Source organism: Notothenia rossii (assembly GCF_949606895.1).
Source record: "Notothenia rossii genome assembly, chromosome: 8".
Taxonomy (NCBI): Eukaryota; Metazoa; Chordata; class Actinopteri; order Perciformes; family Nototheniidae; genus Notothenia; species Notothenia rossii.
The window spans coordinates 39,701,520-39,845,698 of NC_136906.1; the positions used below are offsets into that span (position 1 = coordinate 39,701,520).

The following is a 144,179-nucleotide window of genomic DNA, read 5'->3' on the forward strand; positions in this document are numbered from 1 at the left end:
AAAGAATAGAATAAGCAAGAAGATTAAAGATGAATCTATAGTGGTTAAGAAACGTTTTTTGTTTTGCCTATTAACTGAGAACTGAAGTAATGAAGAATAGGAAGACTGTTACCATTAATGGGTTTAACATTCACATGTTTCAGCATTCCTGACCATATAGACACTCAGCTGTTTTATTTTGTAACCCGCTGGGGGAGAGATTTACATTGAATTTTTCTCAGTAGCTGATTTGCTGTGATTACAGCAGCATTGGATAGTTGTGCGCCACCTTTGGGTTGTACTCTGAATCAGTGTGTTGGTGAAAAGTTGCTCATTGCAAACAGAAGAACTGTGCAAAGAACACATCTCAAAGGAGGTTTTGACAGTTTGCTTGTGCCTCGTTGTCAAGGCAACCGTGGTGTGAAGAGGTACTGCAGTTTTTGGGGATTTCTGCGGTACAGAGGACAACGTGTGTCTGCTGATTGTATCACATTGATCCAGAGGTCCCTTCCCCCTCAGGACATCCCAATGCCAGAGAGAGTTTCCTTGGAGCCCACTGACCAGGGCCGGTTCTAGCTTTTTGGGGGCCCTGCCACTGACTACAGCTGTAGAGGACAATGAATCATTGACTGTTCTCAATATGACAAGATCAAGAGACAGGCTGGTCTCAGTCTGTTCAGACTCTGAAGAAATCATGCAATGATTTTACAGCATAACTGTGCAAGAGTTTATCAGAAGGTGGTGTAGAACGATATGCTTAGTGTTTAGGAAGGGAGGCTGATTGTTTAATGATGGTCTGGAATGCTGAAAGGGTTAAAGTTTAATATCCTTGTTTGGCAAACAAGACATCTGATTATTATGTCACACATGATAGATCTTGACATAGTTACTAGCTATGGGTAAACGTGTGGACGTTATACCATTATTATCATGAACTAAAAATAAATAGGGAAATAGTATCTGGTTAAAGATGAATGGATTTCATATCCTAGAAAGGATTAGTTATATTGTGAATACTTCACAAGGTATTTACTAATGTATTTTGAAGAACACATAAGAACACAAGTCCAGTTTTGTTTTGTTTCTAGATTAAATTGTCCATTACCAAAACTGTTCTGCTTAGGTCTAGCTTTAGACTTTGATAGTAAAAGAGTATTTAGGCTTATTTTTGTATATCTGACATTTTTTAAATATGTTGGCTATTCACTAGATAGAGAGATGGCATTACTCTCCATTTGTTGAGAACATTTCTGAAGATTAACTATTTGTTTCATTTCTAATATTCCTATTTAGGATGTAATTTTAACAAGGCTGATGCTGAAGTTGGAAAATATGTTAGTAGTTTACATGATGTAAACAAAAAAAGGTTTTGTTTGTTCAACCTCCAGTTAAATCTGAAATAGTAATAATGATTGATTTGGCCAAAGCTTAGTTTAACATCCTGATGTAACATTATGAGGTATGTTCACTTCTAAGGGTAAAAAAATTGATAACATTTATTATTATTATTATTGATTAATTTGGAATATTAATTCAAAAGGCCGTTTTCTGCAGGTTTACTTAAGAATGCCATGCATGAACATTTGTCAGGTATTGTGTTTCCTAGGGGCGGTATATTAATAAAGTGTATTGATAATTTGTTTGTTAAACATCTGAAGAAAATGGTGCTGCGAACACGAGAAAAACTTTGTTGCATTGGTTGACATCAACACAATGATGTCACTAGTACAACTCCAGCTAGTAGAATATTAAAGTCTCTGCAGAGCACGACACATGGCCAAAAGACTGAGACCAAATGACCTTTGACCCTGACTGACAGTGTGACTTGAGAAAAGCACTATCAATGACTGACTCTGGGGCTGACCAAACTTGACTTTAAAACCTGACAGTGTGAGTGTGAATGAATGTCTGCATGTGATCAGTGTAACTGCATGATTCTAAAAACAATAACTAACCAAGCATGTTTTTAGACTAACACATTATTCTGGAGCTCCAAGGGAAACAAGAGGTTTCCTAAAAAATGTTGACATGTTTCTAATATTGATTGAGTTATAACAGGTAACACAGATGCAGAATCAGTGGCCAAGGGGCTACTGAGAGAGGTAATTCCAGAATGAGAATACCAGAGAAGGTGACCTGTGATAATGAAACCATTTTGTAATATTTCAACAGGTATTAGGTAACTGATCTTTGAAATGTAGAAAGAACATATTACAGCTAAGTTAAAACATAGTAATGTATTGAGATATAATTTAATTTAGACAACATCTTGTAACTAGCCTGGTAAAGAAGTAAAAGCCATAGACTGTTTAGATCATTATTGGGATGTACATTTAATTTAAATTGATAATAGAAAGACATTTGATGACAGTATGTTGGATTTCTGTATTCATTTTTCAGCTTGATAATATCTAAGCACTGACGGGTAGAAGCAGTATCACCAGGAAATTATTCACTTTGTCAGTATCATGATTTTAGTTGTTTTTAATCCATAACATTAGTGTGTTCCATTACCAGAGACATTAGCAGTTCATATTATATTTAGATTTTAAATAGGATCTCAAGGATTTCATTTATAATAACACAGATGCTTGTCAGAAATTCAGAGCTATTGAGATATGTTATTTAGTTCACCTGAAGATGTTGGGGATTATTTTGTTGACACAGGCCAAGTATTAAAATTCTGAAGCGGCCTACCAGTGGTGGGTCAAACACCTGAGGGCCGCATAGCTCCTCCTGGGGTTTTGGATATAAGCCTATGTTTTCTTTAGACCAGCCTCTTCTTTTCTTCAAACTGACCAGATCCGTGAGATTGGAGGAAGAGCAGGAAGTACTTCCTTTGTGTTTGTATTTGTATTTGTATTTGCATTGTTACTTTTTATCATTAAAACAAGATTATTGTTTAACTTGCATTCTGGTGTTTCTTAATCCCTTCCTTTTTACGAATTTACCCAGCTTATCAAACGACACGCGGAGACGAGGTTGGTTTTAAACATCCACCAAATCTCCAACAAGTGGTGACCCGACGTGTCTGAGTGGGGTGTTTTCGGGGAAGAGACCACCAGCAGCAAGCGGACGGAATAGTCCAGGGCTAAACATCTCGGCCTCTTCTGACAACTAAAAACAGAGCTCTGACAATAACAGGTGAGCAGACACCAGCTTAATTCAAAATCTGTGATTTGACCATATTCCAAATTTTAGGGTTGTCAGACGAAGTTTACAGTGTTTTTTATAACTTGCATTCTGGTGTTTCTTAATCCCTTCCTTTTTACGAATTTACCCAGCTTATCAAACGACACGCGGAGACGAGGTTGGTTTTAAACATCCACCAAATCTCCAACAATATTAATAAATACGAGTGAACACATATCAACCTAGTCAGATAATAGACACAAAGTCATAATGGAAGGAGAATTTGTTAGACATGAAATAACGAACTCACTGTAAGAAATATATATATATTATAAATGTTATTTGGGAGTAGTATTTATCATACAATAGTGACTCTCATTTGATGGTTGTTTAACCTGTTAAGCCCAAAGCCCTGTTTTTTTTTTTCCAGGACACTGTGTCTCAGGGGATCTTAATATGTAAGAACCTATTAATGTGTTATACCAGATTAACGGAAATAATCTCAGCTAACTGACGATATAAACCATTTTTAACAAAACAAAACACAAGTCTCATAAGAAGCATCTAAATGACCCCTTAGCGAAAAATGCTAACGGACATTGGCATAGAACTCAAGATAAAAGTACCCTTATTACTTATCGTAGCTGCACATACAAGATCTCCGATTAAAGCTGAGGTTCCACAGATTATTTAGGTATATAGTATCATCACTGAGTGATCCGAACTTGCGACAGGGGAAGCAAAGACAGACATCACAACACGTACCTTTACGTAGCTTCTAGGGAGATCGTCTCACCATAGCTGTTAATCTGATCAAAAGACGTGTTCAATGGCATTAAAACGAGAAAAAACGCGGCTGAATCGGTTAATCCATAGGTTGATAAAGTTTCTGGGCAATAATTGGAATTATTTATTATCCATAATTTCATTTTTATGTAAAAATCGCAGAGCAAAAGTTAGCTGCTAATGGTAGCCACCAGAGTGGCTGCTGCTTCCGGTCTTGGCTATGCGGCGGACACTATAATTTACAGTTTTTTACCATGTTCAATCTGAATTTTCTTTAAAATAAAAAACATCTATATTGAATCTGACTTTTCTACATCCAACTGACAGGTTTGTCATTACTTTGAGAAAAAGATGATTAGTTTAACCCTTTTAGACGGGAAGATATGGTCATTTGTTCTGGGAATGTCATTTTCGAGCTTGAAACCTGAAAAACAGGCTCAGGGTTTAACAGGTTAAAGAGCAACTTGCAGGTTTTTTTTTTTACTACATTTATGCTTAACCTTGCCTGAAAATTACAATAAAAAATGTTAATGCAGGATTTGATATATTTTACAAGACATAAGGGCAGGAATTCAGAGGAAAAGGAGCCGTTTTGAGCTCTGCTACTAAAAACTGCTTTTTTTTAACGTCATACGTCAAACGCGTCATATTACGTCACATGGGGGAGTTAACTTTCTCGGACTCGTTCTCTGCCCAATCCGCGGTAGTAGTTTGTAGTTGGTTTGAGCAGTTGTGATTTAGTGAGCTGGTATTTTTTCGGTAATTTTACATTGCATTTCACCATTTGTAATCATGGTGAGCTTGTGTTTGTGCAGGTTGCACAAACTCAAGCCTGTCAGGGCATCGAGTCCACAGTTTCCCTCACGGGAAAAGGACCGGAGCTAGCGTTCGTTCCTGGGTGCGTTGTGCATCCACCTCCCTGCAGCACATACTCCGTCTCCACAGCTTTATCAAGAAACCGTATTACATCTCTCTCCCCCCTTCGCTGCTCTCTCTCCCCTCCGGTACACGGCACCGTAAGTCGGTAACGCTGTGGTGGCTGTACTGCTCCAGCCGTCTCCTTTGTGTTTGTTTGTTTCCCCCTGTCTGTGTTGTTTGTGATGGCCTGGTGGCTGTCACTCCTGGCTCCCGGCTCAACCTCCACTCACCTGCTGCAATCAGCTGTGCACCCTCCCCGGCTACACACCTACTTTCCATCAAGCCATTTACAACGGCATATCAACGGAGGCTCCACAACCTTTCTCCGCCAGATCGTCAAGTATCAGCCGTATCTCGCGTCTCCCCTCCAGTCAGCACCGTAGTGTGGAGTTGCATTTGGTAACGCGAGATACGGCTGATACTTGCGCATTAGTTTCTGTTATGGATCAGTATCAACAGTCCTGCCAGTAACGTTACTATATTATCAATACTACTTTAGTTATAGCCTGATATATGATTGCTAACTTTAAAATGTTGTGATGTGACTGACGTTAGCTAACATGCTAACGCCGGTCACTCACCAAGGCAGCTGCTTTGTTCTCCACATACCAAAGTTCCATTTCTCTCCGATAACCGTTATTTTTTCTAATCCTTGGCTGCTCCTGGTCTCTTGGACGCCTAGCAGGCTCATAATTATAATCATATGCATTCGAATATATATTTTCAACCTCTTCTGTGTCAAAACTAGCATTGTGATCCATGTTTATTCATACGTTATACCGGCCTCTCTCCCCCTTGTTTCCCCCATGTTACGTCACACGCGGGAGGTCACGTGCGGAGGCTTTTTTATGCGGAAGTGAAAATGTCTTACTAAAACGACGCCAGATGTCACTGTAGTGTATATTTCTGTATATTTTTGGGGAAATCTAGTGTATTCATCATTTTCCTACACATTTATTCACTGGTGTCTCTAACCTGCAAGTTGCTCTTTAAAGTAGGAAAACGCAAGCTATTCACCACAATTGTATTTTTAGGTTATGAATAAAACAAAAAGTAGTAAGTGATAAGCAGAAGGGTTTTTGAACGCTTGTCAGTCAGAAGGAATCTATTCATGTGTATGTATGACAGGGGTGCTTTAAGCCCGCTTCGGTTTTCAATGTCCGCCATCACGTTAAAACAGAGGATTGGTGGCATTTTCAGTTCATTGCTTACTTCCACACGCTTTTTCTCCTCCTTGTCTCTTTCATGACATTATTTAATGCATTAGAACGATTGTTATCGTAACTTTCCGTGTTTCTAGAGGTCAAACTCACTGTTCATATTACGGAGTATATTTCCGGAACGGCCTTTCAAAATAAAATCCACAGGCCGCTGTTCACCAGAGATGCCTTCACAATAAAATGATAGCAGAAGACAGAGTAGGAGCCGACGGGACATTCGGAAATCTGTTTGTTGATTGTTCTGTCTATTGGTTGTCATTGTTGATTAGTAAAGGTCATGTTTTATGTTGATAAATGTTTTGGTAATACCATAGTCGTCAATTGTTAAAAGAAGCCCCCCTTCTCCTGAAAAGGCTGAGAACGCAGCCGGTGTGTGTGCTTGTCTGTGAAAGTGCCCCCCCCCCTTCTCTCGAAGAGCAGCAGCCCGGAGTGTGTCTGCCTGTTCTTTCGTCTTTGCCTGAAAGAAGGCTGCGGAGTGAGTTTAAAATAAGGAGTGAAAGATCGAGTGATCTGAAGTCGGAGTGAATACATTGAAAATTAATAGATCAATGTGTGATTTGATGTAGTAGATATATTGAAATAAATAAGAAACTATTCTAGTTTTTGTAGGATACAGTTACGTCACAGTGTGATTTATGAGAAGCTTGTGGACAGGAGCAGCTGCAGGAAAAGAGGAAAGAGAGAGAGACAGGAAAAGTGTTGAGATGTTCTCAAGAGTGGGAGTTTTCACAATGCTTTTTAGTTTTTATTTAAACAATTAAGTGATAAGGACAGAAAGCTGTTCCGTGATGATTTATTTAGGTTTCAGCTTTAGTAATAATGAAAATTACATTTTTTAATAATTCCTTTAAGTGTTCCAAAAATATATTCATTAACTGTAATCAGATTACTTGTTTTTAAAAATATAGCGCTAAATACAGTTATTTGTGTGTTCTGTTACAACCTCACCATGCTTGTAACACAACTTGGGTGGACAATTTGAAAATGAATAGAATAACCAAGTAGATAAAAGATTAATCTATAGTGGTTAGGGAGAGTTTCCTTGTTTTGCTCGTCCGACTTAGTACTGGAGTAAAGAGAATAGTGTTTTATGAGAACTGTCATCCTTCATGTTTTTGAAATAAATCATCAGTTGTTATGGACTTTGATGTAGAAATGGATCACGGTGGAGAATTAATACCTTTTGGGTTTCAAATTTAAGAAGATTAGAGATGAATCTATAGTGGTTAAGGAGGGTGTCTTTGTTCTGCCTATTAACTTAGAACTGAAGTAATGAAGAATAGGTGGACTGCCACCGTTAGTTTTTGTTAACATTCACATGTTTCAGCATTCCTGACCATATACACTCAGCCGTTTTATTTTGTAACCCGTTGCGGGAGAGATATAAATTGAGTCTTTCTCTAGTAGCTGATTTGCTGTGATTACAGCAGCATTGGATAGTTGTGCGCCACCTTTGGGTTGTATTCTGAATCAGTGTGTTGGTGAAGAGTTGCTCACTATAGAAACAGAAGAACTGTGCAAAGAACGCATCTCTGAGGAGGAGGCAACAGTGGTGTGAAGAGGTACTGCACTGATAAAAACGATTTTTTTTTTTTTTTTTTTTGCTCTAGTAAATAATACTATGATTATGTGTTTAAATTATACAAGAAATTACTAATAATTTTCTTTTACTCAAAATCTCTCCTATTATTTAATGTGTTAATTGAATTTATGGAGTAATTTTGTATCTTAATTTTAATACGTAAATTTAAATCATAGGCATAGCACCAAGTAAATGTTAACTAAAATAATGTGTTGACCTACAACCTGTGAAAAGCTAGTAAAAAATGTACCTGGGCAATTTGAGTAAAATTGGGCGACGCCCCTGATGACGTCAGAGGAGTTTGCGCACGGTACAGATATTTGATATTTGGGGTTTTATTTTGTTGGCACAGGCCAAGTATTAAGATTCTGAAGCTGCACTGGCAGATAGGAGGTCTACAATTAATCTATAAAACCTGTTCACAGACGGCTGTTGTGTTAAGACACCCCACCAACAGGCTCCAAGCGGCCTACGCAGTAGTGGGTCAAACACCTGGGGGCCCAGGAGCCCTGAGCGTAGGCTTGAGGGGTGGGTATCAGATTTCTCCACACAGGTTGCTGACGCCAAAGGGGGATCCGAGGAGCACGAGGCCGACACAGCGGAGTTCGTCTGGCTGAAGGTCATCAGGCCTAAGTGGCTCAACCCCAGGTTCTCCGGCCCCTACAGAGTGACCCAGCGGACCTCTCATGCCGTCCGTCTAGGAGGAAAGGGGGACAGCTGGTACCACTGGAGCCCGTGTGCGGCGGGGAATCCTCCGGCTGGGACCTTGGACGACATCAGGACTGACCTGGCTATCGTCAAGGAGGTCGACTCGGAAGCGGCCATCAGCGGACTGGAGGAGAAGGACCTCGAGGACATCCCTACAGCAGACGACTAGGAAGCTGCCATCAGTGGGCCGGAGGAGGAGGATACAGAAGACATCTTTCTAGCAGGCAGCCCAGAAGCCGCCGTCAGCGGGCTGGGGGGACAAAGACACGGCAAGCCAAGACGGCACAGGGGACTCCACTTTCCGCTGAAACAGGTTGATATAGCGGTGTGGAACTTGGTTTTAAAAACCCATTTTTTGAGAGACTTTGTTTTAATAACCCATTTTTTGTGGAACTTTGTTTTAATAACCCATTTTTTGAGGGAAGAGCTGCCCCTTCCCCTTCGTACCAAATGTCCTTGTTGGCTTACGCGTTGGAGGAGGACGAGCACGATGACTCAGCCGACAAGGACGACATTTTACATATTTTGGTCTCCCTCCACTGTCCTAAGAAGTTGTTATGGTGGACTGTTCCTAAAGGTTTAAAGTGCTCTAAATCCCAGCTTCTGATGGATTTATATAAATGTTGGGGGACAGACACAGTAGAAAAGAATGACAGTGGTTATGTTTCAAATGCGGTGTGTATGTTGATCTCGTGAGGTGAGATCAAAAGAGGGATTAAAGATTAAAGTTAATTTGTTTGTTCTAAACTGTTTAAAGTAAACATGTATTATTTGGAACTGTTTTGAAGTAAACATGTATTATTGGGGACTGTTTTCAAGTAATCCTATATATATATAATCTTCTCACTCACACTCACTGACCTAGATACCAGCACACACACATATTCTTTTCAAGGTCCTTTCTGGGCACCAATATATCTCTGTACAATGTTTGATTGTCTGGGAAAGAATAGTTTGTGTGAAATATTCCTTGGGAAAGTAAAGGAGTAAATTCAGGTGCAAGATAAAAGAATGACTCTGCCCTTGGGTAGTTCCGAAGCTCTCACACTCTGTTCAGAAGTAAAATGCATTTTTCCCAGAACTCTGATTCGCTTAGGAGTGAAATCGACTGCCTCCAAATCTGTCTATGTATACTGATGTTTATTCATGCACGGGGTTTCCTGTTTCTGACTGGCTGGTCCCGATACCTGTATTGCACAGCAGTAGAACTGGAAGTCCAGAGTACTTTGTATTTCGTATTGTGTGTTTTTTTTACCATTAAAATCAGATTATTGTTATAACTTTTATGCCGGTGTTTTGAACTCCTTTTCTTATTAATGTGACTAGGCTCATCTAACGGACGGCGCGGAGCAGAGGTGGGCTTTAAGCAGGGGCGGACTGGCCATCGGGACGTTCGGGACGAATCCCGATTGGCCGGTACTGAAGTGGGCCGGTCGGACGATGTGGGCCGGATATTATAAATGGCCCGCTGGCCCGGAAGCACTAGACACCCCGGGCCAGCATAACATAGGCTACTTTCCACTTGCCCGCTCGGGCCACTAAAAATATTGCTTTAAAAAATGTTTCCTGTGGTATTGGTATTTTGACTAGCAATTTAGTTAAATTGTTTCGTTTATTAACGCTACAACATAGCGTTCCGTGAGTCGGTTGTCGTTGTTGGGTGAAAAGCAAACGGCTGTTTGCTGCGGAGCGCAGCGCGAGCAGGCTCCCGTGAGCGGGGGCGCGCTCCTTCAATACAGACTATCGGGCCACCTAACCATTCGCCAAAATGTTTTAAATAACAGTGGTAACCGGCCAAGCGCCGGGCAAAAAATTATCTTCAAATAAAAGAAAGTCACCGGAGGAGTTAAAGGAGATAGTTGGGTCTAGAACCTCAATTCCGTGACCATTCTTCTGCTAAGATGTTTTGACACTTGATTTGACATCATTGGACCTTTTATAAAAAATATAGACCCAAGGTCCCTCCCAAAAATCCCGGCAATTTTTGCTAGAGGGCCGAATCCAAGATGGCTGCTCGCGCCATCTTAAAAAATTGACTTTTGAACCAGAGCGCCTAGAGTCATGTGTAAATGCACTTTTTGGGGTAAGTCGGCCACAAGGATTCAATTTCTGACATCAGTTTGGTGCGATGACATCGTTCGGACCCACAAATCCAAGATGGCCACCATCCGGTCGAGAAAATATACACGTTTTGAACGGGAACATGCAGGATCACGAGGTACCGGTCACGGCAGTAGAACAAGCACTCACTGTTATAAACTGAAGTATATATATGTACTATATATGGGGGCGGAGCTTCCTACAGGCGATATAGGCGTTTGCCTAGAGCGCCACCCAGAGGGGGGCGCCACAAATAAAAAGAAATTTAAAAAAAAGTTTGCTTGGCGCAGTTTTGGCTCTATATCTGCAACCATTATTTTAAAAAAATAAATAATAATCTAACATAAGGGAAAATGAGCCAAAAATCTAAAATGGTCGGTCGGTCTAAGAGCCTCAGCTTTAAGTGTTCACAGTCAGAACATGCTAGAGCGCTGTGCATTGATGGGTATCTGTCAAGTGTTTTTAAAATTGAGCGTTGAGGAAAGAAAGACTAACGTTAGAGAACTGTGAAGAGGCAAAAGCCATCGGGGCGCAGTATAAAAACAGAAGAAAAGAAGAAGAAGAGAAACGTGCCAAGTTGAAAGGTAGGCTATGCCATCTAGTCTAGGGCTGATACACGATAAAAATAAATGTGTGTGGTGTTGTAAGACGGAGTCGGCAAAACATCCAGAATCAAAGTTGGTCCTGATTTCGTACGATCATGCATGGGCAGCGTTCAAGAGCCATACGGTGGCTCTGGAAGATGAACTAATGCGCGACAGAATCAACTGTCTGATCAATTATGCAGCTGATCAGCCGTATGCACTTGAGATCAGATATCATCACAAATGCTGGTTTAAATATGTTCGTAACTACCAGAGAATGAGTGAAGATGACAAACTTCCCCACATGCACAATGTCACTCTCCGTGAAGCTCAGACAATTTTCTTTGATAACATCAGAACAGTTATCTTTGATGAACATGAACTAAGGTCACTGCAGAGCCTCCTCAGAGATTACAGCTCTATCGTTTCTCGGTATGGATTCCCAACATCTGGAGTCAAGTCATCCTACATCAAAGATATCCTGACCCGGGAGTTTAAGGACAAGATCGGCTTCCACTCTCGCCCTCAGAGAAACCAGAGCGACCTAGTCTATGACACGTCTGGGAGCGGTTCATATGTCGAAGCAGCGATCTCCTCTATTGGTGTCAGCAGTGAGCAACTGGTGCAAAATGTGGCTGCGCGGCTCAGTGATGATGTCAAGTCCATCAAACTCGTCCCATGGCCTCCACGAGTCGAGGAGCTAGAGGAGGAGGAGGAACTCCCGCCTCTCGTTTTGCAGTTGCTATCGGCTTTGCAGGGGAAGCATGGGGTAGATCTGTCTCCAAGCACACTTTCTCTCACCTCTCTCATCACACAGTACATTATAAAGCGACCCACCACTACCGCCATCAATGCCACCGTCACCCTTCACGGATTGACTCGTAGCAAGGAGCTTGTTGATTCGTACTACAAGCTGGGCATGGGGATCAGTTACCCGAACGTGCTTCTGCTACGTGATGTTTGGACAATGCATGACCTTGAGCGGTGCTCGGTCTGTCCGGCAGAGATCGCTGAAGGGGAACCAAGCATCAGTATCATCGACAATGACGATTTTCGGAACGATACATTGACAGGAGGAGGTACTTCACACCGCTGTAATTGGATGTTTCTGCAACGCGAAGAACGTCTTGTACATAAGCATGAGGCAAACACCCAGGATGAGCAACCGCAGATCAAACATGCCAAGACTGTCTCGGACGTGCTGACTGAGAAGGCCTCTGAGATGCAAACGGTTATGCCATATAGGACCGTCAAGCGTGGCGAGCCTCCGATCCGTCCTAAGCCTACTACTGTCTCATCGAGTACTGAGCCTCAGCGCCAGCGAAGCATTATTCATGCCCTTGCACGTGCTGATGTGAATGGTGACCGCCCTGTTGCAGCCGAACAGAATATCCCTTCGTACAACGGGTTTCACGCTGGATTGAATATGTGGCAGGACAAAAGCAAGGCTTATTTTCATACATCTTACAATCAACCGCCCGACAAGTCAGTTGTGAAGGACGTCATGGACAAGCTGGTTACCATCATCGCAACTAAGCACATGCCCTTTGCCTTCTTAGTTGGAGATCATCCCGTGTATGTCCTCATCACCCTGCTCAAGGCCGAAAACCCAAGCAAATTCAGTGCCATTGTACCTTTTCTTGGTCCCTTCCATACACAGTGTGTGATGATGAGTGCCATCTACAAGCGGTACAAAGGTAGTGAACTAGGTGAAGTACTTGTCGCGGCTGGAGTTATTGCCGATGGCTCCGTCGATCGTGCACTGAAAGGCAAACATTATAAGAGGGGGCTACACTGCTTGCGACTCATGTACGAGGCCCTTATGTGTCAGCTGATGAAGGAGAACCTCGGGCCCGACCTGGCTGATGAGACGAGGGAGAACCTTGACATTCTGAGAGATACGAGTCAATCCGAGGAATCCCGCGCTGATGCTCATGTGGCACTAGAGAATGATGCTGACCTCAAGAGCCTTGTCACCAACATGTTCACCCACGTTGAGGCCAGTGACATGGCAAACTACTGGAGGGATTTCCTGTCCATGACAGACGCGCTAATGCAGAATGTACATGCGGTCCATATATGCAACTGTGATGAGTATGTGAGCTCTCTGCGTGCGATGCTGCCATGGATGGTAGCTTACGACAACAATAGATATGGGAAGTGGCTGCCAGACTTTTGGGCGATGTTGACAGCTCTCCCTGCAGATCAGGTTGCGTTCCTTCGTACTGACTTCACCCAGTCCATCACAGGCAACCCCTATTCCAACATGGCCTGGGACATGTGGATCGAATGCACCATGAACAAGGGTAGCAAAATGAAGTCTGGTTGGCTCTCTATCCTACAGAATGAGAAGCAGCTGCTGGTGCACTCCAGAAATGTGAACAATGTGGCCCAGATCCGGGCAGCTCACAATGCCCTTGCAAACCGAAAAAAGACAAAGAGGAAGCACACGGAATGCGGCCCCAAACGGATGCGAGAAGATGAGCAGTGTGTGCAAGACCTGGTTGAATGCATGCATGAGTTTGACACCTTCCCGTTCGATACGGCCTCAACCACCCTCCGTACCTTGCAGTCGGCCATGCCCGCCTCTGATGAGCTCGTTGCAGACTTCAACTCAGCCCATGCCGCAGGGGAGAAGAAATTGACCCACTTTTTGGAAGAACGGGTATTCAATAAGAATACCTCTCTTCATGCACCCGTCCCTCTGTGCAAACGATTGACGTTTGCGAAGGCGTTAAGCAAGGAGAAGCCATCAGATGAACTCAAGGCGAAAGCTGCAGAAATGGAGCGAAGCGCCCTCAAGGCAATGATAAACCTGGTTGAGGGCAGTCAACTTGTGAACCTCCCCGAGTTGCTCGAACATCGTATTGTCGAGGAGTGTGTGCCATTATTTAACTCCAACGGCACCTTCAGAAAGACACAGAAGAGCATGCTCGTGCAGAAGCTCTCTCTGGAATCTGTAGATCTGCAGGAATCATACATCGCTCTTGTGGACATGGGCATGATCTGGAGGATGGCAACTCCATCAGCAGAGGATCGGCGGACGCAAGATGGCAACCCATACAAGTGGTCGGACTATGTCCACAAGCTATCATCTATTATCCTTGCACGCCATCATAATGCTCACCGTATCATATGTGTGAACGACCCGTACGACACAGCATACTCGACGAAGGATGACGAGCGAGACCTGAGGGTACAGGGAAACACACATGTGCCCAACACCTACATGAAATTGGGTGACGCATTCCCCACTGCCAGAATGTTCAAGACGCTGCTGTGTAGCTCCAGCAACAATGGGCGGCTGCAGAAAATGATATGCAGCTACCTGACCGATCTTGCACAGAGTGTTGATGTGGAGATTGTCTACTCTGTCGGCTCCCACTGTACCAACTTATCAACCCAACAACCGATGCAGAACTACAGCTTTGACCAGTCTGAGGCTGACACTGTCCTGTTCTCCACCTATGTAGTTTTGCGCGAGTCAGGCTACAGTGGTCCAGTTGTCATCGATGCCACTGATACTGATGTATATGTTGCGGCAGCACTTATCTCACAGCAGCTGCCAGGTATGCTCTGTATCAAGAGGAAGCAGGAAACGTTACGCTGCTGTGACATGACAACTGACATGATGGCCGACTGTATTGTGCAGCTGCATTGTATGACAGGCTGTGATGCAAACTCAGGCTTTTACGGCAAAGGTAAGAAGTCTGTGTATGACCAGGTGGCGAAGAGCCCTGTTGCCCGACAACAGCTCTCGCGATGTGGAGATAACCTTGCCCTGACAGAGGAGGTGCTGGAGCAGCTCTTTGCCTTCACACGTAGCATCATCTACGGTGACAACAAGAGCAAAACCATGGCTGAGGCCCGTGCTGCTAAATGGAGGACTATCAAAAAGAAATCCTTCATCCGTCTCCCTCCGGATGCCGACAGCTTGCGTCAACCTTGCCTCCATGCCAACTACCTGGCGTATCTGGTGCGCCATCCATCGCTAAAGCACCATCCCTCACCAATCGGACATGGTTGGGAGCTGGTTGGTGGTTGCTGTCGCCCTGTACGTCACACGCGACCCGCACTCCCGATGCATCTACCTGCACCAAGGCCAACTGAAGAGGGACAGGAAGATGAGGAAGATGAGAGCGATGATGATGACGAAAATCGAGTTGCTGCTGTCCAGAGAGGCGATTCATCGGAATCGGAGGATTCAGAATGTAGCGAGGCAGGGTGCTCTGATTCAGACTGATACGGACTCTCAGTGTCATATTGATAAATAAAAAAAAAAGCAGAATTGTGTTTCATTTGTGTTATTGTTCAAAACTTGCCATTTCTCGAGGCAGCATTTTTGCGTTATTACATGTTGTTTGAAGTGTTCTCATTTGCTAACTAGTCAAGTTACAGCTAATAAAAGTATTTTATTTGAAGGTTAAGTAGTTGTATATCTTGTCATACATTCTTATTTCATGGTAAAATATTAATATGCAGATTATTTGCTTATAAGTCGATCAGTACTCAAAACGTGTGTAATTTCTCGACCGGGTGGCGGCCATCTTGGATTTGTGGGTCCGAACGATGTCATAGCGCCAAACTGATGTCAGAAATGGAATCCTTGTGGTCGACTTACCCCAAAAAGTGCATTTACACATGACTCTAGGCGCTCTGGTTCAAAAGTTAATTTTTTAAGATGGCGCGAGCAGCCATCTTGGATTTGGCCCTCTAGCAAAAATTGCCGGGATTTTTGGGAGGGACCTTGGGTCTATATTTTTTATAAAAGGTCCAATGATGTCAAATCAAGTGTCAAAACATCTTAGCAGAAGAATGGTCCCGGAATTGAGGTTCTAGACCCAACTAAGAGTGACAGGGAGCATGAGAAGAAGAGGGAGAGAAAGTTTTAGGCAGCTTGATCGATGGAGTTGGCTTCTAGTGGTGCAGTGACGCGTCCTAAAACCCTTTTATAATCTATCGATTAGATTTATGATTCGAAAATTATAAAAGTAGAGTAGACATATGGAGATTATCCGGCTGAACAAAACGTGCATTTAACAAACAGGTTTGTTTTCCACAGACCTTATTTCCAGCTACGTATGTTCTAAAACCCTGTGGAGAAATCCCATTGCTTTTTGTCGAGGGAACCAGCGGCTTACTTCCTGGTTTTAGGACGCGTCACTGGCTGCACCTCTCAATATGATGGCAATATAAAGGTCTTCTGTCGGCTCTGTACATCAATGCCGACCTATGCTGACAAGTAAGTGAAGAGCAGACAATATAAAGGTATTGGCGAAATGTCCCAGCTGTTTAGAATAATGAAGGTTATAATCAAATCAATTACATAGCCATATGTCTAACTCCTAATGACAGGAAGGCAGAAAGTGCATTATACAAATAATACTCATAATAATAGCAGACATTTTTTAACAATGACCACAATATCATTATTTTAATAAACCAAATATGAACAATTGAGGAAAATGAGGAAGAACTGATGATTCAAATGTTGTAGTAGGCATAGCCGTGGGAACATGTTTCAAATGGGGGGTGCTGTGGGGATGACACCAGGGCCGGTTTTGACCAACTTGCTGCCCTAGGCAAGATTTTAGCTGGCAATGAAAAACTTCTACAAAAGACCACTACACTACAAACAGAGAAACGTATTGATATGGTGGACAGCTTATATAAAAAGGCTTCAAATGTATTCAGTATTGCATGAACATGTTTTAATTCGGGGGTGGGCTTCACATCCTCCAGGGGGGTCCGGGGGTCCCCCCCCGGGAAGATTTTTTTAACATTTTAAAATAAAATGCTTAAATCTGGTGCACTTTGAGCCCCCAAACTAGAGACTGATCTAGGGGATACAACTCTAAAACACCCATATGAAAAAGATCGGTTTGCATTTTAATAATCAAATAAGTATGTGAACATATCCAATAACCTACCATAGCAAATAACAAATAAATGTAGGCTAACTTGTTTTATTTTTGTGGTTAATTTATATCTTATTTTATCAGTTAACATTTACTTATTTATGCATATTTTTAAATATCTCCAGTTTTAAACAATATTTTTGGTTTACTGTCCTATATTATACATTGGAATGATTTCAAACCTGTTTTTATTTATCCTAATAATTATAAAGGAGTGCCTTGGAAATATTTGTTTACATAAATTGTGATCAAAACGTTTGAGACCCACTGAGATAACTTAGACTAAAGTGAACTATCTAAACACTCAGAGTCCTTTACCTCACTGAGCCTCTCAGTCTGACAGGAGATCTCTCCCTCCTACATTATTGTAGAAACAGCTTCTTATATCCGTTAGCGCAGCAGAAGCTAACAACATTCCCCGCCGGTACCTGTGCACCCCCTCTCTCTATCTATCTATCTATCTATCTATCTCTCTCTCTCTCACGCTGGCTGTGAGCTGCGGGCGCCTGATAAGCCAACATCCCCCACTTTCATCACTTACAGCACCCATCGTACGGGGCAAATGGAAAATGTAACCGGGGTGAAAAGGGTGTTACATTTACTTAATTATGAATGTTGTTACATCAAGGCTGAAAATTCATTTTTTTTGTATTATATTTGTATTTAATCTTGTGGAAGTGCAGATCCCCTGTCCTCCACCAGGGTGTGCTGCAGCACCCTCAGCACCCTTACTTCCCACGGCCCTGGTAGTAGGCTACAAGTAGTAATGTATTTAGTGCATAAATTACTATTGCAACAAATGTGTTAATTTTCTTCATTATTAGTCAACAATTTACTAGTGGTATTTACTTGCGGCACCGCGGTGGGCCGGCGGTACCGAAGTGAGCCGGTCGAGAGTCCCGGGCTGATTTGTAGTCCCAGTCCGCCGCTGGCTTTAAGCCACCACCACTGTGGTGTTTGCTCCTACAATTTCTATAAGCTTCTGCAGTGAGGTTCATGGCTGGCACTGGCACTGACTTTTCAGGTTTACAAATATTATATTTTGGTATTTGACCTAAATCAAATTATAATATTATTTTCAAAAGCTTTTTTTGTATCATGCTTCGATTAATTTAAACAGACAGTTCAACAAAAGGATATCCAAAAAGTGTAATTTTATCATTTAAATATTGAATTGTTCTCTATTAGTAAGATCCCATTTTCAATGAATAGTCTAAAATAGTCTTACCTTGACTTGAAGATGAAGTCCATTTGCCTATCCTTCTGGACAAAAATCTCTATTACTTTTTGTAAAAGTCCTCCTTATATTCTTCTAGTTTCAAAAGTTTATCATAAATCTAATCGATAGATTTATGATTAGAAAATTATAAAAGTAGGGTAGACATGTGGATATTATCCGGCTGAACAAAACGTGCATTTATCTAACAGGTATTTTCCCACAGATCTTATTTTGAGCTATTTTCTAAAATCCTATGGAGAAATCTCATTGCTTTTTTGTGGAGGGAACGAGGGAGCCCATGCGCAGCTTACTTCCTGGTTTTAGGACGCGTCTCTCGTCTGCTCTTCACACACCACGCTTTTCGCGGCACACGTACTTACAGCCAATCAGCTCTGAATTATGTGAGATGATGTATGGTAGGGATGGCAGCCCTACTGGTCATTATTTTTTTGCCACACACATTAAATAGGACAATACTCTGAGCATGCGCCGTGTAGTTTTTACAGTCACCGTTCACTTACAAAGTGAGAGGGAGGGGCATGATCGGGTTTTGTCCCACATTGCTCTAAACAGCTCAATAGGCACATACTGTAGACACTAATTAGAAGAACACAGACTAAAACAGCAATGTACAGACGAATCAGATGATTAAACATGATCTTAAAATATATTTTATATAAAGGCTATATTTATTTATTGATTGCATGTTTTTGTAATCTCTTTTCCTCCCCCCCTCTCCTGACAGCCCGTCAGTATCCGTGGTCTCATGCAGCTGGCTGATCCAGTAACTAATGAGTGACCCGACAGTAAAAATAAACATATGTATAACTAGTTTAGGTAGTTTGAGAGGTAATATAGCTAAAGGTGATGATCTAACTTGAAGTGTGTGTTTTGTTCCGCTCATCGCTCCATCACAGCGGGCGGAGCTGCATGTTATCATGCAGAGCTGCGTGTCTCCTCTCCTGTCCGATTAGACTTCACTCGCGTTTATGTCCATAATATTTAGTTAAAAAAAAATTATCCACCGATTTACAGACGTCTCTTTCATTGGAAAAAAGTTGTTTTGGGCCGGGTGACGTCATGGACTGATACGCAAGTTGCAGTACTGCCGTTTGGACACATGTTGGGCAGAGTCCGGCGCACTTCCTGGGGGCTCGGATGAGTGGGTGTGTGTGTGTGAGAGTGCTCTACCTCATTCAGTGCGACGTTTTATTAAAGCTGTAAGATGGCGACGGTGCATCTGAGGATCGGGGACCTAGTGTGGTAAATAACCTTTAAACATTTCAAACGACGCTGGCTCTACTAAATGACCTTGCTTTGCATAACGTAGTGTATTATGTAGTTGTTCATGTTTTTTTGTTGGTGTTAACCAGATGCAGGTAATGGACGTGTTTGCGTACTGGGCTAGTTGATGGTCAACCTAAACAAATTCCTAGCAAAGCTGACTCAGCCAGCAGCCGTCGTTAGCAGATAGCTAGCAGATAAGCTACAGAAAAGGTTAAGGCTTAAACGAAATGTAGTTATTTCAGATACTAACCAGTCGTTTAACATTTTAAAGAATTATACCGACACGTTGATATGTTCGGCTTCGCCAAACGCTCTTTAATGTACTAGTCTGTGTCGAGCTGAGCTAGCTCTGTAGCATAAGCGACGCCAGCTAGCTGTTACTGTATCAGTACTCTTCCTGTTAGCTGCTGCTACATGTTCTCCGCAGACAGCTGGCGTTTATCTATATTGATTTACAAGTTTTCAGTGGACTCTGAATTCGGATCAATTTAAATCCAGATAGATAACTTTCTCGTGTCAGTCTCATGTTGTACCAGTTTGTGTTCTTGTTGTGGTGTTATCAGCAGGATACAATACACACTCAAAGAAAATGGGGTGCGTTGCCTCGTACATTAGCAACACTGATTACCATGTATGCCACTGGTGTACTTAAGTACACTTACTCAAGTATTGTACTTAAGTACGATTTTGGGGTACTTTTTCTTCACTAGTGACTCCACAGAATCAGATTATAAACGTAAACGAAATATAAATGCACTTAGAAAACAAATATAAATAATCATAGGTAAAATATCCAGCAGCAGTATACAAAGTCATAAAAACTAGCTGCACCTTTACCAGCTTTGATAACACTTTAATTGCATCAATAATAATTATAATCCAATGATCTACTATATAAACTTCTAAAATGGATTACTTTATCTTTGGTACTTAAAGTATATTTTGACGCCAATACTGTTTACTTTACTTAAGATGTTAAATGCAGCAGGACTTTTACTTGAAACTGAGCATTTTTTACACTGTAGTATTATTACTTTTCTTAAGTAAAATATCTTGGTATTTGTAACTTTCAGTAATGTTCACAACAACAGCAAGTCAAGCAGGAGTGTTTGTTCCTCTTGTTACGTCTTGCTTAAAGACCGAAATCTTGCTTTTAAAGGAGCCGTCTTAATTGAATCACATCGCTACTGGTAAATAGCATCCACTTTAATATATGACTACTTTGTAAGTTTGAGGTACAGGAGTTACCTTACCCGAGTTGCTCACTGAAAAACTGAAAAAGCATGCAGTGTGTCAAGAGAAATATTTCTACAACTTATGAGGACAAACTTAAAGAGACCTGACAGCCTCAACTAAATAAAACATAATTCAGCTCACCAAATTAGATATCATTGCACTTCCATTATACTATTAAAGTTTTTCTAATTTGTCAATTCTCAATGTCCTTGTATCCTAATATAGTTGACCTGTTTTGCAGTGCTGCAGTTTTTATGCATTGTGGGAAGCAAAAAAAACAAACAATTAAAACACCACATCACATGTAAATTACAACACACATGCTGATAAATATATGTTTTTACACATGCATAGGCATAACATCTTGACCTTTTATGTTAAAATGTTTTTTTTAAAGTGAATACCCTGTCATCTTTAGTCACAAGGTTGGGCCTACGCCAGCGTCAGAACCACTGGTCATAGAGCATGTTGTACTGGGTCTGTATACTATAAAAGAAGGAGGACACAGGTCTAAATATTTAAGTCTTCTTTCAGGGGGAAGCTTGGTCGATACCCACCATGGCCAGGGAAGGTACGGACATGCCAATGGCTGCTTCAAGGAAGAATACATCTGTATATTTGTAAATCTAATGTTAAGCTAATGACTTTTATTTATTTTAGGTCGTAAGCCCTCCCAAGGACCTGAAGAAGCCCAGGGGCAAAAAATGTCATTTTGTGAAATTCTTTGGAACTGAGGACCAGTAAGTATGCTTTGTTGGGTGCCTCTTCAGACGGATTTGGCATTTCCTTCTCCATCGTATATTTGAGCTGATTTTCTGTGTGCCTGCCCAGTGCCTGGATCAAAGTAGAACAGCTGAAGCCCTACCACCCCCACAAAGAGGAGATGATCAAGATAAATAAAGGGAAGCGCTTCCAGCAGGCGGTTGATGCAGTGGAAGACTTCCTGAAGAAAACCAAGGGGAAGGAACAGGTGAGGGGGTGTCCTACCACGCAGCATTCAGTCATGGAGTTGTACTTAGCATGTTTAGATAGTTTGTGTTTTTCCATCTTCAGCCAAAAAAACAACACGTCCCCTGTAGAAAGCATTTTGGGCGAAGGGGGTGTGTAAAGATAAAAGACTTCTAGGAAATGATTAACAGAAGGTGAAGCTTGTCAAAGATATAACCCTTAGACCACAACATATTTGTTGGGAGACACTGAATATGAGACGCCATCAAATATGGCTTTTCATGAAATTCATGGATTTCTTTGCTCGACAATTGACTAAAACGTATTGGTTGAGGAGCTGATCGTTGGCTGTCAGTCGAATGTCAGATCTTAGATTATTATACTGTAAATTAGCCATACATGGTGTAGTGCTTGTCATATATTGTGAAGAAAATGCTTTAGCTAATATCTTTAGTTTTTTTATCTCACTGCTACTTGAACACACTTATTCGATCTATTGTGGCAAAGGTTCTTAACAATTACACATGTTACATCAATGTTGCTGATTTCATGGTAACTGGGTATAAAAGACAACAAATGCTTTACTCAGATTGTTGTACTCTGTTCTATTTAAAGGCAGATGCAAGCATTAGTTGTGATATTGCCCAGCCCTCAACCAACACCAACACAGATGTGGGACATGCTCCTTTCAAGCTTTGAAAGTCATGATGTTAAATGAAGGGAGAATTTCCTTCATGAAATACTCTGAAGTGTCACACTTAGCCTTGTGAAATGTTTAGTCAGTAGGACCCAAGGTCTCCCTTTAGGCTATCTGCCCACCCGAATAAGTGCAGTTAACTTATCAGTTATCCCTTTGCTCAGTGTACATGTAATCTGCTTCTTTTAGAACCGCCCTACATTCAAAAGGTTGTCGGACTACTGAGAAGTGTCCTGGCACGCCAAAATAGCAGCACAAAATTATTATCTGTGTTTTAACAGAACTCAGACAGCAAAGCAGAGACGAAAGGAAAGAAGACACACAACAAGCCCCTGAAAATACTTGAGGAGGATGATGAGGACCTCAGCGCCCTGAAGGACCCCTCTGAAAAGGTTGGTAAGACACAGACGAGTTGAGCGTCTGTCCTGTCAGGCCGCATCAACGTTTTGCATTGAAACTTGCTCCTTTGTTTATCTGTAGGAATTGTCAACTTGAGAATGAGATCTGTGGTTTGTGATTGTGTCCACCTTCAAAGCCAGCCATTCACTGACATAGCTATTGGATCATATTCACTCCAGTCACAAACGATAATGTAGCATGGCACCCCATGCTACCATGTACCCCCATGTACCATGGTACACCATGGTACCTTATTAGACATTCAATTCAGTGTATCTTCCTTAACTTCTGTCAGGTTTTATTACGTATTAGTTCTTCATTCATAATGTGTGGTATATACATGTTGTATAATCCAGTTGGTTTCTGAGTAATATCCTCAAAGTGAGGTGTATTCAGTGTCTCTGGTTCTAAACCACCCTAATTTTTAAGTTCCTTAAACATCTTCTCTTCATAAAGCTGGATTTTTCATATCCATGTTGGGACACTTTCAGAGGAAATGTCAAGAAGCAGAGGCCTTGGAGCTTATGTTGTCACAACATCTCATGTCTGATATCCATTCGCCTAAATTACACTGAACAAATGTTCTAACCTACCTCTAGCGGTATCTATCTATGCACATCACTTTGGTTTTGTCTATTCCGGTATTAAAATGCCTGCCTATTTCGGCGTCAATCCTAATAACAGTGGAGGTGAATGGAAATGTTTTATATTTGGACATCAACACTGTCTCCTTGTTTAAATGACAGAAAAAGCTCCCAAACTACGTCAGACATGAACCTCTAAAGATTCCCCCTCTGGTTTAGAAGGTGAAAATGTGTCTCTCTCCTCCTTAAGGACTTAACTGACTCTGACCCCGAGCCGTCCACTCATGAGAGGCTGGGGGCTGGACCCGGTTCAGGATACAAATGGGAAAGGAGTGTAGGTGAACCCTCCCCCTCCCAACAAGCCTGCCCTTGCTGTTCTTCCTCCTGACTTTAAGCTTTGGCTATTATCTCCTGCAGACCTTTTCTTCTGACCTTTGCGCTGCTCACTCTTGACTCCTGAACCTGTGCGTTGTTTGTTTGTTTGGCGTGTGCTGTTGAGATAGTCACCAACTCTGCATGAGGCGGCTCAAAAAGAAGGATGATGTTTGATTCAGTTCGACCAAAAATGTTTGACCTGCTCTGTGACAGTTTCTGGTAGTAATGAAACTGTAGATAACTGTCTATCATTTTCAGTGGAAACATTTTCACAAATATAAAAAAATGGCGACTTAGCGGCTGCAGGCATTAGTCCAAAATAGGCATGTAGTAAAATGTCCAAAAAGTTAACTGTATTTCTGTTAGTCGTCCCTGTTTTGTAATGTTTTGAAATGAAGTCAGTGTGGGTTAGTACTAGACACTCAACAGCCTTCTTTCTGCTCTGGTCATTTGTAAACACACTTTGCTCACTTCCTTATTACACTTTTCATTCTCTGCATTTTTCTCTGCAATACTGCAACATGTTTAATACAATCTAAGCCTGTTGGAAATCATATTTTATTGTTTTCAAACCCAAACAACAGCAAATATTTCTTAGTGCACACCAAACTGAAGCTGTGAGGGCTGACTCGACACTGTCTACACTTACATGGACAGATTGTGGCAGTGACTGGCTTTATGGGTGGAGCTTGGCTCACAGATATAATATAGTTTCAGAAGTCATACAGATGAACTGCAAAATAAATCTAAACGTTATGTTTTCATTACCTTTATAATTGATTTCTACTTCCTGGTTGGGGAATAGTAGTTGATGCTCAGTGTAGATCTGTAAAGTAATGACCTCCTGAGATCACTTACATTAAAAATAAAACCCATGCATTTTTGTGAGAACTATTTAATCGGCACATCTCTATTTCTCTTAAATGGCAAATTATGTTCTTGTAGTTTGGATTGGCTTGAATATATATATATATATATATATATATATATATATATATATATTCTAAAATGTACAGTTTTCTCATTATTTATGGAGTTTTTTGTTGTAAAATCTAAAAGGTGAATTTTTAAATGTTTCTGGGAATTTAGGAATATTCAGGAAATGTAGGTATCTCAGCATTAAAACTTAAGGGCAAAATGGTTAAAAAAGCTATTTGTTAATAGAAATAACCTTGGTAATTTTAGTCGGCATGGTGTGATGTAGACTAAAATCTTTCTATACTCATGCAAAGAGAACATTTTCACAGTGAAATCTTATTCTGTTGCAGCCTGTGAAAGATGATCCACATTTCCATCACTTCCTCCTCAGCCAGTCTGAGAAGGTAAGAGGAAGCATGCTAAATATTTTCACATCTACACCTCGTTTTTTCTTTTATCCAGGTCTGGTTATCGGTAGTAGTTTCATATAGCAGTTCGGTTATGAAGTGTGATCTTGTTAAAAAAAGGATCTGGGAATCTGTAGTATTGTGAATCTGATTTGGTCAATATAGATAAAGACCTTCACTTCTCTTTTGACACACCCAAGCTGAACAGTGTTCCTCGAACTTGACAAAGGCAGCATAACCAGATCTATTCCTTCTTTTACCTTTCACAAACAATACCACGGAAAAAACACTGAGCAAATGTTATCCACACAAATAAACTCGGCAATAGAGTGGTGCAGTGACAAGTCCTAAAACCCTGAAGTGAGTTAGCATTTGACCACTACCGGTTCCCTCGTCTCCGAGTCAATAGGCGCTTTCACACCGGAGTACTTTTCCTAGAAATAGTTCCTGGGATGTTTGCGCTCACACCAAACATTTATTTTTTTCTCCCCAGGAAAAGTCCCCGCTCTCTAGCAGGGACCTTCCTGGGGAGAAAAGGGTTCCAATTTCTGATTGGCTGGGCAAATTGCAAACCCCGCGCCGTAAAAAAAAAAAAAAAGAAAGTTTCTCTATCCGAAACGCCTTGTTCGGGTTCGGGTTCGTTTTCCACAGACCTTATTTCGAGCTATTTTCCTAAATCCTATGGAGAAATCCTATTGACTCTGAGACGAGGGATGTGGTAAAATGCTGACTCACTTCCGGGTTGTAGCAGAGATGGAGTACTCGAGTCCTGGACTCGGACTCGAGTGCCGATTTTCGTGACTCGACTCGGTCTCGCGCACTGATTGACGCGACTCGAACTTGGACTCGTGAATTCTCGCGCACGATGACTTGGACTCGTGAATTCTCGCGTACGCTGACTTGGACTCGTGAATTTTTCCCCCCACGATGACTCGGACTCGACTTGTACATTGACGCTCCGACTTGGACTCGGACTTGAGCAAGTTTTCTCTGGAGTCTGTTGTCCTCTATCCTGGCATGTGCACCTGTGAGGCGAGTTCACGGACTGGGCCCCGCTATTTCAGTCTAGAGACACACCCCGCATTGTGCTGTATGCTTTCACACATTCTGCTTCCACATTGGAAAAGAGCAGCGCAAAATGCTCGTTATGTGAAAACAATATTGAAGAGAAGGCTCCGTAACACATTACTCTAAGGATCGAGTTCAGACCATAGACTGTATATATAAATGGACGTAGTGTCCGTGACGTCACCCATAGGATTCTGCAGAGTTGCCGAGAAGCCCTTAGTAAGCGGAGTCGGCCACTAACGCTTGACAGCGACGTCAGAGTCTAATCCCGCCTGTTCCAAATAAGGGCAAAGAGGCGGAGCCGAGGCGGGACCTGCTGCCTCCGAACTGGAAGTAAACAGAGCTAGCTCAGGCTAAGAAGCTAAGCTAACATGAAATACATGCATTCCAAATTACTGCGAACAGTGTAGTTCCCCTATATAAACGTTACATTCATAGTCAAATGAGACAATCTGCAAGAGAATTAGCTATATTTCGTCCTTAGCTGGCTAATAAGTAACAAGCTAAGCTACCAAGCACAAAAACACCTGCGAACGGGATTAACATGTATAATATTATCATTTTAGACTTCTTGGAAGTTCCGTTAGTACATTCAAGCGCACAGCACAAGATTTTAATTGTCTGGTATTTGTAACAATATTCCCTAAAAGGCACAATCACCACAAACACGGCTAAAGCTAAAGGGTCAAGTACAGTACTATGACTAACTGACGTTGTAGCCTCTATGGTTGTAGCCTAGCAGAGTGGACAAGTTGCTGTTAGCTGACAGTGAGGCATCTACATGTCCATCAAAGTGACCACGCCCCAATTTATGCAAAAACTTTAAGACCTAATATAAATAAAAGGTTCGTGTTAGAAAACAATTCACTCACAGATTCATAATCATGAAGGTGGAATCTAACTATATCGATAATAATATTTATTGCATCCATGGGTAGAAACATGTTTTTTCTGCTGTAAAGTTGGGCATTTTAACATGGGGGTCTATGGAAATTGCTCCTTTCTGCAGTCAGTCCCTAGCGGCCCATGTATGAACTGCAGTGTGTTGCACTTCCGTATTGGCGTCCCGGTTGTTCCCCAGAGTTTGCCGCTTGGTTCAGACATATAGGCTGTCTTGAACACTATCATCAGAGTAACGTGATCTAATCAATAAATAAAGATTCAGCCGATAACACGAAAGCACATGGCTAGTTAACATGCCGAATGACTTCATGTTGCATGCTAAGTAGCCATGTGCTTTCTGGGGCTAAATCTTTGTCAGTAGATTTAACCGGTAAAAGTTCCTTCAAAATAAGAGTCCCGATCTTATTACTATCAAAATAAAAGTGGAAAACGAAAACTTTACCATAGGAAGATATTGGCATATAAATGTAATCACTTCTCTAAAAGGTAACTCATTTTAAATATAGTTAGACATATTAAAGGTCATTTACAATAATAATAATAATAATAATAATAATAATATTAATATTAGTAATAAGCTTTATATTTGTATAGCCCCTATTATAATAATTGTAGCCAAACTCGCTTCACAGCAGTTCAATAGACAGATTAGTATAACATGACAGGATAAAAGCAATGTAGAGGAGCAGCTACATTTCAACACATATCCACGAAGGTTAATACATGAAGACTTGTGACTCGGACTTGGACTCTTCTTGGGTGACTCGGACTTGGACTCGAACACAGGTAATGATGACTCGGACTCGACTCGGACACTCCTTGAGTGACTCAGACTTGGACTCCGACTCGAAGTGTGGTGACTCGAGAGTGAATTGGACTCGTGAATTGGTGACTTGACTACAACACTGGGTTGTAGGACTCGTCACTGCACCACTCTATTCGCGGAGAGGAAACTCACCAAAATGGAGAATGCTTTTGAATCCATCCTTTAGATGTGAAGAATGACCCGACACAAATCAAATCAACCCCTTTATTCTATTGTGGTGTAAACTGTCGCCAATTTGCATGGCTGCCAGTACGAGAAGTCGTAATTTTGCTTTTGCTTAATTCATCATGCCTACCCCACAGGGGTTGAGACTCTTCTGCATTAAATGCTGTTTGTTAGTATGTGTTATTTTGTAGTCTATATATATTCTGTATTTATATGAATACTTATTGGATCATTTTCTTATCGCATAGTTTGTTTGAATTAAGATACAGTAAAATTCATATTGGTAAGGCATGTGTACAGTTTGGATGATTGTTCTGACCTCCTCTGGTCCTCACTGCCCACAGCCAGCCTCGTCCATGGAGCCCATCAGCAAGCGCCTGAAGATCTTTGAAGAGGTGAAGTTACTACTAGGGATGCACCGGTGCTACATTTCTTGGCCGATGTTAAGAACAACAATTTGGCCGATGCCGATGTTTTAATGTAATTTTCTTCCACTGTTGTTATTCCACTTTCTGCCAGGAAAAACAAAAAAAATTCTTGCTAAATGGTTTCAGTTTCAAAGGCTGAGCAAGTTTGTTATTATAGTAACCTTCTTAGAAAGTACGCAGCGGATCACCTGCAGCTCCGCCCGCTGTGAGGGACCGGTGAGCGGAGCAAAACACACCTTTTAGAGTTAGACCTATCACACTTAGCTATTTTATATACCTCTGAATCTACCTACACTAGTTGTGAAAATATTTATTCTTTACTGTCGGATCACTCATTACTGGATCAGCCAGCTGCATGAGACGGATACTGACGGGGTGTCAGGAGAGGGAGAGAGGAAAAGAGAGCGCCCTGTTTATTATACCCGGGCCGTGTCAACGGAACACTTTTTGCAAACTGCAAATAGCCGATCTCTTGGTGAAACAGTGAAATAGTCCCACACTGCCGACATGTTGTTTTTTGGTTTTCTTTAGTTAATGTTTTTTTTATATAAACGAACTATGGGTGCTGCAGATGTTATGACGGAACGCAACAAAAAAGCATCGGTGACTACCATTGATGAATGTCACCTCATTTGCCCATGCCAGTAAGTAGGGCGAACATCGTCCAATGCCGATGGCTGTCCGATGTATCGGTGCATCCCTAGTAACTACCAGTGGAAAAGTTCCAACTTTTTAAGGATTGACGTTATTTTTCAATTGAACTTCTACCATTAGATGTTATACTATAGTATTTTCAGTATGAAGTTTCTTCAAGCGTGTCTTGTGATTGCAGGACACAGCGTCAACATCTATCCAAGCAGCAGACAGCACAGCGATCAACGGCAGCATCACACCTACAGATAAGAGGTACCTGCACATTAGGAACACTATTAACTAAATCACACAATTACTATTATATAACTAGATCCCTTAAGATAAAAATGTTTGATTTTCTTACTCATCTTACTTATAGCTAACCCACATGAGGAATGTTTCATGTCTGTTCCTTCTGGTCTGTCCTGCAGGATAGGGTTCCTGGGGCTGGGGCTGATGGGGAGCGGGATCGTTTCCAACCTGCTGAAAATGGGTCATGTTGTCACAGTGTGGAACCGCACAGCAGAAAAGGTACTAACAGAACAAACTACTGTCACCGATCAATCTCATTCATCTCATTAACTGATATTGCCATTGCAATATGAATGACGATATTGGAGGAATTTATATTTTTTGCATATTTTTTCTCATTGTTGAAGGAATAATGCTGTTTCAATTGTTGTATATTTTATTGTGAAGAAGCAGAGCCTGTGGATTTCACACTAAATGTAAAATAAATATATATTTAATATTTTATTCTGTGGAATACCATTTGTATACCGTACATCTATGGAACATCAACATTTAAGGGTGCATTCACACCTAATAGTCCGCTCTCTGGTGCGCACCAGACCACAGTTTGTTACATTGTTTCATTTTTCAGAAGGTTCTGTTTGCGTTCACACCAGGTTCACACAGGCAAAACTCAAACGAACTATAAACTTTAAACACAAGTCATGTGCTCGGAAATGCTCTTCAACTATTGGTCAGACATTAAGGGGGTAAAAACGCAAATCCCGGCAATTTCTAGCGGTAGCGGAGCCTCCGCCATGGAGCATCGGCACTTTCGGCAGGTTATTCTCATGCTGCTGTTAATCTGGAGATGAACAGACACTAGCGGCCCGCGCATATGATTATATAATCAGACAACGTCCGTTAAAAAACAACGGAGAAGTAACGGGCAGAAATCCTCCTTTTTACGCAGCGGTCCAGACATAGACATCAGACGGCGACACATATTCAGTTGCTAGTTACTTTGGCATTAGGGCAGGGATATCTAGATACTTTCCAAGGTTTGACATAATGAATTGTGCTACTTTTAAAGCAAGCAACGATGTTTTCAAATCTGTAATCAAAAAGCTCCTCAAAAACGCTATCGAAGCAGTTCCTGCCGTTGCTACGTTAGTTCAAACAGTAACAACGGAATATTTTTCTTAGCGGATGCATGCCAATTTAATCAATACATACAAACAACTATTTTTTCAATCAATAAAATCATTTTCTGAATCCACAAAAGCATTTCAATTAATATTGGGAGTCATGTTGTTACTTTGTTGAGAATGTGGCCATGTAATAAGCGGGATAATGTGCAGCGCCGCGGCCATTATGGGGAAAATAAAACCAACAGGCTGATCAGGAGCCCAACGCGAAGCAGAGGGATCTAGATCGGCATTTTCTTGTTCATGAGAGACGTTCTGTAGTAAGGAGGGGCGTTTCACCGACGACAGGTGTTCTTACTTTTATATAGCTGACGGAGAATTTTTACTTTACACGACACTGTTCAACACTTAATTCTGCCTTACTCTTTAACTAAACAACCGCGGATGTCTTGAAAGACTCTTTCGCTAAAGATTTTTGAAGATATCCGCGTTCTTGTGACACGTAAATACTACGCTTCCTATGTTTTGGTGCGGACTGCGTTCACACCAGCAATGAACCGCTCCAGAGTTCGCAAGCAAGCGCTCCGAGACCACCTATTTTAGCGGACCAGAGTCCGGTTTGTTTAGTTCACTTCAGAGGTCTCGGACTGTGTTTACACCGACCCAAATGAACCGCACCAAGTGGCTAAACGCACCAAGGTTCGATTCAACCGGACTATACAAGGCAGGTGTGAACGCACCCTAAAATGTGTAGTTAGACATCTTAAAAATAAGCATTTATTTCTTCTGAAAATTATTTTATATAGCACCTTTTAACACAAGGCAATTCAAAGTGCTTTACAAAAATGTAAAACATTAAGAGCATTAAGAAATAGTGCAACGGATCACATTATAAAATGGTATTTAAAAACAGTCATTACAAATCAAAGAGAATAAAATAAACAATATAGAATAACACAGGTATAACATATATGAATCAAAATAAGGTTACCAATCAGCATTACAATACTTGTACCAGAGGTTGGTACATGTGACTCATAATAAAAACTAACTATAGAAATGTCCTCTCCTGTGTTGCAGTGCGACCTGTTCACCCAGGAGGGGGCCCGGTTAGGCCGCACTCCTGCAGAGGTGGCCTCCACATGTGACATCACTTTCTCCTGTGTCTCTGACCCAAAGGCGGCCCGGGATGTGAGTACCATCTGAGCTCAGTAACACTTTCCTGTGGAGGTGTTATTGGCTGGCTCATGGGTAAAAGAGCTTGTGTGTTTGTTGCTCTGCAGCTGGTGATGGGCCCCAGTGGAGTGCTGCAGGGGATCAGGCCGGGCAAGTGCTACATAGAGATGTCCACCGTGGACCCAGAGACCATCACAGAAATCTCACAGGTACACACTGCTGCAACACACACTCCTACTCCTGTATGAACAATTCAAGTGTAGTCTTGACCCCACCCAAGTACACTGTGAAACTAATGATATGTATATAGACTCCTGCATTGACTTGGACGCTAACATCCTCTGCAACATTTAGTTTATTGTGTTTATGTTTTTTTCTGACATGGATATAGTGTACTTCATCTGCACTACTTAATAATAATAATAGATTTATTTTGTTAGCACTTTTACAGGTGCTCAAAGACGCTTTACAGATCAGTGATGCAAATTAGTCGCTTTTCGGCGCCTCCCGCTTTTTTTAACGCTGATTTGGGTGACTTGTGTAATTCGTGGAGAACCGAAGAGTTTTTGTTTTTGGGGGGGGGGTCCGTCAGTCCGTCCGTCCGACTGACGGACGGACAACTTCTCACTTTAAAAAAGATGAAGAAATCTAGACCGCAAAATAATTAAACAAGCGAGTGCCTGTTTTTCCTGGCCAAGGACAGGTTCCTTGAACACAACACGAGCGTAACGTGTCTTCACGTGGTTATGTCTCGTCTGAAAGGAGTAACGGAGAGCACCGGAACGCCGCTCCAGCTCTTCAAATATTGCAGTACCCATAAGGAGCCGTACACATGCTGCAGTGTTTGCGTGGCTGTGTCTTTAGTTGTAAGCACAGTGGCGATCTGTTGTTATTAGCATCTGGTTAGCTAGCTATGCTAACGAATTTAAAGAGCTTTTCTACAACCAGGTGGAAGAGAGCTCTCTCCTGAGAGGCTCAAATAACCTCAGCTGAGTGAGGTTAAGGCACACATTGATATTATCATTATAGTTATTAATGAGACATTAGAGACTAAATGAAAAACAGGTATAAAATACTATATGACAGTAACAAAAAAGTTGTTAGAAATAACAAGAATAGAGTTTAAAAGGGGTGTGATTTGTAAAATATCCAAAAAGAAGAATCTGCTTACAGTTCTGTTTCAAATGGGTGTTGAGAGATATGTCCATAGATCTCCTCATTTAGCTCTCAAAGTGCACCAGATTGATGCTTTTAACTTCAATATTTAAAAAAAAATCTTCACGGGGGAGCATGCCTCCGGACCCCCCTCGAGGAGGTTAAGTCCCCCCCCCCACTTAAATCATGTTCACATGGATAGGATACTAAATACATTTGCACACATCTTGTGTCCATATATTTCTGCCACAGCTGTGCACATGCATGCATGCGCGAGTCATGGTTAGATATCTGTATTAAGAGGTTGCTTTTTCTTTGCACAACATGAAAGAAAGGCCAAATGAATGGGCTGTGATTGTAGTTTTTTTTAAGCACAGGTTGAGTTCAATCATTTGTACGGCCCTCGGAGGATGTTTTACAAATTAAAAGGAAAAAGGTTCCCCACCCCTGCTGTAAATAATAATAAAAAATAGGGGTGCACCGAATGGGAAATTCTTGGCCGAAACCGATACCGAAAATAGGAAACAGTTGGCCGAAAATCGAATGCCGAAAGGCCGAAAATGATTAATAGAAATATATATATATATATATATATATTGTATACATTTTTTACCAATGTTGTTCAGCTACCTGATTATGGAAAAAGACATGATTATGGTAAAACTTAACTTAAATAATAATCACTATTATGGGTCCATAAAACATTTATTCAGCACTTTTGAATGCATACAGTACATTAATTCCAAGTCAAGTGCATTTTCTTTTCTCTGTTGGATAACTACAACAAATTGCATTCAGAACAAAGCCAAGGTACTTTAAAACTGCATAAACATCTAGGCCAGTAGGCCTACAACAAAATAGTGTAAATAAAGACTGTAACAGCCAGGCCTTCAACAACAACAAATGCACCTATACATTTGGTAACCTAACGTGTTGTTGTGATGACGTAATCAAAACGCGGCGACAAGCACTGCGCGCGGCTGGCTCACAGCCAACATGTCTGCCGCTTGGAGATATTTAAAAATATCAGAGAGAGAGGTGCGGATTGCGATTTGTAAAACGTGTTCAGCTGACATTTCTCGAGGGGGTGTAACTGCAAAGACTTTCACCACTTCCGGATTACTCCACCACTTGAAATCATAACACCCGGACAAATATGCGGAGTATGATCAACGTAACCCTGTTCTCTGACATTCGGTGATATTTTTTCGGTGCTAAAACCCTTTCGGCCGAAAGCCGAAATGGCCTTTTTAACCATTTTCGGCCGATAATTTTCGGTGGCCGAATATTCGGTGCATCCCTAATAAAAACCCTTGATTTATAACTTAACATCTCTGTCTCCTATTGATCTAGTATATTATAAAGAATAGCCAGTTAATGGAGGCATTATTATTATTATTATTATTATTATATCAAATGGTATATTGCGCTGTTTTTTTTCTGCTTCGAATAGTTCTCTCTTTTTTCACCATACGTGTGTTAGCATCACTGACAGATATAGTGAAAAGAAAAGAACAACAAATAAATATATAGTTAAAGCTAAAGTCAAATAATACAAAAACAATCACACATTAAAATCCAGATTGAAGAGGTGAGTTTTTGTGAGTTTTTTGAAGGTGGTGAGGTCAGGGCACATGATTTTACCGGCGTATTTTTCATTATGATTCTACTTGTGATAGTCGGACACGACAACCTGTGCAGCCCATGTATTGATTCCATCCGATAGCTGCTATAATACAAAACAACACGTCTGCCTGCTCTCCACAATGATCAATAACAGCAAACGGATGGTCAAAGTAAGGTGCAAATAAACAGAATCACACAAAGCCTGGTTAGTGTTGCCTGACTTTATAAAGTGTTGTTATAAGTGTGTGGTTGCCTTCTAGTCACTTTGCTCAGCACTACTGCTTGTAGGCAGGCATGACGAGACTCTTCAGTCGACCCATGTTCAGGGGAGGTGGGTTTAGTTTCCTGCACGCCTCGACGTAAGCGATGCCGCATCTTAGCTCCAAAGCTCTTGCCTCGAGACCGACCATTTTTTGGAGCTGGAAGTGAACCGGATTCCGGAGCTAAGAGGCGGCGCCGCTGCGGTGTGAGCAGGAAAAAACTGTACTTTTCAGGCTCCAGCTCCGAGCCGGAGCTGAAAACGCGTTGGTGTGAAAGGGGCATCTGTGAGTAAGTTCCAGAACTGCTGTCCATGAGCGCTGGCCTTCAGCTGAATGTCAGCTTGTTGTGTCAATATCTCATCCTCCACTCCAGACGAGTTCAGGTGAAACAGCGTTGCAATTTTTTGATGCGAGTGAATCAACATCAACATCTTCCCGAAATGGGTAGCACATAAATGTAGCGACTGGCTCGAGCAAAGCAAAGTCTTGAAAGCGCCTGTTGAACTCTGACACAATTGTTCCAATCTGCTCTATGTAACGCGCAATGTCCAGTTGCGCACAAGCCTTCCTTTGCGTCTCCAGCTCTGACGCGAGGTTTTGGAAGTTCCCCAAATCATGGCGCTGCAGCTTTGAGGACAAATGTTGCAATTTTCGTTTGAACGCATTAACTGAGCTTATCATATTGACCACAGTTTTGTCTTTTCCTTGCAGCTCTAAATTAAGGTCATTCAACATGTTGGTCAGATCGGTTAAAAATGTCAAGTCTAGCAGCCACTGATTTTCGTTTAGTTGGTTGTATTCTGCATGTTTAGAGACGAGGAGAAACTCTTTTATCTCCGGACAGAGCTCTCGAAATCTCTGCAGGAATTTCCCCCTATTAAGTCATCTCAAATCAGTGTGTAGCAACAACTCAGAATGGTCGCAGTCAGCCTTCTCCAGATGCGAACGGAACAGTCGTCTTTGAAGAGATCTGGCTCGAATAGAACAGGCGATCTTCATTGCCACATCCATTATCTCTTTCATATTAAGCATTTTTGCTCATAATGCTTGTTGGTGTATTATGCAGTGATAATTGAGGAAGTCGGGGAAAGCATCGTCCTCCCTGCACTTGGCAATAAATCCATTCGAGCGGCCAACCATTGCAGGCGCACCGTCCGTGGTGATTGACACCAATTTGCACAGAGGGAGCTGGGTCTTCTCGATGAAGTTTTTGAAAGACTGAAAAATGTCCTCTCCCCGCGTGTGTTCTTTCATGGGCAGTAATGTTAACATCTCCTCTTTTGCAGTAATATCTGTAAACACCATCCGAATAAAAATGCACAACTGAGCTGTATCACTTACGTCTGGAGACTCGTCAAATTGCAGTGAGAAACAATCACAGTCCGCGATGTCCTTCTGAAGCTGCTGTGTCAAATCCTCGGCCATGACTTCACAGCGCCGCGTAACTGTACTTCTTGATAGCTGGAGAACTTTGATTGAAGATAATATTTCCGGTTTGTTTTTAAAGTCCCGAAACAACGTGTCAGCTGCTTCAACGAATGCCTCTTTTATCATCTCTGCATCTTGGAAGGACTTCTTTTGCTTAATGATGGCGTGACTCACCCTGAACGACGCTTCGGTGGCTGCTTTTGATTTTGAAGTCTGTTGGCGCAGAATCTCTGCTCCGCGCCGTTCTTATATGAGCGGGTTCTCAAAAGAAGGAAAAATTCAAAGCAGCCAGGATAAGGGTTAAACAATAATCTGCTTTAATGGTAAAACATACAAATGCATCACCGAATCACGAAGCACTCTGCAGAGTAGTCCGGGCTCAGGTTCTACCACCGTGTGAGACACGTCTCAGGAACGGCAAGTCAAAAACAAGAGCGCCGATCTTCAAAATGATCACAACATTTATACACAGAGTTCACTTCTGAGCGAGCTAGACAGTGAGTTGGCAGTGTTCCATTGGTCGGTTTCCCTTCTGGGCGGGATCCCAGGTAGTAAGTCAGTTTGTTGATTCCATCGTTTGCTTCACAGTGTATGTGTGTGTGTGTGTGTGTGTGTGTGTGTTTCTGTCCCTCTGCCCTCAGGCAGATCCCCCAATCAATGATTTGGAGTCATGACAGAGGACTCTTTGACAGGACACATACTCATTCCCCCTAAACATCTTCAACACACACAAACATCCTATCATGTATCTTTAACAGAAGTTAATTGTTCTTATCGCTTAATGGCTTCCCTGAACTTCCCTTCACCCCAAAGTCAGCTTACTAGGAATGAATACATTTTATTGATAAGCTCAAAAGGACCTTTATCTCATTTACTGCTGAGTGACCCAAGTCTCAAGGCCTCTTTTGGGGTCTGTAGGAGATAAATCATTAATTCTACAAGGCTTCAACTGTCTTGTATCTGAGGCACATCTCCCTTTGGGCTAATCAATACGGGTTTTAGCAATTAGCAGAGGAAACTAGAGACTCAGGGCCCCTTCCTTGCTGGGAACTGCAAAGCAGATGTCAAAGGTCATAAAACCACCCTTTTGACTACACATGAAAAGTGGAAGAAAAGACTATTGCTTTAATTTATTATTACTAAGTAGTGGGACATTGTTTCAGGAATATATGAAAAGCCTCTCTATTATTTAAACAGTAAAAATGTACTTTCAAATTTAACACCCACGAATATATAAGGTGACATTAAAATGAATATACCAGATTGAACTTTCCTGCCATAACACGTTACTTTAATACTTTAAATAATTCAAATAATACTTCAAGTCACCTTTGTGAAAAATGCCTGCTGTCCGAACAACTGTGATTTCAGTTCCTTCACCTTTCTCTTTCTCAGCTCGCTTTTTGGAGGGAAGTCAGTGTCGTACGTTCTTTGAACTGTCCGAAAATGCCGCTCCAAATTTCCCTTCTTCGAAATAGCGATTGCAGATTTGCAGATCAAACAAACGCACTTCGAATATGACATCGTGAAAAAATAGTCCTCCTCCCATTCTGGATGGAAGTTGTACGTTTTTTGTTTCTTACTTGGTCCAGCTTCCCCACTAATTGTTATACACTTTCTTTAGTATAATTGTATTATTATAATACAATAATTGAGAATCACTGCCGTAGAGCATCACCAATGGGGGTACGTGGACCCCTAGGGGTACGTTGGGGTACTGCATGGGGTATGAGATCAAAAATAAATAAAGATTAATTAAAAAAATACCATGCATGATTACAAAAATAATCTTAGTACAATAAGTTAAATAGAAAACCGAATTTTATATAAAATATTCCTAGAAACACTAAGGGGGTCCTCATATAAACATGTTCAATTTGTGTATTGTATTTATAGTTTTTCATAATATATCATTTTGTTCATTGGTTTGTTAAATATATATTACTTCAATTGAAAAAGTCCTTAAAATCTGTTTTAATTTTTTTTCCGTTATATTCTTTTTTTTCATGCATAAAGATGTGAAAATATCCTTAGTTTGTTGTAATTCATGCATGAAGGAGTTAATAAATCACACACTGATGGAACATCACTATATTGTAATTATGTATAGGCTTTTTCTGTCAAAAAGGTCCGGGGATGGTCAGGGGGTACTTGGCTGAGAAAATGTTTCAAAGGGGGTACATTACTGAAAAAAGTTTGAGAAGCACTGCCGTAGAGGATGCTATTGCAGTAGTCGAGCCGTGAAGTGATGAATGCATGAATCAGGGTTTCAGCAGCAGAGGAGGAGAGTGATGGGTGGAGACGGGCAATGTTTTTGAGGTGGAAAAAGGCGGTCCTGGTGATGTGATTGATGTGGTGGTTGAATTTGAGCTGACTGTCGAAGATAACTCCGAGGTTGCGGATGTGAGGGGGGGGAGATAGTGTGCCTGTCAATGGTGAAGTTGAAATTCTGGATGGCTGGTACGCAGGGGTAGACATTAAGGGTAAAATGCCACTGGCCCTCTGGGCCGGTGGAATTGTATTATCACTGGCCCCACCATTGTAACCACTGGCCCGGAGCATTCGTCCCAAAAAATCGACTAATAATGAAGAAAATTAACACATTTGTTGCAATAGTAATTTATGCTAACTACATTACTACTTGTACTACAACATTTGAATCATCAGTTCTTCCTCACTTTCCTCAATTGATCATATTTGGTTTATTAAAATAATTATATTGTGGTCATTGTTAAAACATTTCGGCTATTATTATGAGTATTATTATTTATATAATGCGCTTTCTGCCGTCATTAGGAGTTAGAAATGTAATGGCTATGTAGTAGATTAGATTTGAATCTTCATTATCCTAAACTGCTGGGACATTTCCCTATAGCCAATACCTTTTATATTTTCTACTCTTCACTTACTTGTCAGCATAGGTCGGCCGACAGAAGACCTTGTTTATATTGGCATCATATTGAGAGGTGCAGTGATGCGTCATAAAACCAGGAAGTAAGCCGCTGGTTCCCTCGACAAAAAAGCAATGGGACTTCTCCACAGGGTTTTGGAAAATAGCTGGAAATAAAGTCTGTGGAAAACAAACCTGTTTGATAAATGCAGGTTTTGTTCAGCCGGATAATCTCCACATGTCTACCCTACTTTTCATAATTTTCGAATCATAAATCTAATCGATAGATTATAAAAGGGTTTTAGGACGCGTCACTGCACTAGAAGCCAACTCCATCGATCAAGCTGGCTGAAACGTTCTCTCCCTCTTCTTCTCATGCTCCCTGTCACTCTCCTTTAACTCCTCCGGTGACTTTCTTTTATTTGAAGATTGTTTTTTGCCCGGCGCTTGGCCGGTTACCGCTGGTATTAAAAACATTTTGGCGAATGGTTAGGTGGCGCGATAGTCTGTAGTGAAGGAGCGCGCTCCCGCTCACGGGAGCCTGCTCGCGCTGCGCTCCCGCTCACGGGAGCCTGCTCGCGCTGCGCTCCGCAGCAAACAGCTGCTTTTCACCCAACAATGACAAGCGACTCACGAAACGCTATGTTGTAGCGTTGATAAACGAAACAATTTAACTAAATTGATAGTCAAAATACCAATACCACAGGAAACATTTTTTTTAAAACAATATTTTTAGTGGCCCGAGCGGGCAAGTGGAAAGTACGTTATGCTGGCCCGGGGTGTCTAAATAGTGCTTCCGGGCCAGCGGGCCAATCATAATGTGAAGCCCTGCTGGTACGGAATGGGGGGCCAATGATGATGTCTGATTTGGCACTGTTCAGTTGGAGATAGTTTTTTTGCATCCATGATTTTATTTCTGAGAGACAGTTTGTGAGAGTGGAGTGTGTTGTGGGGGTGATGGTATTTGCTGAGATATAAAGTTGGATGTCATCGGCGTAGCAGTGAAATTGAAGGTTGTGGCGATGAATTATTTTGCCAAGGGGGAGCATGTAGAGGATGAAGAGGAGGGGGCCAAGCACCGAACCCTGGGGGACGCCTTGGGACAGAGGAGCAGTGGAGGAGGTGCAGTTGTTGATGTTGGTAAACTGATGTCTGTCGGTGAGGTAGGATTTTAGCCAGGAGAGTGCAGTGTCGGTGATGTTGAGGGATGATTCGAAGAGGGACAGCAGGATGGCGTGGTTGATGGTGTCGAATGCTGCGGTGTGGTCGATGAGGATGTTCAGGTTGCCGGAGTCAAGAGGAGAGGAGGAGGTTGTTTGTGATTTTCAGAAGAGCTGTTTCTGTGCTTTGTTTTGATCGGAAACCGGATTGAAATGGCTCAAAGTGGTCATTGGAGCTGAGGTGGGATTTAAGTTGTGAGGCAATGACACGTTCAAGTATTTTTGACAGAAAGGGGAGATTCGAGATGGACCGGAAGTTGGACATGATATCAGGTGTCCAGGTCTTTTGAGAATGGGTGTGACAGCAGCCAGTTTGAGAGAGGGGGGAACTGATCCAGATCTGAGGGAGGAGTTAATGATGGTGGCGATGAGTTGGGAGATGGCAGGGAGGCTCTCTTTAACAAATGTGGAGGGCATTGGGTCAAGTGTGCAGGTGGAATTAGTGGCTTATCTTCTCCATCTCATTTGTATAAAGTAGTATCAGTTATCTTCATTGGTGTAGTGTAAGTATTTGTGTATTAAAGAGTTCTCTGCTGTTTGACTGTAAGGTGATCACAACGCGGGGCGGCCGGTTCCTGGAGGCTCCGGTGGCAGGAAGCCAGCAGCTCTCCAACGATGGGATGCTGGTCATCCTGGCAGCGGGGGACAGGACGGTGTACGAGGACTGCAGCAGCTGCTTCCAAGCCATGGGCAAGACCTCCTTCTTCCTGGGTACGCACCAGAGAGACACAGGCTCTGGGTTTACCGTTAGAGACTCTCACAATAGTTTTAACATAGAACACAAACCACTTTTTGGAAATTTCTTGGCTCTGTGCAGTTGCCAAGCAACCAACAGAGACGTCAGTGAGTTATTGGTCATTAACAAGACAAGCCTGATACATTACATTCAATAAAACTGACTGGTTATTTTATACTAGCACTACATCTTGGTATGAATTGAAAAGTGTTATTATTTAGAATAGCTGGTAGGGGGATCCATGAACTGCAGACAGAGCCAGAAAAGCTTCCAGCCTCTGCACCAAGCTAAACCGCTGCTAGCTTCAGATACATATTGGTAACAATCTTTAAATCCAACTCTGCAAGATAAAATGAGTGATTCAAGTATGTCCATTATGAAAGTGTGGGTAGATTGACAACAGGTCAGGGAATGACCTTGGGTCTGACTGGTTTCTGTCACACAATGATTTACCCGATGCCGTCAGATTAACACATTTTGTGTGCATTAATTTGTAGGTTTTTAACTGCAGGTTCTCTTCCATGTGGCAACCCAACGTGATTGAAGAGCATCTTCCAGGCGTTGACGCTGAGGATGATTGTCACTTCAGTGTGGAGACACATCTTATGTGTTTCCAAATTCTTGTTTGTGTTTCCAGGGCAAGCCGGTAATGCAGCGAAGATGATGCTGATCCTCAACATGGTGCAGGGCAGCTTCATGGCCACCATTGCAGAAGGGCTGACCCTGGCCCATGCCACCGGCCAATCACAGCACACCTTCCTGGACATCCTGAGCCAGGGCCAGATGGCAAGCACCTTTGTGGACCAGAAATGCCAATGTATGTACTCACACAGGATATTTCTCTACTGAATCGCCTGAACACTGCTTACTGGTTGTGTTTTATTTCCTGTATGTCCCTCGTTAAAGGTATCGTACATTGTAAAAAGGCTGTGGCAATAAAAACAGGTTTCATATTCCCATATTTCATAAAGTTGATAAAGTTGAAAAATCAATTTAGCGAAAATTAAGGCTATTAAAAAGTATTAAACGGCATTTCCCAAGGTATTAACAAATAATAATAATAATAATAATAATAATAAATTATATTTCTATAGCGCTTTTCTTGAACCCAAATACCTCATTCACACCAACAGTGTTTCAGGGCCGGTTCTGAGCTGGAGCTTGAAAAGCACCGGGTTTTCCTCTTCACACCGCAGCGGAGCAGCCTCTTAGCTCCGGAATCCGGTTCATTTCGAGCACCAAAAAATTGTCCGGCCTGAACAAAAGCACCACATACGTCACGCTTACGTCGAGGCAGGGGCGGGATCAACTCCTGAACAACAACAAAAAGCCGGCGTTTTATCCAGTTTGTACACAACGATGGAGAAACTTAACAAGCAGCTGTGGTCCACTGAAGAGACCAGCTACCTACTGGGAATCTTGTCTTCCGAAGAGGTACAGAGGAAGCTGGAGCACAATTGGCCATTGCTGTGAGGGGTTTCCGCGCGGTTTGGCTTTATGAAGCAGGCACGCAAACGTTTACGTCATGACGCAAACGATGACGCAGCACCAGTCGGACTCTAGGCAGTGTGAAAAGAGCCGGAGCTAAACCGATAAATCTTGGTGGGTGACCGGCGTTAGTATCGGCCGTATCTCGCGTTACCTTATGAACTCCACACTACGGTGCTGTGTACCGGAGGAGAGACGTGAGATACGGCGGATACTTGACGATCTGGCGGAGAAAGGTTGTGGAGCCTCCGTTGATATGCCGTTGTAAATGGCTTGATGGAAAGCAGGTGTGTATTCGGGGAGGGTGCACAGCTGATTGCAGCAGGTGAGTGGAGGTTGAGCCGGGAGCCAGGAGTCACAGCCACCACGCACACACCATACATGCCAACCTTTCCAAATCAAAAAGAGGTAGGTTTGCTATGGTTTGCACGCGGAAAATGTGCACGCCCAAACTAGGTAATCAGAAGAAATGGAACCCCAGTAATTACATGTATAAACCATGTATTTAACATATATTGCATAATTTTATGCATTTTTCAGAAAAAGTGGTAGTTTGGTAAACAGTGACATCAACGACATGTCTGGTCTGTAAAATGCCCGAAAAGTAAAAGAATGGGAGATAAATATACCAAAGTCTCCACATTTTATTATATTTTTTATGTGTTTCTGGTCCTCTTTCAGTTGAGACAGTGTAGGATGTAGAACTCTTGTGTGAACATTGGATAAAGCCAGGTTCATATTCTTGTTTCATGTTGTTGACATATTAGAGTCAAAGGTTTGCACAGAGCGAAATATCTTTGTGTTGCGCGATATATCAGAAAATACTGCATTAAAAAAAGTCATTTTCTGCATTTTTTTTACTGATAAAGTGTGATATAAATAATGTACAGGCTTTCAGATTGCTGTAGTTCACTAAACAGATATTAACAACATGTTTGGTGTTGAAAATGTCAGAAAAAGTGAAAGAATGGGAGATAAATATCTCAAAATGGTATTATATTTTGTGTGTTTGTGGTCCTCTTTCAGTTGACACTGTAGGATGCTTCCGGAAAAGACCAAATACTGGATGTCTTTCAGTCGCCAACATGTGTTTTCCAGACACTGATATTAACGGGGAAATCCTGCAGGACTCAAATGCCTCGTCGGGGGTAACGCTGCCTCCAGTGTAGAGATGTTAAGATTCACCGATTCGCATCGGTGCACCGGCATAAACGTTGAAGATGCGAGTGCACCGGTTGAAAGAGTGCACATCGGCTACAGTTTGGGTTGAACCGGGTTGAACTCGCGATGCATCGATTGCGTAGCGTCTTTGCATCGGTAAAAAAACGATTCATTCATATAAAATCTTGTCAACGCTCAGCAGAGACGATCTTTGATATTTGCTTCGCCACTACGGAGGCCGAGAGTCTCAGTTATCAACACACACGGAAGTTGAGGAGAAAGAGAAACACAGCGCACCGAAAAATACCTACAAATCAAACGTTTGGCAACACTTCGGATTGTTTAAGAAAGACGGTGTAATAGTCTTTTATGCTATATAGTTGACCGCAGGTCATGGAGAGTAATAAGGTATCCGTAGACCTTTTGTATGAGGTATCTTTATTACTTAACAGGTCTACAGCCATGATACATAGATGCGGACTTGCATACACACAGTATCACTCTGCAGCCGCACCCCATCAGTAACGTCCTGATGGTATATGTGCGCGGCACTATATACTACAGACGGTCAACTTGAAAAATCACTCGCAAATAGTTAACGATGCCGAGCCGCTTTAAAGTACACAAGTAGTTCGAGGAACTTAGCGGCGCACATAAAGAGGCGACATGGGGTCTGCGGCTGAAAAGAGAAACCTGAAAGTTAGACATGAGTTAAATCACTCAGTGAGGTGTTCTGTCAGAGAGAGTGGTGTTTAGTTTACAGCAGCCTGTGACGGCCAATAATAATTTAAATGTCTTCCTTACTGTAAGCAGTTATGAAATACCTGTTTGTGAAAGGTTATTTGTATTCTTTATTGTTCAGATAGAAACCACTGCTTTCTGCTCACTGGTGAGTTAGCCTATGCATGAGTGTTAAGCACATCAGGCTGGCAGCTGTATGGGCATTGCACTATGGTAGCTGTTATTTGCACATTGTTAATCATGAGCAATGCATCCTTACATTGTTTAACTCTGAGGTGTTATACAATTGTACTGTAGTCTGGAGAGCTTTTAAAGGTACAAAAATAAACGGCATGATGGGATGTGCAGTACCAAATATGTAAAGCACTTTTTTGTTAATGTATGATTTGCTGCATATAAGGAATAAAACAAAAATCCTCTGTCGTACCATATTGTAGTATCATTATTTTTGCATCGTGTTGAATCGCATCGTATCGCCCCGAATCGCATAATGTTGAATCAAATCGTATCGAACTGTATCGCAACAGGGGTGAATCGTATCGTATCGCATCGCCTGGTGTTTCAAATGTATCGTTAATGTATCGTATCGTGGCAACGTATCGAGATGCGCATCGCATCGGCCTCAGTGATGGAGATGCACATCCCTACTCCAGTGCCTTTCCCGCAGCGTTACCCCCGGTCTGCACGTGGTTTCTCTTTCAGAAACACAGAGGACTGTTTGTATGATGCGATCACAGACACATGGTGTCCGCCAAAAGTCGAGTCCAGTGTCTATGGCAGGGGTCAACAACCTTTTTTATATGGAGTGCCATTTTAAAAAAAAAATGTGATCAGCGTGCCAACGATCGAGAATTATCAACGGGGGGGGGGGGGGGCGGTTGAGGAGGTTGACGCTCGTGAACTATCAGCAGGAGGGCGGGGGAGCCTCGCTGCGGGGAAGCAGTGTGTGGACCTGTCAGCGCAACTTACATGATGCCGAATTTAACACATTTAAATAATTGGTTTAAACGGCATAATAATAAGGACGATCGTCCGTTCTGTGATTTTCCAGAGCACACATGTTATGATATTAGGGTAATGCAGAGTGAGATGAGATCGCTGTCCCTTTAAGAGAGAGAGAGAGAGGGGTGTGGCTTGTGCATGTGTGTTTGTGGATGGTAGAGCGACAGTGAGGGAACGTGTGTATGTTTCTGGAAGTGAAACGAGGAAGCAGAAAAACAGAGGTCTGTGATGTATTTTGTGAAACGGAAGAACAGCTAAATAAATGCAACGGCCTCCCAAGAAGATCTCGCCTCTCTCCAGTCATTTAAAGTGGGTTATTGAACCTGAAGCTTGTTGCTTCTGCCCTCCTCGACTACGGTCTGGGAGCCGACAGGAAAGTGCAACACACAGATGGCCAGTCCGCCCCTTTGTAGCATATTATTTCGATGAGAGATGAGCAGATCGCCACTGGGCTTTCAACTAAATACACAGCCACGCAAAAACTGTGGCATTTGTACAGCTCCTTATGGGTACTGCAATTAGTGAAGTGCTTTCCTCCGTGGTGAAACGATCAGCACTGTACCACGGAGGAAAGCGGCAGAAAGTCACCTGGAGTTAAAGAGAGCGGGGCTGCGTTGCGTGCATGGCTTCCTTCTGCAGGTAACGGGGAGACGCGCTCTGGCGGCGGTCTCGTTCAGGATCCGTAAATACTATTTAAATATTTTGCACACTTATTCCACTTATTCCTAGTGTGCCACTGGTTACGGTGCCGCGTGCCAATGCTGGCACGCGTGCCAGGGGTTGCCGACCCCTGGTCTATGGAGTGTCATTTTTATTTGCTATAGTTTTGTAAGATTGAAAATCGGTAGGGAAAGCCAGCTAAGTCGGTAGGCGGTAGAAACATGTCAAAAGTGGTAGACTAACCGCCCAAATCGGGAAAAAAAACCCTGCAAGATGCTCTTTAAACCCCAAGGACCGCGCTGGCGGGTACTTTTTTTTTTTTTTTCACGACACTGTGTCTCAGGGGATCTTAATATTTAAGAACCTATTAATGTGTTATACCAGATTAACGGGAATATAATCTCAGCTAACTGACTATACAAACCATTTTTACCAAAACAAAACACAAGTCTCATAAGAAGCACCTAAATTACCCCTGAGCGAAAAATGCTAACCTATTACTGCACCGATAATCACTCCTAGCTCACTTATTACTAATCCTAGGTGCACATCCAACACATCGTTTATGATCGCAAGGAGACACAGAATCTAATGGTGCCCACCTCAAAACTGAAAGATACAAACTCGCGACGTTATCAACAAAAACGTACATCAAGATAAGTTGCGCTAGGTAGCCCACAACGCTAACATGGCTTACCTTCGTCTTTGTCTGGTCTAAACTGGTCTTCAATGGCATTAAAACGATGCTGTAGTTAATCCATAGGTTAATATCCAATGTGTCTGTGTCCCCTTTGAAATGTTCTGATAATCCATAAGCAATAAAACAGCTTTTCCGTTGCTTGATATTGCTTGCAGGATATTTCTCCCCTCTGCTGCAAGCTAGCATGCGCAGAGACGCCACTTTTTTTTTACATGAGTGTGTGCAGGACGATTTCCCTTGGATTCTATTGGCTCTAACGGTCAGAAAGAGATGTCACATGTCAAAATCGAAGAAGGGAGGCCAGAGATAAGGAAAATCCACCCATTTGGCCCCAGAAGAGGTTTTTTTTGCTAAATCTGTCTAAAAAGGTCAAATATCACTTGTTTTGCATCAATCTTGATACAGGGTACTTATTATATGTTGTACTTTGGATTAATAAAGCTTTTAGTCTACTAACCCATCATCCAAGGTTAGTTTTCACTATAAGTACAAAATATTTTTGGGACGGGCACTATAATTTAAAGTTTTTTACCATGTTCAATCTGAATTTTCTTTAAAATAAAAAAAAAATCTATATTGATTTTGACTTTTCTACATCCAACTCACAGGCTTATCATTACTTTGAGAAAAAAGATTATTAATTTAACCCTTTTTAAGAAGGGAAAATATGGTCATTTGTTCTGGGAATGTCATTTTCGAGCCTGAAACCTGAAAACCAGGCTTGGGGCCTAACAGGTTAAGAAGGTCCACAGCAACGACAACATGAAACACCCTTTAATTTACTGCAACGACATGTCAGGAAACCTCCTCAAGGCGGCCCCATGCATAGTACGCGTTAATGTACAAGTCGAGTCCGAGTCATCGTGGGGGGGGGAATTCACGAGTCCAAGTCAGCGTACGCGAGAATTCACGAGTCCGAGTCCAAGTCAGCGTACGCGATAATTCACGAGTCCAAGTCCGAGTCGCGTCAATCAGTACGCGAGGTCGAGTCACGAGTCCCGAAAATCGGCACTCGAGTACTCCATCTCTGGCACAGACTGGACCGCTGGTGAACAGCTGTTAGAACGGGCCGTTCAGGTGTTCAGAGCAGAGCTCCCTGTCGGAGCGGCAGAGCGTGATGTGCACTGAAACGTTTTTCTGTCGCAATATTATTTAATGAGTCGTTGAGCTAGCTAACTAGCATACATTGTCACTATCTGCTAACGTTAGCTTTAGCCTTCTATTTCTAATAGTTTTTTTTCATAGGCTATAAATGGAGGTGTTATAAGTATATATCTTGTACTTGAGTAAAAGTAGAAGTACTCAGATCTTGTACTAGAGTAAAAGTAGAAGTACTCAGATCTTGTACTTCAGTAAAAGTAGAAGTAATCAGATCTGGTACTAGAGTAAAAGTAGAAGTACTCAGATCTTGTACTTGAGTAAAAGTAGAAGTACTCAGATCTTGTACTTCAGTAAAAGTAGAAGTACTCAGATCTTGTACTCAGTGGCGTTTCTATGTGTACAAAACTGGGGGGGCAGAGAGAGGTGGGGGAGAGAGAGAGAGAGAGGGGAGAGAGAGAGAGAGAGGGGAGAGAGAGAGAGAGCCAGAGAGAAGGGGGGAGGAGAGAGAGAGGAGGGGAAAGAGAGAGAGGGGAAAGAGAGAGAGGGGGGGAGTGTCAAATTACATACTGAAGACCACACGGAGCAACACTGTGAGCGCATACATTTACGTACACAGCGTGGGGATGTCATATTGTAATGCACCTTAATACATGGAGTAAAGGGCACCATCACAAAGCAATTCTTAACAATAAAAACAACAACCATAATGCTTTAGCATTAAAACACCATAGACTGTAAATATAAGGGAAACACAGACACTCATCACCCAGGTCACAATATCAATCAATCCAGCAGAGGCAAAACACAGAAGATCAACAAAATATATGACATAAATGAACTTACCAAAGCTGAAGGCTCACTTGAAAAGAAAAGCGGCACGGTGGTCCTTCCTCTGACAGAATGTTTCTATCACTTTGGGGATGAAGTCCTGTAGTTGCTGGATCAACTGGCTTTCAATTGAAAGCATGGCCAATGCGTTAAGTCGTGGCTGTCCCATGGTGTTGCGAGTGAAAGTCTTTATCCTTTTGAGGGTGGAAAAGTTCCTCTCTGACTCGGATGTCGTCATCGGAGTTGTTACTATTATTTTGACCAAAATAACAGTCTCAGCAAACGTATCCTCCAAGTTGTTCTTGTGAATGGATTTCAACAGAGACAAGGCAGTGTTTCCAGTGTGAAGCTCACTGTGGCGGTAGAGCGTGGTCAGCTCAGACTTCAACTTCTCCTTGTTTCCCAAAAGCAGGCCACAATTTCACGGCGCAGTCAAGCTCAGGTGTAGGAAATGACAGGACATGCTGTGGGAAGAATGAGCTGTCAACGAGCTTTGCAGCGATCAAATGGTCACTCTGTGAGAACCTCTGTTCCACCTGTGAGATGACTGCGTCACAAGCCTCCTTCATCACCGGTGCTGTGCTGCTGACTCGTCGGCCTGCCTCGTCTGTTCCATCATGAGCGGTGGCGGCTGATGCATCAGTTTGCTGCCTCATTGCCCTAAATATCCCTGGATTCAGACAGTCCACCGACTCGTTGTGGCCCCGCAGTGCTGTCTCACATTTCCCACACAGTTTAATACAGGTAATGATCCGATGCAGCACGTACCTGTTTTCTTCCACCTTCCTATTATGATCATCAATGCCGCGTCTGTAGGCGCTGTCAATCTGAGCTGCAACATTCACCCTTCCCAGTAATCCAAATTTTACGGCATTTTCCAAGTGACTGTTGCTGCTCTCATGCTTCATTGTCCTCTCCGAAAGATGCTTTAAATCCTTGTAACCTGTCCTCGACCAAGTACCTTGATCTTCACCAAAAAGCAGGCAAGGAAAGCAAACGAGTGAATTCTTCTGGATGCTCCGCGTTAGCCATTTCTTTTTAGCAAACCACTCAGCGTTAAACCCGCGTTTAACTTTGCCCGCAGTCTGAACCATTTGGAAATCCGGTGGATGGTGGGCACCGAGGCGCTTTCCCTTCAGTTGATCTCCGAGACTAAGTTTCTAAAATGTGTGCTCCAGTAAATGGTCAACTTCATTCATTTTCTTTCAGTTTTTTACTTCTTTTAATCGCTGGTGATGTTAGCTATATGCTGCTCTCTCGTCTCCTCTTCAAACTACACGTGACGTTTCGCAGCACTGCACACGTGACGTACTTACAGCCAATCAATTCTGAATTATGTGAGATGACGTATGGTGGGGATGGCAGCTCAGTGCCCCTATGGTCATTATTTGTTTGCCACACACATTAAATAGGAAAATACTCTGAGCAGTGTAGTTTTTACAGTCACTGTTCACTTAGACCAGGGGTTGGCAACCCGCGTCCCACGGGCCGCATGCAGCCCTTTAAGCCCTCTGCTCTGGCTCCCTTGAGCTTAGACAAGAAGGATATCAAATAAAAGTATTTGTAGGACTATTTATATTTTGTTGCACGGTTGAAAATGTTTCGTATCTTGTATTTTGAGGTGATACTGTGACACATAAATAAAAAACAAAACGGTTTTAATTAGGTCAACTAAAATATGCGTCACATCCTGCTACGGTCCCGCGCGGGGACCCCCGGCTCGATGAGCGAACTATGGATAAATCAAAGAAAAGTACCGGAGGAACACAGGATTTAATTCTGTGTGGACAGAGTTATATGCTTTCACAGCAAACGATGCTGGTTTACCGGTATGTTTGATATGTAGAGAGAAGTTGTCAACGGTGCTGCAGCCTTTACGTATCGAGGAACAACACGGGAGCGGAAGACAGCTGACAATCTTCAGTCATAATTCAATGTGGTATGTAATTTATTTCAGAAAACACTTTTTGTTATATTCCATGGAATGCTCTTAACGTCCCGATAGCGATGAATATATTAAATGCTTTGACAATAAATACATACAAAAATTAATCTCTGGAAGCCGTAGCGCTGTAAAAATCACGACCAATCATTTTAGCCGACCCGGCTAAAATAACTGGATGGCCGACCTGCCTGTCAGCCTTCCATCCGTGCACAAACTTATCTCGTGGCCTCATTGATGATGCGCGTTCGTGTGTGTTGGAGGAGGGACTCTGTAAGAAAGTCCGAAGGAAGAGGCCTATTTTTTCCGGTTGTGTATTTTCAAATTCTAGCGCACTCGAGCTGGTTTCTCAATTCTTACCTACCCTACCTTTAACTCTTTTTAGGGTGCAGCTATATGTTTTATTTATTTCAAAGTGGGCTCATTTTAATAATATTTTTTTTTCCTTCAAATGTGCAGAGGACTCCCCAAGTGCTGTGTTTAATTTATTTTAAAGTAGGCCTGTGTATTATTTGTAATTCTCCTTATAGGAGTGCTTTGTTTCTTATTAGAGGTTAACAGTTGTATATAATGTAATAAATAGCCTAATAAATGCAAAAAAAACTGTAGTTTTTGTCTGATATAACAATAAATACAACTTTATTAGCTATCAAACTATGAAATATGTTTTGCGGCACCAGACAAAAGATTTTGGAGAAAAAGGAGCAAAATGGCTTTTTGGTCAAAAAGGTTGCAGACCCCTGACTTAGACAGTGAGAGAGAGGGGCATGATCGGGTTTTGTCCCACATGGCTCTAAACAGCTCAATAGGCACACACTGTAGACACTAATTAGAAGAACATAGACTAAAACAGCAATGTACAGACGAATCAGATGGTTAAACATGATCTTAAAATATATTTTATATTATTTATTTTTATTTTTTTGTAATCATTATTTGTAATACTTTCTGCTGACACTAGGTGGGGCTGTGCCCCTAATGACCTGTCGCCACTGCTTGTACTTGAGTAAAAGTAATAGTACCAGAGTGTAGGAATACTCTGTTACAGTAAAAGTCCTGCATTCAAAATGTTCCTCAAAATATAGTTAAAGTAGCGATAGTAAAAGTAGTGATTGTGCAGATTGGTCCATTTCAGAATAATATATGATATGTTTTATAATGATTGATCATTAAAGTGTTCTCAAAGCTGGTAAAGGTGCAGCTAGTTTGAATGACTTTGTATACTGCAGGGTAGCTTGTGAATTTACTCCAGGTGGAACTAAAGTCTGATTCAACACTTGGTTATCATCATTCATCCACATCTGTAAAGTAACTAAAGGTATTAAATACATGTAGTGGAGGAAAAGTACACCATGTACCCCTGAACTGTAGTGGAGAAGAAGAACAAAGTAGCAAAACATTTAAATACTTAAATAAAGTACAAGTATCTCAAAATTGTACCCAAGTATAGTACTTAAGTTTATGAACTTAGTTACTTAACACCACTGGCTATAAAGATAGAAAGACTAAGCCTTGCACAGAGGCATGAAAATACATTTTCAAAATGCTCAACAGTGCTGCTAAAATTATAAACTGACTGCTACACAATTTAAATAAATGCTTTTATATATTTCTATTAGATCTGACTCTTTGGCGTTTCTGTTATTAACTGCTTTAGTTGTTCTGACTGCTAAAATCCTCTGTTATTCCTCATTTTAAAGCCGATATTCCGTGGGGTCGGGGGGCTCGGATCCTTGTCACCTTTTTCATACCTGAGTTTGCATCCCTGCTTATTTTTAAGTTTTTTTGACTTCAGGATTCCTGCATATACCCTGCTATTAGACCATTTCTAACAAAAACAAATGTGTATATGTTTGAATTCGGGCCAATAAAACCTTTTCTTTCTATATCATCCAGATATTTTACAGGGCAACTTTAAGCCGGACTACTATTTGAAACACATTCAGAAGGACCTGAGGTTAGCCATCTCCATGGGTGACACGGCCAACCATCCGACCCCCATGGCCGCTGCAGCCAATGAGGTAACACTCCCCGCTCAAACATTTGCTCAATGTGAGGACTTCTGTCTTAAGATATTGGCCCAGTTGTTTTGACAAGATAAGACTTTGCTTGAATAACAAATGCAATGAGAGTGAGCCTGTGTTCCCTGCTGTTCCCCTGCAGGTCTACAAGAGGGCCAAGGCACTGGACCAGTCAGACAACGATATCTCTGCTGTGTACAGAGCCTACATCCACTGAGCCGGTTGGGATCCGGCCCAGCGTCTTCAATCCTTCTTCTTTCTCCCTTGTCGAGTAATGCATTTCTTATTTCATTTTAAATTCTAGTTATTTTACTTCATTTTGCCACAGCAGCCGCCATGTTAGCGCCCACAATTGAGGAGATTGTTATTCCTTAGTTGGGGGGCTTTAAGCATTGCACTGACTGTACTGGGGTATAATTGCTGTGAGAGCTTGTACTACTGCAGTTGCTTGGTCTAGTTTCTGACAGCTGAAATAGAAGTCATGCGGGGGGGGGGGGGGGGGGGGTTTCCTGGATGGATCGCCCTAAAGAAGATTCTTTTTTCGTTCATGTGAAAATGAGTATATTTAATTGAGTGTGATATTTGCTTTTTGCTTTAAAATGTCCTGAATTCCACGAGAGAAAACACCAAGAACATGCCACTGCGTTGCCTTAATATTGTGTAACCCCTCAAGTCTTTCAACATTAGTATTTATTTCTGTTTCTTTCTAGGTCTGCTTGGTGCAGATTGGCCATTGCTTATTTCTATATTTGAAGAGATGATTTATGCATTTATTTCTTACATTGCCCGCAACAGGATACAGGTTAATGAAGGGGAGGGGGGGGGGGCAGATGCTCACATGACAAGGATGGTCTTGACTGTGTAGTGGAGGTCTTCACAAGTTCACACTCAAAAACAGTGTGTCCTTTACATAGTTTTTTTTACACTGTAAATGTTCCTGCTCCATACATATATTAAATACTCCTTCAAAAATTCATTTTCTGATAACAAAAATTTCTTGTGGTTTTCTGCTTCCAACATTCTTTATCTAGGGATCTACTTGTGTCTAGTTTATGTTGAGTATAATTATGTTAGACGAGTCAAGTTTTGTTACTGTGGTTCTCAGTTATCTGCGTCAATATATAATACCCTTATCCATTTGGATTTATAATCATCTGTAACGTGTCCTGTCCAATGAAGTTCCATTTAGCATTTTATCAACAATATTCGACCTGTGAAGACCTACATCACACCCAAACTAATGCAGATGTTAATGACCTACATCACACCCAAACTAATGCAGATGTTAATGTCCTACATCACACCCAAACTAATGCAGATGTTAATGTCCTACATTAGAACCCAAACTAATGCAGATGTTAATGTCCTACATCACACCCAAACTAATGCAGATGTTAATGTCCTACATCACACCCAAACTAATGCAGATGTTAATGTCCTACATCACACCCAAACTAATGCAGATGTTAATGTCTTACATCACACCCAAACTAATGCAGATGTTAATGTCCTACATCACACCCAAACTAATGCAGATGTTAATGTCCTACATCACACCCAAACTAATGCAGATGTCAATGTCCAACATACTGTGGGGCAAAAAAGTATTTAGTCAGCCACCAATTGTGCAAGTTCTCCCACTTAAAAAGATGAGAGGCCTGTAATCTTCATCCTAGGTATACCTCAACTATGAGACAAAATGAGAAAAAAAAAAACAGAGAATCACATGTCTGATTTTTAAAGAATTTATTTGCAAATTATGGTGGAAAATAAGTATTTGGTCACCTACAAACAAACAAGATTTCTGGCTCTCACAGACCTGTAACTTCTTCTTTAAGAGCCTCCTCTGTCCTCCACTTGTTAACTCTATTAATGGCACCTGTTTGAACTCGTTATCAGTATAAAAGACAGCTGTCCACAACCTCAAACAGTCACACTCCAAACTCCACTATGGCCAAGACCAAAGAGCTGTCAAAGGACACCAGAAACAAAATTGTAGACCTGCACCAGGCTGGGAAGACTGAATCTGCCATAGGTAAGCAGCTTGGTGTGAAGAAATCAACTGTGGGAGCAATTATTAGAAAATGGAAGACATACGAGACCACTGATAAACTCCCTCGATCTGGGGCTCCACGCAAGATCTCACCCCGTGGCGTCAAAATGATCACAAGAACGGTGAGCAAAAATCCCAGAACCACACGGGGGGACCTAGTCAATGACCTGCAGAGAGCTGGGACCAAAGTAACAAAGGTTACCATCAGTAACACACTACGCTGCCAAGGACTCAAATCCTGCAGTGCCAGACGTGTCCCCCTGCTTAACCCAGTACATGTCCAGGCCCGTCTGAAGTTTGCTCGAGAGCATTTAGATGATCCAGAAGAGGATTGGGAGAATGTCATATGGTCAGATGAAACCAAAATAGAACTTTTTGAACTAGTGTTTGGAGGAGAAAGAATGCTGAGTTGCATCCAAAGAACACCATACCTACTGTGAAACATGGGGGTGGAAACATCATGCTTTGGGGCTGTTTTTCTGCAAAGGGACCAGGACGACTGATCCGTGTAAAGGAAAGAATGAATGGGGCCATGTATCGTGATATTTTGAGTGACAACCTCCTTCCATCAGCAAGGGCATTGAAGATGAAACGTGGCTGGGTCTTCAGCATGACAATGATCCCAAACACACCGCCCGGGCAACGAAGGAGTGGCTTCGTAAGAAGCATTTCAAGGTCCTGGAGTGGCCTAGCCAGTCTCCAGATCTCAACCCCATAGAAAATCTTTGGAGGGAGTTGAACGTCTGTGTTGCCCAGTGACAGCCCCAAAACATCACTGGTCTAGAGGAGATCTGCATGGAGGAATGGGCCAAAATACCAGCCTTACAGAAAACGTTTGACCTCTGTCATTGCCAACAAAGGGTATATAACAAAGTATTGAGATGAACTTTAGTTATTGACCAAATACTTATTTTTCCACCATAATTTACAAATAAAGTCATTAAAAATCAGACAATGTGATTTTCCGGATTTTTTTTTTTCTCATTTTGTCTCTCATAGTTGAGGTATACCTAGGATGAAAATTACAGGCCTCATTTTTTTAACTGGGAGAACTTGCACAATTGGTGGCTGACTAAATACTTTTTTGCCCCACTGTATGCAAAAGAAACATGGAATATATTTTCATAAGGAGCTCATCATAGTGAACCCCACTGTCTTGTCACCTTCTGGGATGTGAGTTAATCATTGCAGCAAGCCACTTTTACCCATGATGCAGTATGATATGAAGACACAGGAAAGTGTGCCCCATCAAAACCTGTAAGAGCTCATTGTGCCCACAGTTTTCATCAGTTAAATGGTACATACATGAGTTTTCCATGAAACAATGCATGTGTTCCAGTTTTATTTGTCAAAGAAATGCTAAAGCTTTTAGATTGAAATGCCCCTTCCACACTGGAGTGTAAAGATGAGTTTTTAGAAGACAGGTATAAATAGCACATTAGGTTGAGTAGGCTTTCTTTTGTATCTACAATAACCGGGAATACTACTTTTGCTTTTGACTACAGTCTAAAATATTTGTGTTAATACCGTAGATCGTTCAGTTCAAGTGTAAATTGGTTATTGGGTGGTTTATATAATCTGGTTTATGGCATTTAAATAATAATGACTTGGATCCCGTTAAAGGAATGAGGGTGTACCTTTGGTTTCGGGGGATATTTATGATTTTGTGTACATGTGGAAGTATCAAGACTTTTGTGCTGTTTAATAAATTCTCTCCTGATTACGGATATGTATTTGTGTTTAATGACTGACTCCTAGTTAAATTGTCACACAAATAGAATAGAAAATGCAATTGAAATACAGCTAGTTTCCCATCTTATTTAGTCTATTGATTTGATCTCTGATATTTGTCCCTCGTTGCATTCAAAACGTATTGAGAGTGCACTTGATCTTTGTGTAACTGCCCTATCTTATCTGTAGCTCTTAGACCCAAGCTCAATGTTTCCTGATAAAAGTCCAAATAACAAGTCAGACACAGCACACTTTTGGCATTGGGATATATTTTTTTAAATCCTCTGGAGCAGGAGAGAGAGGAGCTGGGGATTGTTGTCATTGATTAATGCATCAGTGTTTCTTAGTGTGAAAAACACTAAACTCACAACTTAAAATGAAAGTGTTTAGTTTATATAATAAAAGAGCACATGTTCAATGTGAAAATTGACAGTAGATATAGATTAGTTGCAATTTGGTGCTATATATATATATATTTATTAAAAAAAAGTACCCCTCCAAGACAATGGTAGGGGAAACACACTGATGATCTTAAAAATACTCCACTAACAGTACAAGTCGTGATTTCAAAACTACTCAAGTAAAGATACAAAAGTAGTATCATCAAAAAGTACTTAAAGTAAAAAAAATAAAAGTATTAATGGTCCATTTAAGAATAATATAAAGAACAGAAGTATTATCAGCTAAATGTTCTTCAAGTATCAACAGTGACAGTACTCCATATTTAATTATTATGGTTACTGTATTATCCTGTTTTTATACAGGTCAAAGCATTTAGTATTGTAGTTGGTCAATTTGGACCAATTTCACATACTGTGTATATTACTAGTACAGTACAGCCTTATACCATATCGGCATGTGTTATTATGTATAGTATCTAGTAACATGTGAGTGTTAGATAAATGTAGAGGAGTAAAAAAGTGTTTTACAGGTATGTGTTTGCCCTTGATTGCATACTGTGAAGGCTTCTCATTTCTCTTATTTCCCCTCCTCGACTCCTATCCTCGTGTCTTAGTCCCGCCCACAGGAGATGCGAGCGGAGGAGTCGAGGAGAGAGGAGGGGAAGCAGCAGGCGGTTAGAGAAATGAGAACTCCTCTCTGAGCGGTCATTTTAAAGAGACGTCCATTAATGAGGACAGGAGGCACCGCAGCACTCTGTCTGATGGACAGATCTGTTCATGACGATTTATATATTTACTTTTAATTCATTGACAGTGCGGTATAACGAGACAATAACAGGCTACAGATTCGGGAATATACACACATATATATTTATATAACATTTCAGAATCAGTAAGTATGAGAGCACTCTCATAATAACGTAACACAATCAGAGACTGGTTTTCAAAGCCTGACTGGTGGGCGGGGCCAGTCTAATGGTGAATGTGTGACCCTTTAATGCTGCATTCACTTGGTCCTCGTAAAGAGCATTACATTTTCTCCTCAGAACAAAAAAGGCATCAGTCAGGACAAATATCTGTGATTTTGGATGCCTCTCAAAATGACAAGTAGCATGTGACTGATTTTTGCACAGTGAAGTAATGAATAGGAGAACTATAACACACAAATAAACCAATGTTCAAATGTTCGGTTCTTTGTTTGAAATGTTTAAGAAAGAAAACACTATTTAACAGTGTGGTTTAACAGCTGTTAACAAATTAATACAATATTACCTGTAAAGAGTTAAACATGCATTGCAGAGGATTAATTTCCCATCAGGACCATTAAATTAGAGACAAAACTAAGCTCGAAAAGGTCATCTTTACAACTGTATTTGCCGCTGTTTTTGGTCACTTGTGTTAGCGCTCGCGTTATTTCCGACAGTACCCGAAGGCAACACATCTTCTGCTAATCTCGTAGGGAGTGAGAGACCTTCATCTCAGGGAGAGGACATTGTTTTGAAGGTGTAAAACGAGTGTTATCCTGGTTCTGTACAACATGCTGAACCCGCAGAGGTCTCTGTCTGAGCTGCCCAAGATGTCGGCCGCCAGCCAGGTGGAGAGAGCGGTGCTGGTGAGTGTTAGCTCCGCGGTCCGCGGGGACATACTGCTGCTTGTGTCTATGGCTGCTTTACTGACAACCCATCCGTAAATACCAAATGTGTTGGCATTTTGAAGTGATATTTTAAAGGTATGTAGATACTGTCTGGATGTGAGTAATGTAGCTGCTGCTAGCCGAGAGGGGGTGTAGCATCCTCCATACAGGTGCTGTCTTTAGTGATGCTGTGACAGTGGGCCTGTTTCTCTGTTGTCACCATCTCTGTACAGGTCTTCTACACTCTATACGATATAAACATTATTATCTTACTGATAACCAACGGAGCTCAGCTGCTCGGTAAGCTTTGAGCTGAGACTCAACCCTTCTGCAACTACAGGGTTGGCCTTAAAGACTTGACCTGTTTATCCCATTCACTGACAGCGTCATTCCAACAATACCAGAAGCATTTATTCAACAAGGACCATGCATACAAATCCATAAATCTCACAAAGAGAAGACATGCTATAGCCTATGCCAGATTATAGCTCAAAGCTGATTTCCATCTGCAATTCAAACATCAAAATACAGATGAATACTATATAAATACCAGCACATACAACTATAATGTTACAATTATAACTTCCTGTATAATGTCCAAAATCAATTAATCATCAAAAATTGGCATGAGATTTGTGAATGGGGCTGGTCCATTGGCTTGATGTTGTCAAAGAATGTTTCTCTTTTCAAAGGTTCCTAGTGTTAACCAATGGAGAGAGCTTTAACAAAGGAATCTTTAAAGCCTAATTCAATAAATAATGGATCAGTACAGATTACATACTTAACAATGGAATTGTAATATTCGCTTATACGTCTTAAAAACAAATGTTAAACCTCTCTTTACAATAAGGGTAATATCAGAAACCAGTCTTTCCAAAGTCTGCTTAAGCAACTGGATGTGTGTCTCCATTGACGGAATAAGACTATGAAAAAAGCAGCAATATGAACAACAAATATGTTTGGGAAAAAATCCCAGTTTACAATATAACACACAAAGTAAATGTCCCTGCTGTTTTCAGAGACCAGGACGGTCAATATGCAATGTTCAAATATCCTAGTTCCGTGGGTTCTTTGCATCTGATACAAATACAAAGTGTAATCATATTCATAATAATAAATGAGACACAACACTGCTGAATCCTAATTTAACACTTATCTTTTGTAATTGTCTCTTATTGGTTAAGTAGATATGCACTATGTCTGCAGTACAAACAATCATGTCCACATGTAATGCACAAACCAAACTGCAACAGAACAAATGAGCATAATGACACATTAATGGAATTGTTTTGCGCTCAACAACAGCATTTATCATCAGAAAGAAGCATCTCTTTATCTAAGAGACAATGACACATTTGTTATCTTTCATTCATTTAAAATAAATACACCGTTTTAGTGTACTTTTGTTAACTCAGGCGTAAATAGATATGAATGACTGTAATACAAAGGTATTTGTGAGCCCATCTATTGTTGAAGTGGTCCCTCTCCATATTCCTCCGTTTGTATGCATGAGTTCTTTTGACTTTTGAATAGGAGGAGGAGTTCAACTGGCTGCTGAAAGAAGAAGTGCATGCTGTCCTGAAGCAGCTCCAGGACGTCCTCAAGGTAAAAGGACAGCTTCATGTATATACTGTAGGTGTTTATACAACAACTTGGTGATGTGGTCCAATTATTACCATTCATTTAATGTGGGGGTCTGTCTATTTGTTAAGTTATTTAAAACAGCTCTTTGTGGTTCTGGGGGGGCTTTATCAGGTTTGAGCTTTACATTGATATCAGAAATCCTGCCTTACAGAGTGGTGTCAGTTTGAAACATGATGATCTAAACATTAACATCTGGTACCAGTGAAAGTCATTCACCCAGTCCTAGCTGTGAGCCCGTGATGGGTTTCCAGTGGTTGTCTAAGGCCCCAGCCACACGAGGACGCATACGGCTAAACGCATAGGATTAACGCAAACGCAATCGCAAAAAAGCTTCCGTCAACACGCAATGTTCACCGGATAGTGTCTGTCCACACGAGACACACTGAGCTGAATTCAGTGTGCAGTTTACTTTGACGCGGGGGTGAGCAGCAGAGGTGGGGAGAGGCGGGGCTATTGCGTCATCATTATCAGAAAATGATCGTATAGGGCGCACACATGGAGCCGTTGGACCCCCCAGAGCGTTGCGTATGCTGTTCTATCCACCTTGGGACCCGTTATCGTTTCCGCAGTTGTTTACTGTCATATTCGGTCGTCCTTGTGTGGCCGAACGGTCTATATGACACTAAACAGTAACGCAAACGACCGTTTTCATCCTCGTGTGGCCGGGGGCCTAACACTTGTGACACCAGAGGTTAAGATCAGAAACATCATGTCTGTCCAACTGCTCTTCCACACCTGAAAAGAAACATCTATCAACTCAAAGACCACCAATCCACAACTCAGTGATGTTTCTAACAGTGAGTCTGCTCTGCCAACAGGAGGCCTCCCGACGTTTCTCCATGCCCACCCCAGGCCTGGAGAGTCAGCTCAAACAGGAGAACTTCATCCTCGGCAGCTCAACGTAATACTCTGTGTACCTCTTTTTACTATGGACACGATGAATGAAATACAATAACTAGGTCCTGTCTTTAACATACAGAGCCGCACGACATCGAACTGCCGGATTATTACGCCATATTATTAGTTTTATGAAGAAGATGTGTGTGTGTGTGTGTGTGGACTAAACACTTCATCGAGATTAAGATTAAACAAACTTCTTTCCCTTGTGAGTACACACATATACCTATGGAGTTGGCCAGATGTGTGTAAATTACAGTTCATGGTAATTTGAAAACAAATGCCGGTGTCGGACACACAAACACACACACGCTGGGGTGTGTGTGTGTGTGTGTGTGTGTGTGTGTGTGTGTGTGTGTGTGTGTGTGTGTGTGTGTGTGTGTGTGTGTGTGTGTGTGTGTGTGTGTGTGTGTGTGTGTGTGTGTGTGTGTGTGTGTGTGTGTGTGTGTGTGTGTGTGTGTGTGTGTGTGTGTGTGTGTGTGTGTGTGTGTGTGTGTGTGTGTGTGTGTGTGTGTGTGGCTAAAACATAGCAGCCTCGATCTCTATTCAGCTGTTCTAATGAAGGTAAACACAGTGAAGGCGGTGCGTAAAAGACACAGCTCTCTGCGCGCAGATACAGTGAGAGTCAGGGACATGGATTCATAGATCAAGGCAGATGGGTTCACAGACTCTCCTGTTTTGCCGATTCGGTGCTTAAACAAATAGCTCTACACCTCTGGCCGAAATCGAAATGTCCCTAAAATGAAGTCAGAGTTTGAAATATATCTCAAATAATGTATGCACTGCCATTTCCCCACGTAAACATAACAGTCTGCAATGAAACGGTTGTCTCCTGTGCGCTCCACTTCCTACTTGGCGCACCGGTAACTTTAAAGTATCTCGTGTGCACGAGAGCGTACGATATACTTTTTTTTTCCATGAACCTTTAGGGGCTCCGTATTAACATAATAATGTATGCCTGTGGAGGAAATGACTGTCATATTCTCGGTAATAGATAGTCACAATAAAAATCACTGCCTTCATGTTGTGATCCCTCAGATCAGGTACCCTCCTCCACACACTGGGTGTTTCTCAATGTCGAGGACGCTTGCTTGGTAGGACATGTCTTCCGAGCCACTTCCTTCCGAAGCGAGGCAAGAATCCTTCCTAGCCTCGGAAAACGAAGAATTGTGGAACAGGCTAACAGGTGTGCAGGTGTGCGTCATATGCGAGGCCCCGCCTTAAATGGAGCGCGATTTCCACCAAAGATTTGGAAATTGGCTCCGTGCGCAAAGCATTGTGGGGATTTTAAGACCGCAGAGTCTACACATGTGCAGTCTATAAATGTCCCGCTACGAAGTACGCCGGCCTCGGTAGAATTCCAAGTATGCTGGACATTGGAACAGTCCTTCGGTGGCATTCGATGACGTAGTATGCTTGAAATAGTAGCATTGAGAAACACCCCGAGTAAAGCCTTCCCTTGACATCCTGTGTTTGACATCACGTGTCTTCCTGTAGTTCCTGGTGATGTTGAAACAGAGTGTGATGTTTTGCAGCATGGACCAGGTGAAGGGGGTGCTGACTCTGCAGGGAGAGGCTCTGACTCAGGCTGTGAGTGTGTCTGCTTCTCAGGCTTTACTCCTCTCATGTTACTCATTGACTGTTGTTAATGTTTTTCCTCTCTTCACAGGACATAAACCTGAAGGTTGCAAAGAGCAGCCAAGTGCTACACTTTCAGTTCAGAGAGGACAAAATGTGGAAGCTGCAGCAGGTACGGTGTGGAGTGTGTGATGCTAACACACACACACACAACACAACCCTGAAACACAGGGAATAGAGTGTGAGGATTTACTTTTCTCTCATAAGGAGTGTTTTTTTGTCAATGTGCAATTTGAAAAAGATAGTGTAAAACGAATTAGCATTCAAATGAATGTCTCCAACAGTGTTGGTATTAACTATACACATGGATTCCTTCAATTTGTTTTTGCTCAAGTTTGATGTTATTATGTTCTTCGATTCTTTATTCTTCCCCTTATTATTATTTCAGCCATTACTTTGGCTCTCCATAACTTCAGCTTACTTTCAGCTACAGAAACCATTCAAATATTAAACTATTCAGCCTTTTCAGGAATTGATGGGAAACCTTCAACTTATTAAAAATATGTTATACTTTTTGAAATATTCAGCTTTTTAAACTCTTTTTTTTAACATGGAAGTCAATGGGAGGAAGCTTCCTCTTTAACTACACCTTACACCAAATGCTACTCCTTCCATATACTTTTAGCTAGACACTTCATTCCAACTTTAAAATTATCACAATACCTTCAGCTATTCAGGAATGATTTTTCTTTTTGATATCTTTTACATTTTTTGAGGTATTGAACTTAGTTTGGAGCTTGGTAGAGAGGCCTTTTTCAGATTTTAACATTAGAGTGGATGGAGCAGCTCGTTAAGTCTAGAGTTCTTTGATCTCAAAACAGAGTGGAGCAGTGCTTGAAATTCTCCCCCAAAAATGTTTTAAACTTGCCATAATTCCCAAACCCTACACTCCTCAGACTTATTTGTTCATGAAAAACTTAGGAAAACCTCTCCTAGGTTGGAAAATGTAAAGAAATTAAGAAAAAAAATTAAACAAAATGCCTCTTGAGGCCATGAAGAGACAAAAAGTCCAGCTAGCTCCCAATTGATTCCCATGTTAAATTTTTCCGGAACTCTCTTCAGAACAGAGAGAATTACACTTTAGACCAGAGGTGCCCAGCAGGGTGGGATTTTCACGGCGGCCATGACGGCCATGGCCGTCGCAGCCCCACGGTCTGGCCGTTATGCCCCACAAATAATTGTACATCCTACGGCCAGCATGGCCTTTGGGCCCCTCACACTGTTAAAAGTTGCTTTAAAAGCATCAGAACAGTGGTTTCTGAACTGCATTATGCTGCGTTCACAACGGACGCCATGCGAATATTCGCATTGCTCTAACCGCTGGAGTTTCACCGCGGCTGTCAGCTGTGTTTACTCCTGTCATTCAAATAGGACGTGCTGGAGAGGGGGCGGGGCTTATATCCATGTAAATACTGTGGTGGAAAGCAACAATCAGAATCAGAATACCTTTATTTAGACCCTCCAGAAAAACGCGGGCCAAAATCCTTAATTATGCGGGCTAAAATCATTGATTATGCGGGCTAAAATCCTTGATTATGCGATAAAAATGCGGGGTTTTTATGTGATTTTATGCGGGGAAATTGCGGGAAGTTGCGTAATATGCGGAAAGTTGCGAAATAAGCGGAAAGTTGCAAAATATGCGAACAGTTGTGAAATATGCAGGAAGCGGAAAAAAGGTGATTATTCTCCCGCACCCTGTTACTAGGCTACTACTGAATGAAAGGGAGCACTTTTAAAGAGTTGCTATGATAAAAAAGCATACTAGAAGCAAGCTACATCACAGAAACACACACACACACACACACACACACACACACACACACACACACACACACACACACACACACACACACACACACACACACACACACACACACACACACACACACACACACCTCCTCCTCCTCATTCTGTTTTCATTTACTCGTTCGTTATCTGACCAGCTTCAATATTGTAGGCTACTCACCTCGTTTCTTGCAACCCTCGAAAGGGTTTTGGAGGTTGAAGCCTCTGTGAGCGTGAGTTGCTTGGCTTTCTTGTCCGCAGCAGAAACCATTTTTGAATGTTTGAGCGAATCGAAGTGGGTATTCACAGTCGATTTCCTTTTATGCTCCAACACACAGTTGCACGGGGTACAGAACAGTTTCCCCCCACTTTCGTGCAAGACATTGGGGTACTGCTTTGCCCGGTCTTTAGCTGAAATGTTCGTGGGTAAATGTGATGGATTCGATTTGTTCATCTTGGTGTGTGAATTCCACACCTTCACACGACGGTGTTTGCCTTCTGTGGACGTTGCGTCATAATCACTACTCGTCAAGACGAGTTAACTTTTTTATTTTTTTTCTCAACTTTGTGTGGAAAAATGCGGGGATTATGCGGCCTTTTGATAAATATGCGGACTTTTAAAAATCTGCGGCATTTTGCTGATTATGCGGGAAATTCTGCGATCGCAGATTCGCGTTTTTCTGGAGGGTCTATTTATTAGTCCCACAGAGGGGAAATTTGCAGCGTTACAGCAGGAAAGACCCACAGAAAGCTTAGTGTTGCATATCTGAAATGCGTTAAAAAAGTACTAAGTTATAATATAATAAACAAACAACACAATAATATGCTAAAAAAAAAAAAAAAAGTACTAAGTTATAATATAATAAACAATATGCTAAAAAAAGATAAAAAGTTACATAATTTTCAAAAATGCAGATCAAAAACAAATCAAATCTACAAATCAAATCCTGTAGCAGTTCTTAGGATTTAGCAGCCCGGTATACAGTATATTACAGTTATTAAGGATGCATATGTATATAAAGTATATATTGCACATAAAGCACATATTGCACATAGTTTGACGGTATTTAACAGCAGCAAGTTACAAAATCTACAAAATACAAGATAGATACCTTGTAACAGTAACAAGGGTTTAGCAGCCAGGTATAAATTACACAGTTATTAATGGCATATATATATTGCACATATAGCACATATTGCAGAAAGTTGGTTTGTATTTAGCAGCAAGGGGTGTTATAGTCTGTGTTGTGGTGTGTGTAGGAGGGTCTACTAGGGGCAGTGCTGGTTGTAAAGTCTGACCGCTGCAGGAAGGAAGGACCTGCTGTATCTCTCCATGTGACAGGTGGGGTGCAGCAGCCTGTTGCTGAAGGTGCTGCACAGTGAGGACAAGGTGTCCTGGAGGGGGTTGGACATATTGTCCAGCAGGGAGGACAGCTTGGCTACCATTCTCCTGTCTCCCACCACCTCCACAGTGTCCTATGACCAAATTAACCTATTTTACCGTGATTTCATTGTAATACACGTTTCAAAATGATGCCGAAGTAACTAAATACTGATAACGGTTAGTAAAAACTATGCTTTAATGCTTGGACAAGTGTGCAGACAAGACGGCATGCGAAAAACCTTTTTAAAATGCGCGTTTTGTGAGTGGAGATTGGATTGATCAGGCTAAACTAACGTTGTAGCTGCTCCGTCCAAACTCACAATAACGTCCTAAAGACAGAATTAAAGCAGCGACTGTATTCGTCATGACACAGACAGTCTGTGGTTCGTTCATCTTTAACTTTTGTCCAGTTTCTGAACAGATATGAGGAGCTGTGAGGAGTTGATTAAAGAGACACACGCACACACCCACGCACACACACTTTTGCATTTCAAAGTATTGCTTGTTCATACAGTTGGATGTTGGAGCTTCACTGTGCACTGCTGAATGATGTATGTGCAGAGTTTGACCCTTGAAGGCTGTTTCTTTTGCTCTGAAATTGAATATATTTGTTACATATTAATAGAATTTTTGATTTTTAGATTTCATTTCGGATTTGTGAATGAAAGAAGTAGTAGATGGAAAACACACCAAACACTAATTATTCAAAGTAAAGTATTTCATTTTATATACGGTAATACTAAGGAGGCATAGGCCTATATGATGATACGATTATTGATATTAAAAAAGTGATTTGTTGGCATCCAGACCCGGTGAGGACACTATCTATACTGACTCAGCAATCACTGTAAGTTATATTCTTGTTTAAATAGACTTCTCGGTTTCATTTATTCTACTCTGTATAATTGTTCTGTAGTTATTGTAGCTAAAACGGCGATTTCTGAGAGATTTTAAATCTCAGATCTGCTCAACTCAACCTGTAAGACAGGTCTCAGTGGGTCACGCGCCTCAACCCTGCATTACAATAGGCAGGAACACTCTGCTGATTGCGTGAAGTGCAAAACAGCGTGAGTTAGTAAACCCTCAGCTAAAAATCATTTAAATAGCGCATTTAAAATCAGAATAACTCAGTGTGCATCCAGACCCGGTGAGGACACTATCTATACTGACTCAGCAATCACTGTAAGTTATATTCTTGTTTAAATAGACTTCCCTGTTTCATTTATTCTACTCTGTATAATTGTTCTGTAGTTATTGTAGCTAAAACGCCGATTTCTGAGAGATTTTAAATCCCAGATCTGCACAACTCAACCTGTAAGACAGGTCTCAGTGGGTCACGCGCCTCAACCCTGCATTACAATAGGCAGGAACACTCTGCTGATTGCACGAAGTGCAAAACAGCGTGAGTTAGTAAACCCTCAGCTAAAAATCATTTAAATAGCACATTTAAAATCAGAATAACTCAGTGTGCATCCAGACCCGGTGAGGACACTATCTATACTGACTCAGCAATCACTGTGGCTCTTTCCTGGAGCGTCAGCTTCAGCGTCAGCCAGACGAAGACTGACAAAGACATTGGAGTCCTGTTGAAGTCACGAGGGAGGCAAAGAGGAGGCAAATCCTACTTTGATTGAGCTAAGTATCGCTGGTGTTTTCTTTTGTTTTATTCAATTCTCTTTGGTTCTCTAGCCCCTCATGCTATAATCATGTGCATTTTCTCCATTCCTGTTCATGTGTCCTCTCGCAATTATCACTGGCCCCGTGTATCTCCTAATCGATTTAACCGGCCTGCTCTTGTTTATCCCACATGCTCCACTGAGATCCAACATCTCGTTTCAGGGGGCCTGTGGAACTGCCAGTCAGCTGTTCCTAAGGCTGACTTCATCTCTGGCTACGCTTCCCTGCAGTCTCTGGATTTCCTTGCTCTCACGGAGACCTGGATTACTCCATCCAACACATCCACCCCAGCAGCTCTCTCCACAGCATATTCCTTCTCCCATACACCCAGACCCTCTGGCAGAGGAGGTGGCACTGGTCTCCTGCTCTCTCCCAACTGGAGCTTTTCCCTCTTCAAGCTACCTAACTTCACTCCTTCCACCTTTGAATTCCATGCCGTCACAGGAACCCATCCTATACAATTAACCATTGTTGTTCTCTACCGTCCACCAGGCGCCTTGGGGGACTTCTTGGAGGAGTTAGATAATCTCCTCTCACACATCCCTGAAACTGGGCCTCCGGCTGTACTTCTCGGAGACTTCAACCTCCAGACAGGGAAGATATCTGAACTAACATCTCTTTTAACCACCTTTGCTTTCTCACTGTCTCCATCCCCACCAACTCATAACGCTGGCAATGTCCTTGATCTCATATTCTCAAGGAACTGCACTACTTCTAACCTCTCTGTAAACCCGCTTCACACATCCGATCACTTCTTCATTTCATTCTCTTTACCCCTTTCCAAACATAACAACCTAATCTCTTCTAACTCTGCACCTGTCCGCCGCAACCTTTGTTCCCTCTCCCCCTCTACCTTTGCCTCATCGATGCTCTCAGCCCTCCCTTCCTCTGATTCGTTCCAACTCCTGCCTCCAAACTCCGCTGCAGAAACTCTCCTCTCTACTCTCTCATCCTCTCTGGACTCTCTCTGTCCTCTCACATCTCGGCAGGCTCGTCAGTCCCCTCCTGCTCCCTGGCTAAATGACGCACTGCGTGCTAATAGAACCATCCTTAGGGCAGTAGAGCGGAAACGGTGGAAATCCAAACACCATGACGACCTCCTAACCTATCAGGCTCTCCTCTCCTCTTTCTCTGCTTCCATCTCTCAGGCAAAAAGCACTTTCTTTCAAGATAAGATCCAATCTTCCTATTCCAATCCCCAAAAACTATTTTCTATCTTCTCCACCCTCTTGGACCCCCCCAAAGCCCCTCCCCCCTCCTCCCTGCTGTCAAGCGACTTTATTAACCACTTTGAAAAAAAGGTTGATGATATTCGCTCTTCTTTTTCTGACTCACCTTTACTCACCGCTGGGTCACCAGAACCACCTTTCACCCACACACTGACCTCCTTCTCCCCTCTCTCTCCAAGTGAGGTTCTTACCCTCATTACCTCTGCCCGTCCTACCACCTGTCCTCTGGACCCTATCCCCTCAAACCTCCTTCAGACTATCGCTCCTGATATTCTACCGTTTCTCACCCATTTCATCAACACTTCTCTAACTTCTGATCACTTTCCAAACAGTCTCAAGGAGGCAAGAGTAAACCCTCTCCTAAAGAAACCCACTCTCAACCCGTCTGATGTTATAAACTACAGGCCCGTCTCTCTCCTCCCGTTCCTGTCTAAAACACTTGAACGCGCTGTCTTTAAACAACTCTCCTGTTATCTCCATCAGAACAACCTTCTGGATCCGCACCAGTCTGGTTTCAAGGCAGGTCACTCAACAGAAACTGCTCTCCTTGCTGTCTCTGAGGAACTGCACACTGCTAAAGCAGCATCCCTCTCCTCTGTCATCATCCTTCTGGACCTGTCTGTTGCATTCGACACGGTGAACCATCAGATCCTCCTAAGCACTCTCCAAGAACTTGGAGTTTCAGGCACTGCACTTTCTCTCCTCACCTCATACCTCAAAGACCGCACCTACAGGGTTACTTGGAGAGGGTCCGAGTCCGACCCTTGTCAATTAACTACAGGGGTCCCTCAGGGCTCTGTTCTTGGTCCCCTCCTCTTCTCCTTGTACACAAACTCGCTCGGGTCTGTCATTAGCCCGCATGGTTTTTCATACCACTGCTACGCTGACGACACCCAACTAATTCTGTCCTTTCCCCGCTCAGAGACCCAGGCCATCGCACGCATCTCTGCTTGCCTAGCAGACATCTCTCAGTGGATGTCTGCTCATCACCTCAAGCTCAACCTTGACAAGACTGAACTGCTTTTCCTTCCGGGAAAAGATTGTCCCACTCTTGACCTAACAATCAACATTGGCACCTCTGTTGTTTCCCCGACTCAGACTGCAAGGAATCTGGGTGTGATCCTAGATAACAAACTGTCCTTCACTGCAAACATTTCTGCTACAACCCGCTGCTGCAGATACACGCTTTACAACATCAGGAGGATACGTCCCCAGCTGACCCAGAAATCAGCGCATGTTCTGGTCCAGGCTCTCGTCTTCTCACGCCAAGACTACTGCAACTCCCTCCTGGCTGGTCTACCTGCATGTGCCATCTGACCTCTGCAGCTCATCCAGAATGCAGCGGCTCGTCTGGTCTTCAACCTTCCAAAATTCTCCCACACCACGCCGCTCCTCCGCTCCCTTTACTGGCTTCCAGTAACTGCTAGAATCCACTTCAAGACACTGGTACTTGCGTACCATGCTGTGAATGGATCTGGCCCTTCCTACATCCAGGACATGGTTAAACCGTACACCCCAGCACGTGCACTCCGCTCTGCGTCAGCCAAACAGCTCGCTGCACCCACACTGCGAGGGCGACCCAAGTTCCCATCAGCAAAAACTCGTGGGTTTGCTATCCTGGCTCCAAAATGGTGGAATGAGCTCCCCATTGAAATCAGGACAGCAGAAAGCTTACACATCTTCTGGCGCAGACTGAAAACTCATCTCTTTAGACTCCACTTCGAGCGATTGAATTACTAACAAAGCACTTATATACTAATAAAGGGCTGGCTTATCTAAAGCCAGTTGAGTAGCACTTGAAATGTTTGGCTCTATGAAACCTGATGTACTTATATGATTCTGTTTTTCTTCAAGGTTGTATCTTCCTGGTCGAATGCACTTATTGTAAGTCACTTTGGATAAAAGCGTCAGCTAAATGCAATGTAATGTAATGTAATAATGTAATGTTTTTTTGTCACTAGAAAGTGAAGTTATTTATTTGTAAACTCCAACTCTAATTTTTTCGTCAATGGCCTTTGTGCCCTGGCATGTGGCCTTTCCGCCCTGAAAAAATGTGTGACACCAAAGGCCAAATGGCCTTGCCCCTAAAATGACGAAAATCCAAGCCTGGTGCCCAGTCGACCGCGGGGACAATGCTGGTAGATCGCGGGTCATTCATAAAAAATAAAAAATCCAGCTCCGTTAAAATAGACAAAACAGGTTTTAATCCCTCCTCCGTTGGCCTCCCTGCCACTTAATTCAGGAGTTTACTTGATTGACAGAAAAAGCGACCTATCGCTTTCCAGTCTGTTAACCCAGAATGCAAAGCGATACAAAATCAGTCAAGTGCTGGGAAAACTCAAATTAAGTTAAAGAGACAAACAACAAAATGAGTGTGGGACCGAGCCAAAAGCTAAAGACATACCACTTCCACACAGAATGGGAGGAAGAATATTTTTTTGTGATGTCACATTCAAAGGTTATTTGCCTTATTTGTAAAGCAAGCATCGCTCTGCTAAAGAAAGGTAACGTGGAGCGGCATTATCGGAGTGTTCGCAAGGCATATGACAACGACTTCCCTCCGAGTAGCGAGTTGTGAAAGAGAAAGGTCATGTATTATTGCTACAAAAACATTATCTCGCAGTCTTAGTGTCGCCAACTCGTTTCTAACATGCAAAAAGACAAACAAATTTGTCTGTGGTCGTGTATTTTCGACCTTTCCAATCCAGACGAGATCTCTCTCTTCCGTCTGTGTGCGAGGGGGGCGGGTCAGTTTACACACACGCGGCTGCTACATGCAGCAACACACGGAGGAGATGGTGGAGAGAAGCGCTCCAAGTTGTGGTTACATTTTACCCGTCTTGAGGTGGACAATGCTCCTTGCCAAGAGTGTTTAGCATGTAAGGGCGGTAACACGAGCAATTTGTCTAAACATTTAGCAAAAGTGCACCACATTCAGACGCAGAAATGCACCGGGTTCCACTGTCTTTCTAGTAGCTCTGTAGCCCCCCCCATCCACGAGTAACGTTTCCACGTCAGGTGTTATGTATGCTAGCAGCAACACACAGTTAACTCAATGATATAAACATGGGTTAATGATTAGAGGTAACTGAGTTATTTATTTTTGTTAAAGTTTCAGCTATTCTGTTTACAGTTCTGTCATCAGATTATTTAATACGATTTGTTAAAACTTTGTTGTTTCTTTTAATGTGAAATATTAATTTTATTTAAATAAAAAGCAATGTTAATTTTGTTCACAATTTGTTAAGTTAATTTAATAATATATGTATTTTTGAATGAAGTATTCATCTTTATTGTCTTCATTGTTAGTTTCATGCCTAAAACAACCTCAAGCTAAATATAAAAGTTGATGGCTAAATAAGAGCGTTTAAGAAATTGTGCAAGGCATACAGTAATAGTCCGAATAGTCGATTAATTGTTTAATTAATCGATTATCAAATTAGATGTTTGTTGCAGCCCTATTGTAGTTATCCCATGTATAAATAAAACGTGTTATTGAGCAACCCTTGCAATTTGGGATTTTATTTTTGGTTGGTGGACCTCGGTGAGCTGGTCATTTCAAAAGTAGCTCACCAGCCAAAAAAGTGTGGGCACCGCTGCTTTAGACAAACAGCTCCCATCTCCACATTTTACACACAAAACCCATTAAAAAAAACATATTTCAGTTCATTGGGCTTTTTGATATCTTTTACACTTTTTGAGGTATTGAACTTAGTTTGTAGCTTGGTAGAGAGGCCTTTTTGAGATTTTAACATTAGAGTGGATGGAGCAGCTCGTTAAGTCTAGAGTGATTGATCTCAAAACAGAGTGGAGCAGTGCTTGAAATTCTCCCCAAAAAATGTTTTAAACTTGCCATAATTCCCAAACCCTACACTCCTCAGACATATTTTTTCATGAAAACTGCTCCCATCTCCACATTTTACACACAAAACCCCCCAAAAAAACATATTTCAGTTCATTGGGGTTCACTGATGCTCACCGTCGGGTAATTCTTTTATAAGAGCCATAGTTTTTGAACAGGTGGCAAAATTGTCAGATATAATCCTCAATGCATTCTTATGGGACTCAGTGCTGCAGTTGGTTGTCATGGTGTTGCTGGGCAGATTGGAGCCACACACACGTGAGTGACATCATCCAATCAGAGCAGACACCATGGAAACCTTTGATCTCTGGGTTTACACACACAGGTGGTTGTAAACATTCAATCTCTCACTACTACTTACATTTCATATCTTTATTTAACTCCTTCAGCCTAATTTCAGCTGCAGGAACCATTCAAATATCAAACTATTCAGCCTTTTCAGCACATGATGGGAAACTTTCCACTTTTTCAAAATATGTTATACTTTTAAAAATATTCAGCTTTTTAAAGTCTTTGTTTAACATGGAAGTCATTGCAATGCATTTGAGCTGTAACAGTTTGATTCAAATCATTTCACTTTTTCTGCATTTCTCTGCTAAGTTCAGCAACACACTTACTTGTTTTTTGTAGCTAAAAGCAGCTACCATTCAGCTAATAACATATTCAGCTTTTTCTGCATTTTCAGCTCAATTCAGCCACAAATGTTCACAGTTTACAGCATTCGCACACATTTTCTGCAGGAAATGCATTTTCTAGTTGCAGCAGTTCAGCAATCTGCTGGTATTTCTGTGTGACTGGCGAAGCCATACACAGTATATTATTCAACATACTTATCTCGTCTTATTCTCCTTCTTCCACCACACATTGTGTCACGCTTCTTGTCCGGCAGCGTTGACACAAAATACACAAAAAAGACATCCAAACGTGCGGAATGACCGGGATCGGGTTGCTACGTCTTTTGTAAGAGATTCGCCAAGTCGTTTTCACGCAAATCGCAGAAAACTGCAATAATGTGCCCGATAGGAATGAATGGGAAATCCATTTAAACAAAGCTCAAAAACACCCCACTTTGACCCCATACAGATTCCACATTCTCTAACGTAGAATTACAAGTTTACACGGTTCTCGTAGTCGCAGCTTACGTTTTGTGAAAATGTCACACTGTTTCACATTTTATAATGGGTGTGTATTGGAGAGCTGGTTAAGACTTAGTATGGATCATGGCTAGAGGGGAGAGGAGCTTTGAGCTTTGAACACACCTGTCGGTCGTTAAATAAATCCAGTGGTAATCTAAACATTTTCAGAAACGAATGTGGTACAAGAATCCATCGGGATGCGCACCAAAGTTTCAGTCAAACAGTCAACATGTCTCTGAATGTTCTAGTTCATTTGACAGTTTAGAGGCTCCTAAGTGTTCTGACACCAATGCACAGGGTTGGCAGGGTTACTTTACAAATGAAATCCGTAATTTACAATTACCAACAACCTGTAGAAGAATGTAATCAGTAACCTAATCTGAGTATCAAAATATAATAGTAATTTAATCTGATTACTTTCCGTTACTTTTGGATTACCTCAATATCAAATGCAATGCAAATAAAGACCAGAGAAAATAAATATAAATACGATGAATTGACTTTGTATAATGTAAGAAGACAGAACAATGTGACCTTAGGAAAGAAGAAACCAAGATATTTAAAAATAATTGTATTTATAGGAAAAGCTGCCTGTCACTCAGCATATTCAGGCAGCAGCCTAAAACACCAACACTGAAACACATGAGCACATCCTACAGTATACAAAAGCAGGAATACAATCTGAGCTGACAGAAAATGCTCCGTTTTAGTTTAATACACACTATGTTATGGAAATATAGGTTCGCCTGCTGAATTAAAAACAGAACAAATGAAGCAAAAAAAGTGAAAACCATAAAGCAGGTTCAGGCAGTAGGCGTATAGATTCACACTTAACGTGTTACAGAACAGTACATCTCTAAGAGAAGAGAGAACATCTGATCAAAAAACTAACACTGTTATCATGCTAGTAATCCCCATTTTCTAGAAATGTATCAGAAATCTGATTAGCTCTTATTTTTATGTGACTGTAAGGGAATAGTTACCTCTTTTTTGTATCCTGATTACGTAATCCCTTTTACATTACATTACATTGCATTTAGCTGACGCTTTTATCCAAAGCGACTTAAATCCGTTACTCCCCCAGCCTGCCCATGCATTGAGTGTCATTCTCTGACTTTGAATATAGAATGTTTTCTGTATGCCTCACTGATCCCTCACATCTCTCCCTCTCCTCTCTGATCCTCAGATCCAGGATGCCAGGAACCACGTGAACCAGGCCATGGGGCTCCTGGGCAGCCGTGACGAGAGCTACCACTTCAAGACGGGGGCCGAGGTCAATAAGGTGTGTCCTCCGTCTCTCATGGCAACCCTGACCATGGCTAACTGTTTGCTGTGTCAGTGAGCTCACTTCCTGTTCCTGTGTCTGCCGCAGCTCATGGACGCAGTGATGCTGCAGCTGACCAGAGCCCGCAACCGCCTCACCACCCCCGCTTCCATGACGCTGCCCGAGCTGGCCACCAGCGGGCTGATGGTGCGCACGCACGCACGCACGCACGCACGCACGCACGCACACACACACACACACACACACACACACACACACACACATATATTAACCTATATGTGTTAGTTTTTACCAAACTTGTAGCTTTAGAAATCTTGTTTTAGTCTGAGTCACTTAGTTCCAATGAAGAGAACATCTTAATGCTCTAGCAGCATACAATGATATCTAAGATATGATATTTCCCTTCCTTTTTAAGTTAAGATTAATATATCAGGCTAACTCAAACAATTGATTAAATCAATGTAATTCCAGGGGCCTGGTATGGAAGCCAGAGATGTGCAAACCAAAGATACCTGGTTAAAGACTAAGTAGCTTTTGTCCTGTGTGCAAGGTGAGAGAAACGCTTGGCCAGGCAGATAAAACACATTTGCCAAGATAATCTGTCTGAAATAATTATCATCAAATAATAATGTTTGTTTGTGAATAAAGGACAAAAACAATGTTTTGGCAGGTGAATATGTTGTTGTTGTACTCATTTTGGCCACAAGAAGTTGACGTGCACCACTAGCCAGTGTTTTAACTGGGACTAAAACATTCATATTTCAATTCATTTTAGTGAAGATTTATTGCAAGTGATGTGACTATACTGTCATGTCTCTACCAAAGCCCTTAACACATGACTTTAGGGCTATTAGAGTATTTGTACTTGAGAAAACAGAAATATGTTTTTTTCTTTTGGTTGGAGCATTTTGCTTATCCTCTTAAAGCAGCTTAGATTCATATTATGAAGCTCAAATATGGGTTTTCATAGTTTGGTGTAGGAGAAGTTGAGTCCTGACTGAACCCACACCTTTCAGATGCCATGTTCCAAAATGTGGTGGAAGAACAGAAACCAGGAGAGTTAAAACAGCTCTAAAAACAACATGTGTTTACCCTCTGTGTGTTTCCTCCATCTCCAGAAAATGTTCACCCCTCCCATGCCTGGGGACGTGATGGTGAACTTTTACATCAACCTGAGCAAACTGTGCCTGACGGTGTACCAGCTGCATGTGCTGCCTCCAAACACCACGAAGGTAACAGCACCATGACAGTATCTCTGTACTGTGTGTTGTATGTGACCCTCTCACAGCTGGGGACTCATTGTTTCATCTCTATAGAACTACAGGCCAGCTGGAAGCTCCGTGCTGCACAACCCAGGAGCCATGTTGTGAGTTCTGTCTGTCTCTGTGTCTCTGTCTGTCTGTGTCTCTCTGTCTGTCTGTCTGTCTGTCTGTGTGTCTGTCTGTCTGTGTCTCTGTCTGTCTGTGTCTCTGTCTCTCTGTCTGTCTATGTCTCTCTGTGTCTCTGTCTCTCTGTCTGTGTCTCTCTATCTCTGTCTGTCTGTGTCTCTGTCTGTCTGTGTCTCTCTGTGTCTCTGTCTCTCTGTCTGTCTGTCTGTCTCTCTGTGTGTCTGTGTCTCTGTCTCTCTGTGTATCTCTGTGTCTCTGTCTGTCTGTCTGTCTGTCTGTCTGTGTCTCTGTCTCTCTGTGTCTGTGTTTCTCTGTCTGTCTGTGTCCGTCTCTCTGTATGTCTGTCTCTCTGTCTGTCTGTCTGTCTGTCTGTCTGTCTGTCTGTCTGTCTGTCTGTCTGTCTGTCTGTCTGTCTGTCTGTGTCTCTGTCTGTATGTCTGTGTCTCTGTCTCTCTGTGTCTGTGTTTCTCTGTCTGTCTGTGTCTGTCTCTCTGTATGTCTGTCTCTCTGTCTGTCTGTGTCTGTCTCTCTGTATGTCTGTCTCTCTGTGTCTGTCTCTCTCTCTGTCTGTGTCTCTCTATGTCTCTCTCTGTCTGTGTCTCTGTCTGTCTGTGTCTCTTTCTGTGTCTCTCTGTGTCTATGTGTCTATGTCTCTCTCTGTCTGTGTCTCTCTGTGTCTCTGTCTCTCTGTGTCTATGTGTCTCTGTGTCTCTCTGTGTATCTGTGTCTCTGTCTGTCTGTGTCTCTGTCTGTCTGTGTCTCTGTGTCTGTCTGTGTCTCTGTATGTCTGTGTCTCTGTCTCTCTGTGTCTGTGTCTCTGTGTGTCTCTGTCTGTCTCTCTGTCTGTATGTGTCTGTCTGTGTCTCTCTGTGTCTCTGTCTCTGTGTCTCTCTGTCTGTGTCTCTGTCTGTCTCTCTGTCTCTCTGTCTGTCTGTGTCTATGTCTGTCTGTGTCTCTGTATCTGTGTCTCTGTCTGTCTGTGTCTCTGTCTGTCTCTGTCTCTATGTGTCTCTGTCTCTCTGTGTCTCTGTCTGTCTGTGTCTCTCTCTGTCTGTGTCTCTGTCTGTCTGTGTCTCTCTGTCTGTGTCTCTGTCTGTGTCTCAGTCTGTCTGTCTGTGTCTCTCTGTGTTTCTGTCTGTCTGTGTCTCTGTGTCTCTGTCTGTGTCTCTGTCTGTCTGTGTCTCTCTGTGTTTCTGTCTGTCTGTGTCTCTGTCTCTCTGTGTCTCTCTGTGTCTCTGTCTGTCTGTGTCTCTGTCTGTCTGTGTTTCTGTCTGTCTGTTTCTGTCTGTCTGTGTCTCTGTCTGTCTGTGTCTCTGTCTCTGTGTATCTCTGTCTGTCTGTCTCTCTGTCTGTGTCTCTCTGTGTCTCTGTCTGTCTCTCTCTCTCTCTGTGTCTATGTGTCTCTGTCTCTCTGTCTGTGTCTCTGTGTCTATGTGTCTGTGTCTCTGTCTGTGTCTCTGTTTGTGTCTCTGTCTGTGTCTCTGTCTGTATGTGTCTCTGTGTCTGTCTGTATCTGTCTGTGTCTCTGTCTGTCTGTGTCTCTGTCTCTCTGTGTCTGTCTCTCTGTCTGTGTCTCTCTGTGTCTCTGTGTCTCTGTGTCTCTGTCTGTCTGTCTCTCTGTCTGTATGTGTCTGTCTGTGTCTCTGTCTGTCTGTGTCTCTGTCTCTGTGTCTCTCTGTGTCTGTCTCTCAGTCTGTGTCTCTGTGTCTATGTGTCTCTGTCTATGTCTCTGTCTGTCTGTGTCTCTGTCTGTCTGTGTCTCTGTGTCTGTCTCTCTGTCTGTCTCTGTCTGTCTGTGTCTGTCTGTGTCTCTGTCTGTGTCTTTGTCTGTCTGTGTCTCTGTCTCTCTGTGTCTGTCTCTCTGTCTCTCTGTGTCTCTGTCTGTCTGTGTCTCTGTGTGTCTCTGTCTGTGTCTCTCTGCCTGTCTGTGTCTCTCTGTCTCTCTGTCTGTGTGTCTCTGTCTGTCTGTGTCTCTGTCTGTCTCTGTCTGTTCTCTGTCTCTCTGTGTCTCTGTCTGTCTGTGTCTCTCTGTGTCTCTGTCTGTCTGCGTCTCTCTGTGTTTCTGTCTGTCTGTGTCTCTGGCTGTGTCTCTGTCTGTCTGTGTCTCTCTGTCTGTCTGTCTCTCTCTCTGTGTTTCTGTCTGTCTCTGTGTCTCTGTGTCTGTCTCTCTGTCTGTCTGTGTCTGTCTGTGTCTCTGTCTGTGTCTGTCTGTGTTTCTGTCTGTCTGTGTCTCTGGCTGTGTCTCTGTCTGTCTGTGTCTCTCTGTCTGTCTGTCTCTCTCTCTGTGTTTCTGTCTGTCTGTGTCTCTGTCTGTATGTGTCTCTGTGTCTGTCTCTCTGTCTGTCTGTGTCTGTCTGTGTCTCTGTCTGTGTCTCTGTCTCTCTGTGTCTGTCTCTCTGTGTTTCTGTCTGTCTGTGTCTCTGTGTCTCTGGCTATGTCTCTGTCTGTCTGTGTCTCTCTGTCTGTCTGTCTGTCTCTCTCTCTGTGTTTCTGTCTGTCTGTGTCTCTGTCTGTCTGTGTCTCTCTGTGTTTCTGTCTGTCTGTGTCTCTGTCTGTCTGTGTTTCTGTCTGTCTGTGTCTCTGTCTGTCTGTGTCTCTGTCTGTCTGTGTCTCTGTTTAAGGTTCCTCTGACGTCTCCTTGGTCCTCTCCCTCTCCTCCACAGTGAGCTCAACAACAACCGCTTTGAGGTGAGCCACGTCCACAAGGTGGAGTGTGTGGTACCGTGGCTGAACGACACGCTGGTGTTCTTCACCATCTCTCTGCAGCTCTGCCAGCAGCTAAAGGACAAGGTGAGTGTCCTGCACCACGAGCCAGTCAGGGTCACATGACTCACCTGTGTTACTCTATTACAAACAGAGTTGTGAAGGTAGAGGGAGGGTTCCCTCACTCTGAATCCCTTGTTAAAGTTCCTTTGTAGTTGCAGTTGAGAACAAAGACGACGACAGGGTGTGTCTGTCTGAAATTCAATGAACATCCTCATAGGTAACTTCTAGCCATCAGGTTTTGATGTTTACCAGCTTGTAGCTTTCTGATTAAAAAACACAGTGCTGATGTGTCCAGGAGAGGCCCTGGCTGTAGAGGTGCTCCACCTGTGACTACTCTGTGTAAGGGAGCCCTCCTCTGACTGAGCCGCTCTGTCTCTCCTCCTGCAGATCTCTGTCTTCTCCAGCTTCTGGAACTACAGGCCGTTCTGAGCCTCTTCGTGCCGACTTCTTTCTTTGTTATGCACAGTACATATACACATATATATATATATATATCATGCATTCATTCAGCTTCAAGTGTTGCATGTTCAGTGAAGGAGCCAATCAAACCCACAGATATCAATATTCACACGGTGTTAGCCAGGCTGACTGAAGTGTGTGTGTGTGTGTGTGTGTGTGTGTGTGTGTGTGTGTGTGTGTGTGTGTGTGTGTGTGTGTGTGTGTGTGTGTGTGTGTGTGTGTGTGTGTGTGTGTGTGTGTGTGTGTGTGTGTGTGTGTGTGTGTGTGTGTGTGTGTGTGTGTGTGTGTGTGTGTGTGTGTGTGTGTGTGTGTGTGTGTGTGTGTGTGTGTGTGTGTGTGTGTGTGTGTGTGTGTGTGTGTGTGTGTGTGTGTGTGTGTGCTCGTGCTCTCACAGCACTGACTGGAACATCTCAATGAATGAATGGATGGAAGCATGAATGAGATTATTGTTAGAATGAATTTATAATGATGTGTGAGTGAGTATTCCTCCTCCTAGCTCTGTCACTGTGTGCAGCACTCAGGGCGGGAACACAAAGCAGTTCTAGGAGGTCAATTTTTGTTTGATTTTATAATATAATGGTACTCTCTTGAAAAGGCCCTCCACCAATGTCACAACCCAAAACTATAGTCATGGCTATTAATACTAAGCCAGGTGTTATCATGAGTTATCTGTGGGTGAGCTCTCATGGTCCAGCTCTGGTCTAAGTCTATGGATGAGGCACTAAACTGTGTGTACATGCTTCACTAAACATCATGAGAACATTGTCACCTCTCAGCGATCACATATTATGAAGTGGGAGTTAGAAGAAGAAGAAGCTTCTGTCTGTCCAAATATCAAAAAGCCAAAGTGTTTTCATGCTGCTAACATCAGCTGTTGCTCACTCACATCAAGAACACAAGGCTCCCCATCTACAGAAGCCTTTCAGCTCACACTTGAAGAGCATGCTTGTATATGATCCGCTTGAGACTGGATCACCACCAACAAACGGCTGAGAAGGACTTTGTGACAGAGCCTAGATGATGCAGCTTTGTAAATGCCTTTAGTTTGTGTTTGTAGACCACTAACTCCTAATAAACAGTGTGTGTCAGGAACTCAAAGGGTCAAAGTGGGCATTCACTTGGAATGAGGGTTAATCAAAAGATCTTTTTGAGTTTTCTGTAACATAAATGACAGACTCAGTCAGGATGTTTCAGCCGCTACAGCACAGATGTGTTCTGTCTGCAAGTCCCCCGACTTTATGGATACAAACAATCAGTCATCTCCAGTACACCCAGCTGTGATGTTAGTCAATTGAGTCCATGATTAAAGCACTGGGTGTCTAACGTGAGGAATGCAGAGTGTTGCAATAGAAAGTGTTATCTGAGGGGATGGAGGGTCATAGTGTGTGTGAGTATTGATGGTGTTGAATATGTTGTAGACAGATGATAGAGTAGATCAGTCCTCAGAGGGGCAGCTCCAAAGCCCCCCTCAGACACTGATGTTAAACATCTCATGTCAGCATATCCTTAAGTTCTTTTATATTTGTTTTTCCAGCATGTCATTGTTGGATTTTTTGATGATTGATTATTGCCCCACTTGGTGGAACTGACACAACTCACATTCCTGTTTGTTTCAATGATAAGCTACCTGTGTGATGTCATCTTTGTTTCTGTTGATTTCACATGTTGTGCACTTGATGTTGTTGATTCCCTGTGAACACTGATCCAATCATGAACAAATGACTTCATTCCAGTAAGTGTTAAACTATCTTAAAAAGCTGCCTATCATAATATCAATAAAAAGATTCTAAAGGATAACCTGTCCAGTTTGAACACTTGATCCTTCCCGTGCGTGTCGTGTTCCTGATGGAGACGGGTGTGTTTATAACATAGAACATGCAGCAGTCAGCATGTGGCTATACAGTTATCATTAGGAGCACTACTGTCCCACTGCCTGACATGTTATTGAATTATTGATTTCATTGATGTTGATTAGTGATGCATGTGTCTGCATTCATTCTGATTAGCATGATTCCATATTGACCACCGAGGGCTTCCATAGACATGTTCCTCAGAAGTCAAGCATACTGTTTTAGTTTCAATTGGGATAATGCAGGTCATCTGACGGAAGCCCTGAGAGCCAAGGAAGAACAAGTGACATCCTTTTGATCTAAAGAAAACAACGATCTCTTGTGTGTATGACTTTAATGGAAAAAGCTATTGCCAAAAAAGACAAAAAAGGCTGAAATGGCTCCAAGTTGTAAACATTTACACCCAAAAGAAAGACATGCTTAATGTTACAGTACATGCTAACAAATCATATATGTACCTTTTGCAGGGGGAAATGATAAATGATTATTTATTTAGTAGAACACACCTCTTGTGGTCGTATTGAGAATAATAACAACAGACAAACAAAAGCCTGACCATTTCAAATGTGTCCTGTAAAAACTTTTTGTCATCTGTTCTTCAGTCATACATACAAGAGGAAAGCATCACAGCTAGCCATTGGATCACCAGAATCTGTGTCTCACTTTCACAGGGCTTCTGTAGTGAGGAGCAACACACACATTGGTCCAGTGTGAGGAGCTCAGTCCTATCACAGATTGCTGCGTGCACACAACCAATGTGAGGTCACATGATGGCTTAAAGGAGTGCATGAATGTTGTGCTGAAAACCTCTGAAACACCTCCATGGGTTAAAGGACACAGGGTGGGTCTGACCACAGAGAGGCAGCACTGGGATCAGTGTTCCATGGGGTTCTGTGCACTTTGGACTGGACACATGTCTGCTCCTGTTTGCTCCAACGAGTACTCATGAATGAACACAGCCTGATGAGACACACACCAACACAGAATAGAGCAAAGTTTATCCTTTTATTATTAGTTTTACAGATGTGTTACATTCCATTTCATTTAGCTGACGCTTTCATCCAAAGCGACTTCCGATAGGTGCAAAAACCATAAAGAATCAAACTCCGAACAACAAGGAAAGTGCAGATATATTCACTTCAAACTAAATCCTAGCATAGTGAGTGCTGGTGAATCAGTTACACGGCCTTCATGAACTCAACAAGTGCTTGGGTTTTTGGGCTCTGGGCTTTTGGGCTTTTGGCTTTTTGGGGTTTTCAGCAATAACTTCATTGCCATGATACAGTTGAAATAGATACGTTTTCCGTTTGTGACGGAAGATCTGCAGAGTGTTATTAATTCGAAAAAAAGTATTCATTTGGTGTGCACGTTGACAGAGGTCATGCTTCTGGTTCCACCCGTACTCATGTGGTGTGTGCCGGATGCAGCTGGGGGGCGGGGGGGGGTTCAAGGCTGCAGAGCCATGTTCTCGATGCCCACCTTGTGTCTGCGAGGCTGTGGACCAAGCACAGAAACATCTTTCTGTCAGCATCACGATACGATACGATATTACTTTATTTGTCAGATCAAGTCTGAAATTTGACTTGCGTCACAGCAGCTCCATGTCCAACATCAACAGACAAATATCCAGACACAAATACATGAAACACAAATAACAAACATTTAACATAACAGCACAATCAGTGAGAGAAAAGCTGCTCAAAGAGCCTTCAGCGTGCATCTGATCTGGGATCAGCTCTGTATTTACTTTGAGGATTGAGTGATGCACAAAGGAGTGCTTCAGTCTGACCTTATTGAATGGTGGGACCCTGTATCTCCGATTTAGATGGTAGCAGTTCATATTCACTGTTCAGAACATGGTTTGGGTCAGAGATGATGTTGTTGGACAGCCTCACTAGGTTGTTATGATAAGCTGAGTCATAGAGAATACAGAGTCCTCTCACTGAGTATGATGTGTCTGCATTAACCTGTTAAGCCCCAAGGTCCCCGCCGGCGGGTACTTTTTCTTTTCACGATACTGTGTCTCAGGGGATCTTAATATTTAAAAACCTATTAATGTGTTATACCAGATTAACGGGAATAATCTCAGCTAACTGATGATGCAAACCATTTTTACCAAAACAAAACAGAAGTCTCATAAGAAGCATCTAAATGACCCCTGAGCAAAAAATGCTAACGCAATTTAGCACAGAACTCAAGATAAAAGATACCCTTATTACTTATCGTAGCTGCACATACAAGATATCCGATTAAAGCTGAGGTTCCACAGATTATTTAGGTATATATATCGTCACTGAGTGATCCGAACTCGCGACAGGGGAAGCAAACTCAGACATCACAACACATACCTTTACGTAGCATTTAGAGGAGATCGTCTCACCGTAGCTATCAATCTGATCAAAAGACTTGTTCAATGGCATTAAAACGAAAAAGAACGCGGCTGAATCGGTTAATCCATAGGTTGATAATGTTTCTGGGTAATCTTTTTTTAAATTTATAATCCATAATTCAATTTTTATGTAAAAATCGGAGAGTAAAAGTTAGCTGCTAATGGTAGCCACCAGAGTTATCGCAGCTTCCGGTCTTGGCTATGTGGCATTCTCACACACACACACATTACGAAATAAGGAGTATGTGGGAGTTCCCCTCGATTCCATTGGCTCTGACGGTTAGAAAGAGATGTCAATCAGCAAAATCGAACAACAAGAGATAGGTCAGGACCCCAGAAGTGTTTTTTTTGTTGCTAAATCTCTCTAAAAAGGTCGTATTTCACTTGTTTTGCATCAATCTTGATACAGGGTACTTATTTTTTTTTTAGTCGTTTGGATTCCTAAAGCTTTTAGTCTACCATCCCATCATTCAAGGGTGGTTTTCACTAGAAGTAATTTTTCTTTTTGGACGGACACAATCTTTTTTTTTTTTTTACTGTGTTCAATCTGAATTTACTTTAAAATAAAAACATCTATATTGATTCTGACACTTCTACATCCAACTCACAGATGTAACCTTGCTTTGAGAAAAAAGATTATTAATTTAACCCTTTTAGAAGGGAAGATGTGGTCATTTGTTCTTGGAATGTCATTTTCGAGTCTGAGACCTGAAAAACAGGCTCGGGGCTTAACAGGTTAAATACATGAGGAGAGGTCCTGCCTTCCAGCATCAGGGGAGAGAAGGTCAGCCAGTGCCTGCTGAGGACTGTCTGCTGTCCGGAGGTTCAGTGAAGCAGCCACATGGAAGGCCTCTCTTTTCTGAGCTTATTCTTTATTATTTACCAATCATTATAGCCTGTGAGTGATAGTGTATGCTTACCGCACTTTACAGAACTTTATAATCAGGTGACCAATCACATTGTTTCCTGTTGTGAGCAGGAATAAACGTTAAAAGGGTTACAGGCAGTGTTTCTCCTGGACTGCCTGCAGCTGCTGCAACAACACTGTGGCTCCTCCATGTAGAATGGGACCATTTCTAAACATGTTTAGCTTCTCTGTACCGTTCTCTCTACTCCCTGTAGTAGAACGCCATATGAGACTACTACTGGGGGGGGGGGGGGTTGAATATGTTAGTCTAGGCTAGAATCTATGTTCCCCGCCGTGGCTCTGAAACACCTGAAAGCTAACTGAGTATTGATGAATCCTTGGTGCAGAACTTTTCAGTTTTCTTGGAGTGCTGTTCCAGTTTAATTCGGTATTTAGATTTAGAACTATTCACTGGAGGAGGGTCAACCAAATCCAGTAGTGAGCAGCTGTCATTTTCACATATGAAATGCATTGCAATTAAGGATTGTTGTGCAATCAAATGTGTTTGTTCCATCAGGTCATATTTGACGCACCATATGAATATGAACTCATCGCAGTAAATGAAATAACATTTATGGAGAGTAAATATAGCACACGTTATCATAACTAGGGAGTGATTTTGAACACATGCTTTAGCCATGGATGTCAAGCTGACAGCTCAGATTAGAAACTGTTAGTACAGTTGGTGTCAGCCAGCGTGCCTAAACACGTCTCCATGACTTTATTGTGAGATTTTACCGAAGTGCTTTCCCTTTCTGTTTTTGATTTCTGCCATCACCTCACCACAACACATGTGTGTTCCCTCAGTTCTCTGGTGTGTGTGTGTGTGTGTGTGTGTGTGTGTGTGTGTGTGTGTGTGTGTGTGTGTGTGTGTGTGTGTGTGTGTGTGTGTGTGTGTGTGTGTGTGTGTGTGTGTGTGTGTGTGTGTGTGTGTGTGTGTGTGTGTGTGTGTGTTAGTTACCTTCTCATCATCGCTGCAGCAGCAGTGGATAAGCACCAGGAGGACCAGCAGCAGAACCATGCCTGAAAACAGAACCACGATCAGACAGTGTTCAGCAGAAAGAAAGGAGCTTGTTTGTTCTAACTTCATTTACCCACGTTACCTTTTGGTTACACATGACATGAGGATTTTGCACAGGCTGACGTTTCTTTTCCTCTGTTGCTCAGGAGATAATCAACTTATTCATACAGATATATGCAGAGGGCACTGCAGTATTCAGTTTGAAGGTTCCTCTCATGTTCTGTTCAGTGGCCAGACAGGGCCATTACTGCAATACAATGATTTTACAATGAGACATTGTTGTTCCGTGTTCAGTTTAATACTTTATTAAGAGTAAACTAACTGTCTGATTGTATTTGCCTCATTGCTGTCCTGAAAAGTTCTGATCCTGAACTGGACCCATGTCTGTTTCTGTTTGCCCGACAAACACCTTAGTCACTTTGTGCAAACACGTTTATCTTTGTATCCAAGCGTCATTGTACAGAGCTTTACTGCAATGATGAGCATCAGACATAATGACGTTAGCTTCAGATCAAGTTTGCTTCTTAAATTGTGAACAAAAAATGTCTCCAGTGAAAATGTCAGACTGCAGTCATCAGGAGGGGAAGAGCTCAGATACACCACGGTGAGAGAATACACCTATTGTATTAGTAATAATACTACTTCACTTCTAAAGAGTACCCATGCAGAGATGCTCATTTCAGAATAATATATATCATATTTTTGGATACGAATCATTGACCGTTGCAGCTGGTGAAGGTGGAGCTCATTTTGAATATTTCTTCTTATATAAATGTATTTGATTAGTTTATATGTTGCATTCATAATCTTAATCTGTAAAGTAACTACATGTGTCAGATAAAGGCAGTGTAGATAAATGACACAAAATTGGGTAGGGGAAAAGTCCAAATGTATTTTGTATCAATCAAACATGCTCAAACCTCTTGTCTTCGCCACCACTCACCGATGAAGATGAAGAAGATTGTGAAGGAGGCGATGTCCCAGTCCGACTGGAAGACCTTCCCCTGCAGTCTGGAAACCACCCGACCCCACTGATCCTCCAGATCCTGATGCAGCTCTCTGTGCTCCATCTGCGCGCGCGCACACGCACACACACACACACACACACACCCAAACACACACTTTTGTACTTTAAAAAACTGTAACTTTGGGTGATACCAACTTTATTTGATTGACTGCTGAAACTCAGACACGTTTCATCATATGCTACTGTTACATAACTGAATTCAGGTTACTAATTGTACTTTATTAATGGTATAAGATAGTTTCTGTGAGGACAAGGTTTAAGATTGTACTTGTTTGTTCCAGCTTGTTGTGATAAACTTGAGCTAAATGTGTTTATTCTAAATTCATGTGATTTAGTTATTTTACAGATCTGGATGAATGATGTGAAATATAATCAAGTGTTGAATCAGACTTTAGTTCAACCTGGAGTAAATTCACAAGCTACCCTGCAGTATACAAAGTCATTGAAACTAGCTGCACCTTTACCAGCTTTGAGAACACTTTCATGATCAATCATTATAAAACATATGAAAGCAATTCTAGAACCCTGAAAGCAAGAGAGACTGAAAAGAGTCAAGGGAAGCTTATAAAAGTTAACAGCATTTAATTACACAAAATATGCGGTGGTGTACAAAATGAAATGTGCGAGTGGAGGCGCTCTCCACATCCGACCGGTCAGTTCAGGTCAGGGGGTCGAAGAGATCAATTCTTGGCTTGCTCTTCCTGTTGTCATCTGAGGTCTTCTCCTATTGGCCGGCGTTGTCGGGGGGCGGGTCCAATGCAATTCCTGCCTTTTTCTGTAGCTAAATTGCATCATTCTAGCGTCTGTGGTTATTTAAACATTCCCTGCTACACATTATTCAGCGTCAATAAATGAGTGCTAATCCCAGTGTGCTCAGTGTACAACATCACATGTCATTTCACCTTGGTTCAAGGTTTGAAATCGTATGATTCCGCCAGATGCTAAATGCTAACCGGAAGTGACGAATTTTCAGAATAAAAGTGTTAAGCTAATAGTGAGAACTTCCGGTTTTTCAGAATAAAACTGATTTAAATCAAATAGTGTATTTAATTCAAATTACGCCATATCAACATTGATTTTAATTTGTAACACATATCATATATATTATTCTGAAATGGACCAATCTGCACAATCACTGGGGGGCATTAGTTACCATGGCGACCCAGCCCGGAATGAACAGCACATCCTGCTCCGCACACACACATTACACATCATTAGGAGGCTACAATTCTCTGTCTACAGGTTAGAAGCCTACTCCATTCACTAAAAAGCTTTAAAAGATGACGTTTGATCAAACTGATAACATTTGATAAATAATAAATGAAGAAATCATCTTTTAATTCGGAGCACCAGGTGACTCACCTGTACTCGGAGTTGTGTGTTGTTCTGTCCTTCTTCCGGGTCCAAAGGTGTGTGTGGTCACCCGACACACGTTCACACCTACATCTCCAACACTCACATTCACACTAGGCTTGTTTGAGACGCGTTGCGGCTCGCCTCGAAAGTAGACGAGAATAGCCGAACGAGCACGTGACGGTCAACGCACGTTCACATGAATGAGCACGTGACGGAGAATTTAAAAAAGATAGTCTTTTATATGTATATTAAACAACACTGTTAATTTAGTTTTGGGTATGTTTTTGTTAAAAGAAAACAATGTTAAACAGTGTTCCTTCTACAGTATCACAATTCTCGTTTCATTTCATTATTAATAAATCAAAGGTGTCTTCGAAGAGGTGCTAGATTAATGAAAAACAACTTAGTGTGTTCATGCACCAGCCTGCAAAAGATAAACAAGCAGTTTGACCGAGAGGCATTTCAGTTCAGAATACATTTTTATTTATTGAATGATACGATTACAGAGTACGCTTTAAATCGGATTGGTCAGTCACTGGGGGTGAGGCGGGTTCTGTTGTTTCTTCACTGGGGGTGAGGCGGGGTCTGCTGTTCCCTCTCCAGGGAGATAACCTGTCGTGGTACTCTGAATATTTGCTGAAGGGTTCCCTCCAGCAAGCTTCTGGCCTCCAGAGTCCAGAATGCAAACCTTTGGCCATGCCTTTGAAACAATAAGAACAAGACGTCTTCTAAAGTATTGCATAGGGAAAGGCTAAAGCATTGGTGCACAATTGATATGCATTAATAATCTCAACAGATATTGCCATCCAGAGTCTTACAGCTCTTGTTACTGATGGTCTACTGATCTGTACATGGTTAACCTAATATAATAGATCATCTACAAGTGACCCTCAAAATAAAGTGTTACTTAAATCAAAACACACATATTGTTAAGGGCTTTCATACCCTTGTATTTCAAAATGCTCCATGAGAAGAAGACACCACCACTTCCGAATCAAAGGCATGTCCCTCTGAATGAAATTAGAAAGTGACAAAGACAATTTTTGATTCACAATGTCCATAATAAATCATTTTTCTTCAACATGAACAGTATGATGCAACATAAGCAACACTTTAAGTAGGCATTTACTTCTTTGGTAAACAAAAATCCTAAACTAACCTCCTGGAATTGAAACCCGGCACTTGTGACAATGGACAGAGTGTACTGGAACAGAAAAGATGGAAAACAAAGCATTATATTTACAATGTTTACAGAAGCCTGCAAACGTACCAACTGATACCCTACCATAAGCATAACAATCCCGCAGTCATTTCCAGACATCTGGCGTGGCAAGCCCTAAAATCAACATAAAAAAAAGATAACATTAAATACATGACTGATAGATAAACCCCAAGTCTTCTCCATCACATGATGATTTGTACATGATGTGCAGAGTACAGGCAATAGTAATGTATCTTTGCAGTAGCTATGCATTCATTATTAATATTTGTTGTGCATTGATTATTCACCGCAATATCATGCCCAGTCTTCTCTGTCCAGCTCCCAGGATTAATCTGCTGAGCAAGATTTCTACAAGACAAACATTAAAGAATGAACAAAAAGACATTTTGTAATTCATAATGTTAAAGTTCTTTGGTACTTGTGCAAATAAGTCTACAGTAGCTGCCACATGTCTTTGTCAAAATTGCCTTGCAGTACCGGCATGAACAGATATTTAAAAAGATAACAATTATTTCCTAAAATCAGAGAAAAGCTCACACATCAGAGAAAAGCAATATAAATAATTTCAAACAGATATATGTGACAACCACTGAGACATTAGACAATAGGAACCAAAAATACCAGTACAGGCTATAGGAACGTAGCCAAAATGTAATGTGCCATATGAACGTGGCGAACAGTATGTCTTATTTGTTGACCTAAACATTGCTCTGTACTCAGCATCACCAAATCCAGACTCGTGCATGGTGTATTGCGAGTCTAAAAAGATCAGCTCTCTCAGGAGTGGCTTCATGATCTATAATATGGTAATGAGTAAAGAGGTGCACAATAGTTTACAAGTCATTAGGACAGGGAGTAGAGTTGTAGTTGACTGTTGAAATACACATGAATTAACAGGTAACAGTTGACATGCAAAGGAGTCAAATTATGAAATAGTTGTAATAATAAAAGGGAAATAATTCAGTAATATGTGTAAGTTCATGAAAATGTTCAAAAACATTACATTTAAAATGATGCAAAAGTTGTGACCAACAATGAGAAATGACTGACATTTATGGTTGGTCTTTGTTTTGTTTACCTGTTACTAACACTACCTGATTACCAGTATTATTATAGACACTAGTGTATGTAGTTACAGTAAAATGTCCTTACACAGAGTACAAAGTGTCCTGGCCCATTTGCATTGGTCCATGCCGGAAAGACTAAGAAGTCGTTCATGTTGATATCCTCCTAACATTTATGAAACAACATCTTGTTATTATCAGGGATGCAAACACACGTATGGTGTGTTTGCACCCTCTCGGGAAAAAAAATGTTTAAATAGTGAAGTTAAAAGCATCAATCTGGTGCACTTTGAGAGCAACATGAAGAGATCTATGGATACATCTTTCAACACCCATATGAAACAGAACTGTAAGCAGATTTTTTTTGGGGGATATTTTACAAATCACTCCCCTTTTAAACTCTATTCTTGTTATTTTTAACAACTTTTTTGTTACTGTCATATTGTATTTTATACCTGTTTTTCATTTAGACTCTAATGTCTCATTAATAACTATAATGATCATATCAAGGTGTGCCTTAACCTCACTGAGCTGAGGTTATTTGAGCCTCTCAGGAGAGAGCTCTCTTCCACCTGGTTGTAGAAAAGCTCTTTAAATTCGTTAGCATAGCTAGCTAACCAGATGCTAATAACAACAGATCGCCACTGTGATTACAACTAAAGAAAGCCACGCAAACACTGCGGTGTGTACGGCTCCTTATGGGTACTGCAATATTTGAAGAGCTGGAGCGGCGTTCCGGTGCTCTCCGTCAGCACTCTAGTCTACACTCCTTTCCGACGAGACGTATACCACGTGAAGACACGTTACGCTCGTGTTGTGTTCAAGGAACCTGCCCTTGGCCAGGAAAAACAGGCACTCGCTTGTTTAATTATTTTGCGGTCTAGATTTCTTCTTCTTTTTTTAAGTGAAAAGTTGTCCGTTAGTCGGACTGACGGACTGACGGACTGACGGACGGACGGACGGAACCCCCCCCCCCACCCCCAAAACGAAAACTCTTCGGTTCTCCGCGAATTACACAAGTCACCCAAATCAGCTTTAAAAAAGCGGGAGGCGCCGAAAAGCGACTAATTTGCATCACTGTATTATGTAAATCTACAATTTTGTGACCGCATACATATTTTGTTATTTTATATAGACTTACCGGAAAGTTGGCAACCATGTTGCCTTGTCTGTTCTTCCAAGTAGGAACAATGTACATGTCCTCTATATAAATGTCTTTGCCCTATTGGAAAAAACAACAACTTTGAAAGTAGACTAAAGTATAACAGAATATACTTAAAGCTTTTCTGCTTAATTTAGGCTTTAGTCTTTTATATATGTTACATACGTGTTGCCGAGCTGCTTCGTGAATCCATTTCATGCAGGCATTCCCAATCTACAAGACACAATCAAAACTCATCAATGAACAAGCAAAAAAAAAAAAAAAACCTCCTAGTATTAACAAACTTCTCACTACCAGTACTCACATGAGCATCCATGTTTCTTCGCAACTCCAGGCTCCAGAATTCTTCTCGTGTGATACATGTGTGCCCTTCTTTCACAAGGATCTCTGATCCAGGCCTTGCAGTGTCCAACACGTAATTGAGCTGCAAAAAAAAAACAGCTATTAGTCAGATAATACACACTATTATCATACTAATACATACAATACTGAATACATTTGAAGCCATTTTGACGTATATTACCTATGTCCATAAGTTTCTGTTTTTGTAGTGTAGGCTATTTGTCTTTTGTCGAGATTTTTTATTTATTCTTTATAAAATCTCGCCTAGGGCAGCAAATTGTCTAGAACCGGCCCTGGTACTAGGCCTCAAAAGCCTTTCTTGTGCTGTCAGACACATAGAAACCAATTGGCGGTGCGCACTTCGCACACACTAAAAAATTCCACGCGCTCCACGCTCGAATTATGCTGGGCCCACGTGCCTTGGCACCGCTGCTATGACTCCATCCTAGGGGAAACACTGGTGTGTGCTATGACAAAGAATGAATATTTCTACTAATTAGCTTACCAGTTGGTCCTGGATATGATTCCTGTCTTTTTCCCAGGGCTTCACTGTTGCCGAATAGCTGAGGGCCTCTGTCGGGGACAAGGCGATGGCTTCTGTCAGGGGCACACCGATGGCTTCTGTCGGGGTCCCGCCGATGGCTTCTGTCAGGGGCACGGCGATGGCTTCTGTCGGGGGCACGGCGATGGCTTCTGTCGGGGGCACGACGATGGCTTCTGTCGGGGGCACGGCGATGGCTTCTGTCGGGGTCCCGCCGATGGCTTCTGTCAGGGGCACGGCGATGGCTTCTGTCGGGGTCCTGCCGATTGCTTCTGTCGGGGGTACTGCATCTGCTGAAACTAAAGTAGAAAAACCCAATACCAGTCATACATATGTCAGTGATGTTTAAGAAAGCTAAACCATCTGGTGAAAGAAGTTCCTAATCATGATATGCTATGAAACTACTGTCATACAGAAAAACTAAATTAAGAACATGCCAGGACATGATCACTCTTCCCCCCCCCCCCAACGTGACTAATAATATGCTGTATTTATAAAACAATTGCATAGGAAAACTGCATTTAAAAAAGTTACCCAACACTGCCTGGTTGTGGATGTTGATTGATATGTCGGTTTGAAAAGTATTTTTATTTTGTCCAGTTTGTTTTTGTGAACATTGTGATGGTGGATGATATTCCTTATCAGGAACAGATGGGTTGTTGGTAAAGCCATGTTTAGGAAGTAATTGTTTTTTTTCCATCCTTGCAAATAGCTGTTCTGCTACTTGGCTATTTATTTTTCCAGCAAGTCGTGGAACCAGGCCAAGCCTCCGCAGGGCATCGCGGGCATCCTTTGTATTGTCCTCATGGAATCGGTCATACAGAGCATAATGCTCAGCTGAGCCGGTTATTGGGTGGCATTCAGGGTCGGGGTCCAGTTTTTTTGCAGTTCAGCCAAAGCAGTGACACCTTCAGTTTTCCCTCTTTTGCTTTTGTGATGTTATCTGGAGTTGGGGCCAGTAACCGTCCTTCAAATGGTGTGAAGGGCAACTTTTCTGGTTCTCTGAGATTCATGTGTGTTGCTAGCCCACGTGCAAAGTCATATATGACAATATTTGGCATGTGTTTCCAAGAAAGCAGGTCTGTGAAGTCACGTGGGCTTTCTGCTCTAATGTTACACTTGATACTGTAAACAATGCCGCACGGGCACATAATCACAACCCAACCATCTGAGATGAGAAAAGACAAAGAAAACAGATTTTAAAAAGACAACCTCAGTTTATCCTGGTAAAAATGTTTTCATCCTCAGAGTCGATATGAGATCACATTAAACAATGTATGAAATCCAAAAATAAGACCCCCCTTAGCATAACTTTACGAAAACGATAGCTCCAACATTTAGCTAACCTGAGGCCGCCTACATTTTTTGGAAAACCTTGTCGTAGGTTTGTCTTGACTGCATTTCATTGGACAATCTCAGGAGGAGGTCAGAGCGCGATCCAGAGGAATCCAATCCACACTCCCTGCATAACGTCCGCACCACTTAAACCTATCCAATAAAATACATTAAATGTGTGAGGTGCCGCATGTTTTCCGGGTAAATAATAATCTCTCCTGAAGAGAAAGGTATAATAAATAGTGTCTTTACCTTCTGCTTGTGCAGTTCCTCTCTCAATCGGTCTTCTGTGACGGTTATTTCCTGGACCTCGGCTGGTTTTTGTGGACGGACTTTAGCAAATTCTGTGTTGAGGACATGGTTTGAGCGGCTTGTATTTTTGCCTATCCACGGTGCCCAAAAGTGGAAAGTGGGTGGAACTGCAAATGGATTTTTTTTGCTGACCTTTGGAAATATCAAAACACAAATATATCAATACATCTTGGAGTTGAAGTTAAGTGACATCTTGATAAATGTTAACAGGTTATGGATCTATCTCCATGTCTTAGTTAGTTTGTTTGTGCGTCACATAATTCTGCAGTTGTAAAGTGTGAAATGTTTATTAATTGCTTACTTTTTACAAATCCTCGACCGATCCTTTCCATTGAAAGTGCGTCCCAAAAACATTCCATATCAACCTCTCCATTAAAGTCCACCGGAGGTTGTGGAAGGTCACTTACTAAAGAAATAGTGTACAAAATTACAAAAAAAGGGAATTCAGGGAGTAGTCCAGTGTGCAGTCGTCTGATGTAGGGCTGTCCCGAATACCATTTTTCGGGCTACGGATATTCGGTAGTAATCAGCAGCGAATATTCGGTGCGGAGAGATTTGTATTTTTTTTTTAAGACATTTTTTTTCTCCAAAAATGTTTTATTTTCCAAAAGGTTTCATAACACGCTCCGAATCCGAGACACTTGACAACACGCTGTTAAGCAGAAGCGCAGAAAGAGCATACTATTACGATCTATATTTATTTATTGTCTCAGTACTCGCAAACATTACAACTAAATGTGTCCTCTGCATTTAACCCAGCGCCCGGGGACCAAATCTGGTTCCAAATTCCATTTTACAACCTGAACAGTCAAACAAAGATACAAAACACATATTTCTGTTATAACAACAATACTTTTAATAACATAGCCGTAACAGCAGGCCTAACAGTGTAATACTTGTTACCTTGTTACCTACTTGTTAAATTAAAAACTAATATAAAAAAAAATGTGGTTGCTTGCTTGCAACTATTTTCCAAGCAAAGTAAGTGCACGTTTTTATCATGCGTTACTGTTTAAACGGCGGATAATGCAGCTTCATCATGGCAACTTGACAACAGCTAAGCTAAGCTAGGCTACTACTGACAGCATCCAGGTGACTTTTCAGAGTTTTTGTGTCACCGTGGTAGGCCAGTTTCTTATCGCATATTTAGCACACTGCCTTCTTCTTACCGTCGTCCAATTTAAAATGGTCCCAAACAGCTGAAGTCTTTGGCATTTTGTGGGTGAAACGAGGTGAAGCGTGCCATTTGCGTTCGTGACTGAGTGAACGCGATGTCAGGAGCACAGGCTGAGATTGTATATATTTCCGCATTTTAACAGTGCAATTCAAAAGTATAAATATAGTATAAGAATATGGCAATTCGCCTTTATTGATAGCATACATTTTGAAAAAAAACAACAAAAAAACGAATATCCGAATAATGAAATTGAAACCCGAATAGTTGACCAACGAACGAATATTTGAATAGTCGAATATTGGGGTACAGCCCTAGTCTGATGTAAACAAGTCTATTCCATGAAAGCATTCTCACCTGACAAATGGAAGGCCCCCTTCCTATGGAGGTCCATGATGACCACTGGTGGATGATCACCACAGCTCACGCAAGAATACTGGTAATCATGTTCTGTAAGGGCTTCGAAGTGAAGATACCCGTGAAGAACTGTATCAGCTGAGGGGAACTGCTCTCCTGAAGTCAATTCCAAATACTCCACCACTCTGCTCACTGCAGTATGGACCTAAGAGAGAAACAAAATAAATGTACAGTCAAATTTCAGTTATACATTTACCAAATACAAATTATGAATTCAAAAATGATGCTTCTATTAACAATTACCTGAAGTATGTTCCTTATGTTTAGGCATAAAGGGAGATCTAGGAGTATCCGGTCATTAAAATTGTGAATGCCGTCTTTCCACTCTTGGTACCGGTAGTGGGCTCCACATTGATGGCAAGATTTACAGTAGGTAGAAACATCTGGAAATCGAAAGATTAAACAAAAATTACAGTTTACAACACATTGAATGATTACTGAAAGTAGAGCAAATCTACCACAGTGTATTATAATAAGAAATCAATAAATCAACATCATTGACCTACCGTTAACAATACGTGACTTGGTGAGGATTTTGGCCTTATTTGTGATGAGGACTGGGTCACTCAAGGGCACGTTGCCTGGGCAGTGCTGGCACATCATCTCCTCTGGAATGAGGTGCCTTGAATATTGCACTTCCACTGATGGAAGCCGAAAATGTTCTGGCAGAACAGCAGGTAACTTTTTGTGACTCAGAATATATTGTGCCATGCCTTTCAATTTTTGGACATCTTTTGGTGGATATGGAACATCGCCCAGATCAGCCTCATCATGACTGTGTTCGTCCTCTGTTGATGCAGCTGCACTCAGGCCGTCCACCTCCTCTGTGCTTCTGACTTTCCTGAATAGTTCACGGTGTGTCTGAAATAAGTGCCATTTTGCAATGTATTTGTGCGGGCATGATATCTTTGTCCTTGCACAAGGACAGTGCCACAAATTCTTCTTTGTGTCGTACGACACCATGACTCTTCCCAATCGACTGTAATATGAAACCGTAGGGACGTGGTTACATTTGGCAAGGTTTTGCCGAACGAGGCAGTCTCTTTTTATCTTCACCAAACCATTTGTTGTTCACCATCTCCGTTAGAATTTCTTCATCAAGCTCAATAGGGGAGGCATAGGATGAACAGTAGGTTATGGATTTTAAATGTGTACATTGATAGGCTTTAATTCCACTCCTCCATGCCAACTCCAGGTTCACCTGGCACTCATTGTTTTCACAAGACACATGCTGATTTTCTCCCCACACTTTATTCTGAACATGCAGAGGAATACTTGTTCCATGGAAGGCTTTGTGAACAGCATAGACTCCATGTTCAGGATCTATGCATTCACTCGGTAGGTGTGAACTTGCGGTTATGTCCTTTTGTTTGGCAGAGTGCTTTCTTTCCATGTGCCTTTTCAAAAAAAAAATATTTATGAGAACATGGCATATGGGACATTTCTTCTTGAGTACAGGCTCTACACGGACCCTTTGCATCTTTCGCCCTGGGATGATGGGGATTGCTGGATCTGGGATGACGGGCATTATGGGCGTTGATGGATCTGGGATGATGGGCGTTGATAGATCTGGGATGATGGGCGTTGATGAATCTGGGATGATGGGGGTTATGGCAGAGTGCTTCGCCTTGCACAAAGCCAGGTGCTTTACAAAGTCTGATTTGCGCGCCAGCATGGATTGGCAGTAGCTGCAGTGGAAATGATATACCGGTCTGCAATTTAATCCACATCTGTGAATTGGTATACCCTTAAACATAAGAACATAGAATTGTAGTATTATTATTTTGTGATCATATTATTTAAAAGTGTAAATTATGAATACCAAACATCTGGATCAAGTAACTGGTCACCACAAACAAATCATAGGACTTGTTTTGATGTATTGCTCAAATGGAACTGATCATAACATTCAGGCTGCTTTTAATGCAGACACATTGCAACTCCATTTGCATTTCACAAGAGAATGTTTGCTAACTTTACCTTCATGGAGAACTGCACGGTGGAAGTGGCTCTCTAGATGGCTTTTGACCTTGCTGCGTTTGGTTGGAGAGAACAAACCAGAGACACAGAACGGGCAGTGAAAGTCGTTGCAACAAGTCGTGCAACGTTGAAGGTCCGGCAAGGATCTCCCCTCTTGGATTGAAATATGCATCTTGAAAAAGAGAGCCTAATTGGTCAAACTGAACATTTTGAAACAATTTCACAGACAGACATAAATTAGGCCTAATTGTTAGATTCTGACACGACAGATTCTAACCTACATAATAGGCCGACATAACTGACTAAAACACCTCATGTAATATTACAAAACATGTCAAAATGATGAGACGGTCTGATAAACGGTAAACAGGCAGTCAGCACAGTGAAGATTATTTACAATGAATTCAAATTGTAATACAATGACTATTAAAGAAGCATTTACACTGAAGACAGAACTTAGGCTACGCACAGATCATATTGACATGCTTTTGTCATCCGTTGAAGTTTAATTAATTAGCTGACTATAATTAATTATCAGGGTTGGGAAATTTACTTTTTTTAAATGTAGTGGGTTACAGATGAGTAATTACCCTGTTAAAAATGTAATAAGTAATGTAACTTGACTATGTAACTATTTTTATTGAAATTATAATGTTAATTATGGTTATTTTATGTTTTTTGAGAGTCACTTTGGATAAAAGCCTCTGTCAAATAACATAACCATAGCATACGGTTTCATTAAACAAATAAATAAAATGGTTAACAGTTGGTTTTGCAGCGAGTCAACATAGGCTAACAGATGACATTTAGCACTTGTTGCTTGTATGGCTGTCCAATTCAATACAACAGAATAGTTGTTAACTTTAAAAAAAAAACATGATTCACATTACTCGCACTCTTACTGTAATTAGTGATTAAATTACTCAACTATGACACCTAGTTGGGCTTGCCAAAATAACGCTAGTTTCATTAAACAAATTATCAAATATGCTAACGGAGCTAATGCTTTTGCTAATGCTTTTGCCGAAAGCTATAGCAAAAGAATAGTTGTTTTTAGAGACTTAAATACGGTTATAAGCTATCATAAGCAAACAGATGTTTGTTTGTATTGCCTTAACATTATCATAGTTAATGTTAGCTAATCACACTTCATTTCAAGACACTGGAATTGTTATTAATGTTAAACAAATACAACTTTAAAAGCACTTCACATTACTCACATTCTCTGCGTTTGAACGTGCTCCGTCACGTGCCGCCGTCACGTGCTCCGTCGGACCTGTGTGTGCGGTTCTACAAGGGTTATGGCTAGAAAGGATCCGTCTAATGTAAATATGACGTCACGTTCTCGTTCTAACTCTCGTTGTAATCGGAGCGGCTCGGCTGTAATCGGAAAGGGTCGGGGTGGGCGGAACGCGGGAAGAGACGTCGTTCTAACTCTCGTTGTAATCAGAGCAGTGGTAACCACTCAAAGTCCTCAAGAGATAGGAAAGGGTTATGGCTAGAAAGGATCCGTCCAGCGCCGTATAGACTGAGAGTTATGTCATCTCCGTTCACTCCAATGGACCACTTTTTTACAGCAATGGCGGATCGTGGAGCCTCTCAATCGTTCCCCGGAAGTTAGCGCCAAGGCTAGCAGAGCTGTAGAGTTGCAGCATAATAGACCGTTCGTGACGGACTTTTAAAGGTAAGAAGAAGCTTAAAGATTTATATTGCGGATATTATCAGTACATCTGATTCAAATTAACATGTGTATTAAAGGATGTCAGTGGATTTTGTTAAATATGTTCTTTATTCTCGCGTCCAGGAGAGAAGCTTTAAAATGAGACTAAATGGAGTCTCTGAAAAGATTCAAATGGGATACTTTAATTAAAAAAGGCGCGGTAGTGTTACAGACAGAATATTGTTCCGGCAGAAAACAGCTGTGATCTGGTTCTCCTGAGCAAGAAGAAGACAGCGGATCTCTCCTCCGGCGCTGCTATATATATCCTCTGCTGGCTCCTCCCCGCCAGCCGGCTCACCTCGTCTCCAATGTCCGTTATTGCATTTAAACAGAGGATAGGTTCTTTTCACATTCAATATATGCTTAACACGCCGTTTCTCCTCATATTCTCTTTCATCACTTTTCATTTAACACATTCTAAACGCTGTAATCAATACTCTAAACAATACTTCTCGGCTCGTTTGGTTTCCGGTCATTCCGGATGTTGTCACATGCTACTCTCGTCTGTAAACAATAATGTATTCAAATAAACTGTAATTTCATTTAATATTCAACATGGTAGTATCTCGACATCTATCGTTGTAGTGTTAAATCAGTAGGCTTCGGTTTTCACCACTCCAAATCATTTCGCTTCTCAATTCACCTCTTTAGGAAATCGTATATTAGCCACATGCTAAATGCTAACCGTAGATGAAGGACTTTCAGAATAAAAGCTTAACTGCTTGTGCACAAGAATTTCTGGTTTTTCAGTATAAAAGAGCGTTTAAACTGACGGTATGTTTAAGCTACATTATAGCATCAAAACATTGATTTTAATTTCTAACAATTATCCCTAAATTAGTAGATTTAGGGAACGTTTACAGATAACAGATTAAGCTAGGATACCATACCATAGTACCATACACTATACCAGGGCTATTCAACGACACATTCAGTTGGGCCAGATTTTATAACTACAAAATTCAGCTGGGCCAAACATTCAGCGGCCTGTAAAAAGCGGGTAGTGACACATTTTAAACCAACACATATTACTGCGATGAAAAACATGCAATTTTTATTCATTGTTCATCTAACAAAGGTAGGTCAAATAGTGCACAAAAACACAACAAATTAGCATTAATTTAACAGAATCTGAAAAAAAAGTGCACAGTTGTAGCATTACATTTGTTTGCTTTAGAAGTCAAATATTCAGGTTAGCTTTTTTGAACCAGGCACATCACAAAGTGCATTTACTGAATACAATAATATCAGTCTTAATAAATGTCCTCACATACAACAAAATCAGCTAAAGAGCTCCAATGCAACACAAAGAGGTAGTACTGTAGCAATACTATTTTTTCACTTTTCAAGTAATAACAAAAAAATCATACGTTTTGGTCACATTTGACCCAGACACATTACAAAGTGCATTTAAATGAATACAGAAAGAACTGTCAAACCCTTCAGTGCACAAACCCAGCGCCGTATAGACTCTATATGGCGCTGCACAAACCCATAACAAGGGACACGGGTAACTATATGAATGAATACTACACTACACGTCTACTATAGTAAACTAGGTGCTAATTATCACCTCATTTGTGATTTGTCATTGCTGACTTTCTCAATGGGAGAAGGTACATTTTTTGTTTTGAACAAGAGCAGTGATTTTTGGCTCATAGGATGTCAATGCAATCCTAAAACATTGATGAAGAGTGCTGTCAGTCAGGGAGCAGCGAGTGCTACTTTTGATTGAGTTCATGTGTGAAAAGCTTGATTCACATGTGTATGTTGATCCAAACATACTGAGCACAGAGATCGCTACTTTCTGAACGTTAGGGAACTGCTGTTTTTTGACATCACTCCAAAACTTCGCTGGCCCGTTAGTGCGCTGCATGTCAATAAGTTCCAGTGTATATTTCCCCTTGTCGATGCAGGGGACACCTTCCTTTGCTCTGGTTGATACGTCCCTCTCTATGGCAACAGTGAAGGGGTCTCTGGCAAAGCCCATCACCTCTGTGGGCAGAGCAAGTCCATAATCGACCGGCAAAGTTCTCTTTCAACCTCGCAATGAAATCTGTCATCACATCCGTGATTTGTGCCGGAAATGTGATGTGTTTGGGGAGCGTCGGAAAATGCAGCATCCGACCCGTGCTCAAGTCGGTCGCGAAAAGGTCCAGCTTGACTTGGATCTGCTCCACAAGATCAATGACTGTTTTGTCTCTGTTTACGCTTCAGAGTTGAGACAGACATGTTTTAGAGTTGCTATCATAGGACCACCGTTACTAGCACCACTAGATGCACTTTCAAAAAACGTGCTGCGTTGTGGTTTGGTGGTTTCTATGCAACACGGAGTGTTGCGTTCATGGTCTGTACTAGTGTAGGAATTTGGCTACGGGAGGCTGGGCCACTCGGGAGTTGGTTCTGGGCCGCATTTGGCCCGCGGGCCGCCAGTTGAATAGGCCTGCACTATACCATAGTGGTTGAATACACAGTATTAGGAAACACTTTATACTTACTGGACATGTTATACTCATTATATACTGTATATAAAATATGACCAAGAATGTGAGACAACTTTATAGAAATTCATATCACATCTGTTACTGATGCCATTTGTCATACTTTGTTAAACTCACAAATAATAAAGTTCCATAACTTCAGTTGGGAACAAAGACCACACCTTATCTCCCCAAGGCAATTTCCCATCCAATAGGTGTGCTATATAGGTGTGTATAACCCTTTCTCCTGTCTGTTACTCCCTCTTTCAGCACAAGAACCAGAGGGGGATTCAATGGAGCCTGAATACCTGCACTGAGACCCTCACCCTGCACCCTGAGTCTCAACTCTCAGTGTTTTTCAAGCCTTTCCCTGTTTTTTTGTATTAAACAAAACATTAAGCTTTCCCAATGGTGTGGTTTTCGTTTTGTGAAAAAGTGCAAATGCAGTGTTTGTATACAATAACCTAACCTCACATATTTGTTTGCTGTTGGTCATGAAATTGCTCCTGCTGACTTGTGCCAGCCATTTTTTCCTCCGCTCTGTGTCAGTGGGGAAGCCGTACATTCGTACTCCTTTCTCAGAGCGATTTGAGCATCCCCAGGCAGCACAGCAAACCATGGTGGCGACTAGGAGGCAGCACAGCAAACCAGGACAACACGGAGGAAAAGGCACAGACAAACTGCATGATATGCTATTCAATGTTTATTGAATTCCATGTATTTGCAATGGATGTTCCTAAAACAACACATTTAACATCATCATCATGCTGCTGCTGCTGCTGCTAGTCCTGTCGGTCTCCTGTCCTTTCTGAAAGCCATAAAGATGAAATTAGTCATTTAGATAACTTGTGTCCTCAATTACCATGGGATTACTGAAACTACCATGAATTTAAGAAAATGGTAGAAATTAATCTAATCTGAATTTTGAAGCATTCCTTTAGATCCCCTCCCTCTAAATATATCAATAAACATTAGAAAGAGATGCTCCTGACTACTATACAAGTTTAAGAAGATAATATTGGTTTGAAAGAACTCAAAGCTATAAACAGCAACAGGCTCTTTAACCAAGGCACTGTTAGCCTAACATGTAAACTAGTTGTTCACACTAATCCTAATATTATCACTTAATATTAGCAAATTCTATTTTATTTTTTAAAACATATTGATGTAAATACATACACATATCGATTTGTTGTATAAATATTGCAAATCAAAACCTTTATTCACTAATAATTACCAAAAGTCGAAGTTCTATCTCCTGTTATCAATGCATTCACATTGCCCGCCATGAACTTCCGGGGAACGATTCTCGTCTACATGAACCACGTGACGATAACCGTTTTTGGACTTCCGCTGTCGTAACTCTTCTATCTATACGGCGCTGGATCCGTCTAATGTAAATATGACGTCACGTTCTCGTTCTAACTCTCGTTGTAATCGGAGCGGCTCGGCTGTAATCGGAAAGGGTCGGGGTGGGCGGGACGCGGGAAGAGACGTCGTTCTAACTCTCGTTGTAATCAGAGCAGTGGTAACCACTCAAAGTCCTCAAGAGATAGGAAACGACAGCAATGTGGGACCTTATTGCGGGAAATTACTGAGCACACATACCACCTACAGGATGAGACGTTCATGTGTACAGTGATATCAAGACTAAATGATCTTTTGGAGGACGTAAAGCAACACACCCCACATGACAGTAGTCTTCCTCTCACCTTCACGCCCCCCAAACACAAAAGGCAGAAGAGGACCATAACACCTCTCAGTACCAGCCATCGTAGACACCCTTTTTCAGGCCGGGTGGGTCATAAAGCTGAGGTCATGAGATCCAACTACAGAGTGGACAGCTTGAACAAGATTTTAAAAGCTAAGTCCCCAGAGTCTAATGCGGGAGGAGCAGGCAGGGGTACGAAGAGGAGGATAGATGCTTTAGGTAAGAACAAAGTATTTACTTTTGCCATCTCCTCTATATTCACAAAACACAGCCAATCATCCATTCCAATCCTATGTGACATGGCACAGTTCATTTCACTCCAATATAAATTGGTATAAAAGAGACCATTAGTCTTCTCATTGTGCTTATTGCTGTGGCTAGGTGTTAACTATTGTTGTTGTATTGTATCATACCAAAAGTTGTTTTCATCCAAGGCACCACCGCCAGGTGAATGTTGGAAGCTTGGAGATGAATGGAGCTGTAAAGAGGTGGTAAGTAAAACAACGTTGTTAATCCGTTGCATGTGATTGATGTAGTTATAAAAAGTATATCATAAGCTGTCATTACAGTCTAAATATCTAACAGCAAAAGGAGGAGAGTCTGAGGAGGAGAGGAGATGAGGAGAACAGAGGAGAGGAGACAGCAAAAGGAGGAGAGTATGAGGAGAAGATGAGGAGAGGAGAACAGAGGAAACAGGGAAAGCAGAGTAAAGAGCAGAGTTGAAAGAGAAGTTGAAAGGAGAGCAAACAGTAGCAGGAGAAGTAGAGCAAATGTAAAAGTAACTTTGAAAAGTATCAGCAAGAAGATCAGAGTTGCATAATGTTATTTTGTTTTATTCGTTACTGTTATATTAATGTTGTATGTTAATTTTTGTACATAGGATAATAAAGATGATCTTAACCTTGAACTCGATTCATGACCTCATTTCATTATTAAAACCTTAATATCAAATTACAGACTGAATTCAAATTAGGATCTCCAAATGTGTTGATGTAATGTTTGTGATAAACTGAAGGATAAAGTGTTCCTTTATGTGTTGAGAAAATTCCCCTCCCTCTTAAACCAAGTAAGGTGTTTAAAAAGCCTCTTGGATCAGCTGGAAAATACATCACAAAACTGAAAACAGCTGTTTCACTTTACTTTTGAAAGATACAGAGACAAAGCTACACATATATGATGATATTATAGAATATGATGTATTGCTGAAGATTAAACTACCCAACGGGATATAAAAGAGGTAAACATATTTACAGCACTAACATGCAACATATATTTTATTGCACCAGGAGCTATCTTGGGACTTTTACTGCAACAACGTTGACTTGCCTGTGAATACAAAATAAACCATAGTGTTGCTGATCTACAGTGTTGTCATTCTTCTTTCAACAGCAAGACCGCTAACATGTATTTACATACTTAATATAGTTTAGTTTCTCGCCATCCCAAACGTAAACATTCAGCCACGTGACTGCGCTTCCGAGCCGCTCCGATTACAACCGAGCCGCTCCGATTACAACGAGAGTTAGAACGAGAACGTGACGTCATATTTACATTAGACGGATCCTTTCTAGCCATAACCTTCTACAAGTGCGGTCCTGTAACGGCCTGTCCACACTACAGCTTCAAAAAAAGCTTGCTGGCGGGCGTGTCTGAAGCTCGACCAACAACCAATCACATGAATCTCCCGCCCCTGACACACAAGCAGCGGTTTGATTGGCTAGAGCTTGTACTGGCATATGATTTGATTGGCTGACGCTTCCACCGAAAGCTTCAGAAGCTTCAAAAGTTGAACATTGCTCAACTTTTGCAGCCTGAAACGCCAGGAAAGCTCCGCTCTGCTAACCACAATTTTGTTCGGCGAAAAGCGAGGCAACGTGACGTCACCCCATTCAAAGTGAATGGGCAGACGCGTTGGAAACCGTTTTTGAAGCTGTCGAAGCTGCAGTGTGGACGGGCCTTAACTGTCCGACGCTGCAGCTTCATGCTACTCATCGCAGCCTGGGGAGGTCTCAAAAAGCTCGCCTGAAGTCGGACAGTTCTTCTTCTTCTTCTTCTTCTTCTTCTTCTTCTTCTTCTTCTTCTTCTTCTTCTTCTTCTCTCGGTTTTTTGGCGGATTGCAAACAACTTGAAGGTGCATACCGCCACCTCTGGAGTCGGCTTGACTCGGTTTGCATTTATAAAGAATGCACACATGTGTTTAATCGTTAATGTCGGATATGTACTAAGTAAATACATTTGTTCCTGCTCAAGATTAGATAAAACTTTATTGTTATTGCACATATTACAAGTAGCCTACTGAGACGACGAAATGCAGTTTAGCTTCCAACCAGGAGTGCAACAAGTAGTAAAGTGAAAAGTAATGTACGCAATCTACAGAATAAAATATAGAATGAATTGAATGATGAATAAACAGTGAGGGGTATGAATATACACAGCAGGCTGTGAGCAGTATGAACAGTGTGTATGAATATGCTAAGATATATAAAGTATGAAAACGGTAAGCAGTGCAAGTATAGTATAACATATATAGATATTAATTTCATGATGATAAACATTGTGGAACAATTATGAAAAATGTTAATGGAGGGGGCGACGTAAAACTGACACAACAAACTTTTGCCGAGCCAATTGGAGAGTTTCATCACCAGCACGTGGGAAAAACCACCAATGAGCGCTCAGCCCGAGATACCAGCGAGTCGTTTCCCATCAAGCATTTCGCTTCCGCAGCCCGTGGAGAGTAGGCTTGTTTGAGACGCGTTGCGGCTCGCCTCCAAAGTAGACGAGAATAGCCGATTGCAGCCGGGGGAGGTCTCAAAAAGCTCGCCTGAAGTCGGACAGCCCCGAGTCGGCTTCTTCTCTTCTTCGCCTTCTTCTTCTCTCGGTTTTTGGGCGGATTGCAAACAACTTTAAGGTGCATACTGTCAAGTTATGATTTGGTTGGTTTTATTTACTCCTGCCTAAACTTGAAAATGGCTTGATTCACTCCAGAAGGACACATGGGACAACTCGAATTTGAATCTTTTTGGCCCTTCCTGGGCTGAAAGGAAAAGATGTCTGAGTGCCTCTTCACATTCTCTAACAGAGAGCACAGTTTTGTTAGTTCTCAACTCTCTCTCTTCTTTTGAAGGAATTGCCTCCTACTTTGACCTGTGGGGAGTTGGGTTCATCGTCCTCCTCTTCCACTCCTTAGCAGCTCTCAGCACCCAGGCAACAACTCGGACCACTTTATCCAAGCTGCTGAATTTCTTCAGATCAATCAGTTGCCCTATAACTGAGCCAGCTGGTATTCTTCGGGTTCGAGTCTCCTTCTCACCCTCAGAGGGTTTTATAAGGGTTAGGGAGAGTGGGGTAATTTGTGCCAAGGGGCAAGTAGTGCCACCCCTGTTATCTAGAAAACCATAGAAGAAGTTGGTCATGTGACCACATATTTTTGAAGAGGCATCCATTTCAATCATCCTGCAAAGAAGAGAGACACATGGCTTGAGAGGTAAGCACATTTAAGTTCAAAAAACATTTTTTTGCCCTCCAAAGTAACATTTCTATAATCAAGGTTTTTTGATTGCTGTGTTTGAACAATTTAGAGAACTTTGAAAACAGTTCACACATGTTTTAGTGCTTTAGTAAGCTACACCATGAGTCTATACAGTTAGCATGATGCTAGCTCAAAACAGCTGGGGGATGCATTTTTTTCAAAATGGTGGGCTTGGGGTAATTCGTGCCAAAGGGCCTGGTGTAAGTTGTGCCAGTGGCCCAACTTATGATTATTTACTATATATTACTTTATTGTATTTTATTGTTATTGTACATTGTATTCTTACATTTGATCACTAAAACTATGTGACATTCTTAATTTTAGACCAAAATCCATCATGCCACGCAAATACAAAAGGAAGACAGACAGGGTTTCATCTCCTCTTGAGGAGTTGGAAAGAGCAGTGAAAGAGGTGCAACAGGGGAAGACCATACGTCAGGTTGGAAAGGAGATGAATATCTGCAGGATGACCATAACAAGATATATGGATAAGAAAAAAATAGGAGAAGTAACAAAGCCAGGCTATGAAAGAACAGCAGTCGCCAAACGAGTCTTCAATGAGAACATGGAGAAAGAGCTGGCTGACCATATTAAGACACTAGCAGCAATGTTTCATGGCATAGGTGTCATGAAATGCCGTGAACTGGCTTTTGAGTACGCACAAAGAAATAGCATTGACATGCCTGCCAGCTGGACCAGAGACGAAAAAGCAGGTTAGATCAAGTATAGGCTATTGGATAGTTATTTGGAGCGGATAGCTTCAACTTATCTGAATGTAAACTGCAATGTGCTGATAAACTTTTAACCTTTTCTAGGACCTGATTGGTTCAACGCCTTTAAAGCACGCTACCATTTGGCATGCCGCGTTCCTGAAGCAACCTCTCTTGGAAGAGCTACTGCCTTTAATAAGCACAACGTGGGGGAGTTCTTCGATAACCTCTCTAAAGTGATGGACAGGTAACTTAATAATCATCTGGCTTTGACATGCTGATATGATCACATGAACACTCCGAGCCCGCCCCCCCTCTCTCTTTCTCACACACACACACACACTCTCTCTCTCACACACACACACACCCACCCACCCACCCACACCGTGTCTAGGTAGCCTGGCAGCCTGGCGAGAGGGTACAGCATCTCTAGAGGGTCTTCTGTCCTCGGCAGCAGAGTTGACATTTACACACACAACCACATCCAAGTATGTTAAAACTGCTTTAAACGTCTCTGATCATCAGCACTACCTTTTATTTTATTTCAGGTACAGCTTCCCTCCACACATGATGTACAACATGGATGAAACTGGTGTGATGACAGTGCAGACACCCAAGCAGGTTGTCACAGAGAAAGGGAAGAAACAAGTGGGTTCAGTAACATCTGCTGAAAGAGGAGAGCTCGTCACTGTGGCCTGTGCAGTAAACGCCACTGGAAATGCAGTCCCACCCATGTTCATTTTCCCGCGTGTCCGCTTCAAGGACAGCCTCCTCAATGGATCACCAGCAGGTTCCATTGGTCATTGTACAAAGTCTGGATGGATGAATGAAGACGCCTTCCTCATCTTCCTGAAGCACTTCATCCGCCACACCAACTGCTCCACCGATCACCCAGTCCTGCTCATTCTGGACAACCATGAGTCTCACATCTCACTCAAGTCAGTGACAATTGCTAAAGAGAATGGGGTCATTATGCTCACCCTGCCACCTCACACCTCACACCGCTTGCAACCATTAGACAAAACTGTCTATGGACCACTCAAAACCTACTATAACCGAGCGATAGATGGGTGGATGCGATCACATCCTGGGCGAACCGTATCGATCTATGAGGTCTCGGAACTTGTGAAGCAAGCGTTCCTCTCTACAATGTCACCAACAAACATAACCTCAGGTTTCAGAGCAACAGGCATATACCCTTTCAACAGGGACATCTTCCCGGAAGAAGACTATGCACCATCAATGGTGACAGACAGGGCAAATCCAGAAGATGAACCCAGTGCCACTGCTGATCTGCCTGGAGAAGAGCCCTCCACCAGTGCATCTGCTCACCTGCCTGGACCATCTCATGAGCCAACACATGTCACAGGTATTTAAAAAAAAAAGTCTAGTAGGCCAATAGTGGCGGTGCGCATAGTGGCACGTAATCTTGTTGTTCCCTGTGTTCAATGACAATAAAGTTCCTTTCCTTTCCTTTCTTTGAAGCAGATCCAGACCCAGGAGAGCCACCTGCCACTCTGACAAATCCCGAGCACTTATCAAGTGACAAATCTGGTTCTTCTGCTCACTTGGGTTATGTGTCTCCAGAAGTAATTCTTCCCTTGCCAAAAGCCACAGAAAGAAAAAAAAAAAATGTAAGAAAGAAAGTGAAAACAAGAATCGTGACCGACACACCTGAGAAGATGGAGTTGGAGAAGGCTCACAAAGAAAAAGAAGATAAAAAGGCTGAACAGGAAAAGAAAAAGAATGAAAAAGAGAAGAAAAGGGCTCTGAAAGCTGCAAATCAAACTAAAACCAAGAAAAAAACAGCTGTGTACAGTAGCTCAGAAGAAAGCTCCACCACCGATGATGAGGCAGAAGATGGCCTGGAGAAGACACACAGCAGAGAAAAGGAACGGGCTGAAAAGAAGAAAAGGAGTGGAAATAAGAAGGGGTCTCTGAAAGGGTCAAAACCAACCAAGCCCAAAAAGAAAGTGCTCTCCAGTAGCTCAGAAGAGAGTGACTTTCCGATTCCACTTAGCGATGCCACTCATTATGAGGGTTCAGCTGTCCAGAGTGATGATGATGATGATGGTGACAAGGATATGTCTGCTGGTGACTTTGTCATTGTGAAGTTTGCAGGTAAAAAATCCAAATCCTATAACTATGTTGGATTGGTGGAGAATGTTGAAGGTGACGAGATCAGTGCAAAGTTTCTGAAGCAAAGTTGTAAGAGGTCTGTTGATGGAAAGCCCATCTTCACATTTAGAGAGAATGATGAAGGAGTCATCCCTAGAGGTGATGTGCTCAAGAAACTACCCACACCACAAAAACTTGGTGGTACAGCCAGAAGGGAGTATAAGTTCACATTCCCCTGCAGCATTGACAAGTGGGATGTTCAGTAGTAGGCCGAATCTGTGAAGAGATTCAGATGCAGATGATTTGCAGATGATTAGGTGCTCATTTTGGAATTTTAATTTTGTTCTGAGTATGTGTTCATGTGGCGCTAGGCCTTGTTTAAGCAAATTGGCCACACCACAAAACTTGGTGGTACAGCCAGAAGGGAACAGAAGTTCATATTTCCCTGCAGCATTGGACAAGTAGGACGTTAGGTGTTCATAGGCCTTGTTATAGAAAAGTGGCCTTTGATGTTGTTAAAACTTTAAATAAACATTAAATAAATAATTTTGTATTGAATTTGTCTTGCTTTTATATAGCATTATTGTTTGTGAGATTAAAATGATCTGTTTTACTTCAATTATCAATGGCACAATTTACCCCAGTGTATTGTCTCTAATGGCACAACTTACCCCGTACAGGGGGCAAGTTGTGCCACAAAACCACTTTTTTTTCTAAAGCTATATTTCTCAAACAGTTTATTTAGGATCCGAAGTGATTGTTCCCAGGGTTACACAACATCCTAAACTATATGTACATATTTTAGTTGGAGGCATTACTGTAATCCCCTTGCTTACAGTAATGCCTTTAAGTAAAAATTGGCACTACTTACCCCACTCTCCCTACAGGTTATTTACCATCAGGATGCTTCATCTTTGCCTGAGCTCTGGTGAGTGCTGCTGTGAATGTTTTCCTTTGGATTTTATTGATGCCCTCTTTTGCATTTGCCGCAACCTCCTTGGCTGACTTCTTTGGCCACTCCTCCACTGGCATTTTCAGAAAGGAAGGTCCTTTCTGCCACTCAGATTCCTCATTGAGATCAGCAGGGGTCGCTCCTCTTGTTATGATGTCAGAAATGTTTAGGTCACCTGGAATCCACCACCAATCCTCAACAGATCCAGACTTTTGGATTTCACCCACTCTGTTGGCAAAGAATGTCTGATATCCATAACTGTCACGCTGGATTGCTCCCAACACAGTTTGACTGTCCAGGAGGTGGAGCCATTGTCCTATTTCCATTCGACTGTGCTTTTCAATATGCCTTCTTAGACGAGCTGCAAAAACGGCACCACAGATCTCTGCCTTTACAGGGTCACCTTTTTGGTTCAGTGGTGTGAGTTTTGCCTTGGATTCAACCAGTCTGATTTGGATACCTTCATCCGTCTCCCACCTGAGGTATACCACAGCTCCAAAGCTTTTGTCACTTCCATCGGAGAATGTTATTCCCAAAGGTTTACCGATCCAGCTGGGTGGCGTCAAGCTTCTGTCGAAGGTGATTTGAGTCAGTTGCACATACTCTTCAAATACTTGTATTGCTTCCTCCCTTAGGCCTGCTGACAGTGGATTATCCCAAGTTTCCCGGCTGGATTTTCCGCTTCCTGCCTCCTGGAACGCTTTTCTGACGAGTATGGCTCCCTTCTGTTTCAATGGTGTTACAAGTCCGATGGGATCATAGAGGCCTGCTACCTGACTTAATAGCTCTCTTCTGGTCAGGAGTCTTTCCTCTTACCTCTTCTTCAAGGAGGTCTTGGTCTAATCTAATTTTCCTCTTTTTCCTTGAGAAGTTGATGGAGGTAAGCACATATAGTTTGTCCTCCTCCACGAGGTAGCCAACCCCCAGGGCCTTATTGTCCTCTTCCTTCATTTGATTTGGAAGTATCAATCCTCTGTCTTCTCCTGCAGATGTCACTTGGTTGTGGTTCTCCTGCACCTGCCTCCCACTTTGCCCTGAGTGGACCCAAGGTTTAAGAAAGAATCCTCCAGCTTTTAGGATTTCCTCAACCCCATTAGTGCACTCTTCTAAACTTTTTTGGTCATTGTGGGATGTCAGGATGTCATCCACGTAGCAATCTTCCTCCAGGATTCTTCTTTCCTCTCCGAGGTGTGTAAACATTGGTAGCCTTGATGTTTCTCGCATAGCCAACTGTGCTATGCATCCTGCAGGTTGATCACCAATGTTGACTCTTGTTATTGCATATTCACTTATTTCTTCGTCCTGAGTGTCTCTCCATAAGAATCTGTGAAGATGCATTTCCAGGTCTTCCAGCCACACGGAATTATACATCTTCCTGATGTCTCCCAATGCTGCATGCACTCCTCTTCTGAATCGGAGTAAAACTCCTCGGATTGGATTCAATACATCGGGCCCCTTCAGTAGAAGATCGTTCATACTGAACCCTTTGAACTTTTGGCTGCTGTTCCACACAAGGCGTACTGGTGTTGTCACAGAGTGAGGATTTGGTGCCACCAAGTGGCTCACATACCATACTGGTCCTGTCCAGCTGTCCTTTATCTCTTTAGTGAGTTTCTTTGCTGCTCCTCTTTCCACCATTTCATGTACCTGTGCCTTGTAGGCAGCTTACCAATCTGGCTCCCTCTTGAGTTGTTTTTCTGTCCTCAGAAAAGTTGCTTCCACTGCAGTCCTGTTGTTGGGAAGATCCCAGTGTGGAGCACTACTGTGGGCATCAGCTGTAACATAGGTAAGGCCTTGTTTTATGATTTCCAGCTCTTTTTCCTCAATTAATGTAATTTCCTTTCCTCCAGGCTGACAATGACCACATCGACATCCTCCACATTTTGGTTCACAGGCTGCTCCAATACTGTCCCACTTCCACCAATCCAGAAACTCTCTGTCAACAGCTGTGCTTTTTGTTTCAGCCTGAATCTCTTCAGCTCCGATGATTTCCTCGTATTTCACTGCGGCCATACGCATGGAGCAAGCAAAGTGTGTTTCAGACTTATGTGTTGTCATCTCCACTTCCTCAAAGAGATCAGCGTGAGCTCCAGCCACACTTTTACCCAGTGGGCTGTCCCACAAAACGAGGTCTCCGACAATCTTCACCCTCTGTGGGACCAGTCTACCTTCTCGGTGGCTGATAAGTAGCTCAATGTTTTCTGGTCTTTTTAAATCCTCAAGTTTGACTTCTGGAAAGAACTTCTTCAGCTGTTCAGGTCCGATAACTCTTTGCACGTTGGCTATTTCATTGAGGCCATAACAAACAAGTTGGTGCGCTTTTCCTATACCTCAAGGTGTCTTGACTCTAACTCTGAGGAAATATCTTCTGCTGTTCACCCTCATTGTCATTCCTCCAACTCCATGGACAACCAATGTGATTTTTTCACTTTCCAGGTTTAACCGGTTGGAGGCTCTGTGGGTTATGTAGTTGGTGAGTAGTAGTAATGTTCATCCCGCTTTCGTCTCATTAGTATGCATAAAAAGTGAGAGGCGCTATGACAGGTCCCACCTCTCCCTACTTATGCTAATGAGCTAAGTCCCACCTCCCCTTTCATCGAGGTGTGAGATCTCAAGTAGGTGTGATATCCCAAGTAGGTGTGAGATCCGTCGATAGGAGGGGGGTGATGTGTATTCACAGGTGTGAAAAGCCCCCACTGTTGCGCCTTATGGTGTATAATAAAAAATGTTTCAATCACATTAGTATGCATAAAAAGTGACAGGTGGGCCCGCCCCCGTGTGTGTGTGTGTGTGTGTGTGTGTGTGTGTGTGTGTGTGTGTGTGTGTGTGTGTGGCCCTGCCCCCTCCTCCCCCCTTCCTGCCATCTTATCACTAGACAGAGGGGGGAGGGGTTCTCTCTAAAACACAGTGTCTGTAAAGGTGGTGGAGACTGTCCCCCCCCCCCCCCCCCCCCCCTTCCTGCCATCTCTCTCTGTTCCTGCTGATGTGTAAAATATACAAAATAACGTTTTATATACTTACTCTCTTGTTAAAAGGTGATGAAGTTTGCAGCGTAAGCCAGACATCAGTGTTCTAGTTTTAAGGTTTTGCATACCTCAAAGTGTGTCTAAAAGTATCTTGGCAAGAGAAAAAAGCCTAAATCCGCCTAGGCCATTAAAAATAAACCGAATTCCACGTTTTACAAATGAATAGACACAAATGCAGACTTGACTACTTGGCAATTGATTAAAGCAGATTTGTCCTTTTTCATCTCTCAAAGGTTTGGGTCCTGTTCAACACTGGGTACAGAAATATATTCAATATACAGTCATCTGTACGTAAAGATTTTTTAAGTTGTAAGCACTTAGAAATATACATTTGATTGCATTTAAAGTGGCTGTAGACAACTTATCATAATGAAGTAGTTGATTGCACAAATTTGGAATGGATGTAAAATAAAGACGACATTAGCATTTAAATTGGCTCCCTATAAGACTTGCTTTCTCTATGAAATTATGTATGGTTCTGAGTAGTATTCTCCCTTTCACAATAAAAGCCCAAACAAAATACTTTCTGAATCACTGCAGGAAGTATTATGCTAAAATGCAAATACAAATAGCTTACAGTAGCTCCCAATTAGTTGAACAATTGGAAAACCGCTAGGACTGTGGAAACACCTACTGGCAAAGGATTGTGGATGCAAATTATGCAAAGAGGAAGAAAAAACATTCTATCTAAAGCTATATAACACAATCTACGTATTGACAGTATGAGTACAACAAAAACAGTATGCATGTTGATGCAAACGACGATGTTCAGTAAACGATCAATCAAAATCGAAGGATCCAATGTATTTTTAAATGGAGCAGAAATAGAACTAGTCTCCCAGTTCAAGTATCTTGAACAGAGAGTGTCATATTGGACTCGCACTTGACTTTTTAAGAAACATATCCAGAAAGTATCCAATACCATTAAATTCAACTTGCAACATTTTGAAAAAAATTAGACCTTTTCTTAACTGTCAATGCTGCATGCAAAGTCATACCTCCACTGTATGATTCTATCCCACATTGAATACTGTTTTACAAACTGGTCGTTTGCTTGTGCCACACACCTGAAGCCCATAGAACAGCTGTTCAAGAGAGCTATCCAGGTGTTTGACGGAAAGCCACAGTCATACCACCACTGTACCATCCTTGAAAATCACAATTTCTTGAGTTTTTGACAATTTTAAGTCTTTTGAAAGTATGTTTATTTTAAATAATATTTACAATATCAACCAACACTGATTTCACTGTGTCCATAAACAGAGACGTCTTGGCCCAAGGAGCAAAATAAGCAGCAGTAGTACTGCAAGATTCGGGTGTCCAGAATGGTGGGGATGATGGTAGTCAAGGAGTTTGTTCCTGGCTGCAACTCGCGGGGGGAGACTTGGTTTTTCTCAGATCCATATACTAGTTTTCAAACTGTCGTCTTAGTGGGGTCCTTAGTTTTAGATGCTTTGCTGAGTGGAGGGAGGGACTTATTGCGTTGAGTGTGGGGAGTCATCTGTAGAATTGAGAGTTTTTTTCACCAGTATAATGTCCCTCGCTGTTTGAGTTATTTTTCATCTATCATTTTCAACCAAGCAGCAAGAGGTCAAATTTAAGAATAAGTAATAGTTTGTCACGATTTTACGGGGAATAGTCAGAGCGCAATGCCACATCTTAAAGACAGCTTGAACTGGATAAATGGTTAGTCTTCAAACATACCGTACGTTCTGCATGTTAGTATATCTGGCCAATTGGTTTAGACCCTACTGCCCTAGACGCTGGCTCTCAATAGGGAAGTCACGCTTTTGGAAGACGTGTTTCATTTCACAGATCCACCTTGATTCTTGTTGTGCTGGCTGAAGGAAGAGGGACGGGGGAGGAAAATTCAGAGGATGAAGAAGTAGAAAAATAACTTGTTTTTGTAAAACGGACAGCACCTCAGTTTCAAGGAAAAGATGACACCGTGTTTATGCATGACATGCAAAATATCTTGAAGCCCTACAACCATAAAAAAAAAAAAAGGTACAAGTATATTGTGTTAAAAATATGGCAATATGTCGTAATATTGTATAATGTATTGTTTCATCGAAACAGTGTTAAAATCACAAACTTGCTTTCTAGAGTCGCAGTCTTTTACAAAAATTCTGTTTTGTTAAGAGCTACCAAAACATAGTAAACATCGCAATTATTCCCAAAACAAACTGGGAATGGGGACATCGATAACATATTTTAATGTTTAATTTTCTTCAGGGCCACTGTAGTGCACATTGATGAACACTTTAAAACAAAAATAATGCTTACAAGTTTAAATGAGCCGGATTTTAGCTTTGAGCTAATTTCCATCTGTAGTCCCGTCACATACAGCATATAAGAACATGACATTTATATATATACAGCAAAATTAAATACATGATATGCAGAAAGAGCATGAGCAGCATACAAGCATTTACCACATGGCAGTACAATGTAGCAGCTATGATATATAAAGTGCAAGATAAGATAAAAGCGCTACATAAAAGTGCAAGAGGAGATACCCCTGTGTTAAAGTGCATTTATTTAGCGGTGATTACACGTCTGTTTGTTGCTCAACCATTCTTTAAGTTGACCTTTTAAAACTATTGAGAGTGGGACAATCCCGTATCTCAGTTGGGGGGCTATTCCACAATGAGCTGCCTTTAATGGAGAGGACATTTTGTCCAAAGGTGGTCCGTCGGTGGTGGACTTCACAGTCTCCTCTGGTTTCTGACCTAGTGCTGCGTCCAGTGTGTTTTCTGTGGATGAATTCCCCCAAGGGGAGAGGGGCCAGCCCATGTAAATATTATTTTAAAAAAACATACTTTTAAAAGACTTCAAATTGTCAAAAACTCAAGAAATTGTGATTTTCAAGGATGGTACAGTGGTGGTATGACTGTGGCTTTCTGTCAAACACCTGGATAGCTCTCTTGAACAGCTGTTCTATGGGTTTCAGGTGTGTGCCACAAGCAAACGACCAGTTTGTAAAACAGTATTCAATGTGGGATAGAATCATACAGTGGAGGTATGACTTTGCAGCATTGACAGTTAAGAAAAGGTCTAATTTGTTTAAAATGTTGCAATTTGAATTGAATGGTATTGGATACTTTCTGGATATGTTTCTTAAAAAGTCAAGTGCGAGTCCAATATGACACTCCCTGTTCAAGATACTTGAACTGGGAGACTAGTTCTATTTCTGCTCCATTTAAAAATACATTGGATCCTTCGATTTTGATTGATCGTTTACTGAACATCGTCGTTTGCATCAACATGCATACTGTTTTTGTTGTACTCATACTGTCAATACGTAGATTGTGTTATATAGCTTTAGATAGAATGTTTTTTCTTCCTCTTTGCATAATTTGCATCCACAATCCTTTGCCAGTAGGTGTTTCCACAGTCCTTGCGGTTTTGCAATTGTTCAACTACTTGGGAGCTACTGTAAGCTATTTGTATTTGCATTTTAGCACATTACTTCCTGCAGTGATTCAGAAAGTATTGTGTTTGGGCTTTTTATTGTGAAAGGGAGAACACTACTCAGGGCCAGACATAATTTCATAGAGAAAGCAAGTCTTATAGGGAGCCAATTTAAATGCTAATGTCGTCTTTATTTTACATCCATTCCAAATTTGTGCAATCAACTACTTCATTATGATAAGTTGTCTACAGCCACTTTAAATGCAATCAAATGTATATTTCTAAGTGCTTACAACTTAAAAAATCTTTACGGACAGATGACTGTATATTGAATATATTTCTGTACCCAGTGTTGAACAGGACCCAAACCTTTGAGAGATGAAAAAGGACAAATCTGCTTTAATCAACTGCCAAGTAGTCAAGTCTGCATTTGTGTCTGTTCATTTGTAAAACGTGGAATTCTGTTTCTTTTTAATGGCCTAGGCGGATTTTGGCTTTTTTCTCTTGCCAAGATACTTTTAGACACACTTTGAGGTATGCAAAACCTTAAAACTAGAACACTGATGGCTGGCTTACGCTGCAAACTTCATCACCTTTTAACAAGAGAGTAAGTATATAAAACGTTATTTTGTATATTTTACACATCAGCAGAAACAGAGAGAGATGGCAGGAAGGGGGGGGGGACAGTCTCCCCCACCTTTACAGACACTGTGTTTTAGAGAGAACCCCTCCCCCCTCTGTCTAGTGATAAGATGGCAGGAAGGGGGGAGGAGGCGGCAGGCTCACACACACACACGTCACGCACACACACACACACACACACACACACACACACACACACACACACACACACACACACACACACACACCAAAAGGCCTGACAGCCATAGGAAGAGGTAAGGGTGACAGTAAGGGGGTGTGTGCAGACTAACTTAATCAACACGTTTGACTAGGAAGGCAAAAGGTGCTTTCTTTGTTCTGATCAGCCCCAATCTGCATACTCTGTCTGAATACATTGAGAGTTACTTTTGAATCTAACAGTGTTCCACTGGAGTCATAGCTTTCTGAACTTATTTCTTAGCAGCAATTCGGTTTCTTTTTAATGGCCTAGGCAAATTTTGGCTTTTTTTTCTCTTGCCAAGATACTTTTAGACACACTTTGAGGTATGCAAAGCCTTAAAACTAGAACACTGATGGCTGGCTTACGCTGCAAACTTCATCGCCTTTTAACAAGAGAGTAAGTATTTAAAACGTTATTTTGTATATTTTACACATCAGCAGAAACAGAGAGAGATGGCAGGAAGGGGGGAGATAGTCCCCCCCCCACCTTTACAGACACTGGCCATAGTAAGAGGAAAGTGTGACATTAGGAAGGCAAAAGGTGCTTTCTTTGTTCTGATCAGACCGAATCCGCATACTCTGTCTGAAATACCTGGAGAGTTACTTTTGTTAGAGCCTTCAGAGCTTTCTGAACTTATTTCTTAGCAGCACTGGGCATTTTTGTGTTGTATTGTATACAGTTGAAAGTGCACAGATAAACAGTCAAGCATGGGCGGTAAAAATGTGTCTCCTCAGGCTCTCTAATACACACACAGTCATCTTCTCTGGAAGTTTTTCCTTGTACGATGTGAGGGTCTAAGGACAGAGGGTGTCGTATTGTCATACTGATATTCTGTACAAACTGTGAAGTCCACTGAGACAAATGTAACATTTGTGATATTGGGCTATATAAATAAACATTGATTGATTGAGTCATCTCTCAAACGAGGTGCCTGCCTGCTTTCCAGGACTTTTACAGCCTCTGGCCGACTGAGGGCCATGGGGTGTTAAGACAGGCACCTATAGCTCAGGAGTGAAGGTCCACACACACACACACACACACACACACACACACACACACACACACACACACACACACACACACACACACACACTTGGGGGCGGGCCCACCTGTCACTTTTTATGCATACTAATGTGATTGAAACATTTTTTATTATACACCATAAGGCGCAACAGTGGGGGCTTTTCACACCTGTGAATACACATCACCCCCCTCCTATCGACGGATCTCACACCTACTTGGGATATCACACCTACTTGAGATCTCACACCTCGATGAAAGGGGAGGCGGGACTTAGCTCATTAGCATAAGTAGGGAGAGGTGTGACCTGTCACAGCACCTGTCACTTTTTATGCATACTAATGAGACAAAAGCAGGATGAATATTACTACTTTGGTGTCTGATACTAAATCTATCAGGGTTCCAACTTTCTGACCTGAATTTGCAGTAACTTCCAGCAGCATCATGATAACTGGTATCTCGTCATGTCTATTTCCTTCCATCAGCACAGACCGGTCCTTTTCATTGCAGTTTGTTATTGCAGTCATATTGGTAATGGCGTTCTTGCATTTGTCTGCCATTTCGGGAGAGAGTTCAGCAATAAATTTCACTTGCTCTTCTGTGAGTTTGGGTCTTTTCTTCAAGTCTTTCCCACCTTTGTTCAGCTCACGTTCTCTGTACTCTCCTTTAGGACAGAGGAAAAAGTGGTGGTCTGAAGAGCTCCCCTTCTTGCATTCTCTTTTCCCGCAAAGGTAGGTGTTTTCACATTCATGTCCTTCTTCATGACATCTCAAACACCTCTTACAAGCTCCCAGTCTCTTCACAGCATCTAACTTTTCAACCAGAGTTAGGCTCTTGAACTGCTTGCAAAAGAATAGTTTCTCTTCATGCCTTTCTTCTCCACAGACAATACAACGTCCGTCTCTCCTGGTGGAACGTGTTGAGGAATATTTTCTTTCAAACTTCCTTTCCGGTTTCTCTGACTTTTCAGTTACTCCAAGCTGCTCCAGTTTTTCCAAGATCTCTTCTTGTGTCTTCAGAAACTCGAGGAGACTGTCAAAATGGTTCTCAGGGGTGACTCTATGGCTGGGATTTACCATGAAGACGAGCCAATCCTTCTTCACAGGATCCGGCAGCTTGCTCTCTATGGACCTAGTGACCAGTGGGTTCTTGATGGCATCTGTCCTTCCATGCTCTGTCAGGTCTGCCAGTGCTTTCTCCACAGTTAGGATTAAGTCAATGACTCTTCTTGGTTGATCTGCTCTTAAAACAGGAATTTTCTCAAGATCTTCAATTATTTCTATTGCAATTGTAGACTTATTCCCATATCTATTTTCAAGCACTCTAAAGATGTTCTCTGCTGTATTGTATGTTGAAAGTCTGAGGTTTCTTGAGATTTTCTCATCCATGCTGTCCAAAAGCTGAATATTTTTGACTTCACTCGAGCCTGTTGGTTCTCCCTGTCTTTGCAGGCTCTCCCAGTCTCTCCTCCATCTGTGGAAATCTCTTTTACAGCCATGAAATTTGGGCAGACTAATTGGTTTAATTCTCACCAAGGGAGTGGTGTTTGCTGCATGTGGGGTTGATGAAGCAGCCGTTAAAGTCAGCAGATATGCACTCTTTTCTTCTTCTGAATTTCTTTGTGCAAACACAAACTCTGCTCTCCTTGCTTCAAGCTTGTTATTCATTGACTTTAAGTCCTTGACTCTGCCTTCTAGATTAGCTTTTTCAGTCTCTGGAATCCACAGTTCCCAAGATGCTAGGCATTTACTAGCTTCCTTGACCAGCTTCTCCATGAAACCCAACTGCATCTCATAACCATCCCGATTGAGTGCAGATACAGATTTTTCAGCAGCATTATCACAAGCCGTTTCTGCTTCCTGGATTGAGGTTTCCAGCTCCTTTTGCCCATAACGAGACCACAGGTTTCTTTGAACAGTTATATAAATATATATACACATATATAACTTAAATTAATCAATACATCCTTTGTACTGAAGTATTCAAAAGTAAAAATTACATGTTTAATATAAATTATTTGCTGTGGCCAAATGTTTTCATTGGATTTACAGACCCTTGTAACTCTCTGATACCACCCAATGAATGCACTGACTTGCTTGTATAACCACGCTACACAAAACAGATAGCAACACCTTTAAAAACTATTTTTAAAAAGGGGCTACTGTATCGATATTTAAAAATTATATATAAAGAAAAGGCCGATTCTGTGAGCTGCAGCTGACCACGCCCCCCTGCAGGAGAGGGGAGCGTCCTCTGAGATCAGCTGCTGGGCTCTCAGAAGAGGTGGAGAAAAAGAGATCTCCCTCCTCCGTGTTTTATTCTTATAGAAGTAAGAAGAGAAGCAACGGGGCAGAAACCCTCCTTTTTACGCAGCGGTCCAGACATAGACATCAAACGGCGACACATATTCAGTTGATATTTACTTTGGCATTAGGGTAGGGATATCTAGATACTTTCCAAGGTTTGACATAATGAATTGTGCTATTTTTAAAGCAAGCAACGATGTTTTCAAATCTGTAATCAAAAAGCTCCTCAAAAACACTATCGAAGCAGTTCCTGCCGTTGCTACGTTAGTTCAAACAGTAACAACGGACTACTTTTCTTTAGCGGATGCATGTCAATTTAAATAAATACATACAACTATTTTTTAAATCAATAAAATAATTTTCTAGATCCATAAAAGCATTTCAATTAATATTGGGAGTCATGTCGTTACTGTGTTGAGAATGTGGCCATGTAATAAGCGGGATAATGTGCAAATTGCACATTGCATAATGTGCCTTCATGCCGATCTAGATCCCTCCGCAAAAACAAAAAAGGACCGGCTCGTTCGCGGGCGTGAACCGGCTCCCGTCTTTCACTTAAAAGAGCCGGCTCTTTGAGGTGCATACTGTCAAGTTCTGATTTGGTTGGTTTTATTGACTCCTGCCTAAACTTGAAAATGGCTTGATTCACTCCAGAAGGACACATGGGACAACTTGAATTTGAATCTTTTTTCTCTTTATTTGAGTGTGGTTGATTCCTTATTGCTTCATTTAGCCTCTTGTTGGCCTCTTGATGCTCATTCAGGTTGAAAACCTTGAACACAAAACATTACTTTCGTTCACTTTAGGTACATAAACATTTTCAACCAAAAAAAATGACATCTTTTAACGAGCACTCTCATTTCTTAATTTACAATTAAATTGAACATTTAATCAAAAATAAATGCATTTCAACAAAGTAAATTATATTTCAGCATCTTATATTTTAGCTTCTTTCCTCAGGACTAGAAATAGGCAATAGCTTATTCATGATACACTTTAAGTTATTATAGAAGCTTAAATAGTCACATTTTACTTTAATTCTCCAGTTACCAACACTTTTGACATAAAGTGCCTGCTAGCATGACCGACCACGATTACAACTTAAAAGTTCTCCGTGAGGCGTGTGACGACTCGGATATTGAGGACATGGAAGCGGACAACTCTAAGGGACACAAAATAAATTAGGACCACACACCAACTAAAGCAGTGGTTCTCAACTGGTGGGTCGCGACCCAAAAGTGGGTCGCGGACCCGTTTCGAGTGGGTCCCGGATGTGTGAGTGAATTAAAAAAAATAGAATTCTTTTTTTCTTTTTTTGGGGGGAAAAAGTCAAACTTTTATTTTGAAGGCCCGATTTTCTAACGCTGTGCATGCAGTCGGCGTTGGACCGGAAGTACCGGAGACCATAAACGGTTTTGAAAACTTCTGTCACGTAGTGATAATCTTCTCAATAAAAGATCTTTGCTGATGTTTTTTCGAGTCTTCTGGCCAATCAGAATCAAGATTGTTGCCGGAAGTCCCCACGGAGAATAACTTTGCGGTATAACTCTTCTTTATACATCCACGGGTACAACTTCAGATAAAAATGAACACATAATGAAATATGACCCCCGGTTTGATGATTGACAGGTCACAGAACAATGGGAGCTATCTACCCTTACCCACAATTTAAAGTAAGTCACACAGACTATCTCCTCTTTGCTCTTCTCTGTGAGGAGCAGCAAGCTGTCAGAACAAAGTGAAAAACAAACAATGGCATAAAATATTTTTAAATATTTCGGGTAGTAATAGATTTATTTATTTTCTTCTCAGAGTGTACCAAAATGCATAGTTTATGTTAGTATTTCAAAAAATCTCCTGGGGGAGAATCCCCCCAGACACCCCTGCGGGGGTTGGGTTTTCCTCATCTGTGCCTTTTTATATAGTTCAGCTTTGATTCCATCATCTCATTAAGCCTTTTTTAAAAGCATACTTTAGTTCTGTGAAGGAATATAAGGGATATATGCACTGTACTTCACTTTTATTAATATTGTATGCTGAAAAGCGTATATATTACAGCACGTTTTTTAGTTGAAACGATTTGAGTGCTTCAAAATGTTGGGTCGCGATGTATTGACCAAGTAAAAAGTGGGTCCCGAAGCCTGACCAGTTGAGAACCACTGAACTAAAGGACCGAATTCAAAGAAATCAAAGGTTCATGGCGAAACACAAATGGCAGAGGATAGCAGCAGCACCATTCTCCAGGCAATACAAGTCTTATCCGGAAAAATGGATGAACAGAAAGAGCTGTTAAAAAGTTTGAAAAACGCATTGAAGCAAACACTGAAGCAGCTAAAGAAAATAAGAAAAACATTTCTGCTTTTCAGAAAAAGTTTGAGGATCTTCTGAAAGATAACACTTTACTATGTAAATCTGGCGAGGAGCAAGCCCGCTACAAACGGAGGTGGAATCTGAGGATGAATGGTCTGCCTGAAAAAGAAGGAGAAAAAACACAAGAGAAGTTGTGATCGGGATACTCACAAGAGTTGTTCCGCTTTCTGTGGAAAAGCTGCGTGACTCAGTAGACACTGGCCGTTTCTCAATCGCGAGGATACTGGCTTGGTAGTCGCATACTTCCAAGTCACTTCCTTCAGAAACGAAGCAAGTATACTTCCAAGCCGCGGCTTCGGAAAACAAAGAAGAATGGAACAGGCTAACAAGTGTGCCACTCTCTCTAACAGTTTCAACATAAAGTATACCGAAAAGAAATACCTCACGATGTCTATCTAATTATGAACTTGCTTTACTTTCACGGAACACATTTTTGGTGATAACAAATGCAACAAAGTAACACATTTACCAACACATGTTCTACGCCACGACATACTTACATTTAAATGTGTGCTGTGCTGCGTCGGTTCAGCCATTCTCCGCAAAGGTTTTTGAAATTGGTCCGTGCGCAAAGCATTGTGGGGATTTGAAAGACGCGAAGTCTACCCATGTGCAGCCTCGAAATTACCCCCAAACCAAGGACGGGGCCTCGGTGGAATTCCAAGTATGCTGGAGATCGGAACAGTCCTTCGGCGGCACTCGATGACGTAGTATCCTTGAAATATTGGCTTGGAAGCCAGTTTCCTCGCGATTTAGAAACGGCAATGCCATCGGCTGGGTATGAAGGGTAATGCAGCTACTTCCAACAACACACCGCGGTCAATCATCATTCAGTTCGAATTGCACTAAATATGTTTGTTAAGGGCTACGTTACTCACTCCTGCGCATCGATATAGCATTCCTTTGCGCTTTTTCTTAAGGATTCTATATTTTCTCTTTCAATGTTATCGTTCATATCCTTAAATGCTAGGGGGCTAAAAAACAAAGTGAAACGTAAGGCAATTTTCTTTTTTGTAAGGAACAAAAGGCAAATTGTGTTTTTCTGCAAGAAACTCATTCTGCAGAGGCAGACACTAAGTTCTGGAAATTACAATGGGGAGACAACATTTTTTTCAGCCATGGAACATCACATTCGGCTGGAGTGATGATTTTATTTAACAGGTTACCTGGAAATATAATTGACCACAGGAGTGATACAAACGGTCATTGGCTAATGGTTGTGACTGATGTTAATGGGACTAAATACAGTACATACTGGTGTGGGTTTATGGATACAGAAAGATTAAAAACAATAATTTTCTTTCAATCTTGTGCCAAAAATTAGAGGAATGGAAAGTACTTTTTATGAGTGATAAGATTATAATCGGAGGGGATTTTAATGTAGTTCCTGATGAGTGGTTAGATCCTCTTCCTTTAAGGGGACATTGTCCTAATTTTAATGATTCTATTATTCACTTGGCCACTAAACTTAATTTAACTGATGTTTGGAGAATAAATAATCCCTCAAAGGCACAATATACCTGGTTTAACTCTTCTAACAATGGTCAGTGTTCTAGGCTCGATTATTGGTTAATCTCTATTAGTTTAAATAATAATGTCTCAAAGTGTGACATTTCAGCATCACCTCTGACTGATCACTGTGTCATCTCTTTGTCCTTTTTACTATGCAACTTCAGTCCCAATCTTAAACCTATATGGAAATTCAATAATAGTCTTTTGGAGAATGCAGATTTTTGTAAAAAGATCAAACAACTGATAAAAGAAACTCTGGCTTTGGATATCTCATCTCTCAGTAAATGGGAATGGTTTAAATTTAGTGTGAGACAGATTGCGATAAATTCCAGTAAATACTCCTCTAGATTAAAGAAACAAAAACAACAAGAGATGACAAGTGAAATTAATAATTTATGCCTTAAAGCTGAGTTATCATTGGATGAGCAAATTAAACTGAACAATTTACAAACTCAATTAGACAATATGTATTTGGAAAAAGCTAAGGAGCTTTTATTCGTTCGAGAGCCCGATGGATTGAGCAAGGATAGAAAAACACTTCTTATTTCTTCAATCTAGAAAAGCAAAGACAAGTGAAAAAGAAAATCCAAAAACTGAGTGTTAATGATGTCACTGTTGAAAATCAAGACCAGATAAACGAAGAAATTAGACTTTTTTATAGCAATTTATATAACTCAACGTTTTCTAAAGAAAATTGTGATAACTTTTTCGGTAAAATTACAGAATTCAAAAAGACAATAGATGATCCTTTTAAACAGTATATGGACGATTGACAAAAAATTGAAGAATTAGATACAGTAGTGCATTACTGCAAATGTCTGGTGGCAAATCACCAGGGCTGGACGGTATAACCATAGAGTTTTACAAATGTTTTTGGTCAGATGTGCGAGAAATGCTTTATAAGGCTTTCACAGATTGCATTTCAGCAGGTAACCTTTCGCCAACCATGAAACATGGCCTTATTACTTTAATTCCAAAACCAAATAAAAATAATCTTTTGTTGGATAATTGGAGACCTATTACCCTACTATGTAATGATTACAAACTGTTAGCACATGTTTATGCTAACAGGTTAAACTCAGTTCTGAATCAACTAGTAGATGAATGTCAATCAGCCTTTATAAAGGGCAGAAGTATTCATAACCATACCAGACTGATATTGGATATGCTTGATTACCAGGAGTTTATTGATACTGAAGGTCTCGTACTATTTCTGGATTTTTATAAGGCTTTTGATACTGTTGAACATTCCTTTTTAATGGAAACTCTGACATTTCTGGGTTTTGGTGAACATTTCTGCAACATAATTAGGATTCTCTATTCAGACATCTATAGTTCTGTATCTTTGAACCCTGGAATGAGCCCTAGGTTTTACGTGGTATTCGACAGGGTTGCCCTATTTCCCCAAGATGATTTATTCTGACCACCCAAGTATTAACAACGCGTATTATAAAGAATCACAAAATATTAAGCATTACCCTCTTTGACAAAGAATTTAAAATTACTCAATTTGCGGATGACACATCCATTTTTCCAAAAGAATAATCTTCAAAATGTGAATTACTCCCTATCCATTCATGTGATGATTCCATTATTGACTCTATTAGAGTGGTACCTGAAGTGAAATATTTAGGAATAAAATTATCTAATAATTATATCAGGAGAGAAGATCTTATCCAAATATTTGTAACCGTATCACAGATATGAAGAAATCTCTCAGTCGTTGGTTAACTAGAGATCTTACTATTTTTGGCAGAGCTCTTCATACTAAAGCAGAAGGTATATCTAAACTTATTTATCCATGCCACTCATGTTTTGTCTCTTCGGCTAACATTAAAAAAGCCAACTCAATTATTTTCCAATTCTTGTGTAGAAATAAAACTCACTACATTAAAAAGTCACAGCTTGTTAAAGAATATGATAAAGGCGGAATTAAAGCTTTAGACTTTGAATCGATGATTGGAACAATTAAAATAAAATGGTTGAAAGGTTTTTTGTCCCAGCCAGAATCCATGTGGTTCCAAAGGCCATATTTAAACGTCTAGGAGGGTTTGATTTTCTTTTAAAATGTGATTTTGAGGTTAATAAGATTCCGACCAAATTGTCAAATTTTCATAAGCAGATACTTCATTATTGGAAAATGATATTTACCCACAATTTTTCTCCTCATGGATCTACTTTATGGAACAATAGAATGATTATTATAAACAGAAAATCCTTGTTTAGGAGTGATTGGCATGAGAAGGGTATTTTGTTTGTTTGTGATTTACTAGATTGCAATGGTAAACTGCTAGATGTTTTGGCTTTTTCAACGAAATACAATATAAAGTGTACTGCTAAAGATTATAACAAAATAAGTAAAGCAATTCCTGTACCACTTATTGAAATGATTCATAATACTTTACTGTACGCAAATGTTGTATCAGTTTTGCCTAATTTGGAATTTATTGGCGATACTCTTAAGAATAACAAATCTATTAATGCTTCTCTGAAATCCCACATTTTTCACAATTTGAACAGAGGCTTATTTCCACAAGGGACTGATTTAGACACTTTATCTGTAACGGAAAAAGCTCTATTTTATTTTATAAAATGGCCTATTTCTCCTAAAGCAAAAGAAACTCATTTTAAAATTGTTCATAAAATCTACCCGGTTTCTACTTTTTTAAATTCAAGATTTAAATTTGAAGTGGAACCATATTCCTTTTGTAATTTATCTGATGAATCGTTGGAACATTTATTTTTCTCATGCCCTTTTTCTGAATTGTTTTGGTCGAATGTGAGAGATTGGTTGTTACTTAAATTAACAAATATTCCGGCCTTCAATATATATCACATTTTATATTATATTGATAATTTGGACTCTCCCATATCTGATTTGGTCAATCAATCAATCAATGTTTATTTATATAGCCCAATATCACAAATGTTACATTTGTCTCAGTGGACTTCACAGTTTGTACAGAATATCAGTATGACAATACGACACCCTCTGTCCTTAGACCCTCACATCGTACAAGGAAAAATTTCCAGAGAAAACCCACAGTTTAAAGGGAAAAATGGGAGAAACCTCAGAGGAGGGATCCCTCTCCCAGGACGACAGACGTGCAATAGATGCCGTGTGTAAATTGAAAAGATAATACATTTGCAACATAGGTAGTCCAAATGTTTGGAAATGCATGTGTGTATAATAGGAAGATGAATCCACGAGTATATCCATCCAGGACTTATGATCCAGGACCACAGCCACGACTCAAGATCCAGGACTCGCAATCCATGACACAGGACCGCAGGATCATCCATGACTCCGGAACCCGGCGTATATAGACACCAAAAAGAAAGACATTTGGGGAAGCTGGGTTAATCGGAACATGAGAGTACACAAGTATAGACAGAGAGAAGGAAGAAGTAAGATGTCCCCCGACAAACTAAGCCTATATCAGCAAAACTAGGGGCTGAATCTAATCAGCCCTAACTATAAGCTTTATCAAAGAGGAAGGTCTTAAGTGCACTCTTAAAAACGGATAGGGTGTCTGCCGTCCGAACACAAACTGGAAGCTGATTCCACAAAAGTGGAGCTTGATAAGAAAAGGCTCTGGCTCCCATTGTACTTTTAGAGACTCTAGGAACAACCAACAACCCTGCATTCTTGGAACGCAATGCCCTAGTAGGACAATAGGGTATAATGAGTTCTTTAAGGTAAGATGGCGCCTGCCCATTAAGGGCTTTGTAGGCGAGAAGGAGAATTTTTAATTCTATCCTGTGTTCTATAGGGAGCCAGTGTAAGGCAGCCAGAACAGGAGTAATGTGGTCCCTTTTCCTAACTCTGGTTAGTACACGAGCTGCAGCATTTTGAATCAGCTGAAGCGACTTGACTGACTTCTTGGTACACCCTGATAATAAGGAGTTACAATAATCCAGCCTTGAAGTAACAAATGCATGGACTAGTTTCTCTGCATCGTTTTGAGGCAAGATATGCCTGATTTTTGCAATGTTACATAGATGGAGGTAGGCGGTCCTTGAAATTGATTTTATGTGGGTGTTAAAGGATAAATCCTGATCAGATATAACACCAAGATTCCTTACAGTCTCACTGGAGGCCAAATTAATGCCATCCATAGTTAATATATCTTTAGATAATTTGTTTCGTAGATTCTTCGGGCCAAGTACAATAACTTCAGTTTTGGTCGTGTTTAACATCAAAAAATGTAAGGTCATCCACGTTTTTAAGTCCTTGAGGCAGTCTTGAATTTTATTTAGATGATTAATTTCATCAGGCTTGATTGATAAATATAGTTGAGTATCATCCGCATAACAATGAAAGTTTACAGAATGATTCCTTATAATATTGCCTAACGGAAGCATATATAGGGTGAACAAAATAGGTCCAAGCACTGAGCCCTGTGGCACTCCATGGCTAACTTTGGTTTGCATGGAAGATTCATCGTTGACACGTACAAACTGAGAGCGTTCAGATAGATAGGACCTAAACCAGCCTAAAGCAGTTCCCTGTATGCCAACTAAGTGCTCTAGTCTTTGCAATAGGATATCATGGTCGATAGTATCAAATGCAGCACTAAGATCGAGCAAGACGAGAATAGAGACAAGTCTCTTGTCAGAGGCTATTAGAATGTCATTTGTGACTTTAACCAGAGCTGTCTCTGTGCTATGTTGTGTTCTAAAGCCAGACTGAAAATCTTCAAATAAATCATAGTTTTTTAAGTAATCAAACAGCTGTTTTGCGACTGCTTTCTCAAGAATTTTTGAGAGGAACGGAAGATTAGAAATAGGTCTATAGTTGGCTAAAACCTCTGGATCGAGGTTGTGCTTTTTAAGAAGCGGTTTTATCACTGCTACTTTGAATGATTGTGGAACATAGCCTGATAATAAAGACATATTCATAATATTTAATAAAGAAGTGCTAATTAATGGAAAAACTTCTTTTAACAGCTTAGTTGGAATCGGGTCTAAGATACACGTTGATGGTTTAGAAGAGAGAATCATTGAATTTAATTGTTCAAGGTTTATGGCTGAAAAGCATTCTAGTTTACTATCTAGTGTAATATTAGAACTTACGTTTCCGGGAGCTGTTGATAACACTATACTGGTCAAAGGCAAGAGGTCATTGATTTTGTTTCTAAGAGTAACAATTTTATCGTTAAAAAAGCACATAAAATCATTACTACTGAGTGCTATGGGAATAGAAGGCTCAGTCGAGCTGTGGCTCTCTGTCAGCCTGGCTACAGTGCTGAAAAGAAATCTTGCATTATTCTTATTCTCATCTATTAATGAAGAGTAGTATGCTGCTCTCGCTTTACGCAGTGCTTTCTTATATTCATTGAGTGTAATATGCCAAATTAAACGAGATTCTTCAAGTTTAGTGGAACGCCATATCCTTTCAAGTTGTCTCGACTTTTGCTTTATTTTGCGGGTTTCGGCATTATGCCATGGAGCTAATCTATGTTGTTTTATTTTCTTCTTTTTCAAAGGAGCAACAGAGTCTAATTTTATTCGCAGCGCATCTGTAGCACTATCAACAACATGATCAATTTGGGGTGGTGTACATTTTGTATAAGTTTCCTCCCCTACAAGCAGAAATGCTATCGAGTTAAGTATTGGTAGAATCTCTTCCTTAAATTTGGCTATAGCACTAACAGATGGGTTTCTGCTGCAGGAGCTTTTGGCTAATGCTTTTTAGTCTAGTAACAGTACTTCAAAAGTTACTAAGAAATGGTCGGATAAAGCAGGATTATGCGGTTCGACTAATAGTTGCTCAATTTCAATACCATAAATCAGAACAAGGTCAAGAGTGTGATTATAGCAGTGGGTTGGTTTATTTACACTCTGACAGAAACCAACAGAATCTAATATAGAGTTAAATGCAACAGTAAGGCTATTTTTATCATCGTCAACATGAATATTAAAGTCACCTACGATAATTACTTTATCTGTTTTAAGTACCAAAGCTGATAAAAACTCAGAGAATTCTGATAAGAATTCTGAATAAGGACCTGGTGCACGGTACACTGTAACAAATAAGATTGGCTGCAAAGTTTTCCAGGTCGGATGCGTAAGACTGAAAATGAGGCTTTCAAAGGAGGTATAATTAAATTTTTGTTTAGTATTGATAAGTAAACTTGAGTCAAAGATTGCTGCAACTCCACCTCCTCGGCCCGTGCCTCAGGCAATATGAGTATTGATATGGCTGGGTGGAGTGGCCTCATTTATGCTGACATATTCTTCATGTCTCAACCAAGTTTCAGTGAGACAGCATATATCAATATTATAATCTGATATTAAATCATTTACCAGTATTGCTTTAGATGCTAGAGATCTTATGTTTAAGAGACCACATTTAATCTTCCTGTTTTGTTGCACTGTAGTAGTTGTTACATTAACTTTTATTAGGTTATTATGTATGACACCTCTATTAGGGTTTACCTTAAATTGTCCTTGGGCAGAAACACACTCCGTTAATATTGGGTATTTTATTGGGTTCGGGATTCCTATGGATGACTGCCTAGGAGAGAGCGCAGAGAAGCGTGTAAGACTGCGACTCTGCCTCCTGGTCTCAACTCCAGTTTGTCATGGATTAAGTCCACAGAGCCCTGAAATGTTTGCCGAAATGAGATGTGCACCTTCCAAAGTAGGATGAATGCCGTCTCTCTTAATCAGACCAGGTTTTCCCCAGAAGGCTGTCCAATTATTCACGAAGCCCACATTGTTTGCTGGGCACCACCAAGACAACCAGCGCTGAAATGATGACATGCGGCTATACATGTCATCATTGATAAGATTGGGGAGGGGACCAGAGAAAATTACGGTGTCCGACATTGTTTTAGCATAACTACACACCGACGCCACATTAAGTTTGGTGCATTCTGATTGGCGTAAACGAACATCATTACCACCGACGTGAATAACAATCCTACTGTATTTACGTTTATTTTTAGCCAGCAGTCTAAGATGCGCCTCAACGTCGCCCGCTCTGGCCCCCGGAATGCATGTGACTGTGGACGCTTCGGTCTCTAAATTCACGTGTCTCATAATAGAGCTACCAATAACCAGAGTTGGCTTCTCAGCGGGTGTCTCGCTGAGTGGGGAATATCTGTTAGATACGTGAACGGGTTGGTGGGGACCTGCGGGTTTCGCGTTATGCCCCTTCTGAACAGTCACCCATTCTCCCTGCTGCTCGGGAGTTGCCGGGGGACGGCTAAGAGGAGCTACCTTTTGCCGGTCCGCACCGGCTAACATGGGCTTTACTGTAGCTGAGTTATTTTCTAAGATGCGGAGCCGGGCTTCTATTGCTATGATTCCCGCCTCCAACCTAACAACTATACTACATTTAACACATGTATCGGTACCAGTAAAGGAGGTAGGGGAGTAACCAAACATGAGACAGTTAGAGCAGGAAATAGCATCCGAGGGTGGGGAAAGAGCCATGGCTAGCTATCAAGCTAAAGTAGCTACCGTTAGCAAACCCGAAAAGAGTGTAGGCAACTGTGGAGTTAGTCGCTAAGAGAAGGAGAGGTTGTGAGTGCTTAAGCTGTAGTAACGTGTGATTACAACGTCAGGCAGTTGCCGTGATCAAGAGTTTTAAAACGATCGATTAAGTTAAGATAATAAGCTATCAGCAACAGAACAGGCACACGGGATACCCGGAGATGACAACAACCGGAAGTTACAACATGCATACCGCAATAGTGGTCCGTGTAGAAACGCAAATCCTAAACGACTGTGTGGAAGTGGAAGTGTGCTGGAGGTGTTGCAATGACTCTAAATAATAATGTTTTTGGTAAATATAATTATTATTTTGGGTAAATACCATTTACATTGTGGTAAATGGAGAGGAGGCAAGCCCTCCTTTCCCTGTTTCATAAATGAGTTCAAGTCCTTTTTTATGTCCCTTAAGAAAATACAATCTTGTAACATGTCTATAAAGATTTCCATTGACATTTCCAAATGGTTATTATTTTAAGTAAGCTCAATGCCTCTTAAATGTTTTTGTGCCTTTATGCTTTTTTCTCTCCCCCTGGCTCTTATTGGATGTATTATTTATGTTTTTTTGTCTTATTGTGAATGAATGTCTTGCACTTATGTTGATAAGTTGATGATATCCTCACCGAGCTTTTGTATGTTTTAAAAATGTTCAATAAAACATTTATAAAAAAATTAAAAGAAGATATGTACTAAGTAAATACATTTGTTCCTGCTCAAGATTAGATTCAACTTTATTGTTATTGCACATATTACAGGTAGCCTACTGAGACAACGAAATGCAGTTTAGCTTCCAACCAGGAGTGCAACAAGCAGTAAAGTGAAAAGTAATGTACACAATCTATAGAATAAAATATAGAATGAATTGAATGATGAATAAACAGTGAGGGGTATGAATATACACAGCAGACTGTGAGCAGTATGAACAGTGTGTATGAATATGCTAAGATATATAAAGTATGAAAACGGTAAGCAGTGCAAGTATAGTATATGTCATGGCCTGGCTCTTGGCCATAACAAAAAGCGTGGGAAGGACAAGAATATGTATATAAAAAGGTATTTATTTGGCAAAACGTAATGTGGCCAAAAAACAAACATAAGGCAAGGCAAAATAAGAATAAGCGCCGCTGCTCTCCGAGGTCCAGTCCTCTGGCGGGGAGAGACCTCGAGGCTCTGGCTTAGGCCTTTTAATCCTCCGGTGCGAGCCGTGAGGTGTCCTCAATCAGTGCGTCAGGTGTCCTCAATCAGTGTGGGCACAAGCAGAGGAGGATCATTAAAGGGCCCTACGCACCACAGGAGACCTCCAAGCAGGGGTCGTCACACCCCCCCCCTTAAAGTCGGTGTCCCCAGGACCACCGGCATAACGCATGAACCCTATCCCAAACAAAAACAAAAAGTCACAGAACACAACAAATATATAGCACCCTCTCTTAGCGAACCCTAATTGTAATATACCACCTTATTACAACGTCTCTGGATGTGACCAAGCCCACCGCAGGAGTAGCACCTCCGGTCGTTGGCACGCCCACAGTCACGAGCCATGTGGCCTGGTTTGTTGCAGTTGTAGCACACGTCCTCCGTTTGGTCACAGTCCCTAGCCATATGTCCTTGATCTCCACACCGATAACAGAACATTTCCTTGCCACGTCCTCGACCCCTGCTGCCGCTGCCGCCGCCGCCATGACCGCCATCAAAGCCGCCGCCACCACCACCACCACGACCACTTTGACCAGTGGAGCAATGCTTGGCCTTCCGGTTTCTACGCAACAGTTTTGTCCATAGCCCGCTAGATCACGCAGGAGGACGTGACCTCTGGCACCACTGTAGAGCTCTCCTCAAACCCAGACTCAATCAGCCCACCATTCACTAAAAATGCCGAAAGAACATCAGCCCAAACTCTGCTACGTGCCAAACCGTTGCCCAGAATAAAATGTATCCCCTCGATTGGCAAAGCTGGACGTACACCAACAGCTATTTCACCTTTAACAAGGTCACATTCAATATACACCCTATGAACAGGCATAGGAAGAACTTTTAATCCCATTCCCCAACTCAGAACTGTGTCACCTGTGTCACTTTCATCCGACAACGGCAAAACAGAGTCAACAATATAGGAGTCAAAAGCCCCTGTGTCCCGCAAGATTTTGATTGGAACTCTGACATTACTACCTACCAATGACACCAAGCCGTCTCGTATAAATGGAGTATAAGATGCCAAAACCTCAGATCCACATAAGTGGGATTTAAGCACATCGGCACCACAGCAGCTTTTCACAGGAGCAGCCAACGCAACAGGCCCAACAAAATATCTTCCTCCCTCAGATTTTGCTCTAAGCGCAGGACATTCTTCCTTCCAATGGCCTCTTTCACGACAGTAGTGGCAATCATCGTTATTAACCACATTAGATTTGATCAAACTCGATTTCTTTGGATCCATCCCAACATCCTTCCTATTTCCTTCACAAACAGTTAGTGCCCCAGAGCGCCCTCCGAACCTGCTCTTATGAAGCAACACAAACTCATCAGCTGCCACTGCAGCTCCAGCCGCGGAAGTTACCTTGTGTTCTGTTATGTAAGTAGCAATCCTGTCAGGAAGAATATTTGTGAACTGTTCCAAAATCATGAGTTCACACAAATCGTCAAAAGAAGCGATTTCAAGAGCAATTAATCAACGATTAAAATGAACCGACAAATCCCTTGCCATCTCCACATAGGTTTGACCATGTTTCTGCTCAAAGGACCTAAAACGCTGTCGATAGGCCTCTGGCACCAGTTCATATGCCCTAAGTACCGCCGATTTTATCTTACTATAGCTAGAGCTATCCTCAAAACATAGGGAGGAATATGCAGACTGTGCTTTCCCTGTGAGAACACACTGAAGCATCAGTGCGCAGTCTGCATCAGGCCAATCTCTAGCCCTAGCTACACGTTCAAACAACAAAAACGTGTCAGGATCACTTTCATTAAAGTGCGGCAGCAAGCGCAGGTTATTAATGTCAAAACGATGAGACCTGGGCACCTGTTCACCCTGCCCCTCACCATCTCTGAGAATAGACAGGCGATGTCCCTCCAACTCTATCTTGGCTTTCTCAGATTCTTGCAGTATACGCTCCACTGTGATTTCTTTTTCAATTCCCAACGCATACTTTACTCTGTCATGTTCCAGCTGCAACAACAACAACAACAATTCCTTCTGCTGCTCAAAAGAAAGTGCACTAGCCTGAAAAAGAGGTTTTGACAAAACCCCCTCTTCCTTTGCAGCAAACACTCCTGTCTCACTCAATGTCGACACTATAGAGTCTTTGATGTTCCCCTTCATCCTCCTATCACCGACAATAGTCACCGAGAAATGCTCAGCAATCAATAGCAGTTGGTCTCTTGAAAAAGTGCCAAGAGACTCCTGAGACGGAGCTTCAATAAATGCCTCTACGTCAGCCATATTAATTTAGACCGGGCCCTCACCGGAATACAACACCGAACCTTTTACGCCGAGAGAAGAAAAAAAAACAAAAAAACAAAAACAAACCGGATCAACACCACAACGTTTGCTATGCGTACAACACTAACTTATTGATTGGAGTTTCCCCGCTAACTGCTAACTGTTAACATCCCACTGACTAATCACCACGGCCATGCTCCCAAGCCGAAGCTTCAACCACTTTCTCCGCAACACTACACACCCGCTCAACAATCCCAAGGGAACCGCCGCTTAACCTGCCAGGGAAAACTCCGCACCGCTCCGCACTGCTCCACATACAACGCACCCGTGTCAACGAGAGAGAAAGGAAAAACAAAGCAAACAGCTGATCACGGCTAAGAACAACTGGCAAACCCTGTCCTGAAATATAATGCAAAACAAATGAAAGCCTCACAAAGTGATCTAATCAATCCCCAAACAACGATCTGAAATCTAATGTCCTTCCCACAATGAGCCGAAACAAAGAAACCGGCTGCCCTGCACACGCGCTTCCCAACAAACTTTATACACGCGCACCAACTCCCAACACAAATCTTACCTATCCGTTGCTGTATCACAGATAAAAGAAGTGGACGAGCCCCCATCTGTCATGGCCTGGCTCTTGGCCATAACAAAAAGCGTGGGAAGGACAAGAATATGTATATAAAAAGGTATTTATTTGGCAAAACGTAATGTGGCCAAAAAACAAACATAAGGCAAGGCAAAATAAGAATAAGCGCCGCTGCTCTCCGAGGTCCAGTCCTCTGGCGGGGAGAGACCTCGGGGAGAGACCTCGAGGCTCTGGCGATCGTTGACGGGGGGGGGGGGGGGGGGGGTTATTAACTATAGTTATTTGACCACAATATTTGAACACAATTACAGTTTATTTTATTTTCAACTATATTCTTCTTCTTCTTCTTCTTCATATTACTACTACTACTATTATTATTATTATTATTGTTATTGTATATGTAATATTTTTCACTCCCTTCTCTTTTTCAAGTGAGGGTGCTTAACATTCAACTGGGACCCTTATGCACCCCCGTAGAACCGGGCCTGGAGGTGGCCAAACTACGGCCCGCGGGCCACATGCGCCCCGTTGATGTGTTTAATGTGGCCCGTCCAATATTGGTATAAATGAGCCAGGGTTCCCGCGCTGATCTTAAAAAGCCTTAAAGTCTAAAATACAACGATCCAATTTTTATTTATGTTATCCCCCACTGTCCACACGCCGCGCGCGCCGCGAAAAGTCCCTTCCTCCCTGGTCGTCGCAGCTGCGCGTGGACGTCACCCCGCGCGTGGGAGAATGAGATTAAAACAACCCTCAGCCCGACATGAATCAAGACGGAACCAAACAATGCCCCCCGGCCCGGCTGTCACATTGATACATCATTGTGGCCCCTGAACCAAAAAGTTTGGCCACCCCTGTTGTAGGACATTAACGATAAAACAGAATATTGTTGTTCTACTTTTAGACATCTCGAGATCGACTGGGGATCGACTGGTTGGGCACCTCATATAGAGATATACAGTTTGCTAGTTAGCTAACTTATTATATTCATCATGGCCATGTTCATGTCCATTCTCTGGGCTAAATAAGCATCATCACCTGTGTCATCTGTGGGCGTTGTTTTTCAAATTTTAAGCACATTCTGAATTTCTTCATCTCTCTCCTTTCTCTTAAACATCTGAAGAGTCGTCGTTTGCATTTTTGCTTTAATTACCACGTAGCCTAATTTTCTAGCTGTCATTCAGTCACTCCATTCTTTTCTCCTCCCGCTATTCTGATCAAGTGGGAAAAAGCAAATATGTGACCCGCTCTATCGAAATCAGTCGGAAGTCGCAACGGCTCATTTCAAAATAAACGTGGATTTGCGTAAAAAAATAGTTTTTCGGGGTTCGGGTGTTTTGTTTGATTTTAAATAAACAAAGTCTTGGCTTTCAGAATATGAAACTTGTTTCGGCAAATTGGGATGATAAATACAACTTAGAAGCTTGTAACGGCATAATTACAAGCGGAGAACGGAGTAACTTGAGGTCACAGCAGGCATAACAGCAGCCGGTGTTTCTCGTTAGTGTTTTCCCCGGGACACAAACACAATACGCACAAACGCAAAAATACACATACACACACACGTATACAAATACACACACACACACACACACTCGCGAGCTTCCCCCAGACCAGTAATCCAAACCAAAATATCTGCCCTTCGTAGTATAAATTCCACGGGTGGAGCTATCAATTTTTCCCGGTGTTACAGTATAAGTTGAGTCATGACAACTGGCGACATTCTATTATTTTCGTCATAGGAATCCGGGGCGTGTACATTGAGGACCCATTGTTGACTTACCAGGAAAGAAACATCGTTTGTCGTTTACGTTCATCTTTTGCTATATCTGCCTTTCTAAGATCACTTTGCTGCACATTCAGTACTCGTATGTGAGGTTGTGGGTGAGAGTCCGATATCGTGACGCTTACAGGGAGGTATCGAACATTACAAAGTAGGTGACTGTGTGGATGCCTGTTCAAAACATTGCAAACTTCAATAAATCATTTAAATTATATATTTGTGTCCGACTTTCATTTGTTCATCGTTCTTAATGTGATGTATAGTAGCTTTGATAGCTGTCCATACCTTCAGACAGCCTAAAAGTAAAACACAAGTTGTTTATTCACAGCCCGAACGCTCATCGAGATGACTGGATCAGTCATGACAACTTGTGATCAGCTCCGATTAAATTGTGATATCAATTCTGTAGCTAACCTCCAGGGAGCACGTTTATTTTATGAAATACCTGTATCCCTCTCATCACAACAAGACTCTACACTGTGCAGGAAAAACAATTACATACATGAAAATAACCTTGATGCATGGGAATTAAACACACAAACTATCTTCCGTGGCTATACTGATATGTCACAGTAACGGTAAACCACAGAAAAGTAAGTCCAGCGGGGCACAAGTTGAATACATATAATACGGTAGTTCTATTATGCCTTTAAGCCTATACGTTTAACGTTTATTTCATAAAATAAACGTGCTCCCTGGAGGTTAGCTACAGAATTGATATCACAATTTAATCGGAGCTGATCACAAGTTGTCATGACTGATCCAGTCATCTCGATGAGCGTTCGGGCTGTGAATAAACAACTTGTGTTTTACTTTTAGGCTGTCTGAAGGTATGGACAGCTATCAAAGCTACTATACATCACATTAAGAACGATGAACAAATGAAAGTCGGACACAAATATATAATTTAAATGATTTATTGAAGTTTGCAATGTTTTGAACAGGCATCCACACAGTCACCTACTTTGTAATGTTCGATACCTCCCTGTAAGCGTCACGATATCGGACTCTCACCCACAACCTCACATACGAGTACTGAATGTGCAGCAAAGTGATCTTAGGAAGGCAGATATAGCAAAAGATGAACGTAAACGACAAACGATGTTTCTTTCCTGGTAAGTCAACAATGGGTCCTCAATGTACACGCCCCGGATTCCTATGACGAAAATAATAGAATGTCGCCAGTTGTCATGACTCAACTTATACTGTAACACCGGTCCTCCGGACCGCCTGGAAATCTCTTACCGGTACTAAGGACCGGGTAGGACCGGCACACTTTCAACACTGTATGTTGCATCATGTTACTGCTGTAGATGTGTTTCCGAGCCGCTCCGATTACAACGAGAGTTACAACGAGAACGTGAAGTCATATTTACACTAGACGGATCCTTTCTAGCCATAACCGTAAAACTGACACAAAACAACAACACACTTTTGCCAATTGGAGAGTTTCATCACTAGCACGTGGTAAAAACCACCAATGAGCGCTCAGCTCGAGATACCAGCGAGTCATTTCCCATCAAGCATTTCGCTTCCACAGCCCATGGAGAGGAACTGCGCCGCCTCGCCGCGCCTCGCTCTCAAGGCTGGGGGCGTCTTTGTCCCGCGCGATTTCAACGTCTCATGTAGGCGAGCCTCCAGAGCAAGTCGGACAAAATGACTAACCATCATGCAACGCACTAGCAAGACGTTGATCGAAATTGCGCAGGTCTGCGCAGGTCTCGGTTTATGGCTAGAAAGGATCCGTCTTGTGTAAATATGACGTCACGTTCTCGTTGTAACTCTCGTTGGAGTGGCTCGGAAACACATCTACAGCAGTAACATGCAACATACACATTAATGCAGCAGGATAATAGTAAAACACTGAAAGGGACATTTTATTGCACCAGGAGCTATCTTAGTTGGGACTTTTACTGAGACAAAGTTGACTGAATAAAAAATAAACCATAGTGTTGGTGATCTACAGTGTTGTCATTCTTCTTTGAACAGCAAGACCGCTAACACCCTATTTCAACAATCACACTCCCTGTCATTGACATAATTAATAGATAGTTTAGCTTCTCACGATCATTTGTGGCCCACTGATGTTAACGATCGTAACTGAAAGGCTGCCTGCCAAACGTAAACATTCAGCCACGTGACTTGCAAACTCTCGCGAGGGTTTTACACTAGACGGATCCTTTCTAGCCATAACCGAGCCGCAACCCACAACACGTCTCAAACAAGCCTACTGACTAACCATCATGCAACGCACTAGCAAGACTTTGATCGAAATTGCGCAGGTCTGCGCAGGTCTCATTGATTGATTGATTGATTGAAAAGTTTATTAACAGCTTGTATACACAAGTTATTGAGCCGTTTCCGCTCTACATCCTGAACTCCTCCCTTCGATGCAATGCACTTCCGTTTTGGCGGACTGGGTTTGTTTTGCTAGCTAGCTCCGTTGTGCCGACAAAGCACTGATATCGCAGAGACAAAGAGGATATAACAATTACAACATGAAGAAAAGTGGTTCGGGAACTACGTGTGCGGTAGTTGGTTGCAATCACTCGAGAAAGCACCTGAACGAGTGGTTAGATAGAGAGTGCTACGACCACAAACCAGCACCCAGCACCCAGCCATGTTGTTCATTAAATACAGATAAACACAACAAATACTGCATGCATTGTATTTTTTAATATTATATATGAATATTTTCATAGTGATGTAATTGTGTGGGCTGCTTTTATATTTTAATTTGTAATACCTGTTAGGATTAAACATGTGATCTTTCTTGTTGAAGCCATTTCTTTAGTTTCCTCTCAACAATTAATTAATTCAGTGTTATTTATGTACAGTATGAGCTTAATATGAATGATGAACTGTGTTAAAAGAAATTGTAGCACTCTAAGGAACATATGAAATGCAATAATGCAATAACAGTGCAATAATGAAATTAAATTACATCAAACTTTATTTTCACTCAAACAGTACAGGCACATATGATATATTGCACAGCATAAAGAGATCATGTAAATTGTGCATTATGTAAACAACAGACAACTGTTGGCTCCTGTGGGCATGACCTAAATAAGGCAGTTTATTTTGGTTTTATGCTGGGCCACGTCGTCATGTTATCCTCCCAGTTTTGCACTGAATTCGGGTGGGGGAGAGTAACGCCATCTCCAGTCAAAGAAGTAGAATCGTGTTCCCAAGCTAGCATCACTGTTAGCATCGAAATCGCTGTGTTTACACCAGTGCCCGTCTGACTGTTTACACCGGTTTACACCGACAGACGCTGTGCAAAAGACTTCCGGCGGAAATGAAGTGCATTTGTGTAGGGTTATGGCGCTACCCGTGGTTTGGCGCGTAAACTTGTCTATATTGGGTACAGTACAGTACAGCTCAAAACATACAATTGTTAAGGGGATGCAGACCAGAGAAAGACTTTCGTCTTGTTTACATCAGGGTCCCCCATTTCCAATTCATCATATCATTTAAGACATATAAGACATATTTGACATACAGATGGCTTATTTACAATTTACATACAGGTGTTTTTTTACATACAGATGGCTTATTTACAATTTTCATTTTAGATTTCGTTCTAATACATCCTAACCGGACATTTAAGACATACCAAGTCTACAGATATACAGTTAGTAACAGTCTAAAATGCGAGTATATACATAGATGGGGGGGAAGCTGTCCATTGTACGACAGGTTGAGAGTACCATTACCGGAGCCAGTTTTGCAATGCTCTCCGCCGAAGGTGCTCTTTAAGAGAGGTTTTGAAGGTAAGTATAGTTTTACTTTCCTTTACAGTAGTGGGAAGAGCGTTCCACCTTGATGTGGCATAATTGCGAAACGTGTATTCCCCCTTTTTTGTACAAAATCTGGGTTTTACACGATTTGTGGAGCTCCCTCTGGTGTTATGATCATGATATTCCTTGACCTTTGGGAAGAATTTTGACATGTACATGGGTACCATAGAGGTGTATTGTATCTTGTAGACCAGGCCCATTGCAAGTAGCTGTACTCTGTCGTCTACTCTAAGCCATCCTAGGTTGTCAAAGTGGGCAGAGGTGAGGTGGGTTCTAGATGAAAGGTCAAGCAGTAGTCTGACCAGTTTATTTTGGGATGTTTGAAGTTTTATTTTTAGCGCCTTGGAGGTGCTATGGTACCATGACGTGCAAGCATAGTCATAGTACCCTTGAATGAGTGCTCCTGCCAGAGTTTTCAGGGTATTTTTGTTTACCACAGACGCACAGAGGAGATCCGGTATAGGAATCTAGTTCTTTGATTGACTTTTTTTATTACATTGGATGCCATTTTGTCACAGGAGAGGTTTGCCTCAAGAATAGATCCTAGGTATGTAATTTCCTTCTTACTTGTGACAATAATGTCACCCACTGCAACTGAGAAGTCGTCGGATTTGCTGAGATTATGTTTCGAACCGAAGAGAATGGACTCTGTTTTACCCAGGTGTAATGATAATTTATTATCGGCGAGCCAGGTGCAGATTCTGCCGAGCTCGGAGCTGAGGGTTTTTTCAACCTGCAATCTGCTCCTGTCAGAGACCAGCAGGGCTGAGTCGTCCGCGAACAGGAACAAGTTGCAGTCACATGCTGATGACATGTCATTTGCATAAATTAGGAACAGTAACGGACCTAATATGCTTCCTTGTGGAACACCACAGCTCACTGGGAGGGGGGGGGGACAGAGTACCGTTTACCTCCACCATCTGTTCTCTCCCCTCCAGGTAGGATTGCATCCAGCTCACCGATAGTTTATCAAAACCAATTGCTTTTAGCTTGTCAATCAGAATGGGGTGATTGACAGTGTCGAAAGCCTTTTGCAGGTCCAGCATCACCATGCCGCAGTATTTGCCCTCGTCCACCTCTTGTTTGATGTGGTCGCTCAAATAAAGAAGGCATGTGTCAGTGGAGTGGGATGTTCTAAAGCCAGATTGAAATTCATAGATTAGTTTCTTGTCCGCGAGGTACTTTTCGACCTGTTCATATACTATTTTTTCCATGACTTTCGAGATGGAGGTAAGTATAGAAACAGGGCGGTAGTTGCCTGGGTCCAATTTGCTGCCCTTTTTGTGCGGGGGGGTTACTCTTGCAATTTTGAAGTCTTTGGGTACTTTTCCCTGTTTTATGGAGAGGTTAATTATGTGAGCTATGACTGGTGAGATGGCGGTTGCTGTGTCTCTGAGGAATTTGGAGGGGATATTGTTGTGGCCAGCGGCCTTGTTAGGTTGGAGGGCGCTCAGTTTACTGAGTACCTCTGCTGATATTACCCTTGCTAGACTGAAATCATCTTTGCGTACCACTAGGTTTTTGTAGTAAGTCATGATGTGATCTACTCCAAAAAGCCCTGAGTGGGAGGGTAATTTATTTACAAGAGTTGTGGCTATGTTTGTGAAAAAAATGTTCAAGTACTTGGCCACGTCCAGTTTGTCTGTGATGAGCCTGTTATCTGTCTTTATGTTTAAGTTCGAAAATCTCGTTTTGAGTTTTTTACTGCAGCCAAGCTGGTTATTGAGTAATTTCCAAAGTTCACGGGGTTTATTT

The 144,179-nt window shown here is 41.7% G+C and overlaps 5 protein-coding genes and 2 long non-coding RNA genes across 19 annotated transcripts in view; 5 read left to right on the forward strand and 2 right to left on the reverse strand.

Moving 5' to 3' along the window:
- Positions 1 to 9,611, forward strand: part of LOC307015783 — a 16,037-nt gene extending 6,426 nt beyond the window's left edge. The window contains exon 2 of the long non-coding RNA XR_013801644.1: positions 1 to 9,611. This exon is cut by the window's left edge and continues 2,595 nt beyond it. This is a non-coding gene — a long non-coding RNA (uncharacterized lncRNA).
- A 9,655-nt stretch (positions 9,612 to 19,266) lies between these two features.
- glyr1 (glyoxylate reductase 1 homolog (Arabidopsis)) lies at positions 19,267 to 56,314 on the forward strand. 3 transcript variants are annotated; one of them, XM_079643029.1, is made up of 16 exons: positions 19,267 to 19,409; positions 21,204 to 21,240; positions 21,330 to 21,409; positions 21,501 to 21,639; positions 22,596 to 22,706; positions 23,548 to 23,631; positions 24,941 to 24,994; positions 28,304 to 28,354; positions 29,220 to 29,293; positions 29,452 to 29,551; positions 31,480 to 31,590; positions 31,683 to 31,784; positions 40,703 to 40,865; positions 41,528 to 41,707; positions 52,410 to 52,534; positions 52,677 to 56,314. In XM_079643029.1, exons 1-16 carry the CDS (start codon positions 19,372 to 19,374, stop codon positions 52,749 to 52,751), a joined length of 1,524 nt encoding a protein of 507 aa, XP_079499155.1. In that variant the 5' UTR covers positions 19,267 to 19,371; the 3' UTR covers positions 52,752 to 56,314. The 3 variants fall into 3 exon arrangements, with proteins under 3 accessions (XP_079499155.1, XP_079499156.1, XP_079499157.1); XM_079643030.1 differs by lacking the exon at positions 23,548 to 23,631 and having other exon boundaries at positions 19,357 to 19,409; XM_079643031.1 differs by lacking the exons at positions 23,548 to 23,631; positions 24,941 to 24,994; positions 28,304 to 28,354 and having other exon boundaries at positions 19,357 to 19,409.
- Positions 56,315 to 58,130: 1,816 nt separating this feature from the next.
- rogdi (rogdi atypical leucine zipper) lies at positions 58,131 to 81,299 on the forward strand. Its single transcript, XM_079644960.1, has 11 exons — positions 58,131 to 58,331; positions 59,886 to 59,957; positions 60,815 to 60,897; positions 62,429 to 62,483; positions 62,563 to 62,643; positions 74,791 to 74,886; positions 74,977 to 75,075; positions 76,008 to 76,121; positions 76,206 to 76,255; positions 78,941 to 79,067; positions 79,431 to 81,299. The coding sequence occupies exons 1-11, from the start codon at positions 58,257 to 58,259 to the stop codon at positions 79,470 to 79,472; spliced, it is 894 nt and encodes a 297-aa protein (XP_079501086.1). The 5' UTR covers positions 58,131 to 58,256; the 3' UTR covers positions 79,473 to 81,299.
- Positions 81,300 to 82,338: 1,039 nt separating this feature from the next.
- smim22 (small integral membrane protein 22) lies at positions 82,339 to 88,167 on the reverse strand. Of its 2 annotated transcripts, none has more exons than XM_079644961.1 (4): positions 88,059 to 88,167; positions 86,613 to 86,739; positions 85,610 to 85,671; positions 82,339 to 82,846 (listed from the first exon to the last, which is right to left on the reverse strand). In XM_079644961.1, the coding sequence occupies exons 2-4, from the start codon at positions 86,737 to 86,739 to the stop codon at positions 82,799 to 82,801; spliced, it is 237 nt and encodes a 78-aa protein (XP_079501087.1). In that variant the 5' UTR covers positions 88,059 to 88,167; the 3' UTR covers positions 82,339 to 82,798. The 2 variants fall into 2 exon arrangements, with proteins under 2 accessions (XP_079501087.1, XP_079501088.1); XM_079644962.1 differs by lacking the exon at positions 88,059 to 88,167 and adding an exon at positions 87,286 to 88,050.
- A 317-nt stretch (positions 88,168 to 88,484) lies between these two features.
- LOC307015956 (uncharacterized protein) lies at positions 88,485 to 99,959 on the reverse strand. 7 transcript variants are annotated; one of them, XM_079644959.1, is made up of 16 exons: positions 98,822 to 99,954; positions 97,602 to 97,773; positions 96,128 to 97,368; positions 95,865 to 96,004; positions 95,562 to 95,766; positions 92,348 to 92,682; positions 91,805 to 91,924; positions 91,666 to 91,713; positions 91,480 to 91,560; positions 90,427 to 90,504; positions 89,991 to 90,070; positions 89,562 to 89,622; positions 89,338 to 89,388; positions 89,212 to 89,256; positions 88,998 to 89,062; positions 88,485 to 88,752 (listed from the first exon to the last, which is right to left on the reverse strand). In XM_079644959.1, the coding sequence occupies exons 3-16, from the start codon at positions 96,582 to 96,584 to the stop codon at positions 88,617 to 88,619; spliced, it is 1,902 nt and encodes a 633-aa protein (XP_079501085.1). In that variant the 5' UTR covers positions 96,585 to 97,368; positions 97,602 to 97,773; positions 98,822 to 99,954; the 3' UTR covers positions 88,485 to 88,616. The 7 variants fall into 7 exon arrangements, 6 of the variants coding, with proteins under 6 accessions (XP_079501085.1, XP_079501083.1, XP_079501081.1 ...); XM_079644957.1 differs by having other exon boundaries at positions 89,973 to 90,070; positions 98,822 to 99,952; XM_079644955.1 differs by having other exon boundaries at positions 89,212 to 89,388; positions 98,822 to 99,952.
- LOC307015959 lies at positions 99,149 to 104,419 on the forward strand. The gene is made up of 2 exons (XR_013801688.1): positions 99,149 to 99,285; positions 102,072 to 104,419. It is a non-coding gene; the product is annotated as an uncharacterized lncRNA (long non-coding RNA).
- Positions 104,420 to 105,627: 1,208 nt separating this feature from the next.
- On the forward strand, positions 105,628 to 110,418 carry LOC307015610 (uncharacterized protein). 4 transcript variants are annotated; one of them, XM_079644328.1, is made up of 6 exons: positions 105,628 to 106,423; positions 106,640 to 106,999; positions 107,369 to 107,757; positions 107,860 to 108,001; positions 108,303 to 109,123; positions 109,240 to 110,418. In XM_079644328.1, the coding sequence occupies exons 3-6, from the start codon at positions 107,382 to 107,384 to the stop codon at positions 110,136 to 110,138; spliced, it is 2,238 nt and encodes a 745-aa protein (XP_079500454.1). In that variant the 5' UTR covers positions 105,628 to 106,423; positions 106,640 to 106,999; positions 107,369 to 107,381; the 3' UTR covers positions 110,139 to 110,418. The 4 variants fall into 4 exon arrangements, with proteins under 4 accessions (XP_079500454.1, XP_079500453.1, XP_079500455.1 ...); XM_079644327.1 differs by having other exon boundaries at positions 105,628 to 106,999; XM_079644329.1 differs by having other exon boundaries at positions 105,628 to 106,999; positions 109,243 to 110,418.
- Positions 110,419 to 144,179: the final 33,761 nt, after the last annotated feature.

Coding starts and splice junctions, on each gene's coding strand:
- glyr1 (XM_079643029.1), top strand. CDS start 19,372: ATGGCGACGGTGCATCTGAGGATCGGGGACCTAGTGTG. Junction 19,410..21,203: donor AGGATCGGGGACCTAGTGTG/GTAAATAACCTT, acceptor GTCTTCTTTCAG/GGGGAAGCTTGGTCGATACC. Junction 40,866..41,527: donor CAAGACCTCCTTCTTCCTGG/GTACGCACCAGA, acceptor TTGTGTTTCCAG/GGCAAGCCGGTAATGCAGCG.
- smim22 (XM_079644961.1), bottom strand. CDS start 86,739: ATGGAGCACAGAGAGCTGCATCAGGATCTGGAGGATCAGTGGGGTCGG. Junction 85,672..86,612: donor AATCTTCTTCATCTTCATCG/GTGAGTGGTGGC, acceptor TTCTGTTTTCAG/GCATGGTTCTGCTGCTGGTC. Junction 82,847..85,609: donor GCTGCAGCGATGATGAGAAG/GTAACTAACACA, acceptor CTTGGTCCACAG/CCTCGCAGACACAAGGTGGG.
- LOC307015610 (XM_079644327.1), top strand. CDS start 107,382: ATGCCACGCAAATACAAAAGGAAGACAGACAGGGTTTCATCTCCTCTT. Junction 107,758..107,859: donor GACCAGAGACGAAAAAGCAG/GTTAGATCAAGT, acceptor AACCTTTTCTAG/GACCTGATTGGTTCAACGCC. Junction 109,124..109,239: donor TGAGCCAACACATGTCACAG/GTATTTAAAAAA, acceptor CTTTCTTTGAAG/CAGATCCAGACCCAGGAGAG.
- LOC307015956 (XM_079644954.1), bottom strand. CDS start 96,584: ATGGTGTCGTACGACACAAAGAAGAATTTGTGGCACTGTCCTTGTGCA. Junction 96,005..96,127: donor CAAGTCACGTATTGTTAACG/GTAGGTCAATGA, acceptor TTCGATTTCCAG/ATGTTTCTACCTACTGTAAA. Junction 88,753..88,997: donor GAGCATTTTGAAATACAAGG/GTATGAAAGCCC, acceptor ATTGTTTCAAAG/GCATGGCCAAAGGTTTGCAT.
- rogdi (XM_079644960.1), top strand. CDS start 58,257: ATGCTGAACCCGCAGAGGTCTCTGTCTGAGCTGCCCAAGATGTCGGCC. Junction 58,332..59,885: donor AGGTGGAGAGAGCGGTGCTG/GTGAGTGTTAGC, acceptor ACTTTTGAATAG/GAGGAGGAGTTCAACTGGCT. Junction 62,484..62,562: donor GAGAGGCTCTGACTCAGGCT/GTGAGTGTGTCT, acceptor CTCTCTTCACAG/GACATAAACCTGAAGGTTGC.